This window comes from Metopolophium dirhodum, chromosome 3 (assembly GCF_019925205.1).
Source record: "Metopolophium dirhodum isolate CAU chromosome 3, ASM1992520v1, whole genome shotgun sequence".
NCBI classification, from domain to species: domain Eukaryota; kingdom Metazoa; phylum Arthropoda; class Insecta; order Hemiptera; family Aphididae; genus Metopolophium; species Metopolophium dirhodum.
Window position 1 is genome coordinate 31,929,232 of NC_083562.1, and position 118,355 is coordinate 32,047,586.

Here is a 118,355-nt window from a genome sequence, read left to right on the forward strand (position 1 = left end):
GACTACTTATTGAGTATATCATATTAAATTTACTAGGGGACCTACTGGCTACCACCCACTCCTCTATTTAAGAAAAAGGCCATGGTCTCTGAAATTACCGTTCGCCACGCCACTGGTCCTGTATTTGATCTAAAGTGTGCAGTTTTTGAATTCAACGACATTTTTTCTGTTATATATAATAATATAATTAGATATACCCTTTATAGTTTTTAGGTATTATAGTGGTATACATTAAAAATTAAAATGTTTAATAAATTGCATCTTTATACAATAAATAACTTTGAATTCTGATTTCTGAGTGAAAATACGTGATAGGTATACGTAGGCTTAAATTGTCTTGTGTAGACGTGTATATGTATATACATGCGTATCTATAATATGTACACCTATTATGATATCGTTTATTAATTATTATTATTGTGTGCATGTAGGTATACTATAGGTACCTGCAGATAGCGGATATACGATGGTCGCGTCTTCGTCGCGGCGTGATACAGACACACGGTATACAATTATGTACCTATAATAGGTAACAATAAACACAGAGTAATAATATTATGGGTTTTAGTCAGGTGCGCTCCCACAACGACAACCGGTCCAGTGTTGGCCACGGCGCCAGTCAGTGAACAGCGCTGCGAATCTCGTGATTTACGCGCGGCAAAAACGTGTAGGTACGTCTAATAATAATATACGCAGCATATTATAATGTTGCACGTGCGTGAGTGCAGTGCGAGTGCAGCGGATCGGGCGTTTGAATAGCTCAGAAATATTTTCGTCATGCTCACGGCTGTCATATAGGTTGTTGGGTGCCGGGCATTCCGATACCACAACATACTTAGGTACTTACCTACGCACGTAAGTGCGACAAACGAACACAATATACCTATCTACAGTAAAAACGTGAGTACGAACCTATAATACCATAAATTTATAATAATATACAAATAGGTATATATTATATAATATTTTACACTGAGGCGTATTTGAGGAAAGGTCGCATAGGTGCGCAGACATTATATTCTTGGCAGATATATGTCTTATTTATTTATATTTTATGAATTATACAAACAAATTTTACCAAATTTTACCAAATTTTACGTTTTTCTTCTACAACCCCTTGTTATTGAAGTAAAAACTAAGCTTGGGTAACCCTACCTATAACTTAATTTATCTTAAAAAACATACCATACACACAAATAACAATTATACCATATTATTTATCATTTTTATTAATAATATCATAATTTACGTAAAATAATAATAAATAAATTGATAATCAAAGACTATGTATTAATATACATACAAATATTCATTCAGTGAGATATCAATTATACGTTTAGTATATAAAAACCACAGAACATATATTATTCTGTAATAAATTATCGGGATAGATAACGCCATAACTGAAGGTATGTATACAAATATACATAATATATTATATTATATACAATACTTAACATCTATCTCAGGACATGTATTTTATTTCATGTTTTTTTTCCAATTGATATATTAAATTATATTATATTATCATCTGTGATATTAAAATAAGTATGATAAAAAAAAAAAAAAAAAATAGCAGAGTAGCAAACTGGTTATTCTATATACTACCCTGCGCGCACACCGATTGGAAAGGGTATAAGGGTGGAGCGACCCCTCCCCGATACAGGATTGGTATTTTTTATTATTGAACGATAAATATTAGCTCGTCATTTATTTTATTTTTGCTTATATATTATTTTACCACCAGAACTATTTATTTTTTGTATATTTGGTCATTCTTTTTAAAAAGTAATTAACTTCAACTAATATTTATATTTTGTTGGTGACCTTCTCCCTATTGTCTATTCAACATTTCTAAATATTATAATAATATGATAAAATAAAATAAATATATATATATATAATATGTATGTACCGGTGTAATGCAAGACCTTCATTATTTCAAAATCAAATATGTTTTTGAAAATATTTTTTTACAATTTCAAGTCGTTAAAAACATTTTCTGAAAAAAAATTTTATATTTTTTTATTGTTATCATTAAATGGATGATACGGGGTGTGCATATAATAAAACAATTATGACTACTACGAGTCACGCAAAATGACCGAGAGTAAGTATAACGGCCGCTGCCACTAGTTCTCGGATGGGTGACCACCCGGGTTCGTATAGTACGCAAAAACCTTGCCCACACATACACGTGTTTTAAACCGTTCCAACCGTTCCAATCTTACCGTACCAACCCTACCGACCTTACAGGCTAATGACCTCAGTCATCGAAGCCTTAATCCAGTAAAAAAATAAATAATAATAATAATACAATTATGAAAGTGTAATATTATGTAATACATGTATTCGGTTTCTGTTCGCAATGAACAAATATTATTATACATACGTGAATCTTTTACACATGCACTCCGCAAGAGCTTTTATAATAATTAAAATATTAACCAAATGTGGCCCCCCTCTCAAGCCAGAGAAACTCCCCACGGCCATCGTAGCGTCACCGTCTCAAAACATCGCGAATCTGATTGCATTGGTCTGCACTCCGCAGATAACGGATTAAACGTAAAAACCCCGGTTGTTGTCCGACAATAATAATGCATCACTTTCAAATACATATAATATTAATTTAATGATACTGTTAAACAATTTTATAGTAACTTGATATGATACATTAATTTGTAATATACTTATATCACATTATGTCGCGCCTTTCGAAAATCGTTAATACATCCTATGCTTAGCAAATCGCTGTAGGTAATTTGTTTTTAACCGAATGGAATGTATCTATATTATTTACACATAGCATATAATACTATAATATACTATATTATATATTTATATATAGTTATATGTTTTCACTTGTATTCAAATGTAGAAAACTCTTGATCTGTTGTGATTTCCGGTATAAAGCGTTATTCTTTCAAATTCTACATTTTAAAATTATTTTCGTCAAAGACAAAATCGATTTTATAGTGTTAATAATGCAATAATATAATATGAATTATACATAAAATATGCGAAAATCGGTGCATCCATCCATTGATTGCTTATTCCCAAACGACTCCCGTCAAAAAAGGTTTCACCCAAATTTACCCAATATTTTTCAATTTTTGAACGCTAACGTTAAAAAAAATCACTCTCACATTTTATAATATCAATTATATGATTTTTTATCTAATTTTTATAATTTACTTACTATGAAAACACTAACACATTTTATAATATCAAATATTTTTAATTTGTATTCACGGTATCAAATAGGTACCTATATAATTTTTTAATTTACATAGAATATAAATTTAAAAAACACCAACACATTTTTAACCAAACCTCTTTTAAGACAGTCCTGAGTCTGTATGAAGTGGGAAGGAATTTGTGTGTGAAATTCGAAGTCATTTGGAAATAGAAATTGTTGTAAATTGTAAATTGGGAGCCGAATGGTCTACGTCCGCGAAAATATGCAAAATAAAACATGGATTATATTTTGTATCAACATTCGTGTACATAACTAACCAAATTTGTAAAAGGGTGATGATATTGAAAAAAAAAATAACATATCGATGCATATAAATAAATTCTAGTAACAAATAATAAATAATTTGGATGAAATTCGATTTTTATACTTAAGAATTATCAGAAAAACATTTCATTTTGAAATATGAAATAAAAAACTGGGGAGGTACTCTGTTGTATCTTAGGTATTTTGTCACTGAGATTGTAACCGTAATGAATTTGTTTATTTTAAATCCAACAATAAATCATTGTATACGAGGAAAACAATTCTGAGCGGATACATAGTCTATATCAGCTTATATGCACACGATTATTCACGGTTTTGGTAAAATTGTGAATTTTTAAAACGCTTATGAAAAATCAATGTTGATTTTATGCTGAATTTAATTTTTAATTTTACTAAGAACATTTTTTGAGGAATTTTGTATTCAATTTTCAATTCTATAAAAGAATTAAAATTAAAAACCTTACGAATTTGTAACTACCTACATAATAACTTGAACTTCAAATGCTTGTAAGAAATTGTGACGATCTATTTTTGATATTTTTGAATTGTTATTAGACCAATGTATGAGGAACTTTATATTCAATTATCAAGGTTTTTGACTTAAGTTAAGTCAAAAAAAAATTGTTATAAACATAAATCGAAAACTAAATGAGTTAAGTAGAAACATTTAAATGGCTATGAATAAATACATGGTTCAAAAGTGACAAAATATTTTTAAAATTTTATCATAATATTGTCTAGAACATTTTTATATTGATATTTGGGATAATTTCAAGTATACGGTTATTATTTTAGTTTCTGAGCGAATCTATGAATCTATTGATTTTACAATGATGTGCGTTTTTTTTATTTTTTTTTGTGTCTGTCATAACCTTTTAGGACAGTAAAAGTGCTTGGATTTTCTTCAAAAGTAACTTTTCTGATAGGAAAGTGAATCTAGTTGGTACTATGGAAAAGGCAGATGAAAAAAATAAAAAATCCTTAGTCACAGTTTTTATTTATAAGCATTTAAAGTTCAAATCTTGACAAAATACGGAAAAATCACGAAAATTAGCAAATTATTTTGAGTTGAGAATTCATAAAAATTTTTCTTTTTAAATCTAAGATTTGAAAATGTAATACAAGATTATCCATAAGTTTGTCTACCTTTATCAAAAAAAAAAATGTCTACAAGAAAGTCATATTAAACTTTTATGAGCGTTTGAAATTCATATTTTTACAACATTTGATATTCATTCGATTTCTCATGTAACGATTTTCTTATTTTGTTGTAATTAAAAAACGTATAACTGTAGATACTTGAAAATGTCACTGAATATTTGTATTAGCATTTTCTATACACGTTTAAATTTTGAAAACAATTTGACTCTTTTTGAGCTGTTTACGGACATTGTCAGTTTTCAATTTTTTTAGTTTTTTTTTCTATAAATATCAATAACATTTTATTTGTTGGGTAAAAAAACGTGAAAATTTAATATAAGGCTCCTGATATATTGTTCTAATAGCAGTTGAAAAATATTAAAAATACATAGGCACAGCTTTTTTTTATAAGCATTTAAAGTTCAAATTTTCACAAAATTTATCAAATTTATAATTTAATAATTATTTTGTAGTAAAAATTTATAAAATGTTCAACTTTTATGGCTAAGGATTGAAAATTGAAATCAAGGCTCCACGTAAATAGGTTATATATAAATTACTTTATTCACAATAATATCATCAAATATACTTGGTAATATCATAGGCTGACTGACCGTTTTTGCTCAGAATCGTTTTTCTTATACAATGATATTATATTATCATTGAATTCAAATTTAACACCATCCATTACAGTGACCCACTTGTAACCTACTGTACAGCAGAGCGACATCCACTTACCCACCTTTTTAGATTTAAGTACCTAAAACAAAAAACCCGAAAATGGTTTTTTTTAATAATTTCTGGGAATTTTTTACTTTTAACATCAAACTAAATCCAATTTGCTACCAAAGACCAACCCCAATATTGAATTTTTTTTTTTGCAATTTATAATGTTTTTGGACGATGGACTCATTAAAAACATATAATTCTAAAACCAATACATTCATCGCTCTGCTCAAAATATAAAATACTTACCTATATATGGTGTAATTCAAAATAGTAAAAAATATGATTTTTTCCCTAAAAATGTTGTTTGAATCACTCCAAATGATGTAATATAAATATTTCTAAAAGCCTTAATACTTATTTCAAGATAACGAGTGTTTATACTGTTAAAATAATAACCCTGTATATATATATATATATATATATATTCATGCAGTAGAAATTTCATTAATTATCAATATAATAAACCTTAAATATAGTCAATAGTCATATTGAAGTCGTTTTTTTAAAAACTAAATCAAGAAAAATCAAAAAAGTATAAAATCCTTAAATTGATCCATTTAGCCAATTAAGTATAATTTTAGTAATCGAACCTTGTTGATATTTTGAGTTTGGATCGAATTGCAAACATGATACTTTTATATCTGCTATATACAATAGATACCTATTACCTACTTATATTTTTGACATTGGCATCGAACAATAAACTACTTCCCGAAAAATACTCACCCATCGGCCATAAATGTATTTTTTCAGTAGATATTATAACGTATCCTTATGTGTCGAGTGTTGACCCCATCATCATCATATTTCTAGGAACGTAATGTATATTATATATCTTTTACCCCCTTAGGGTACTATAATATATTAATATGATATAAAATTGTTCATGGGACTATCATAATTAATATACAATTTCGCATTTATTATTATATATACAATAAATTATATTCACCACGCTACCACCAGTCATCGATGTCTTTAATAAAATTAATAATATATTTATTATTACGTTATTAACAATGTCGGTTTTTCTGTCTGTTTCTTTGTTATTAATCAAATGAATAACCTTTGCATTTAAATTTTACAATTTATAGTACTTCATATATTAAATATTATAATATATGTATTTTAAACTTTTATATTTTTTTTAGGTTAAAGTTAAATGTATTAAAATACATGGGTTCACTCGTTTTATAATAGGTTTTAAAATACTTATAGGTAGATTCTCTAAATATTGAATGCACGTGCTATTTTGGTTAGCGTATATTGTGATTAAATTGCATTTAAAATTATTCGAGTATTTCTCAATTCTCGTACACAAATTGTACCTACTTCTAGAACAAGACTGTCACAATTCAAAATTAATTAATTTTGAGTTATTTATACATTCAAATATTTAAAAAAAATAGCTCTATATTAACAAGAACGCCACATTCAATATCATTTTTCATTTTATCTCCAAAAAGTTGTGTCAGTTTTGAATTAGATAATTTTTAAAGCAACACAGCCATATTTATTTTATATGGCAGTATAACAGTATATTATGTTATTTAATTTATTTAATTCATCACTGAAGTCAAAATTCAAGAGTGCCTTATTCTTGTACTATATAAAAACTCATTTTCGTATGATATTATCTTGAGTAGAAACAGAAATATAGTTTTGTGGCGGTATTGCATCTCAATATTTGTAATAGTCCAGCCATAATATTAAAAACGCCAGTCTTGTATTATCAATTAGACATTTTTTACTGCCACGTTTAAAAATGTCGCAGTTTTATATTCACATACAAGATTGTAAAATGCCATAAGTCTATTTTTTTGGGTTTAAGAGAGTATTTAATAATATTTTATGGAATCATAATCTAAAGTATGTTTATAAGTTTTTAAATTTTTTATTTCAAATACATCAGCAAAGAACTCTTCAAAATATTTTGGTTTTAAATTTTAAACCACTATTTCTCAAAATTATACACTAGAGGTGTGATTATTATTATAATGCTATACATTTTAAATAGATTTATTCTTATTTAAGACTCAACAACTAATAAATTCTGGGCGATTTTGATTATATATTAAAATACATTTAGTTATTAAAAATGTATACCTATACTTACATTGTAGGTTATTATAGATTCTATAGTTAACATTTTAACGATATAATAAAATAGGACAAAATATTTTACTTTTTATTTTTAAGGTTTATATGTTATAATATGTATTTAGGTATATACCTAATATTTTTTGTAGCTAGGTACGTATTGTTCGTCATAAAATATTTTAATATTTTGAGTTTACCTGAGATTCTGAGTGGACGTGGGGCAGCGAAAGTGAGTTCAATTTTGAAACAATGATGTCTTTGAGTATGTTATTTTTCGTTTTTCGGAAAACACTTTTTTTTAAGACAGTAGAATTAGTATAAAAGTTTTAAATGTTCCTATTATTTTTTTAAATTGCATAGTAGGTAATTCAAAACTCATTTGAAAACAATGACATTTGCAACACGTTTTATTTTTAACGGATTAGGTGTGTATATAATATATATATATATATATAGCCATATAGGTATATATACATGTTACATAATTATTAGAGGTTCCTAATTTAAAGTCGTGAAAAATATTAGAATGTTAGATTTAAATTTGGGGCTGCTTGTAAAACTTGACTAACAATTCGATTCAGATTTTTACCTGTACGATCATTAAAGCTGTCTATGTGAAATAAATACGATTAAATCACTTTGGTGATTGTAGAGTGTAATTATTGGATTCGGATTTCGGACTGAACGATTACTCGGATCAAGTATCGCCTGGGGATAGTGGTTTTTATTTTACAGAAACTACGTTTAACTGTTCAAGGCTTATAACAAAAATAACCATTTAATCATTTAAACTTTATTATAAACATTTTCAAAATCAACTTAGAAAAACTATTATGGAAATTACTGTAATAATATAATATAATATACGGGTGTGTTAAAAATTAATTTAAAATCTTGTATATTTAAGAAAGGGTTTAATTATAGGCAAGGGCTTACAAAACGATTCATTCAGTAAAATCGATTATATAATATTATTTATGATAATAAACATTAAACAATAATGTATAATACTGATGTATACAGAGTGATTCACCAAGCAAAAACTCCCCCCCCCCCCTTTTTCATTACCTACCTAATAATGAATTTATTCGAAATTCTGATTTTTGGAATTTTTAAATATACTTAGTGAAAAACCATATTTTTAAATATACTACTTAAGAAGTGTCCACTCCTGTGACGTTACAAACTTCTGTTTTTCTAATGAGAACTCACCTTTTTAACATAAAATTATTTAGTAGATGATATTATTAAACATTTTGATATAAGTACAAAATATGTACATAATATAATATTATTATATAATGAAAAATTTGAACGAGTATAGTTTTTCAGTTGTTAAAATGTTGAATCTAAGGACAATTGTATTTAAAAATGATTTTATAAAAATGTAAAACATATGTAGTGGTTTGGCGTGGTGCGTTGGCTGCTATCAGTCACGTAATGTAAGTGAGAGTAAGTAACGTCCGCTGCTACTAGTTCCCGGATGGGTAACCACCCTGGTTCGTAGTAGCAAAAACCCTGCCACATATTATACACGTATTGCTTACCTACTGTAACAACCGTAACAACCTTACTGTACAAATCCTACCAACCATAGTCCTTAGTCAATAATCCTTACAAATAGCTAATGGCCATCATAGTTGCTGGGCTCAGGTTCAAAAAAAAAGTATATAATATTATGTAATGTTGGAGTGTAATATTTATATTTTATCATACTTGGACCGATTTTACAAATAATAAACGTTGATGGATTTATATTAATGAATAAAATCTTCATATCACCATGTCTCCATGGACCTATATCCTTTGTATACAAAATTAAATAACTCAAAAACTATTCGTTCGAATAATTTTTGTTTAGATAAGTACGTAAAATCTGCTAAATATAATTATTATAAGTAAAAAAGGCGTTTCTCGTTTAAAAAACTGCAGAAGCTTGTATCTCCACCACAGGTCACTTTTTAAGTCAGAGGTTCCCACCTTTTTTTGTCACCTTAGTTATTTTCTAAAAATTCGGAGGCACCCTATATGGCTATAATGCTATATACTTCATACTCAATGGTAATATATCATAGTATAGTATTTATATTTATATTTTGTAACTTTGTTTATATTTAGCTAAAAGCCTAAGTATACACAAAATGAGTGGGTATATACACTTATTTATTATATTTTATAAAACAAATTATTACATTGAACATTAACTATATAATATTTTTATTTTTAATTATTATTATACAATATTATTTGATTATCAAGATTAATTAAAAATGAGGTAACTTATGAAACTAATGTGACACTTGGATTTTTTTTTACATAAATTTTTTATTCGGGTTCGAATAGTTGAAAGACATACTCTCATTTATTCTTCAATGAATGGAAAATCCTTGTTCACATAAATACAACGTCGAAAACGGCATTAATATACTTTTAGAGGTTTTTGCCAATTTTAGTGTGCATACTTTCAACATAAATCCAAAATTTATTTAATGGAACATTTTTCTATTTTGATAAAAGAGTTCGATTGTTTCGTATTTTACCGAGCTCTTCTTCTTCTTGGTTGAATTCACTTAAACTTATATTTTTATCAAATGGGTCATTTATCCAATCATATTTGGAAATATCTAAATCGGGAAAATACTTTATAAACTCTCTTCTAAGGTAGTTAAATGCTCCATCACAAAAGTCATAACTTCGGAACTTTCTGGTGTCACAGATAATAAAGGAAACATCTCTAATTGATTTTTGCACACATTTTTTTTCAGATTTTTAATTTATCTATAAGAGTAAATAACTTATTACACGATGTTAATATATTTTAATTTGGTCCTTGCATACTGATAATTTTGCCAACCATTTTTCGTTCGTCAATAACTCATAAAATTTGGGTACATTTTCAAGAGTAAAAACACGATAAATTCATCTTTTAATTCGTGTACTCTGGACAAAACTTTACTACGAGATAGCCATCGTATACTTCTGTATGTAAAATAAGTTTAGTAAATTGTGATTCCACTGCTTCACATAATAAAGAAAAAAACTCGTGATTTTAATGGTCTCGTTTTAATAAAATTTACAATTTTTACCACATCATCAAGAACATTTTTTAACTGAGGACCGATAGTTTTTGCTATTAATGTTTCTCTATGAAGAAAACAGTGTTCTGCAAGTATATTTTTATTACATTTTTTTACCGCTGAAATAAAACCTTTAATAGAACCAATCATACTATTAGCGCCATCAGTACAAATTCTAAAACAAGATTCCCAAGATAAATTTAATAATTTATGATAAGGATCAATAATATTAAACGCATCAAGATTTAAGATCAGTTGTCGTTTCCTTCATTTCTTTGCAGCAAAAATATTATTCCATAATAATATTATCATTATTAATAATACATTTTTCGTGAAATCGTTTTTTCTTAAGGAGAATATATCAAATAATTTCACGACACCCTAAATTTAAGTTCACGTCACCTCTGCCTTACGTAGTATAAAAAATCACTAACATTTAAAAATATGGTCTTTAAGTAAATATTCAAAATCCAAAAATCAAATCTTGAATAACTGCATTATTGAAGTAAGCAAGAGGGAGGGGGTTGATCAAGGTTGGTAATCACCCTGAATTATCATGTATACTATAAATTGAGTTTTTTTTTAGACCGATAACAAAATATTATTTCGAGAACGCACATAAATAGAACATTTTCTATATAGGCACGTGTTGAAAATATGTTAGTAAATTAAATAAACGTAATGAATGTATAATGAATACTAATCATTTTGATTGCTGCGGCAGACGTATTGCTAGGGTCCATATAATGTATTGTAAATGTAATAATGTATTTTGGCACATCTATATATTATGCGTACATTAACGTCAACATTATTAAGGCATGGGCATGATGTACACCGAGTATAAAGTATATTTAGTGTTTAAATAGTGTACAATTATTATTAACGACGGACCTGTGAATTATTAGAGTCAATTGGTGGCGACAAGAGGTCATGGTTCTGCTGCAGGTGGCGCAGACTGTTTCGACGCCTATAAAATAATAATAATAATATCATTATTATTATTTATTGCTACCCGTGTAATATTATATAAATACTTATAATAGACGAAGACCATTTAAATCATGCTTTACATGTATAATTATTCGCCAATTGGTTTTCATTTAACGAAAATTTCCCACTCGAGTTTCACGTCTGTATCTGACCTTCTTGTCATTATCATCATTACCTGCAGCCCACGTATTTACAACAAAACATTATAAATCGATAGCATATAGGAAATCTCAGACGCACGCCGCGTAGATCCATATTATAATTGACGTCCGGCGGCTGCTGTGTAACGCTGTACCTATACTTAAGACGCACAAACGTGCGTATAACATATTATAATAATATAATATTATTGCAGTATATAATGGTGTACGAGCACCAACGACGTACTTTGTGGACGATATTATTATTATTATTATAATTATTATTTATTGCCGTTGTGTGCGAAATTGTACGAATTCGTCGTGACTGAAACACAAACGGGAATTGCTAGGGCCGTTTAACGTTTTTGTTTTTTTCGTTTCAATTATTATTAAAAACGTATAAAGTAATACTACATAAGATGATCCGTCTCCAACATTGATTCGGTTCGACAATATTATATAATATAATTTCATATCATACACATAAAAGCGTTTACCGTCGAACGTCGTGTTTCATAGCCTGCAGCAGATGACGACAAATAATAAGTGAGTTTTTTTTGTGACTATTACGATCAATCGTCCCATAGAGGCGAGTGATGACGACTGCGGCAGACGAGCCCTGCGTATTATATATCGGTAGCACTCGTAGGGTTGCCATATTTTATTCAAAATTATTATCCAGGAAACTGCAATGACTTCTCCCCCCACCCTGTCGAAAAAAAAGTCACGAGGCTGATGGTAATAACTAGTTTAGTGATTCACACACTATAGCTGTACCCGAGTATCCGACCATCCTATCAGCCCACGTTTCAATGATATTGTATACAATTGATACATTTCCCTATTTTTCCAATATGTTTTGTTTTAAAAATGTTATAATTTTTAACGAAGCACACATTAGTACATTACACATCAGTTCTTATAGGTAATTACCTAAACACAGTAATACTCGTTTTTAGAAATCGGAACGAATGACAACCCTAATTATAGTGTATTTGAAGGAATTTGACAATTTATTTCACTCTGTTCGTATATATATAATATATTAATATAAATGTATAAATTGCCAAAATAGGTAAACACAATATTAATATTATGTACGCTAAATTTAAGGTAGCAAGATGTCCCGTTTTATACGGAAAACTCCCGTAGGTACTTTAAAAGTCTGTCCCGGTATCCCAAAGACAAATACTTTCAGAACGCTTAATTTTGCTGTTTTAAAAAATATGTAAAGACAATTACAACTGCAATATTAGACGCCAAAGATGTATCAACTTCTATCAGTTATAAGCATATTAATATCATTGAAAAAAGATATTAAAAATATGGTATGTAAGGTTTTTCACAAGTATATTTAAAAAGTAAAATTAAATCTTAAAATCAAATACTGATGAACACTATTACAATGATTACTTTTGACTTACTTTTTTAGTTCTGGATCGGTTCCCGTGGTAAATGTGCTCAAAATGTGTAATACCTAAATACACAGATAGTCCAGTTTTAAAAAGTTTGACTAATAATCAAACCTTATGATTAAGATAATAGAAGTATTTTTAAATTTTAAGCTATAGATATAAATTATATTATTGATTATACTCTATTGCAAATGTAAAAAAAAAAGAAAAATATTTTTAATAAAAACGCTTTAAAGCAGGTGGCAGGTTTTACACTTAACATTACATATCTGATTAATGCGTATATATTTAGTTCTTTCAGTCAACTATTTATAGTGAAAACCTAAGAATGGTGATAAATGATATAAATTGTATATTATAATTTATAAATAATATAGATGCCTATCAAATATCTTTTAAGATTTCAATTATTTTTATTATATTCTCCATATATATAAAAATAAAATAAAAAAATAATAATCTTGTCTTGGATAAAACCGATAAATTAAAAAATATAAAAAGTAAATAGGTATGGAAAAAAACTTAGCCAATAAAAAACCAATAAAATTTATACTGACTTTCGAGAGAACAAGATACACGACCACTTTACCCCATAACCCCGAGTATTTGAAAACCCAAACAATATATGTATACATCAACATCATGCAACATGCGATTTGAATGAATCGAATAAATGACGTAGTTGTGTCATAGAGGGAGGGGAGATACTATAATAATCATCGGATAATTTGCGTAGGTATAACAAAACGGGTTGATTTTGAGAGGTAAAACTCTGTATATATTGTTACATTATATATATATATAATATATATATATATACGCCTCCCTCCCATTTCCACCAGAAAGCTCCACTCATCGATTTCCGCGGCGAGTTCAACTCGTAAAACGACTCGCCCTGTGCAGCTTAAAAACCGTACATGATAAACTTTTACTTATAATACTTGCGCATTATGTTTTATGCCACTGCCGCTTTAAGTAATTCTAAAACGGTGAGCAGTAATATATTATGTGTGTGTCTATAATATTATAGTCATCTATATACAATTGTATTATAGGTAGCTTATAATGACATAATATCTATAGTAGCTGGTAGAATAAATGCTGTCGAATTATTAGAATAATATGCGAATGAAAACTATAAAATGGTTTCATGCCCTAAAAATTCTAAATATAATGCACTTACTTGTTTTTATATTAAACAATTTTTAAACAAAAAAATATTTTAAAATTATATATAAAAACGTTTTCAGTATAACTGCACAATATCACATCTTTGACGTGGACTTTAAATCTGAAAAAATACAGCGTCACGCATCGATTTCAGATTCTAGACAGACTATTGAAGAGCGGAGAATTATAGTGATTCTAAAATATATTATAACGTATACGTTACCACCGTCCCTTTTTATCTTAATTTTTACGTAATATAGATAAGTTCAAAAAAATACTATCGTTCAATAAATAAATAATAATATTCAACTATTTGTAATTTATCTTTTTTTTTTTTTTTTATTGAGCTTGAGCCCGGCAATTAGGGCCATTAGCTATTTTTGTTTATTGTTTGTAGGTTTTTTGTTGGTAGGGGGAGGAACACGTGTATGTTTGTTTTGGCAGAATTTTTGATTTGGGCATCCGTAGGTATCTGCCATGCCCGGGTGGGGGATGGCGGCACTTGTTCTCCGGACACCGTGACTTGCCCGAAGAAAAATGCCACTTATGGCCGAGGATCGAACCCGGGTCGGCTGCCGACGCCTTAGTCCGCTAACTATATAATACACGTGTATCCACCGTTTACGGTTAGAGGACAATATTACATAAACTGACATACGACTACAAATACATATAATATGGTTACTAGGGCTGGGATTTCGATGCACTTTTAATTTTTTTCCTGAGGTTGCTGTACGATGCTCGCCTAGTAACAAATTCGTAATATGGACTTTTCAATGAGAATAAGATGTACTTTGCATTTTTTGATTTTAATGCAATTTTCTTCATTTTTTAGGGCATTATTGGGTTTTTGGGGCATTATTGGAGTTTTTTGGTCCAAAATTCAAACTTTTATTTTATTTTAAATTGTACACGCTATCACGAGTTTTATATAAATTTATATATTTTTAATCTATCAAAATAGTTTAAAAAATATTTAGTTTAGCCTATAGAGAAATTATTTTAATCACTTTTTTATCACTCATATTTTACAATGTATTAAAAATAAAAACAATTTACCTGCATTTTTTTAGTGCATTATTTAGGATTTTTAGGGCATTAAAGCATTTTTTAGGGCTTTATATGGTATAACATTCCCAGCCCTAATGATCACATTTAAACCATTTATGATCAAATCCTGCACTATTCGTATAATTTGAATTACAATATTATACAATATTATTATACGCTGAATGTCTGTGTTTCATTATTATGGGTGATCTATTCAACGTACAACACACATTATTTTAAAAACTGTTGACATACTTTGAAAGTATATTATTATATTTTATTCAAAAAATTACATCTTCAAATACTATGTTTCGGTAAAAATTAATTCAACCTATTGTAATAGTAAAATAAATAATTACTTTAATAGCAATAATATCAAAAAATATACTTACTTAGTAATACGCATATACGCTATAGGCTGACGGCTGAGACACGATTGAGCATAAAACACCCTTTTTTGCGACACGATTGATTAAAATTGTCGGCGTATCAAAGGAAATCGGAATACAAAAGAAAACCTACACGATTGAGCATAAAAAACTCTGCAACATTGCCATTTTCCATTTTAAAGTATATTATACAAAAATATTTATTCAAATAATTATAATAATTATAACATATCAAAAAACTAACATGATTTCATAGCCAATAATATAGTCACATTTCATAAATCTGTTTGATAATAATAATAATAATAATAATAATAATAATAGTTATGAAAATAATAAAATCAAAATATGGTACGAATTAAAAAAAAATACTACATGGTTTATAAGTCAAGAATACTATAGAGTATAGGTGATCGAACACTGATATTATTTCTATAATAATTTTGGAACTGTATTAATTTTTAAATAAATAAAATTGTTTTTATTTTAATATTTTTTACTTTATTGATCCTGAACTAATTTATTAATCAATAACATTGTCGATAAAGCTGGGCTCAGCTCACGGCTCGCGTCTGGTATCATAATTGGTGTAATAATACGTGAAAATAATAAATTACAAAATTTCGGCCACGTGAATGTGGCAACATCGCATAAAATATTCTATGCTCAATCGTGTTGTTAAAAAGGTATATACACAATCGTGCTCTACCGAGGCTGACATATTCCAAAATCAGAATAATTTTTTTTTGAATTAAGGCTCGAAAACCGAGGTCATTAGCCTGTTAATGTGGTGGTAGGGTATGCGGTTGGTTTGAACACATCCGGGAACTAGTGACCAGTAACGACTTAAAATTATGTAAAAATTTATTTAAAAAAGCTCAAGTGTTTTCTAAAATAATGTCTGCCTTACGTTAAATGTACCACACCGTATATACGGTTTATTTAAATTGTATGTAAGTCAGGAATATATCCTGTAGGCGATATAATTTTTAGAATCTTGTTAAACTTTATACGGACGTTATTGTGTGATATACTGATATATATTGATTTATATTGATTAACTATCTATATATATATTTGTTTTTTAATAATCATTTACCTATAGTAGGTACCTACTAGCTATAATTGCTATATGCTATATTTACCCTTACGGTAAGCCGTAAGAGAAGAGTCACAATATTCTCTAATACAAATGCATAATAATAGTATAAAACAATTACCTCTATCGTATACCTACACGTCATATATACATTATTCATTATTGACTATTGTACGTTAAATCATTACTGACTACAGAGTATTTTATTGTATATATAGCCATAGGTAAAGTGTTTAACAACAACCGATAGTACCTACATCGTTAATATAGGTGATTAATTTATACTAATTGATTAATGTGTTATTTATACGTGAACAAACTGTAATTAGGTTTCCTGATTAAATCTGGAATTCAATTAAATATAATTAAACGGTGTGTATGTATAGGATATATTTTATAATTAATATTTTATTAATTTAACAATGAATAAATTATAAAACCCTCTTAAAACGTACGATTCTTTATTTGTAATTGAAATATGTTCTATGAATAATCAGTAGGTATTCAATTAAAGTTTTCGCGTAATTCGACAATTTTGAGCATAAGTATTTTTTTAACCATTTTTTCAGTACAATATGGATAATTTTTTTCTAAATATTTTAGTGTAGTATTTTTGGAAACATAAGCCTGATGAGAATCTTCCCTAGTATTGAAATAGTTACAAAATTTAAGTGAATTCGCACTATTATATTATTATTTATTTTGTAGAATTTGTTATCATGATGTACCTAAGCTCTAGTCATTACTCATTAGTCAAATAAATAAATAAATATCTAAAATTAAATGTTTAAATTTTTAATAAACGTTGACCGTTGATACTTTTATTATCTATTAAAGTCCATTGTTTGAACATGACAAAATTATTCAATATTAAGTAGGTACTTAATTCATTTGTCATGTGCGTATAAGTACCTACTTACTATAAGAAATCTCGTATAATTACGTAAATGAAAATGGTGGTTTCATTTCTTATAAGACATTTATATTAGCGTTGTTGTTATATTTATGTTTTTTAACGCAATGACAATAAAATATATGTTACATTTTACCTACTTATACATACCTGTGCTTTATGATCATAATATTATATAAGAATTATATTAATTAACTACCTATATACTGTAAAATATTTATTTTTCATAACAATATTTACAAATCAGCAAAAAATTCAGCCGTTCATTATTATTCATATATATATTTATATACCTACTATAATGTATGTATTATACATTTTTAATATAATAGTATATTCATATTACATAAATACATAATACACATTCCTTTTTCTATTATAAATGTACATGTATTACATTGTTTGTCGGCTTAAAATTTTCCAATTTTAACTTAAATGTGAATGGCAGCTTAATTTAATATTTTGTTCGGATTATTATTAGCTTTTAATTTAATTACATCCGTTTTTCTACACCATCCACACTTGTTTACCAATCTTATGTATGGATTAAATGTGTAACGTAATAATTGTCATTCATTGAGCGTATAAATTGTATACAATATTTTGTTACCGTTAATCAGTTACTGGTTAGTGGTTACTCAATGTAGTAAGGTATTTTAAAAATAAAATAATTTTACTCTTGGAACAATTTAAGAATAATATACATTTATGCTATAAAACCATTATTAGATACATTTTGTCAATGGATTGTAATTCAATCGTTGAATTGCACATTTGTACCTATAGTAATATTAGTAAAACATATTATAAAACTGCGCACACAATACAATTCAACTTTGAGTTTTAAATTTAAGAACAAAATAAGTACTTTATTTTTTAATGTAAATCATCTATTAATACTTTATTTGTGTCGAATTAATGTATCTATTTTTTAATACTTATTATTATAAATCTTTGCACATAATCGTAACAATACTTGTAAAAAAAATACTCATGATTCATGAAAACCGACTACAACTATAAGAGCCGCAGCGCACAATCGTGCATAAGTGCATTACTCCGTGTAGATATAAATATGTATACATACATTATTAGTCCTGCAGGGTTAAGGACATGTATATCAATTACATGTTTGTATTGGATGTTGTAAGACAGCAGAGCATAACGTATAAATACGTTTTAAAGTACAGATTGTTAAAAAACATTTTATTTAGCACATTTTGGTTTTGGTTTTTTTTTGCATACTTTGGGGATTTTGGTAGGTTGGTACGTCAAATTATATCTAGGTAACGATATTGTTCACATTTAACCGTGTTATTCATCGTCAAATTGGTTGGGGGACAAAAAAAAAATTCAAGTTATAGAAAAAATTGTGTGTATTTATTGAAATGCAGGGGCGAAGATATTCCTTCGAGTTATCGAGATTTCACTGTAAATGATATAGGTAATATACAATTTTTTATAAATATATTAAATACAAACAAATCTGTGGCCGGACAACGCCAGGTGGGACAACTAGTATAAAAAAAAATACTTAACACGAAGTTCTAGTGACATTAAGTACTTTTTACTTTTAAATAATAATATAATACATTTATATTTTATACATATTATTATTGTAAATTACAATTTATAATAACGAGAGCAATCAAATGTAATGGCAATGTCGTACAGAAATCTTACGATAATAGCAGAATCGTGTGTATAATTAATATGAAATTTGAGGAATCGTGCAGTACCTGTGTATATTAACAATTATTAAAATCTTCATTATTCCGCACATTTTCGGAATCGTTCTCAACCAGTTAGCTCGAGCTCAGAGGGTTTGTCGGCTTGAGGTTAGGTTAGGATATGGGAAAAAATTCACACGACAGGCATTACATGTACAAACTTCAAGCGTAGGTAATTTAGGTATTAACTTAGGACTTACTTATAAAATTAAATAGCGGTACAATAATTAATAATAACCTGCAGCATCGATGTATTGTTTCTATATGCGTCTGATATATTATAGTTTTGTGTTTTAACACAATATACGAATATAGTATATATTATTATACCTATACCTATACCTATGAAAGGTTCAACGTTCGCCGGGATCCGTCGGCAAATAACGTATTGAGAATAATTCTGTTTTCTTTATTTATAATATACATTTCTCTCTCTCTCTCCGATGTCCTCTTCACTCACTCGCACACAAGTTTACACGGGTGCACGCACTCTCTCTGTATATATATCATGAAATGTGTATGTCTGTGTGTGTTTATGTAGTCGAATTGTCGAAGGCCGTTTCGCCACCCATAAGTCGTTCAAGACTCCTTGCGCGAGCTCTCTACTTGGCGCGCATGCCAAAAACCGGATTCTTTCGCAAGTTCCATTACGCGATACATAATAATATTAATATGTTCTGTCGTACATATTATTATATTATGATATATTATATTATACAGTGTCCGATTCACAACGGCGGTGGAGGAGCGACCGACCACGGGTCGGAGTGTAATTATATGAATTCACGTGCGTTTTTGCATGCCTTATAGGTATATTATATTAATACACAGAATAGTATCATTATAATATTATTATAGCATACGACGTGTATATTATAATAATATATAGGCGTCTATACGGGAAATGTGAACATAGGCGCGCAGCTGACGTTTGAGTCTTGGAACCGAATTTTACAAACGCGCGGTTATTGCAACAAATATTATTAATATTATGAGATGTTCCTATTATATACCATTATATACGTAGCTAGACTACAGTATTAATGGGTGCTCTGTAATCATTTTTTTTTTTTTTTATTTAAATCGAAAAAGACACAAATACATACATTATTATTGAAAGTAACATTTTCGATTATCTATCTCTTTTAAGTATCATAAAATACTTCTGTAGGAGATTTATTTAAAAAAATTTTCTGGTTGTTTGGATAGATGAATACAGATTTCACAAATTTTAAAATGTATTTCTTCCGAGTCGATTAGATTAGTCAGATCGGTTTAAAGCATAGGAGTTTTGACCCGGAACTAAAGCTTTAAATTCATGTGACTGATTATTCGTATTTTATATTATGAAGTGAAACGGTTAATGAACTAACTACCTTAATATTATTTTCATGAACAAGGTACAATATAATACTAAATAAATAATAATTCTGATTTACAGCAGTATATTATTAGGTATATAGACAATCTATCTGTGGTAGATCGCGGACCCCGTGCTGTTTGTACGTAAGTGTATGATTTAACTCTAAAGTATCGAAGTTAAAAGAAGTTCATCGTTTTTATTTAATTCCACCTACGGTGGATTAATATAATCAATTAATAAAAAATCCTAACCTAACCTAACCGTACTAAAATCCCATGAATAAAAAAACCAAATTTAACCCTTTTTATATTAGCCTATTTTTTTCCGGGAGGTCTAATCTACACACAAACATTAATTTATATATATCTATATTGAGAAAACATAATAGTACAAATAAACAAACATGCCCGATTAAAAACCAATAGCAACCAATATATAATACACTATTATTATTTTAATCTGCAACAATAAACTACATTTTTTTCATTTAGTTAATTTTTTTCTGGACAGATAACGCCACTGTTTTACTTTTGACATCCAGATTTCCTACTTTTCCGGTGGATTTTCCTAAAATTTTCTTTCGTAAGAACCTTCATGAAAATTACAAATACAACAAAAAAGAATCAGCCAAATCGGCTCAGTTGTTCTCAATTGATGAATTACTATACATTTTTGACACTATTTTTATATATTATATAGATAATTGTTAATATGATTTGATATAATAATATTCACATATAGCTTTGATATTTGGTCACTATATATTTATCCGCGTTGGTTTATAAACAGTAGCTAGTTTTCCAGTAGTTTTGCGAACGCTTTAAATACAAGTTATATCAATAGATTTCCTGAGAATTTGAGGGTGTTTATTGCTTATTTTTTCAACCTCTACATATGGGTAAGTAAAGGTAGCCCACATATAAGTTTATTTTCCGAAATAAATTTATTTTCAGACATAATAATTTTATTTTCAAACTTATAATTTTCTGCACCTTGGTACTTAACCAATAACAATATCCACAAAGATCTTAAAGTCCAAAATCTTAACCAAATCTCCAAAGTCCAAATTATATTACACCAGATTTCACAATAAACTTCAACAACACACCAATCCACTAATCTCTAAATTATCAACAAACACACTCCCCGATAACCCATGCCGCAGACTTAAAAGACAATGGTGTAGAGATCTACTTCTTTAGTAGGCGAGCAGAATAAGTGGTGGATGTTGCTACCAGGTAACACGTTTCAAATTTTAAAAAGTGGGTGTCGCTCTGCTGTACAGTAGGTTACAAGTGGGTCACTGTAATGGATGTTGTTAAATTTGAATTCAATGATATAATATCATTGTATAAGAAACGATTCTGAGTGAAAATGGTCAGTCAGCTTATGATATACTAAGTATATTTGATGATACTATTGTGAATAAAGTAATATTTACCTATTTATGTGGACCTTTGTTTTAAATTTTCAATCCTAAACTATAAAAGTTGAACATTTTATAAATTTTTAACTAAAAAATAATTATTAAATTTTAAATTTGATAAATTTTGTAAAAATTTGAACTTTAAATGCTTATAAAAAAAGCTGTGCTTATGTATTTTTAATATTTTTCAACTGGTATTAGAACGATTTATCAGGAGCCTTATATACAATTTTCACGCTTTTTTACCCAACAAATAAAATTTTAATGATAATTATTGAAAAAAAAACTAAGAAAATTGAAAACTGACAATTTCCGTAAACAGCTCAAAATATTTTTAAAATTGTATGGTGTATAGAAAATGAAAATATAAACATTCAGTAAAATTTTCATGTATCTACAGTTATTTGTTTTTGAAAAATAGCAAAATCGTTACATGAGAAATCGAGTGAATATCATAAAAATTTAATTTGACTTTCTTGTTGACAATTTTTTTTTTGATAAAAGTAGACAAACTTATGGATAATTTTGTATTACACTTTCAAATTTTCGATTTAAAAAGAAAAATTTTTATGTATTCTCAACTCAAAATAATTTGCTAATTTTCGTGATTTTTCGGTATTTTGTCAATATTTGAACTTTAAATGCTTATAAATAAAAACTGTGACTAAGGATTTTTGATTTTTTTTCATCTGTCTTCGAAACAATAACCTAGTAGCCTTCTATTAATTTTTCAAGTTTTTTTAACCAGCAAATAAAATTTCATTGATATTTATAGAAAAAAAAAAATGGAAACTGAAAATGTCCGTAATCAGCTCAAAATAAGTGAAAATTTTATGGTGTATAGAAAATGCTAATATAAACATTCAGTTAAAATTTTATGTACCTACGGTCATTCGTTTTAGAGTTGCACCAAAAACCAAAATCGATTTTCTCAAAAACAGATTTTGCGTAAAAATTCTTGTTTTTCCTTAATTTTTCTTTTGCTTTTCACGTCGCTTTGAAAACTACTGGTAAATTTTTACCAATTTGACCCCCCAAAGTACCAATTAGATTCACTATCAGAAAAGTTACTGTTGAATAAAATCCAAGCACTTTTACTGTCCTAAAAGGTGATGACAGACACAAAAAAAAAAAATAAAAAAAAACGCACATCATTGTAAAATCAATAAATTCATAGCTTCGCTCAGAATCTAAAATACTAATAAAATTGGAAATTGAAAATGTTCTTAAACAGTTCAAAACAAATCAAAATATTTTTAAAATTTTATCGTGTACAGAAAATGCAAATACAAATAACTAGTGAATACAAACTTAATTATTATTAAAACGCACACAAATTTGCGATTCAAATCCCTATCGCCATTTGTGTGTGTTTTAATCAACAACAAAAAATGTAATTGTCCCGTCTACGCGCATTGTCTAGAAATTATGAAACTATGCATAGGGTGTAAATATCGAAATCTGTAGGTTTTTATCAAATCCATTTCAAGGATACGTTTCTTTCTTTCGGAACTCATTGTATATTTTTATATGATTATATACGGCATTCAATGCGCGGTCGGTTTCCGAATAATTCAGTCCAAGAACACGGCGCCGTTTACTCATCACATTCATAGGTACGCGATCAGAGGACACATTTATATAATATTCCGCAATGATTATTATAGTGTAATTATTAATAATAGTATAATCAAATATTAACTATAATATATTATTATTAGGTTTGTGTTACATTATTTACGTCACGGTGACAATTATATTGTTGTGATTGCGTTCGATGTCTTAAGCTATGATATTAATCAAAGCTTATTGTCATAAATTGTAGGTACGATAATATTATATCAACAAAATCGTATCAGATATATTATAATATTGTAATTCGACCATTTTTATTTCTATAATACCCCCCCCCCCCCCTAAATATATATTAATAAGGCATGAAACATTTCGTCTTCAATGAGGTGGTATACAATTGGCTAAGCACGAGTATGCTGCAAGTTGTTTCTCGAATTTGGATAGTGCTTGGATATTTTTTTGTTGCACCATTTGAGTGGAGGCTGTGACAATACCAACTTTTTTTTCTTTAAATAAGAAATCTCTTTTACTGTAAATTATTAAGCTGACTTTGTACTTATATATCTAAATAAATGAAAATACGGCCTTTAAGTAGGAACATTTAAATATTCCAACAATCAGGATATGAATAAATATTAAATATATTATAGATTATTGAAGGAAAAATAAGAGGTACATGTTTCATGAATACCTACTGGATAAATATTAATGTAAATTTATATTTATTTTAAGTCATTTGACAATATACCATCTTAGTAGAAGGGCGAAAGGGAAATATCCACAACGATTAATAAGGGCTACACCCTCTCTCACCCCCCCCCCCCCCACACATAAAAAAAACTGTTGCTCTAGTTGCATCTATATGGTTATTTCACGATAAGTTTCTCTAGTAAATGTATTATTTACTCATTTATCAGAGGAGTTAGTTTTACCGCAAATGTATTTGCGCAGTATTTGTATGTTTCGTTTAATTTTTTCTGAGCACGTCTATACACTAAGTTTGCAATAAAATGTTTCGTCGTGCCGTAGAAGAACTTTCACCCATTACAACCCCTTAAACTTTATCTATCCATTTCCTCTGTGTTTTGGCACAGTGCTTTGTAATGTTTCCGCAATACCTTCCTATCTGCTTTAATTTTTATATGCCAGAAAATCATCCATACGACCTATATTATACAATATACGCGTTGTATAACAAAACGTTTATAGTACTTAAACTTAATAAATAAAATATTATCCATCGAAAAACCTTTTATTTGTATTTTCACACATATTTTACACGTGTTAAAAAAACCATATAACTACAATCGGAAAATATTTTATTATTACATATTATTATCAGTTGTTAAACATAAGCAATAATCATCGTTGCTACATCAGCCTGCACGGGTAGAAAAATGAAAATATAATAATAAATAATGGATATATATATATATATATATATATGGATATATATATGGATTCCTGGCCGGTGAAAATGTTATTTTTAATATATTGTCAGGTCAATCGCTTATATTTTATAATAATAATTTTTTATGCTACATAGCCATATAGGTTTAAAAACACATCACAGATAGGCAGATGGCCAATATATTATATCTATATTAATTATGCTTTGAATGTTTATGGCTTCAGTTAGAACTCTAGAAGTATATTTTTTATTTCATTTTATGTTATTTTATTTAATTAATTTACTTACTATTAAAATAAAAGTGCTCTAAACACTAAAGTGTTCATGATTTCATATTATTTTTCATATGGTTTTGAGCGTTATAATTATTATTGTTGGAACAATGATAATCACATTCCGCTTGTCCTTGGTTGAAATATCATAACTATCAAAAACTAAAATGTTCATAGTAGGTAATAGGTATATACATCTATAGTCTATACTATATAATTGTGTTTTTTTCTTCATTGCATAACAATCTATTTTGTTTACAAAAAAAATAAATGATTAATTTTTGCTTGTGCAAATTATTTTAATTTATATTTTAAAAGAACAAAAACCCTTTTTTAAGAATCTACGTCAAGCTTTTTTTTTATATTGTGCCTATATATTATAATTGTATAGGTACTTTTATAACCTATGTCAAATGTATACCTACCTAAATATAATAAATAAACACACAGAGGTATGTCATCAATAAATTACAATCTGAAACTTAACTCTTAAGTGATGTTATTCATTTTCTCAATTATGTTATTTTTATTATATGAATAGTGGATAGGTATACAAAATATACGAGTGTTTAAATACGTAAATTGACCTTGACTTTGATAACTGATGGGATTATAATAACTGAAAGTTCGTATATTTCAAAGATGTTGTCATTATGACATCACGAATAAGTGTATAACTATAAAAATAAGTTTCAAAGAGATCACTTTATTATTATTTATTACCTAATTATAGTAAGAATATTATTAACTCCTAAATCTAGCTAGCTATATAACATATAAATATTGTTTTTGGAACCAATTGTTGTGTATTTTATTTCCACGTGCATTTGAATAACAATATTTACGTACCTATATGTGTCTTAAATGTCTTAATAGATTTAAAGTTTATAACAGATATCATTATTGATCTTTATTTTTGTTTTTAATTTATTTTCAAAATTAACAACCACGCAAACCATAAATATATATATATATAATATTATAAAGTAGAAAATTAATACTCAGACTAAAATTATTTCATGTATAGCATTTCGTTTGGGCGAATTGCTATTTCACACGCGTAAAAATATCAATGCGTTATTATTAACACCCTTAATTGATGAGGACTTGATTTGGAGGGACTTGACATAGTTTTTTTTTTTATAGAGGGGAAGGTCTATAAAGTCCTCTCAAGCCCTCATATTTGCACAAATGGAACTATTTTAAAAAGAAATCACCCAAATGCAAGAAGTCCTTAAGACTAAATGTATATATTAATTATTTTACACATTATTATTATACCTATTCATAAATTATGTACATAAATATACCTATTACACGAATGTGTCAAAAACAAACACAGAATATGATTTTCTGGAGTAATAATAAAAATAATAAATCCTTTGTATGAATGTAAACGAACCTACAATGACCTGCTTATATTATTAACGCTCGTAGTATGTAATTTTTATTCATACAATTGTACACGCCAATGTGACATTTATGTAATGATTCATAACGTATATCTAAAATATATCTACATAATAATAATATATAGTATGTATAAATTAATGTTTCTTTGTCCTTTATGGACTCAGAAACTTCTGCACCGTTTCCAATAAAAGTATATCAGGGGGACGGAGTGGCCGAGCGGACTAAGGCGTCGGCTGCGACGCAGCCGACCCGAGTTCGATACCTTGGCCGCGGGTGGCATTTTTCTTCGGGCAAGTCACGGTGTCCGGAGAAAAAGTGCCGCCATCCCCCCACCCGGGGCACGGCAGAAACCTATGGGTGCCCCATTAGAAATTCTGCCAAAACACAACACACACGTGTACCAACCTACCCAATTTAAAAACCTACAGTGCCCTCCCCACACCCAATGGCCTATGTTGCCGCGGGTTACCCAATAAAAAAAAAAAAAGTATATCAATAGATTACTTGAGACTCCGAGAGTATTTGTAGTTTTTTAAACCCCTATAGTTTGGTATAGGATAACTCACACATCAATTTAGTTTTGGCTCAGGAATATAGAATATTATTAATTAATATTTTGTTTATTTAGATGGTTGCCACTGGTTACAAGTTATATTATTATTATAATTAAAAGTATAAAAAAAATATATATATATTTAAAAAAATAAGACAGCAAATTGTGTTACAAAAAGTTATTTACGGGCGAAACAAGGTTTTGAACGAAACAGAATATATTACATTTTAGAAACTAACGATTAAATTTCTAATAATTATATGCAAATAAGTAATTACAAACTCAAAGCGTACGAAGTAATTAAAAAACCATGTTAATAATTAAAATAACACATAAATAAAATAGTTAAATTCAATATAGGTTGTACAATTTCTTTATATACAGGTGAAGCTGTGTAATTCAGCTAGTATTGTATGTATATTAATAAAAGCAAATGTGTTTGTGTGTGTGTAAGCGATCCACGGCTAAATCTATCACACTCATGGTTCTGATAATTGGTATTAGGTAATCCCTAAACCCGAGGATGTGCACCTCGAAGCCAATTATTTTTATTTGTATTTTAAATAGGGGCTCCTCACGCTGAGATGTGTTGGTTCACGTAAAATTAATATTTTTTCGGTTGTATAGAACGTTACCCTTGGTTTCAAAAAAAATAATTTGTTATTATTGTTATTAATAGTTATAATTGAATATAATTTTAGACCGGTATTTTATATTTGGTCAAAACCAACCAAATTGATGAGTTAAGAATATGTGTGGTTTACATTTACCTAACAAAGATTAAGAAGGTATATAAATTCTCAAGGCATCTAATTTGTCACGGACAACGCCATGCAGGATAGCCATAGTCCCTATATATAATATATAAATAATTATATGAATTTAAATGCCCTAAAAACTATAAAAAAATGCTCTAAAAAAACTAAAGGTTAAATTTAGGCACACAGTATACTAGAAATAAAATAATATAATTGCGATATATATCTAACTGACCAATTAGTTGGTCATTTTTTGAGTACCGACAAGACTACATCACATCTGGAAATTGCTAGAGATAGATAAAGACGTTATCGCTTTCATATACTATAGAACAATTTACATTTAGTATGAATGAATAATACTTAAAAACTGTTAAAGCAGTTATTATTATGAAAACAAAATGTCTTGGTATAATATTATGAACTACATATTTTACATTAAAAGCTCGTAATAATATGTGCACTGAAAATTAATAAATTGCTCTAGTAATGAAAGAACGTAAACAAATGCAAGAAAATGCAAAATAAAAGTTTCATCTTTGAAGTATCTGATGAAATTAATTAAATGAATGCATTCTTCTAGAAAGCACCTAGAAACTAATTTACTTTGCATTGAAATCCAGGCTCTAATAGGTATATATTTTCACGCCATAATAATTATTAGAGATCATATTATATCATATAAATAGGTATATGCTACATATTATATAGCTATATAGGTTGCAGGTGCATAATATAGAAAATATTAATTTTTTAATAATCAAACGATGACGACCTGAAGGTTAAAGTAGGAGGGAAACAATGCAATTATATTATTATATGAGGATATAATACAAGAAAGGATAGCCCGTGCGAGAGCGGCGGATACGTTTTTATATTGTACTGGGATGACTTGCACGCAGATTTTTTTTGTTGTTCTAACCGTATTGTTCTTGTAAAGTGTATAACTATGCACGTCTTCTGCGGCCACGTCAGAGCAGTATTGGGCATTGCGTAAAATAATGACACAAGGTTAGATTATATTTTAACACTAAACAGTAATTTTCTCGGTTAATTTATAAGTTTTTGAAAACGATTTTTTTCTCACATAATTTGAAGTCATTACAACAGTTTTTACTTTTTTAAATAACAATTACCATGACCAAACATTTTAAATGTCATGTATTCCGGAGTAGAGTATTTTTCTGAGGATTTAAATAAACAATAATCGAATTTCAAACCTGTACCTGTATTAACTATTATACCTACCTAAGTTATCAGTTATAAGAATTTTAAGTATATAGATGAGTGTAAACCTTTTGCGGGGATCCACTGTCATACTCAACTAAATTTGATTATAGATAATATTAAACACATGTTTAATATTCAATTATTCTGCATTGAAATTTCTAGAGAAGTTTTCTAAGAAGTTAAAAAGTTATTTAATTTAAGTAAATGCTATCATTTTTTTACAAAAATGTCGTATTGTAGTAATATGAGCTTGTTACCAAGTGACTCAAGCGCTGACAAGGGAATTATTTCTTTATTATGTAAAAATAACTATTGCAATCAATACTTTTATTAATTATTATAATAATTTTTGTATAAAATATGTATGTAATAATATGTATCCCGGAAAAAGAAAGGACTGTATAAAATAAGCGTTGTTACTTGTTCCACAATACACATATTTTAGGTAATATTATAATATTATTATATAAATATATAATTTAAAGATTCGGTCGGTGCAACTATGATATTATAACTAGGTATACAGCTATAGTTTATGAGCAGCTTTTATCACCGTGTCACGTATAAATTTACGCACACCAATAATACATAGGTACCATTAATAAATTATATAATATTACATTATATTATAATGTATTATTATTGTTTAATATTATGTACAAATATTAGTTAATATATTTAGATTTAATCACATTTACAATATAATATTAAGCACTTACCGTCAATAAATCAGTTAATTGAATAATGATCGTATAAAATATATATTATTTTTTAATCAACGAATAATTATTAAAACAGTATAGGCAATTATGGTTATAAGTACCAGCTACAGTACAAGCTCTACTCATCGTAAATGACGAAAATAATTATCGATGATATTAAATTATGGTGGCCAAGTTTAATAGTATAAGTAGTACCTAACAATATATAATAATGTATAATTATCATAATATACAGACATACATTACCTATGTAAATGATAATTATAATCACCACAATAATTCTGGTATGAAATTACATATTTTCTTAAGCGTTTCCAAACCGAGATAACTCGGATTCCCGATTGTAATTAACAATTAAAAAACTACGAAATGCTTGACGTAGTTGGTAATACACTAGTACGAGATAAGGATAACTTATACATAACTTAAATATATTTATAAATAACTCGCGTGTATATATATAGAGCTAAGAACTATTATCTGAGACCTAATTTGTATTTATATTTACTTTTGCTACGGTTTTTAATATTTTATATAGGTAAGGTTACAGAACAATAAAGAAAATAAATTATACTTCCTACTCTCATTTTCGATGACGTTACGTCATTATTATAACTGCACAATATAATTTTTAAAAAAACCCGTGCCTACTTATTATTATTTTTTTAAAAATGTAATTGAATTATAATTTATAGTGATTTTGGGCACAATTTAGTTTTGTGGTGGAGACCAGGGGTATAAGAGAACAATAATTATTATTATATTCAATTCCCGTTCAAAGATCGTTGTCAAATACACGACGGAAAGACGATGCCCTTAGTTAATAGAAAATGTCAGTACATCATGTCAGTTAACACAATTTTGAATTTTCATTCATTTTCGATTCCATCATATTTTCCATTCACTTTCATTATATTGAATTTTTTTTTCTCCAAGTGATATGATAGTTATTACTTATATTCAGTGGCGGATTTGAGATTGAAACGATAATCGACAAAACTATATATAAGAGTGGCCGCGTACAAAACTTAACCGGAAGTCGTGACAAATGTTACAAACTTATAAAACCATTTCGCTGTAATTTAAGTGGCCCCCAGAACAAAACAAGGGCCCTGTCGGAATTTGTCAACTAAACGACCGTTAAATCCACCACTGCCTATATTTTAATACCACCAATTTATGAAAAATTTTTTGTTTGTCTGAAAATTAACTCTGTTATTATTAATGATATTTATAAACTGGATTTGAAACTTAATTAATTTCATTAATCTACTAACTTAATTGGAAAAAAAAAATTAACTTAACTTAACTGTGAGTTAAAAAATATCATCGACTTTCTTTGCGTCGGCGTATTATATTTATATCAATCAAAATAATTACTGATTTTGTTCTAACATATAACACTATTTAATGCTACCCGTTATATTATTAAAACCTTATAATTCACATTTAATTTGTATATTTTAAACGAAACAAAATTTGGAAAATAATATTAATATCAGTATCGTTATGGTTCACTGTTGCAGTATTCACAATTCACACACACTAAATAATATATGGGGTGATCCATTACGTAAGACACTAGTTATTTCAGAAAATACAAACGTTTTTGAAAATATTTTTTTTCCATAATTTTAAGTTGTTATAAAACCACATTTTTACTTTTTTTATCGTAATAATTTTTACTTTTTTGAACGACAACATACATTTCAAATTGTATGTTCCGAAGCAGAAAATATCCTGATAATAATTCGGATTACATTTTGGACAAATAATATATTAGTTATGATTTATAAAGCATAAGCATTTAAAGTTATAACTCATAAACTATAACTCGTACAAAATTTGGTTTTTATCTTTATTCTGCTTTGGAATAATAAATTAATAATTATATAATGTGTTGTCATTAGAAAAGTTAAAATTTCAAAAATAATAAAAATGTTATTTATTAACTTTAAAATTATATTCAAAAATATTTTTCCAAAAACGTTCATATAGCTTCTGATATAATGAGCGTTTTGCGTTAAATGGATCACCCGGTATATTCATATATCTAATGAAGTTAAGAGCTGGTTTGGAATTTTTAACCAAGAACATTTCAATGGAAAAAATTACGTCATTATTCTATACATAGTTAGATAGTATAGTGAAGCGATTTTTTCATCGTTCATAAATTGAAATTTACACAGCGTCTGCGCAGTTAGATAGATGCATTATACATGCTATACGTGGGTTATTAAAGTGTAATAAATACTATACTTAATCAATACATTTTAGATTCTCTAAGCAGCGCGAAGAATGTATATTTGGTATTACAAGGATAAGCGTTCTTTTTGTTTGGTTTGTTATCAATTTTTCGAATAGGAGTGCCCGACCATTTAATTACGTCAGTATCTACCAGCTACCTACTTATTGAATTGGCTGGAAATCAATTACATAAAAACTATGGAGAGAAAACGTATGGAATTTCCTCAAAAAATTTCGACAATTTACTGAACAAAAAGCAAAGTTTATGGTTATAACAAAATAAAATAATATTTAGAAACATAATAAACATACATATTATTATAGGCTTTTTTTTCACTTTTTATAATCTGCTGTTAAAAATATGGACAATTCTAATTGGGTAGCTTACATTTTACAATCGTGTTTCACGTTGTAATATGCTAACACGTGCCTACCTACCTATAGGCGGCTATATTATGTGTTTAGGTTAATTAATTTGAAATTTCAAGAATTATGTACGAACAATAATTTCGAGTTTGAAACTCAGAATTACACCATTTTAATATTCGTATTTATAAATATATCAATGTATACCATTAAATATTCTTATGAATTATTAATTATAAATAATACCCCGAATATATTAATTGTTTAACGTTCATGAACTGGCAAGTTATTTTTATTCACGGTGAATTTATGATTTTACGACGATATTATAATATTGTAGTGAGATTTAATTTTATAACATGATATATTTATGGTTGGGTTATTTTTATTTTAATACTTGAGATTTGTAGTGTTTAGTATTTTCACTTGACATTTTAACACAAGGTGAGTGGTTACTGGTTACTATCATACCATATTAATTTTCAGTGTATTTTATTTTATAGGTATTATATTATGAATTTTTCTTTTTGTATGTACTCAATAATTCTCCCATTTCCCAAAGCCGAGCTTTACGACTTATAATAGTTACAACGAATTCATTTTTAATTTTTCAGCGTTATAATATTATCTGTTGTGATTTGCTTCAATGGAATTTGTAGTTTTGAGTATCGAGAATTGAAATTGTATTACATTCTATACAAGATACCAAGTAAAATTTGTTTACGTCGATGATTCGCCAAAGAGAGCGTTTCCACTCCGTATTTACTATACCTACTTCAGAACTTTCTAGCAATAATTTCCCCACGAATTTGGCAGACAGTATTCAAATATTATTTATGAACTTTTTTGACCGAATACAGATAACAAATCTGTATACTAGACACAATGACGTCATAATATATAACGTAAAAATAAATAAATATGACCATCCATTATGAAAGTGGAATTTTAATAAAATGATACTGGAAGGGATAATTTATTTACTGAATACTTATTCTAAATTTCTATTGTAATTTTTATATTATGTCAATGAGTAATAACAAGTCCAGGGACTTGTATTTGAGGGAGCATGTTATAAAATAACTGTTCAAAACGTACAGCTAAGTGATATAGAAATTCGTTTTATGATAGTAGGATTTAGGAGTTCATAGACATTTTCTTTTTGTTCCTTTTTTTACGTGTTAGTGCATGTTTTGTTATATTTGTATTTTAAGTGCACATATTTATTTAAAACAGGTTTTTAGGTTTCCTTTCAATGTCTCTTTCTCTCACAGTCTCACTCTCTCTCAATAAAATAAAAAACAACATAAAATATTGAAAAATAGATCTTAATTTATACGTTTGCAATATAATTTCCAAACATTTTATACAATCGAGATAACCACTGGTAGTTACTATACTCGTTTAAGTATAATACCTACAGTAATAAATTTTTTGTATCTAAATACACATTTAAATATCTATTATTAGAACTTTGTACTAGGTACCTACTTCATACTACTTTATACTAAAAAAATATTAATTAATCGAAGAAATAAATGTTTAGTGTTATATTCAAATTCTAAAATACGCTTTAATATCAATTAAACCATTAATGGTTGCTGATGAAACGTAAAATAAATAAATGTTAAATAATTTGATTTTAGTTATAAATAAAATAGCTAATTATGCAACGATTATCAAATAACAATCTAAAATGTGACTAGGTAATACTTCTTATGAATTTTGAAAAGTATTGGATTTTCAAATACAAATACGTCCAATATATAGTATTCAAAAATACCTAATTAAAAAAGTATTTTAATAATTACTATAAATATAAATAAATTCATTTAATCAAGTACTTTAGAAAACTGATGATCAGTGATCATACTGGTCACCGAATATCACGTACATAATATGTAGGTACCTACTCATGGGCGTTTATCGCCTTTCTCTGCGCGATGTCCGAATAAAAAAAACCGACGGACGAGTGAAATTTTTAGTCTCTAGCAGCTAGCACTTCAATAGATATCGGATGACCATATATATACAGTGTGTTTCACCAAGCATGCCACAACCGTTATTTGCTTCTGTAATAAATTTATTCAAATTCTGATTTTTGGAATTTTCCAGTACCTACGCCTGAGGACTATATTTTTAAATACTTTGGTTTTATACAAGTACCATTAAAGCAGTGTTCAGGTACAAACCATTATTTTTTTTCCTATAAATTGATAAAAAGACTTTTTAAAGATTTTTAATATTGTGTCTAAATCAAAATTTGAACAAGTAGTTTTTGAGTTGTTAAATTTGTGTATTAAGAGGATTTTAGTACATCATTTGTTTCCTCTATCCGACTTACAAGGAACATAGCAAATGTACGTTTAGAAGAACCAATCCTGTGTTGTTACTTTTAATATTAGAGTGAATTCACCTATTATCAAACTTTAGGTTAAGAACATTACTTGTGTCGTTGCGTTGACTTTTTTACAATATTTTAATTTCTATGCAATTTATACGCATTTTTAAATTGTAATAATTGACACTGTGTCACTTGTCATAACTTACATAAAAATTAAAATATCATAAAATAATCATCGTAGCGACACAGCTAGCTAGCCAGCTAGGCAATGTTCTTAATTTTAAGTTTGATAATAAGTGAATTCACTAAAATATTAAAAGTAACAACATTGGTACTACATAGGATTGGTTGTGTGGTACATAAATATGGTATGTTGCGTGTGGGTCACACACTTGTATGGAAAAACTGTTTGAATATTATGATAAACAAACGTAGTGTAGTAGATTTGATTTAAGTGAATGCTATAGTATTCTAATTTATAACTAATAAATTAATTTCATAGGCTTCAAAATTTGGTGTCCAAATTAAATCATAACAGTTTTTCATTAAATCTATATTATATAGTAATTTTTCATTAATAATAAAACAATTTTATCCGAGTGCGGCTTGCTGAATCATCCTGTATACCACGATGATGGTACCTATATAGCGATGGGATATTTGGCACGTACATTTTGTCGATTGACCCTGCTTACTATAATAATTTATTATACCTATGTGCATTGTGCGTGTATGTGTGGTGTGCGTGTGCGTTTCCGTGACATCATCTCTCCCTCGCCGTCTTGTACCTATTATATACGTGTATTTTATAGTTGTCCAAACCATATTATAGTGCAAAAAATAGGGTTAACTTTATGGTTCAGTACAATACAAATAACATAATATGAATTATATAAGTTACTATATTAGCTGTATAGCTTAGACTAAAATACTTCTGTACTTACATAAAGTCCCTAGCCTTGGTAATAACACCGATAACTGTGGATATAACTATATTATATAATATAAGTCGTTTTGTAGTTAAAAATATGTATATTACTTGTAGAATCTATATAAATACCTATACGAAGTGGGTATAGTCATAGGTATGTTTGAAATATAATTATTATTTATTTGTCTAATTTATTTATTTCTATATAGGTATATTATCATTGTGGTTAAAATATTAAATAAGTATAATATTGTAGTATAATAGAATATGTTTTTAGATTCTGAGCAGAGAGAGGAAGCTAGTGGTTTTACAATGGTGTTTATTTATTTATTTTTTTTTATCCTGTATACAAAAGTTCTACCAGAATGAGTTCTTAATTTTCAACATATAGTATCTTATATTTTAGCAAATTGAATCAAGATGGTATTTTAGAAAGGTCATTTTTCGATTTTCTCAATATTTATTTAATGGTACGGGAAAAACTACCGACAAATTACGAAAAACTGCTAAAAATGGGATTTTAGTTTCTAACGCTTTGTTTATCACCATAGCAACGAATAAAAAATAATAATATTATAATATTATTTCACTCTGGAAATAATGAACAAACATAAAAATATGTGGTTCATATTACTACCTACACTTTTTTAATATCTCTATTTGAGAACAATCTCCAAAACTTTTGTCAAAATCTGTTAAATAGTTTTTGAGTCTATATTAGCTTGACACTACAAATGTCGGACATTGCATTTTCAAATAATTAATAAAAAATTAAATTCTTTTATCAAAAAAAAAAAAATCCCATAGCGACGCGGGTTGCGTGTAACTAAGTCTTAAACCATTTTTTTTAAATTTGTATAAATGTGTTTTTTGTAACCAATGGCAACTCTATATATAAACAAAACGATTATTTAATTTTCATTAGCCAAAACGAAATTCATGTGTGAGCTAGTTGAAAAGGGATGCAAAGAACATTCCATAGTATCAAGAAATATGATGTGTGAACAATTTGGTGCCAATTGGTTTAGTAGTTTCCGAAAAACTATATAAGCCCCGTACAAACGTACATCCTTTTATATAAATATAATATATTATAAACTACCTAGGTGTGTAATCCGACATGGCCTGGCAAAAAAATTAACAAACAGACGGCGCCGCTATATCGTTGTATCTCGATTTTAGTGTATCTCAGATCACAGCAAATCGTTAATTTTTTTATAGATTATCTCAATCATAATTTTAAAATTAACTGAAAAAATATAAGTTAATACAATATTGATGATTCATATAGTAAATATATTGATATAGGGAAAACATTTAAATTTTTTTTCGTTTGGGCCAATCGTTCTAAATCAGGTAATAATAATATATACTAATATGATAACCGATAGGCAGTTATAAACCTAATTAATATAAAATAGTATTTCTCTTCTTATTTGTACAGACTTAAGACAGTCAATTACTGCGTTTTCATTTGACAGTAATTGGTATGATTAAAAATACGTCGTTTATATTATTACTTTAAATTAACAATAAATTCAGATGGGATACGTCAGGGAAACTTTAAATTAAATTACAATTTAATTATTTGCATATAATATGAGTTTATAGTTGATTTTAAACATTGTTAACAAATTTGTTATCACGACTCATTTTTGTGAAACTAGAACATTTAGTTGACGTACAACATTACCGGTCAATATTATTTGCGAGGTTTTTTTATGAAAACGAAATTCGAAACCGTCTATTACATACAAAACTTTTGCTTTTTCACTTAACATTTTCGTGATTTTGATTTCGGACATTTCAAATAAAATTGAATTATAGAATAACTTTACTGAATAATACAAAACAGCTGCACATTAAACTTTAAATATAAGTCGAATTTTATGTATCATTGTGTCGATAAGATATTACAGTTTCATCTATAATAACTAAACTGATTAGATTAGACTGTAACGAAAATTGAAAAAATGAACGATTATAATAATATAACAAGAATAGGTAAATTTACTAATACTTTATAGCTGAACTCAATTCGACTAGGTATACAATTAGAAACTCAACCGTATGGTACTTAACTGTAATGCTGCCAGTACTGTAATACATGTACTGATGTACCTAACTATAATATTTATTATGAAGAAAAAAATTGGTCTCTCGATGAAATTAAATTGGCCTACTTACATTTTGGTACCACTATTATAAAACCTAATGGCACCACTGGTTCAAACCTAGTCGTCCTCGGCCGCTCGCGGGCTAATAATCAAAAATTAAGATGACGACTTACACGAGGATCCATTAGTGGCCGCGTGACTTGCACTAGTGCGTGTTTTCGAATGCAGTCGCAGTGTATAGTTTGTTGTATTTCTAATATATGTGATAGTTTGGCCGATCCGGAAGTTGTTGATTTGCTTATACCTAAATTAAGTACTTAGTACGGGTTATTACTCAAGTTCGACGAATGCCGGTTAAGTACTCGACGTTTCGACTACTTCACGTATCAGTCACCAATGCGGTGAATCGATTAGCCAAGCAGAATTATTTGGTTTCCCTCCCTTATTATTGTGGGTCCGGAGAAGTATTTTAACAATAGTTATCGATATTTAAAATTTTAAAATCGATTTCAATCCCTGGTTATTAGTTATTGTATGAATTGTAAAAAAAAATGCAACGATTAAAACAGTCTTATACTATATAAAAACAAATTATTTAGACGCTGGGCAATATTATTGTTGAAGTACACAGGTATACAGAAGCTAAAGGTAAATAATAATAAGATTGGATATATAATATAATGTAATAATAACTAATAAGTATAATGATACGAAGTACAAACATGTTTAGGTACTCAGCGTCTACTGTACTACAGTGTGAATATATTACTTAATAAACTACATGATATAGAGTGTTTTGTGTATAGTTCCAACAATTATCAACACTGAACAACGATAACAACCACAATAGTGATATCAGAATAACGTACGCATAGTTTATAATACTCATTTAGTAGATACATAATATTATTATTTATTATAGTTTAGCAGTAACACGGCGCTCCATGTAGGCAATTTTGATGTAGATTTACATTTTTTTTAAATATGGTACAAGAAATAAAACAATATAACTGATTGTTTAAGTATAAATAATAATATTATACCTAATATTAATCTGGTAAATATTTTAATGTATAATTCAATTTATAATAGAAAATAGCAAATAGCGTATTATATGTACCAATATATAAATATATAATTACTATAAAATGTATGTTGTACGAGTAGGTATGTATAAAATACTCAAAGGTTAAAAAGTGTAATAATGACTTCGTAAAATTTAAATTTCAACACATTGATTATTATTGTTATTTGTTTGAATTGAGAAATCTTAGCAAATTTAGTTATTAGTCTTATTAGAAGAACTAATTATTTAAACAAGGAAATACAAACATACAATAAAGTATACACCAAATTTGGTGATATACATTTATTTTAGAATTCTAAAATGAAATTATTATCAAAGACAACAAACTTATGATATTATTTTTTTTTAAAACCTTTAATAGATATTTTTAATTACTATGTATGTTGAAATAATTTCTTATTTTATCATCAAACGATGAAGGCTAGAGTCCTTTAATGACCGGAAAAATATATAAATACATATAACATTTGTTCAGTTTAATGTAACTAGTAACTACCCAAAATTATTGTACGAATATTATTATAACAATGAGTATAATTTATCTTCTTTTTCGTGTGAATCTATCAAATGTTTATGTCATGAAAACACAATAATTATAAATAATATTAAACTTAAAATTTGAGTTTAAAAAGAAAATATGAATTTAAAAAAATATATATATAATTACCGTCTGTATGTATATTATTATCATTGTACATAACAAATAATAATCACATAACATTTTGGAAAATATAAATCATTCATATACTTTACAAAAAAACATAACTAACTCTTAATAATATGTTTTGTGTCCTGCTCATTTAGATTTAGAACCGCACCTTAGCGCAAGTCCTGAGTAATATTATCTAAACAAATATATTTATTTAAAAACTACATGGTTATTTTGTTTAAAATAAAAGTTGAGGTGTTTGTTGTCATAGCAATACAGCAGCCATATATTACTCACTTTGCTCGCAGCATTTTATAACACGTCTGATAATATTATCAGAGGAATTTAATTTTAAAATAAGTATAACTTATCATCATTTTTACGTATGTTCTAGTGTCGTTAAAATGAGATTTGTCATCTTGACATAGCCTGTGGTTTTGCAATACTGAGCTTAAAGACAGAACTTTTGAAGTCACCTCAGATGCGAAAAAAAATATTGATTTTCAGTCATGTTGTAAGACTCTCCGTAGACGACTTCGTGGTATTTTTGTCACGAAATTAGACGCAAATATATACGGTTAGTATGAAATATTTTAAGAGTTTTGAGCAGCAGAAAATAAAATACGATATTATAAAAATAAAATAATATTATTAATAGATTAACGTTACAGTGTATACAGAAAGTACACGTCAATCGCTCCTGGTAAAATAATGGATTCGATGGTGTTTTGATGTTGGTACCCAAATGTATTATATTTATGTGCGACGTAATTTTTGCGAGGCGTTTATAATGTTTGATATAAATTTAAATTTTTACCCAAGTTAAAATTTAAAATTTAAAGTTAATGGAATTTTATGTTTTAAATTATTATAATTTTCTTAGTAAATTCAATTTTATAATAAAATTAATATTTCGAACTGTGTGAAGTCCACTGTCATAATAACTATAGGTACCACACATAATTTAAATACATTGCAGACAATTACCATTTACCGGTATTATTGTATTATCAATGATCATAGAAAATCACTATTTGTTGATAATTATTACAATTACTGTCTTCTTGATAACTGTTTCTCCGACTGATGTTCCAAAAAACGCATCTAACCACACATTATAACCATTGATTGGCAAGTAAAATAATTATTTAATTTACCAATAACTACCTACTATATTATTGTTACTGTTGGTGTTTGTTAGTTAACAAGTTAAGGTTGTACGATCGATTACATAACAACAGTGGTGTGTTCATAGGCGAAATGGAGAATTATTGAATAAGAAATAGTAATAATATAATAATAGAAAAAATATTAATAGATAAATGTATAAAAATATTTTATCTTTATATATATATTTTTCCCGTATTCAACATCCTCCTAAACAGCTGCACCATAGGCTGCACCGATTTTGATGAAATGTTTGTGTATGCTTGAGTGGGTCCTTGAATAGTTTAGATTCACAATTGGTCCCAGTAGGCCCAAACTGGAGAGGTGCTCAAACAGAGATTTTGTGATTTTCGATGTAAATTGTTGTTTATAAATGGTTGCTATTGGTCATAGGAGAAATAATTAGTAGAAATTAGTATTGTTGGTTACCATTGGTTATGTAACTAATTTTTATTTTGCATTTGTTTTTTTAATTTTTAGTGTATTTTTTGTTTTTAGGTAAATTTTGTGACTTTTACGGTTATTTTTTAATGTTTTTTGAATAATTGAGAAAAATGACGAGTAAATTATTTGTTATTATAATATTTTTATATTTTCACAAATTAAAAAAAACTGTGATTGAAATAGTACCTAATAGTATTATAAATGTATTATTAATAAAGCAACACAACTCCTCAAAATTAACGGGAATGAATATTACCTTTAAACTTAATTTAATTTTGTCTACCTATTACAAAAATACTTAAAACGTAAAATTGTAACTGTTTTCTAGATTAAAACCAGTTTTGAAATTAAATTAAAATTACTTATGTTTATAAATTTTATTTTTTAAATTTTAAAATCAATAAATAGTTTTATTAACATTATCAGTTTTATGAGTGTTTTTTAAGTAGTTAGATACTTAAGTCATTTTTAACATGGAAAATTGTTATGGTATTTTACATTTTTTTCAACAACATACGTTTTTAATTTCATATCCTAAGGCAGAATATTTTTTGAATTTCTTTATAGGACGCATAAAAATCAAATATCTAACGAGTTATTAATTGGTTATACGTATATACTTATAGGCACTGAGTTATAACTTATATAAGTTTGGATATTTTGAGTAGGTGGTACAATAACGCACAGGGACAGGGTTATTCTCGCAAAATGTTAGTCCATTACTTCATTTATCTAAACTTAAAATAATTATAACTAATTAAATTGGTAAATCACTTGTTCAAAATTCAATTTTTATTTATCGAAATAGTCCAAAAGATATACTGTTCTGAAATACGAAATAAAAAATATAATATTTAGGGCCGTTCTTACAATGTCCGGTAAACTGTCAGTTAACGCTAACCGACTGATAACAGATTTTATTACCGGCAAAATTCGGTCAGTTAAGTATCGGTTAACTTTAACCGGACATTGTAAAAACGGCCCTTAGTCGATCAAAAAAAAAAATAAAACTTAAAAAAAATGATAACGATATAAAAAGTTGTTTTGCAAGAATCATGTATAAAATAAAATATTTTCAAATAAGTTAAGTCAAAGGATTTTGAAATAATGATTGTGGACGCTTAAATGAACTACCACCTATATTATATAAGCAATAGGCTGATTGCGTATGCGTGATCCGACGAGACAAACCGTTGATTCAGTGCCAAAAATGTGAGTCAGCAAATTCGACGCATTTAAATTTTAAACTTGACATAACACATTGTTCTAGTGTTTTGCTCGGCACACATTTACAGCTCCGTCGTGTGTTAATTTTTGACGTTTAATGTTGACATTATTTTTAAGTTTTTCGAAATCTATAAAATCCGCAGTGTTTACGCACGAATATAATATCTTATGAAATTATGTTATTATAAAGGCGATAAAAATATACACACATGCATGTATGTCACATATTATAATATATATACGGTGTGCGTGATTGTACCGCAGTCAATAATTTTCTTAACGAGTGTCTTTTATTCTTTTTGAAAAGTGATTCTTAAGTTTATTGACTTCAGAAGGCGCGAGTAGAGGATAATATTATAATATAAATACTGAGTGGTTCACCAAGTATTCTAACACCACCCCCTCCCTTTATACATGAATAATGCGTTTCTTAAAATTCTGATTTTTTTAATTTTTAAGTATAGAAACAACTTTTTGGATACTTAGATTTTCTATAGCCATTTATGTAAGGAGTGTTATGTGGTAATGTAAACTTATTATTTTTCGAATGAAAACAATAATTTTTTACTATAAAATTACTGCAAAAGTAATCGTAATAAATTAATATTTCCATTTTAGTTTTCAAATGGTAAAAGCCCCCTCTCCACGTCTGCTTAACCTGTTATCATATAATGTTATCTATAGTACTATCAGCTTAATTATTCTGAAACTGTTATAGTTCGAATAAGATTTTCATAGAATTATTCAAAAAATCGTATCCTTTACAATTTATAATAAAAAAGGATATAGTAGGTCCTCATTTATACAAACAAGTATGTCCTAGAGGCCAGGACACTCTTTAAATAGCACAAAATATAATCCATTGGCAAATATGATCCTTACGTATACTCGAAAAATCCCAAAAATAAGAATTCAAATGAATTTATTATTTAATGAAAAAAAATGTGGGGCGAGCATGCTTGGTGGGTCGTCACAATTCATACTGTATGTATTTGGAGAGTGGGTAAGTTTATATACAACCGACGCTGCAGAGAGAGTAACAGCGCTGTGTTATAAATTATTATATGGCGCACATAAATGTCTGTTTATAATTGCTTTAACTATATTTTATCTCGCGTACAAGTCGCTCGTTTAATAAAACACCTGCGTATGATTATTATTATTATAATACTTATTTTAATTCAGTGGTGACACGCATTAGTCGTAAATCGTTGTTTGAACGCCTGTCTGTGTTTGAACGCCCCCAATCGATATGTGTATATATATGTATATTATGTATTATACATATATGTATTATGAAACCTCGCGATAACCTGACTTTAAATCGTGCTTAATATTATTATATTATATTTATTATAATATTTTAAATTGAAAAAATATTTATAGTTATTTCAGTTTTAGTAACCTATCAATTTTCTGTTAAACATCTACATGTATGTATATATATATAAAAAATAAATATTCGCCCACCCATTGAAAAATTCTTGATTGCAACTACAGCTGTGTACAACAAGCTATTTATGAATTTTTATCAGAGCTAGGATTTAGATGAAATGTAATTTTTATTACTGGTTGTTTGTAACGTGCATATATAGCTCCATAAGCAAATAATATGTTTGGATTTTTTGAAAAATTCAAATTTTAAGTGCATTTGTATAGTTATTATACAATTTTTTTTTTTTAAGTGATTGTAAATTAGTTTACTACAATTTACTACAGCTGTAGTATAACATTTATTGTTGCAATAAATGCAGCATATTGGCTGGGGTAGGTACACGATAATTGTCGGGTCAGATATAGTATTGAACGTGTAGATACCTATGCTACACTCGTCAACCACAGTTTTCAAATATTAATAAAAATTAAATTAAAGAGGCGATAACAATACTTCTATTTCAATCAATTTAAAGTGCCATCAGAAAAGAATATCAGTAAGAAATATATTTTTAAACGCATAATGTCTTAAGATATTTAATGCATTTTCTTTTTAGATTTTTTTAATCGCAGCCTTATAAGTTATAATTATTCGGTACCTATACATTATTTTAAATTGTTATGTAAATATGTAATGTCCTCTCGTACCACATCATAATAATATATCAACCGGGCACGATGATGTGTACCTATCTATACGGCCGAGTTATTAATAATTTAGCGGGATTCAAAACATCCAACGCGCAAGCGTCCGTCGCACGCTCTCGTCGCTGACTCGAAAGCCCGGAAACATATTGTTATAATATTATAATATACAGTGTAACTCACCAAACATGCTTACTATACTCCCATTTTATATCCTTTAATAAAGTATTTACTTTAATTTACAGTAGGTAAATTATTAAAACGATAAGTACCTTAAAATCAAACTTGAAATTTGAAACCCACAGTTTTTAAGTACCTATTCCAATCTGGACATTTTATTTCTGTATAGCTACAAATTCCATGCTTTAATAACGGTCAATGTAGATGACTTTAGAGCCGTGGTTCGTCATTTTTCGTCCATTTGATAGTAGAGTGGAGAGATTTGAGGTGGAGGAACGACAGTACTTAAAGAAAAGTCCTTATACTTCGATAAAATTATATAAAATTATGTGTGTGGATTGTTGTAAAATTGGTCTTTCGAGTGTACTTCGAGCAACGGGTACAATAATACTTTTATTGTGAATATTTAATAGGTACTAATTGGTTTTCACTTACTCAAAAACTGTTTGACATGGGAACAGCCTGAATATTGTCGAAAAATGTACAGTGTGAGAAACAGTTTCTCGGCCCCCGAATCGCAAACTAGGTTCAAAAAGTTGATGATGAAGGTTGTGGATACGGACGTTAGAAAATGTACTTTCGGCAGTTCAAGTTTAGCTTCATCAGTTTTAACATTGGCGACAAGCGTGAATTTAACTATTATTTAAGAATAATATTTAAAAGATGAGAACATATTATCTTTGTTTTCATGTAAAATGTTTACAATATTTTAATTTCTAAGCAAGTTGTGAGCATTTTATAATTGCTATCTTACATAGTTACCTAACTCACTTAAGAATTGATGAATCATAAACTAACAAGACACAGCTTATTTTAACACAGATAATGCGTTCTTACCTATAAGCCTGACGATGAAATTCACTCTAATATTAAAGCTGACAACACAAAATTGGTTTCGCTGAACCCGAATTTGCCGTGTTACGCGCACTTATAAGACGAATACGACAAATACTGGTGTGGCGTCCTTTAATTAAGGATCATATATTTTCAAGTACTACAGAGTTTTGTGGTGCATTTTAAGAGTGTTTTGTAGTTCACAGACTTATTTTTTTAAACGAGAACCTCTATTGTTTAGCATGAATCGTTGAGCAGGTGATTTTTTTTGAAAATTTTGGTAACCTAGTTGCCGTGTTAGGTGTTATAAGCTTTATATAGGTACAAAGGATAATTTACGATAATTGATTTTCATATTATAGGAAATTATGATGATTTAAAAAATAAAGAAATTGATATTTATTATTTAAATTGTTTAAATTTATATTAAAGATCATCTGACTATATCTGAATAATAAGAATTTTACTAAATACTGTTTAATATTATACTTTATGTTGTATGTACAAACATAGAGACAATAATATAAATAAATACTTTATTCATACTTGTTAAATAGGTAATTGAATACTTATTTTTATATCCGAACAAAAACACTCCGCCAACTACATGTAAAAACCTCGCTAAGAAAAAAAAAAACTCAAGTCAAAAAAGTGGTGATATCAAAAAGGAGCTAAGTAATTTCTTAAATTCATTAGTAGGTATAGAAATTGTTTGTATTTGATGAAGTGAGATATTTTTATACAAATAATTTAAATTAGCCTGCGGCCATTGATTTTTACTAAATAAAGATACAAAGCCGACATGAATATTTACATCCCCATTTTACATTTTTATATATTAACATATTATTACATAACATTATTTAAGTACATACTATGAGTAGCCGTCAAGCTACTACGGAAGTCAAATTATTTGTATTCATTCAACACATAATTAAATACAAACAGTCATAAACAACTTCTATGCTAATTACTTAGCCCCTCTTTGCGATATCACAACTTTTTGAGTTTTTTACGGTAATGTAAAAATTTTTAGCACCACGAGGCCATAGTACATTTTTGTATCATTGCATCTGACACCTATAATCTATTACTTTGACGAATTACACTTTTGTAATGGACCGACGTCATTGAATTACTGTGGTAGCAAATCACCGAGTGAAATTTATAAATGTTTTCTTCAATATTTAGTGTCCAGGTTAGAAATGCAATTATTATAATTAGGTAATTGATTTTCGTCAATGCCGTGCTTACTCTCATTGGTGCCTCAGGGCAGTAATATTTGGCGCCCCTAATAAACATACATATTTAAATATTTGCCGCCCTTTAAAATGTTATAAGTTTGGCCGCCCTAGGGCACTTGCTCCATTTGCCACCCCCTTAACACGGTTCTGATTTTCGTAGTTGGGTCTGACCATAGTCGTATTTGTAAAAATATATATTTATTTGCATTTTAACTATGTGTAATGTTTGTGTATGAGGGCAATAACTCTGAAAAATGTTCACACCTAACGCCATCGATCATAACTTTACAGTGGCGACTGCGATCATGTCATATCATGTCTCATATGTACGCAACGAGTCAACGTTATGCCGTTATCCCCACTACCACACACTGTTAGCAATTGTATAGTTACACGATTAAGAAGCCACCGTTAGTGATACATAGCACAGGATTTAATTTATAACTTTGAAATTATTTCCTACTATATAGTAATTAAATATTATTATTGATACTTATATTATACCTGAAATATAATTCTTGTGGTTTGTGCAGAATGCTTATTTTGAGTAGGTTTTACTTATATCGTTGTAATATAAAAAAAAATAATTATAATTTAAATAAATTTATGTAAGCATGGCACGGGCGCCAATACAATAACAATATTGGGTACAATAACAATATTGGAACCTACACAAATTTCTCTCAACGAACAATATAAATAAAAAGGAAAAATTAGACCCAAGAATAAAGTATTTTACACGGCCAGAAAATCTAGAAAAAGAATTTAAGTACTTATTTAAAAATATTGAAAATACCTTTCGAATGTATTATTGTATTTAAACACCTATATTTGAAATATTTTCGACAAATATATATGCTTATATTATTTTATATAAATACTACGTGAACTGGGACTATTAATATTACCATAGCACACAAAGTTGAATAATTCTGTAGAATGCCAGAATCTATAATCATTTGTATTTCAATACATTATAACATTTTAACATTTTTCAAAAATTATCACGACTATAATACAACGATGACCACCATGCTTGTCTCGCATTTACAGCTTACAGCTGATGTACTGTCGCCAAGTATATTATATTCATATAAATATATCGCAAAGTTCGTAAGTATAATAACGGCGCCGCACGAGGCGATTGTCTCACGGCGCAAACGGCTATTATTATATTATTATATAATATAAATATATATGCATACTATATAATATATATACTCGTTCTAGTCGCAACCCAATTGCGAATATCGATCTCGGTCTGGTGACGTTTATTTTCCCTCTGTTGTGATTCTGTTTTTATCGTTCTCTCTCTCTCTCTCTAGCACGCGTCTTGCACCACAATAATAATATAACATCCGCGCGGAGACGTCGCGCAGTTTACTGCATGTCCGTCGACGTATTATTTTCATTCATGCAGTGAACCCTGCACGCATAGTATATAATAAAACAGACAGTCACGGGGGACCATCAAAAGTGTCCGACGCTGCAAGTTTTAGTACTTTTTAGCCAAACTCATATGTTATACGTGTCTATTTAATGAAAAAAAAAACAAATAGTAAATATTATAACCCATAATATATAGGTACACACTAGAAACATGATTTAACACACGTCATACACAGTGATAGCTATTATAAATAAACGCAATTAACATTTTCGTTATTGTTATCACTATCGCCGATATAGGAGTACTTAAATATATACAATATACAGTACATAGTATTATAGCATATAATATTATTTAGACATAATACCTATCAGAGTGAAATTTGAGCTAGTTTGATAACTGTACAGTAGGTTTTCAGCGTACCTTGTGATTTTCTCAACATTTGAATTTTAAACTCTTAAGAAAAAATTGAATCGTGCATAAGTATTTTTATGAACATTATGGGGAACCTTGAATTTAATTCTAAATTGTTTACGCAATGACGAAAATTGTATAGTACTTAATTTGAAAAAAACTAAAATATCTATAAACTGCACAAAAAATCCGAAAATGTTTGAAAATCATGTCATGTTTAGCAAAGTACGAATATTTGGTAAAAAATTCAAGTCTTTATTTGAATTACAACAAAACAAATAAAATCGATATGTTGTCCAAAACTGATGATAGGATATGACTTAAATTCCCGTTTTTGCCATTTTTTTAGTGCTATTAACTTTTTAAAGTACTGAAAATTTTCATTTTTGACCTCCTTACAGTGGCGTGCAGAACATTTTTCAGACCTGAGACAAACTATACAATTACACCACCCACTCTACCACCATCAGGTTTTTCACTATTTTTTTTGTAACAAATTGTATACATTTATATGATATTTAAAATGTACGATCAAACTAGTGCCCAGTTGCACATCTAGTAACCCACCAATCCGTATTTTCCCTGAGGCAATTGCCTCAAAAAATAGCTGTTCAGCATGCCACTGCCTCCTTATACCTACTACTAACTAAACAACTAGATCGAATTTGCTTTCAGAAACCACCATTGAAGTTGAAATTCAATGCGTTTTTTTTTACTTTACAATGCGTGTACATTGTACATAGGTACAGACACAAAAATGAAAATAAATATAAAAAAAAAACATTACATCATTGGAAAATCAATAGGTACCTACATTTATTGCTCTGATCCGAAAATATGTGGTGACGAATTGATACCTACTCTAGAATAGAGTTCCCATACGTCCCGGTTTGGACGAAACTCTACTGATTTTAAATAAAGTGTCACATTGTCCCCATAAGTGTACCAATTGTCCCGGAATTAAAGTTCAATATAATGTATGTTAACATTTTGTTTACTACTAAAAAATTTCTAGTAGAAAAACAATATTAATTGATAAATAATAATGAAGTTGATTGTTTGATTGGCTGACAAAGTATTGGCAAAGTATTGGCTTACAATTGGTTAGAAGACGACAATTTATTATTATTGATGAATATGTTCGTTGTTTTTCTACTCCCCACAACAATGTCTGTTATCACTTATCACTAATTGTTAATTTTGTCAGTTAATCATTCCGATTTGTAACTTTGAGTTAGTTGTTACCTTACAGATGTGTGTCGTAGAGTGCTGACCATTGTGAGTGGTAAACAAATAAATCGTGTGTTATAATTGGTGGTTGACGGTGGAGGAGTGGTACGATTTTCCCCATAAAAATGATTTTTCCGGTTCAAGTAAAATAAAATATATATATTATAATAATATCAAATTAATGTTCTTTGTTGGCAGATGATCGACTGCGCCGTTGACCGCGGATAACATTATATACGCACAATCGCCGGCGGTGGTAAGCTGTATACAGTGTATAAACGCGGAGGACACTTCCGGTAACGACGATCGTTCATCTTGGCTGCAGCAGCTACAGTTCCGGCCGGATATGTCCACTCCGGCAGTCACCACTCCGGTGAGAGTCGCCACCGCGGCGGACATCGAACCCGCCACCGTGACGGTCACCGCGGCGAACACCGTACCTGCTACCGCAATGGCTTTGGTCGATCCGACGAACAAACGTCGATCGCCACCAGAAAAGTTCGTCGGGAACACGAGGCACGCGAGCATGCCGCAAATAGATCCTCAGCCTCGTCGTCTACAGGAAACTGCGATGAATTCCACCACAAAGTCCGCCAAAGAGCAGACGGCACTCCAGCAGCGTCAGCAGCACGGCAGGTCGAACAGCGCGGTGGCGTCGACGGCGGCTGAGAGGGGCGTGCACCGCGTCTTTGGAGGAAGCGGTGGAGGTAGTGGAGGCGGTGTCGGAGCGGGGTTCAAGAGCAAGTTGCGCAACTCATTTCGGACGACCGCCAAGAGGATCCGGCAGCAGCAATCGGCCATCGACGCGCTGGCCAAGAATAGTCAAATGCTCGGGCTGCACAACCTCCAGGACAGTCCCAGGACGATGCAGGTGCAACGGGCCTTTGGCCGGGTAAGTGGCATAATATGCAATTACGGTGATATGACTGATATAGAGCGTTCCATGAATAACGTCCTGGTTTCAAAAAAAATCATTAAATATTAAAATGCAATTTTAAATTGTATGGATTAAAATGTAGTTGCATTAAAATACGTAATTACTACGCCTAAATAATGCGACACCGTTAGTTCTTAAATGAACCAAGCGAGTCATCTCTAGTTTTTCCACCTCTGCCAACAACTCTTGAAGTTAATGAGAGGACTATCAAGAGAGAAAGGGTCTAAAGGACCGTCGGGTTATAGTTTCACCAATACACCCGACATGTTAGCCAGGGTTTGGGATGAGTTTGTTTGTCGTTGCGACCTCATAACTTTTGGTGGGGTATTAGGTTAGGAGTGTAGGGGAGGACATAATAAACATTGGTGAAAAAATATTTAAAAAAAACTTGATTATTATTTTTACCGACGTCTTCGAGTTACCGCCGTGTACGAGATTTGGGAGGGGCAGGTGAGCTTTAGAAGCTACCTTTTAAAACATTTTATTACAATTACCTAATAATTCGAGAAGCTCTAAAACACTCAACATTTGACCACAGTTGGATGATAGGAATAATAAATATCGACGTAATAACTAATAATTTATTTACTATTTTATATTATTTTAATGTAGCGTTAACATTTTTAAAATTAATACTGAATATTTTATACAAATAAATTGATTTAAGGCGTCCAGTCATCCAGGTCGATGGTGAATTAATTGCATCAGGTACCTAGTTTCGATAGATCGACGGCCCTTACTAATGGAAAGTAACTTATTCTACATTTTGTAATTTCCACGGCCACTATTACATTATAACATCCATAATATTATTGCAATCGTATTTTTACCGGAGAATTTAAAAGTGTCCACTTTTTAGAGGTGTCCATTAATAAAGGTTTCACTGTATATCCATGCATAGTGTCATTGAACTTTTCATGAAATGGATTTCTATTTTATAAACTTCAATCATAACGTGTAGGACGTTTTTATTTTCATGTAAAGGTCACAAATTGTATCCAATTCGCGAATTGAAAACCTTAGTATTTTGCACTTTATGGAATATTTTTAAATTTACAACACCCATGTAACCATGAGAGTAACTTTTCATGAAACGGTCATTGGATATTGGTGTATCTACCTAATTATAATTTACAACAAAATATCTAATATACTAATAATATTAATAGGCATAAATAATGAGTGCTTACTTTTTATATTATTTGAATAGTATCAATAGAGACGTATATAATATCCATATAAGTTATAAATAAGACATTTTCAATTTCATATTCCTAAGCAGAATATTATTCAGAGTATTCAAAATCAAATTTTGACATGTAGTTTATTAATTATAACTTATAAGTCTTTAAAGTTTTGATGAGTGAAGTAGTGAACCAACAATTGGTGGGGTACCACTTCATTCCGATCATCTAAACTTTAAATACCTACTTATAAAATATCATGAACTATACTCCTCCAGAATTAAATTTGTATGACGTATGTACCGAAAAATACATGGAGTAAAGAATTAAAAATAGACGGTATCACTAAAAAATTAAAAAAAGTTAAAAAATGATAACGATAAAAATATATATATATTTTTTTAACAATGTGGTTTTTAACAACTTAAAATCATGTAAAAAATATATATATAAATATTTCCAAACATGGGTATTTTTGGAATAATGAGTGTATTGCGTTGTACCCCCCACTCCCACTGAATATACTATTATAAAAAATATACATATATTAAATAAATAATAAATAAATAATTATACAAGTTACAATAACTATTGCAACTGCAGTTCTATAACTACTACTTGCTGTTCAAGTGTATTTAAATAATACCTATGACGATCTTCTCGATCTATTCTTGTGCAGCTTTTTTAATTATCGGTTAACTGATTAGGGAATTGTAGATATGCGATGTTATGCATGAGCTTTGGGGTGATGAATAAACTATATTTAAAATTTTTAAATATACATCTTTCTATAGTTCAGTTAATTAATATGAAAATGGTTTAAGTAATTGAACACATATTATAGTCAGTGGTATATAATAATAGAAGCTACCAACAATATTTTATATACGTATACATTATGGTCTATTGGTCTACCAATTTTTTCAAAACAACGATCGGTTTTACAACTCTCCTACCCCACCACCAACCTACATACAAGCCAATTTTTTTTCATTCCTGGGGTCTATACGCGTAACTGACACGTATACACATGATTTCAGGTCGGTCTTTATAATATTATAATGCAGAGTATTGACAGACACGCATTCCTGATGAGCTACCTATTTGGCCGCCTAGCGAAAGTGAATTTGTTTTAGACCAACAAACTAACATTGGAAATTCGCTTAAACGGTTATCACGGTGTTGCCACCTTCTTCCTACCGTAAGAACGAATAGTAGTCGTGTTCATTAAGCTACGGGTGTGTGCATATATATATATAGCTCTCAGACCGTTATAACAGTTGGGATATCGCCACGTGACTTCCGAAATCGGCTGCCAAAGATAGAGAGAGAGAGAGCCAGAGAGGGGGTAGAGAAAATTACTTTACAGTTCAATCACTTAGTTAGTTTAAGCTTTCGAAAGCACAAGCGCTAGGGTTCCTCGTCTGACCATTATAAATAATCAGTGCTGTTTCATTCTCCTCTCTTCTCATGATATGGTCTAACTATCGTAATATAGTATATTATACATCTATTATAATAAGTCAGAAGCTATTTGTTAGGATTCTGATTTAGATGCAACAAAATGCTCGAATAAAAAAGTGTGCACCACGGTTTACTTTGGGTGGTTACTGGTTAGCTTACATACGTGGTTCTCATAAAAAAAAATAAGTATGTATCGGCGCAGCCGTGCAGTATGCACTTCTTAAACGGTAAACAATAATCTAAGCTTTAAAAAAAACTTGATCCATCGAAGTATTATACTTAATATAATATTACAGAAATCCAAATTAGAATAAATGCATATTATTAAGGGAAAAAGAAGTGTTGAGCATGCTCGCTGAATCAACCTGTATAACTACGTGTGCCCTGCTGCAGCTTTGCAGTTATTGTTTGTGTTAAACACCATTCAGTGATGTTCTACATAATATAATATAATAATATACCTTATTTAGGTTCTTAATTATTTGTAAATAATCAACCTTAAGTCGTTATCCTTTGAATAAATAATAAATGTAGGTACGCCAACTTTTAATGTAAACCGTGAAGTTGTTTATCAATATTTTACAATAATTAGGTGTACTGCAAAGTTCATTGTTTTACTAATATTTTTATTCGACGAACTTATCATCGTATATTGTGTATAAAATGTAAATCGGGGGACGAGGTGGCCGAGCGGTCTAACGCGACGGATTCGGCACAGCCGGTCCGAGTTCGATCCTCGACCACCGGGCGGCATTTTTCTCCGTGCAAGTCACGGTGTCCGGAGAACAAGTGCCGCCATCCCCCACCCGGGCATGGTAGATACCTACGGGTGCCCAATCAAAAATTCTGCCAAACCCAACACACACGTGTTCCTTCCCCTACCGACACTAACAACCCACAAACAAACCACTACAGCTAATGGCCATAGTTGCCGAAGCTTAAAAAAAAAAAAAAAATGTAAATGGTTAATCACTACCTGAACAGTAGTAAATACGTTGCAAATATTGTATTATTAATGCTGTTTATTATTTCGAGAGCGAACAATTAAAATAATAATTTGTTTATCGGTTTGAATTCGATTATTTTGTTTCGTTTTCATTATATTTATGACCATTAAAATCTTATTAACTTTTCACGGATATAAAATGTTTGCTGTTAATGGAAAAAGCTATTATCATTTACTACTTTATTTAGTGATTCCTAGTTTTATTGTTTTTAGGTGTCGCCATTTTCCAATTAAGTTTGTAATTATGTGTTCAAAGTGTTGACAAAAATACGACATAAGTATCTACGTTGTAAAACTCCACTTTTCTAATTGACAATAATGAATATTTTTATCGGCCATTATAATTCTCCGTCTCGACGAACACATGGTTTCCTCTAGCTTGAACACTCATTGTGGATTTCCCACGTTCCATCCGTAAACTACAACAGTGCTACTACCCATTGCTTTAAAATATAGAGACAATTAATAATAATAGTAAATGAACTTGTTTGTAAAGAACAAATTATAAAAAAAACTATGAATTATTTTTGACAAATATCCACACTAACAAACCATCACCGCTCAAAATCGTTTTCCGTATACAATGGTATTATATCATTGAATTAAAATTTTATACCATCCATTAAACAGTGACCCACTTGTAACCTACTGTACAGCGGATCGACATCCATTTACCCACCTATTTTAAATCAATATTATGTTTTTTGACTCTCGCAGAGAAATAAATGTCATTTATATTCAAACGATATTCACAATTCAATAAAATATGACGTAGTTATAACCTGTTACATTATTACATATTGACGCTGATCTAGTGTTGACACAGACTATATTTTCTCATTTAACGTTTTTTTTTTTTTAGTGATTTGATTTTGAACTAACCTTTTGCATGCTGTTTGTGGTAAACAACAATAATATTATTCTAAAAAAAGTACATCTCGTTTGCTATTGCAGCCTTGCGCTGTTTTATCGAATCGTAAGCCAGTAGGGAGTACTCAAGTACCTATAATATATTAATACATAGGTACTATATGGATAATAAGTTTTATATACTTTACTGTTTTAATGTCTACCTTCATCATTGATAACGTTACAATCGATATCGATGGACGATGATTATAATATAATGTATAGGTATACCGGAAATCGTATTGAAAATAATAATTGTATTTTGTTGCACCGTATAGTTCGTTGTGTAGTATACCTACCTAGTACCTACCTATAATATATTGGTAGACAGGTAACCTTTATTTTATTATGAAGTGTTATAAAAACACATTAAAACGTGTAGACTGTACGGGTGTCGTAACGTTTTTGTGGTGAGAAATAGCGTGGACGTCCAGTAAAAAGATGACTGCTCCATCGATGTTCGGTACATGTTTTGAGACGACGTCGTAAAATATCTTTGTCTTTGACCCCGGCACAGGTTAGGTCAATAAAAATTTAAAAATTGAATAAAATATCCAACATATTTGATTTCAGTTAGGCAGTTCAATAGCAAGGTCGTCCTTCTCTTATTCCTCCTCCTCCTCTTCCTTTGGTTACAGTATAATAATAATAATAAAATATAATAGTAGTATTATCATTATGATTGTGAGCATAATAAACATAATATAATATAATATGAATTATTGTTAATAACACCACCGTCGCGATGTTAAAACTTCGTTAATAATATTATACAGGTATAAAAACTTTTATTTTATAATAATTATTCTATGGACGGAATCCAATTTTCGTCGGCGACGAACGTTGAGCCGAGGAGAACTAGTCGGGATGATATTCGAATTTCCGTTCAAATCTCATTTCATCACACCGCTCACGGTCACATTAATAATACCCGTATTTAGTATTAATTATTATGAAAAATATCACATGTAGGTACACATGGGGACATCTTACGCTGATATTATATACGAAACGTTTCCGAGCGTTTTACGATTCAGGAAGTCATGGTAACGACATGGTCCTATATTATATTATACGATACGTATGTGACCAGAGAGGACAGTAGGTACCTATACCTACCCATCGTCAATACCCGAGAACCACGGTATATAGGAGCTGCTGCAGCTGCACGCGAGCCGGACCGCTAGAGGTTTATTTTCTTTGCGATCTTTGCGCAGGCAGCTAATATATAACACGTATTATACGCGTCTCTCGTCTTACCGCTGCTGAGCATTAGTCACTCGATTTCATATTATCACGACGATGTGACGGAAAGAGATATATAATAATCGTAATATATAAATATAAATTAACGAATAAGCCAAAAACATGCCCGGGTCGTTGTGTTTGGTAAATGTCACGTCGTCCATTATTATACACAATAATCGCTTGAATATTTTGAAACGCGTGCAATTTAACCGTGCTCATTTAATTTTAATTGTTTAGGAGATCCCTGGTCAGACGTCCAAAAATCGACCGCAAAATCAACCAGGCGTGGTGTTGTATTCGTCGTCGGGAAGTGACCACAGTCTCGGAAGAGAGAGGTCGCCGACCATTAGCAGCTACCCAAAAGGATCTCCTTCACTGTGGACAGGTGAGTGACGTTAAATGTGTTTTTAAAAATCCGTATCAGAATTTTATTTATACAGTATTAAGCTTATAATATTATAATGTCTATACGTCCTGATACACTCATTTAAAAGTGTAAAAGTTTATGTTTATAAACTATACATATGGTTATTACTTAGTATAATATGGCCATATAGAGTAGGTATACTGATAGTATGGGAATATATTTTAAGTGTTATTTACATTTTTCCATACAATGAAACTATATATACCTGTCTATATAATTCAGCTGGTATCTATATTGTTTTTATAGCTGCAGTATAACGTGTTTAATTTTCATCATTTATTAGCTATTTACAATTCATAATATTTCAAGTAATGTTCAAACTATTAATAATTAATATGATATCGAATTAAGTATAGGTAAATATATTTTAATTATTAAGTCATTAAAACTTAAATTATTATTTATTATATAGGTAGGTAGGTATTATTATTTTTTAATAAAACTGAAATATATGCGCGATAGTTGTATTGGATTATAAATTAATATTCAAGTTTAAATAGTAGGTAATGCTTAATCTAGAGCGGTGCAGCACGTTTGGGCATTTTTACCTGTTTAGTACCTATTCAAAATCCACACAACGTTGGGCACTCTATATCCCTAAAAAGATACCACGTTTGGGTACTAAAATGTAAAATGTATATACCTTTATGTATATCAAAATAATATAGGTAACAAGTTTTATAAAGTGTAAGTTACTATTTATTTTGTAAAATAATCAAAATAATAATGTAGCTACATAGTGTTATAAAATACGTAAGTCATTTATACTCGTGTTAAATAAAAATAGTAATATTATATTAATCAAAATAATGAAAGTAACAAGTTTTATATAAAAAAAAAAAAAAATAATATAATATTTATATTTTATTTCCTTGATAACGAATTCCCATAATTTTTAAGTATTCAGTTAGTGTTATGTCTCCTTTGTCATAAGCATTCCAATTATCAATCAAAAATTTCCTTTTAAGTTCAGCCTCTTTTCTAGTGTCATTGAATTGATTTTTTTTTATATAGAATATTTACTTTAGCACTACACACTCGACAAGCGACTACGGACTGATTGTCTGATATGGAATTATGGTGAAATAAATATGGATAGGTACATATTGCATTTTGTTACACTATTAATACAACTTTGGAAATTACAGATAAATAGATTTTCGATATTTTCGATACCGTCTGTGATTACGCATTTTATCGCTTTCTACTGTAATATTTATTATCGTAGGAAGTCCCGAATGTGGTTATTATTATTGTGCTCGTGTAATGTACTACGGTAGTGACTACCGCTCCGCTTTTTTTTTACTTAGCTTCGCGCCACTACCGTCGCGCTGGATTAAAGATACATACATATATACAGTATATACTTACCTATATATGTCACCTATATTATATTGATATATATGTATATTTGTATTTATATATTATGCATGTATGTACATATTTTATATACTTTTTAAACAAAGGTATATACATTTTACATTTTAGTTCCCAAACGTGGTATATTTTTAGGGATATAGAGTGCCCAAACGTCTCGCAATTTAGGATAAGATGCCCAAACGTGTTGTAGCCATCTAGAGTATGTCAGCGCAATAGTTTTTCTTTTTCAGGCTAACGGGCAACGAGCAATATAGATAAACCACATTCATATAAAATCGTTTTTACGATAAGTTATCTATTAGAAAAATTATGGGGTATAATATTTTTGATGGTTTGACATATTATAGTTTTAATATTTTATTATTATTTAACATTTGACTTCATATTTGAAAAAAAATATGTAAATTTAAATATGTATTAAACTGTTTTGAAACAATATTTAAACAAATTGATATGTCATATCTTCAAAAATATTATTTTCTATAATTTTTGCAATGTGTGGTTTTACTCTAAGATTACTCAAAACCATGAAAAAAAATATTATTTTGCATGAATGAGTTTTGCCAATGTTGAGCGTGGTTCAGGCTGATAAAACAAATAGTGCAGCATATCCTCTTAAGAGCACGTCGCACCCGCATTATGTGTTGTATCCGTCTTACAAATGTACAACACAGCAAAAACTGTTTAGCGCGGGAAAGAACCGAAAAAGCTAGTCATAACTAAGAAACGAAATTTTCGTCCCATAAAAAGAAAAACTTTGGCTGTGCAATTTCGTTTTTATTTTTTGATATCACTTATACGAACAAAGTTTTAACTGTTTCAAAATTCATTATTATTTGTGTTTTTCAAACTTTAATAACTCTTTTTGAAGTTACGATATCCGAAAAATAAAAATGATATTGCACAGCCAAAGTTCTTCTTTTTATGTGGTGAAAATTTCGTTTCTTAGTTATGACTGTAACCTTCTCGGTTCTTTCCCTTACTAAAACAGTTTTTGTTATGCCATACGTGTGTAATACGTACAACATAGCATATTTGTGTTCCATAGTTCCAATTTAGTATGGTAACCTTTACCAGTAGAGTGAACTGATCTATTATCAAACTCAAAGGTAAGAACATTGCTTATATGTTTACATGAATTACGATCGCGATATATTAACTTTTTAAATTGTAATATTTTAAGTACTCTTAACTTGCTTGATAATTAAAATACCAATAAAAACCTCATATGAAACATAGATAGTTATATGTTCTTATACCTTTAAGTTTAATAACAGGTCAATTCACTCTATTGTTAAAGGTTACCATACTAAATCGGAACTGTAGAACACAAAATTGCTATTTTGTACGTTTGTAAGACGGAGACATTACACTCGGGGGTGTTACCAGTGGAGTAATTTGGTCATGCTTGTGGAGGGAGGGTATCAAAACATTTCCCTCCTCCCCACAAAAAAAATTTTGGTTTATATCATAAAAATCTCTCAGTCCAACCATTGTCATCTGTAATGTGTAAAATTTAAGTAGGTATGTACATAATACATATTAAAATAAATAATTAAATACTATTTAATAAACCTTTGAAATTTACTTTTTTTTAGTAGATTCATGGAATAATAAACGTAGACGTTAATAATACTCAAAATTACAAACTTCAAAAGGTTACAACTTTGAAACCAAGTCCCATTGACATAGTGAGGATTTCTGATTGTATTAACTCGTTGAAACATACATAATATTACATATAGGTTTCCCAAAATCGCCTGTGAGCTATGCCGTTGTTATGCCGTACCTATTTCAATAATATTATATTTAGTGATTAGTGTTTATACTTTATCACAAAGTAATAGTATATCTTAGTTATGTACAGCTCCATAGGGAATCCGGGTTTTTATGTGTTGTTTGATGTTTCTATAAAAGATACTTTATTAGTAAGTATCTATAAATATTATTATTTATAGTAAAATAAGAACTTAAATATGGTTTGCCAGTTTCAAAAAAAGTCACGGGGATAAGACACTCAAATCCCCCCCCCCCCATATCCCGTAATTACGACACTGGGTGTGGCGTTCTCTCAAGTTATAACATATGATAACCTTATTATTATTATTATTATTATTATATATTACTGGGTATCCTATTAACATAATCTATAAATATATTGAAATTAAAAATAGCAGATTTAACCTAGTATATGATTATAATAATATATGCAAAAGTCCAGCAAAATATTATGTCAGTTATAAAAATTCAGTATACTTTATGAATTGAATTTCGATAGTCGACGGTATTATATTATACTGAATTTAAATATTGACAATACTATAGCAATTATTATTAAGTTGAATGTTATATTTACAAACACATGCAATTTTATTTCATGCTCATTTCTATGAAATTCATGTTATAAGTTAAAAATAAATCAATCAAAGACCAAAGTTTATTGTATCGTCGTTGGTTGTGAACACTATTATTATTGTCACTTGTTATACTACGGACTGCCACGTGTGGTTTAGATTGAGTGTAAACTAAAAACTTGCTCACTTTCATACCAACACAGACCGCGTTCTACGAATAGCTCAATAGAAAACAAATTACTTTTCTAGAACTAAATAAATAATGAACTTTTCAGTAAAAAAAAATAATCATATTATTAGTTCACGTTGACGATGTTATTATTTATTAATGTGAAATAATAACTCAGCAGTCGAGTGCGCTCGTCCATTTAAAATCGATTGATTGAATTTTTTTTATCTGACAGGCACTTGCAGCCCATTAGGTGGTTCGCAATTTTCGTTGGCCACTCAAAACACGTGCTGTTGTCAGCATGTGGTTAACAACTGCAAAATGATGATAGAAAACAACAATAATATGTGGCAACAAAATTCGTTCAAACACAATAGGGTAAGAATTTATATTATAAGGTATTCACATAAATACATTAACATAATATTATAGTGACGTGTTTTTAATTATTTGCAAAACATCTAAAAAGATTTGGAGAGAATTGTACAACAAACGGATGGGGAAGTAAAATAAGAGGTCAACACGTGCATTTTTATCTCTTTTTTATTTATTTATACAAGCTAACGCCATTCGGCTTTTCTATAATAATTCCAACATCGCTGCATGAGAAGGTGTGTTATTGGAAAAACGGTGTTCTCCCGGTTATCCACTAACATTGTATCTCTATGTCTAGGGGATCAAAATATAAGTTACCGTTAAAGCCTAGATTAACTAATTATTTCTAGAATTTACTATATTTTGAACTTAGTAAAAGCTAAAAATATAATTTTACTTGAGCTTTTACTAAAAACATTTTTTACATCCCAGGATATATAGGTACAATTAATGTTGTGTTACCTAGTAAAAGCAACTTATTAATACACGATAGAAAACTAATATAATTTTTGAAAAAGTTTGAATTGTTATTCCAAGTAAAAATAGTAAATTATATATAAAAACAATAATAATTTAACTAAGGAGTAGGTATACTTATGTTAAATTAATTACCTATAAATTTGAAAATTAAGGTAGGTACATAATACGATTGCGCACTAAAAAGTATTGAGGTTATCCTTTTTACATACCGTCAATACAAAACACCGATTGTGAACTTGAGAAAAGTAGGTTTATTTATTCAAATTATGATTTTTTTACTATAAATTATTTAGGGGATAATTTTATTGGAAATGTTGATGTACCCAATTCAAAATTTAAACGAGTATTTTCTCAGTTATTAAAATATTGTTTATATTAAGGATAATAGTCTTTAAAAATGGTTTTGCAAAAATATAAAGTATATGTACCTAATATTATTTATTAGATCTAGTATTTATTATAATCTGGTCATTTTTACAAATCATAATAGATTAATATTAATAACTCAAATGTTAAAATCACAATGGCGTCCATGGCCGCCACATGTATCAAACCCATTATCATGGAACTATTATACATAATATACATGTACACAAAGTTATTTAATTCAAAAATTACTCGTTTAAAGTTTGTTATCTGTTGATAGGTACGACGAAATTTTAAGAAAAATTATCTGATAAATAATTTACAGTAGAAAAGGGAGGTTCTCATTTGAAAAACAGAAGATTGTATCTCCACATGACACTTGTTATAAGTAGTACAAAAGAATCTCAAGAATTTTAAAATATGCGGTTCCTAAGTAGATTTAAAATCCCACAAATAAGATTTTGAATAACTGAATTATTGAAGATGAAAAAGGGGGTGATTATATGCTCAGTGAATCCCCTACATGTAAGCCGTAAGGATATTGTTTTATTTTTACAGCCTAAATCAAATAATTTTATTGATTTGTTTGGAGCGGTACGATTACGAAATAAATTCCACGCACTAATAATAACTGTGTAATAATATTAAAAAAAACTAATCATTATTGATATCCATATACTTACCCAATACTTGGGAACTCAGTGTTTATATTATTCTACTGCATTCTCATTTATTGATACATTTTTTCTTCAGTTTTAATAATAACAATTATACTACTTATATAACTTATCTAATCATTACTTAATGTATTTGTTACTTTTTCGCAGGGCAATAATGGGGGGCCAAAAAATTCAAACGGGGAACCATACGAAGACAGTGATGGTCTAACGTGGAGGAGGTTGCACATGAGCAGAGCAAAACTCAAAGCTACAGCTACCACATCTGAACTCTTATCCGGATTTGCTATGGTAATCATGGTTTATACTTTTGTAGAATTGTTTATCGGCATTGTTGACTTATTTACATTTTTAATACAACACTTGCTTAATACATTCGTTACCCATGAACATAAAATATTATTACTTCTGGTGGGGAGTTCATTTTTTATATCATAGAAAACTCTATAATATTCTGGCTAATAAAAAAGTATTGTATGAGCATTATATCGTATTTAGTGATGAGCGCTCGATAAATTTACCATTCATAAAATTGAGTGATCCCTAGCTCATGTTAATTGTTCCCGTGCTCATAATAATAACATTATAGGTATAATAGGAATAGGTATATAGATATAATATATGTACTGTACGGTATTCAAATATGTTAATATTCTTGACTCTAACGCTATAAAAGTCTTTAAATATACTACAATATTTTCTGTTTGACTGTTTAAAGTAGGTACCTACCACTATAACACAAAAAAAATTGTAGGTAAATAAAATTAACTAACATTTTTTTGACAATAAGATTCCCATTACTAATCATTAGGATTTGGATTTTATAGTACATTTTACCTATTGAAATATAACACTGTTATATGGTAGGTATTACCTAAAAAATTATTTGAACACTTTATATTCTGGGCGGAGTTATGAATATATTGATTTTAAAATATGTTTTTTTTTTATTTTTGTGTCTTAAGACAATTTTATAGTTGACAAAATGAAAATAATTGATTTTCTTCTTAGATTTGTAATTTCTGGTATCAAATTAGATCTAATTTGTTCTTTGGGGGAGTAGTTAAAACTTAAATGTAAACATTTTCAAAATAATTGGGAATCACAAAAAAATAAAAACGAAAATTGTTTAATATTATTATTAATATAATTATTTGGTAGCAATGGTAGGTAACCTTGGTTACCAATAAATGTTATACCGTCTTTACTCAGAATCGTTTTTCATAGCATTCATTGATTTATCATTTAGTTCAAATTCAATACATCCATTACACTGCAGGACTTACTCAATGACGATAGGCACACTTGACACAAATACTGTATGGTGGAGCAAATACCTACTTATGAGTTATGAGTACTTGACGGCATTTTTTTTATGTTTTATCTTGTATTAAAAATTAAAATTAATTTATATTTATTATATAATATTATAAAAAATAATAAAAACTTAAATGATCTTGAATCGATGGAATGCGAGTAAATTTTAGTAATTTTTATCTGTGCATGACGCATCGACACAATTTTTTTCTACAATTTTTCATTCGTATTACGATATTTATGAAAAACACAAATTAAGTAGATTTTAACGCATATTAGTAAAATAGCAATGCAACACCACCGGGAAAATGACACGAAAAATTTAAAACTATTTAATAAAATATTTTATACTTGAAATCTTTAATGCATCAAACAAAATATGTATAGCTTATACTCTGCTATTTGTATCTGTAATCTATACAAATTAGCAAATTATATAGTATCCGAGCCCATCTAACAATATTATACGTATATTGTATATAATATATACAGCTAGTACACACAGAGTAACGGAGTGATCCATTTAGCGTAAGACACTCAAAACAGTAAACACTAACGTTTTCCAAATATTTCTTTTGCATAACATTTTAAGTCGTTACAAAACAATATTTTTAGAAAAAAATTATATGTTTGTAGCAGATTTGAGATTATTATTCAGAGTATTTCGATAGCGGTTAGGTAACATAACGATTGTTACAATAGAAATTAAATTTTGAACGAGTGGTTTATTAGTTATAGCTTTAAAATAATACTCATTAACTATACTCGTCCAAAATTCGATTTTTATACATCGAAATACCTATTTCAAAATAAAATAATTTAAAATATGATAATGATAAAAAATTGCAAACAATATTGTTTTTAGAAGAATGTTGTTCTTTAACAATTTCGAATTAAGTAAAAAAATATTTTCAAAAACGTTAACATTTTTTCGATATTAAGAGTGTTGTACGTTAAATGGATCACCTGGTTATATAATTAATTTAACTGTCTAAACTTATTTTTGCATTTTTTTTTTTGTTTTGCTAATTTCTTACAATGTTTAAATTTCTAGTTGACACGTTATTTTTTACAAATAATTAGATTTTGTTGTTAATAATTAGGTGTGTAGAAAATACAAATACTCAAAAGTTAAAATTATATAAAAACATTATTTTGTTCAAAAGCAACTAAAACCGACGTCGGAAATGTGTACAATACCATTAAATGGATCAAACCCGTATGTCAGTAGTATATTTATAGGTAGTATATACCTAGTAGCGCTTTGCAAAACAAAATAATAACAACAACAAACTTAAAAACGGGAACATTCAACATATTTAGGTACTCGTTTATAATATTTTCTATTATAAATTAATTTTTTTTTACCAGAACTCCCTAAATTAGAAAATTACGTACCTACGTAACTACATAATATTGTAAATGTGTACTTATCTATCTGTAATGTATTCCTGCAAGTGGACGTATTGCCTGATACGTATGCCAATACCAACACGCACTGTTCGAGTTCATTTGCGTCTCATTTAATGATACTCGAGTAAATGTGGAACACACCCTTCATTCGTATATTATACCTATTGTTTTACAAAATGCTCATTTAGTCATGAATGCGAAGTTTCGTTTTGTTTTATTTTTCACTATACGAACAAACGCACAATATAATAATATGTTTCAACCCTCGAACACTGCTGCTGCCGCTATGATAATATTATATAAACTCGAATGGAACAAACAAAATAATTATCGGTTTAAAACAAATATACGAACAACTCATTTAGGTACGCAGTATACATGCGTAGGTGCGCCAAGTGTTGTCGGATAAATTTGGGTTGAATAATAATTTAAAAACAACACATTTTATATGACATATTTATATTTGTTATACTTATGGAGTGAAACAATCATCTTTCTCTGACAATCGGACGAGATTCATCATTGTTTTGACCGTAGTTCGGTTTTAATATTTTTAATATTATGTTTACCTTTGCGTGTCTGCTTGTGTGCTTTTCGAACACACGTGTTAAACCGATGATAAAGAAAAAATAGGTTTTGTATAATTTAAAATTTAAAATTTAAAAGGTTTTGGTTTGTTTGAATTTTAAATCATCGGGTCACTACTATATTTTGTGAGATATTTACAGCAAACTGTTAAGCAGATGCATTTTTTTTTAAAAATTATTTTAAACAAATAATTTCGATTGAATTATGCAAAAATTATAGACGAACTCTAATCTGATCAATCGCAACTTATAACCATTATCACTTATTTATCTTATAATCTCTTCAGTTACTTATAATGTTAAAAAAAAACAACCAGCGATTTACAGTAAAATAATAGAATAATGTTTTCCTTGAAAAACAAATGTTTATATTTACTTACATGACCACATATAAGTATTGAGTAGAGTATTAATTATATAGGTAATCCTTAAACAGTTAAATGCTATAATAATAATAAAAATATGTTATTTATACGTGTGTTTAAAAATTCCAAACATCAACATTTAAATAAATTAATTAGTTAAGCGTAAAACTGCGGGGCGAGAATAATGATGGTTGAAAAATGTATAGTTTATACCTACTATATTTAATCATTACCAATCCCAAATAGTTAGTTGTTATAAATTATAATAGCCTATAGCTTATAACAGTATAGCAGTAATAATAACGCAGTACCTATCTAATACGATTTAAATTATACATAAGGACATTTTTATTTGTTGTTTTAATTTTAGGAATGCAATTCTTTAAAACTTTCCTTTTATTTTTTACATTTTGATGGGAAAATATCAAATGCTATGATTTTTACGGGATTTATGTCCCCCGTGGTTGTAATTTGTACAAACGACAACATTGTGCCGTGAAAAAATTATATTTTTATTATAATTTTTTCTTTATAAAATAATATAATATAATAGGTATATTACTGCTATAAATATTATCTCTTGGTAGTAGGTTAATTATTATAAGACCACAGCAAAATTGTATTTAAAGTTTTAAAAATACTGACTCGATTTAAGATCAGTGACCACCCCCACGGGTCTGTATCAAATAATTCTGCACTTGGATCCTCTACTTAATTTTTTTCGATCGAGCACTGAATATTTTATAATGCACCTACCTATATCCTTTCGTTGCACGCTACAGGTGGCGATGGTGGAGCTGCAGATCAACGAACCGACCATGGTGCCTGAATGGCTGTTCATCATGTTCGCGGTGTGCACCACCGTGCTGGTGGCCGTGCACATATTCGCGTTGATGATCAGCACGTACCTGTTGCCCAACGTGGACGCCATCAGCAAGCTGCAGAGCACCAAGCTGATCCAGGAGTCACCGCACGAGCGCATGCGCGGCTTCGTCGAGCTGGCCTGGGCGTTCTCCACCGTGCTCGGACTGTTCCTGTTCCTGGTCGAGGTGGCCATACTGTGCTGGGTCAAGTTCTGGGACCACTCGTTCCGGGCCGCCATGGCCGCCACCATAATCGTCATACCGGTGCTGGTAATATTTGTGTTCTTCGTGTTCCACTTCTACCGGAACCTGGTCGTGTACAAATGTGAGTCCACCGTGTCCGACATCAAGGAACTGGAGGCCATGAAGAAGAAACTGGACGTGGCCGGTACCACCAAAGTCGTCTGACCCGCGCGGTGGCCGATCGGTAGTCTTACGTAATGTTACTATTGTTAATCCAGGGCTCGTATAAGTTCGTGTACAAACAACGAAAAGAACGCGCACAAATAATATAAGCTGCGTGCACTTTTGCACTAAAAAGTTCCAGAATATATGCATTTATATTCACTTAAAATAAAACACTATGATATGCACTTAAATATTAATAAGAGTGATAAAAAAAAAACCTAAAGCAAATTCTGACATAACAAGAAATGTACAATTCTTATTTGAATCGTTAACATTATTGTCTTTCCGTAAACTAATAATACTCATATACAGTAGTCATACAAGGATAAAAATAAACCTAATCGAATCTAAATTAAATTTATACGAAATAATATTATGTGCTAATAACTCCTGAAAAAAATTTACTTTATCAAAAATCACTCTAAGTATACATAAGTAATAAGTATACATGTTTTCCTATATTATGTAGCAAAAAAAAAAACACGTAAATACATGAACATAATATACGAGCCTTGATATAATAATAATCTAATAGTAATTTATTATATCGTCGTCAAATTATTATAATATTATAATCGTTATTATTATTACTATCACCATTATTATTATTATTATACACATCATTCCGCGCAATATATAATATAATATTATATTATTTATATTTATATATTACAAACGAAATATCGTAGCTATATTATTGTTATATGTTATAAATTATAATACACGCGCACGTCCAGTCGATAAAATGTACCTAGATTTTTATGTTATATAAATTATAATGATCGTCGACAATGAAGCAATACCTGGCAAGTCAAATAATGATTTATTTGGATGTATTCCGTTTAATAATTATATCGCACCTAAATAGCTCAAAATTAAAATTAAAACTCAAAATTAACTCTATTTTAGTATCGGTTTTCAATGTTTGACAGAAATATTAATAGTCTAGTGATAATTATGACTTGTAGTAAGTACTATCATAATAGTATTCTACTTATTTTTTTCCCTATTCACTTCAATGTATTTCCTGAAAAATTGGCGTTTTTACTCCCGAGGTATTGCTTCTTCGCCTTTCTCCTATGTGGGGATAAGTCCACGGCTTATATAGTGCCGGTCATATATTTTTGCTAATGCATTTACTTGAAAAAATCAATATAGTACGCTTATCACCTGTAGAGGCGGTTACGTCTTAAAAGAAAATCAAGAAAAGTTACTTTAAAAAATACACCCACCCCCGCAGTTGTGTTATGTTATAATACCCATTACCCATGTTATGTATTTATACGTACAACTGTACAAGATAATACACGTTACCACGTGTCGTGAAGGAGAGTTAATTATATCTAACTTTTTGCTCACGTTCGCTCGTCATATTCTTACATAATACACTTCTAAATACCGGACACTTTGAGTCGCTCAAATTGTGTCTACTATCCAGAGGGTTCAGCGTGGAGTTTTGTAGAAAGTTTGTATTTAATTCTTTTTCTTAGGTAAATCAGCCACTAAGACTATTCCACCTACAACTATACGTTGCTTCCTGCAGTTTTCCCGATATCCGATGTTTGTACCTTTCAAGTTTCAATCTAACGCTCCTAAATCTTTCCCCATTACATCCACACATAATCATGTGTGGTCTTCCAATCGATATTTTTCCAGTTGGAATTTTTTCAAGCATTATTTTATGATACGTATATGAGTCGATTTTCACTATACGCCAAGCGTGCCCAGCCCATTGGTAATCTTTTGTTCCTTATCGTTTCGAGTGTATTCGGTTCATGAAAGAGTTTTTTCTAATTCATCATTTTTCCTTATTCTCTACTCATCACTTAGCGTGTCCTCTACGTCCTTTACAGGTTCATAAATCTTCCGTAGTATTTTTCTTTCCAAAACTGAGAGTTTTCTTTCGTCATTTTTTCTTAACGACTGTGTATCTGCAGCTCCATAAGTAATTACAGGACGCATTGATGTAATGTATGAATGTTACAACATATGTATTTAACTGTAATTTGTAATACATTATTCTGACCTACCCACTTTCAAATTTAAAAACGTACAGACCGTTGGATAGCGGTATTTACTGCGAGTATCACATGGTAGCTCGAAAATTTGACTGGTTACCTAACAAAAGGTTGTACGACAATTTATTATTGTTTTTTGAAATAGTTTGATATCAAATAGTATTATATAATTATATAGTTAAATATTATTATTAATGATATTATATTCTAACTGTAAGAATGTATTTTTTTTTTATTTTTTTTTTCAGAAAATGTATCCAAATAATTTTTTATCACTATCGATTTTTGTGTCACTTTATAAACAATATAATATTTGGATTACAGCTAAATTTGAAAATTTTTCTCGTTCCATCAAAAACATACACTCTTTCTATACCAAGTATTATTATTTCTAATATAATATTGGTACCTACCTACTATATAACCTTATGTCCTTATCACGAGACGCAGACGGGATATTGGCAAAATATAAAAGCGACTATATCAACCTGATGAGTTTGGATAAACTATTCTGTTTAGAAAGTTCCTACGATTTTTATATAAGCTAATAAACATTAATGTTATGTCTAAATAAATAAATTAAATTAAACCTAACCATATTAAAACGCATGCTGCAATGACCGGAAAAAATCACTCAAAATAAAAAGAAAAAAAGTGGATTCTATAAACGGACGGATCTCTAATTATTTTTTAATGAATTATAGGTAACATTAAACATTAAAGTTGTTTGATTCTGAGTTCGAGTGCAACAAGCAGACAGCTCTTTTTATTTCAATAATTTAATACAATAAAACGTTTTCATACTTAAATATAATTAGTCTTAATTAAATTCAAATTTTGTTTTTATAGTTAACGTCTTATAAAACTTTAATAAAAATAATATATTGAAAATGGCGAAACAACTAGTCGATTTCAAGAAGTTATCAACTTTAAGAATTTAATTTCAGTAGTTGGGAAACAAAATTACGAGGTCTTGTCTTTATACATTAACATTAATTGTTATCACGTACAAAAATAAATGATATTAACAGATTCTGTATTGGGAATTTCTTACAAAATGTAAACAATTTTTATATTAATTCTCCTATGAAATTTATGAAAATGTAGTAGTCTCGTTTTCGCAACAGTTTTTTTTAATCAGAGGTTCTATATTAACACGTACGCTGGGAATACATTTTGCATACACATACCCCTGGTAAAAATTGCGTATTCTTACGTGTTATCGTAGGCATTAAAATAGAATAATTGTGAACACAAATTTCACATACATGTACAGTAATATTGTTATACGCGCTGACCAACGTTGACGAAAAATAATGATTGAAACTTAACGCTGGCCAAAATAAAACTAATAGAAAACAAATAATAGCGACCGTGTAGGTACAAAATCGTATACCCAAATCGACGACGACATATACTATACAGGTGATGTAGAGCAGTGATAAATTTTTTGCGGCGCATGTAATTTTTTTGCACTAGTTTTTGTAAAAGTAGAATATATTTATCACCTGTTATTTTATGACGATCGTAAAAACAGCTTTGGGTGGGCACACTCCCCCAGTGCGCTACCCCTGGCTATGGCACCGCATATGACCGTATAATACCTAATAATAAACTTCGGAGATGAATATGACAGCGATCGTCTCCGGAAAAGGCGTATTTTCGCCGTTAAAAATTAATCGAAAGACGCGAAACGCATAGACACTGCCGCCGTAAGTCACACTACGCCGTAACCCTAAGATTTGGGCAAAATCGATTTATTTGGCGTCTATCGACAAATATATTTTTAATTCTCTACCGATTTTCGTAATAAGATCACGGGTTTTCTCGTTAGAACCGTATGCAAATTGATTTGACAAGGAGGACTTTGTCGTCGTATCGATATGTACCACGGTTTTAGATAGAATCACGTCTAACCTAACGCTACTATCTTATATTCTGTAGTAATTAGTATTCCACACCCACATTCCCTGTACGTAACGTACAACAAAAAAGTTTCTTATCAAATTAGTACCTAGTTTATTTACATTTTCAATCATGAAGTATTGATTTCATATACTATTATAGTATTATTAATTGCCTATATACCTGTATAAATATTAAATACATATTTTGAATTAATCTTATATTAAAAAGTCTCTACATGTTATTACGACTTATTCAAATATCTAATAACTCTGGAACACATATTTATCACATTTGGGAACACTCGTCGATATACCGCAGTCGTATTAGAAAACTGTATTTGGCAGTAACTACAAATAATAAAAACCTTTATATTATGTACGAAAGACAATAATATGTAAAAAAAAAAAACAATAATATTATAATAATATAATAAAGAAGGGAAATTTTTATAAAATGACGCATCGAGAAACAGAAGGCGGTCGATTGAGCGAATTTATTTTTAACAGCAGTAATTAACGCATGATATGCGACATAATAAAGTCCACTACAGGTTTGGAAGTATAAAATATATAATATAATAATATTATTATCTCAATATTGCACGCGTTTGACGCATAAATGACATTTATGACAATAATAAACGACATTTCGCATTAGCCGGATTCCCACGACTGGTGCGTACTTGCCAAATACGTTGAAAATTGTACATTCGACCAGATCATTGGGTGTTCACTTGACTGGCGTACTTGACAACGTACTTGAGCACTTGTACAAGGCGTGCAGAATGTCGTATATACAGAGTGATTCGCCGACACGCTTGTCCTTATTTTCCGTTATCAATTAATTTATTTCAAGTCTTAATTTTTAGATTTTTTAAATATTTATATACTTATAAAGTCCATATTTAGATTATTATCCTGCTATTGATAATCAACAGAAATTACTCAATCGAATTTCATTTTAGACGTCAATCAAAAATAAAAACGTCATACAATGCCTAACAATTTACAAGAAAAACAGGAGATTCTCATTTGAAAGATAAAACTCGGTATATGGACACATCAATACTTCATAAATTGCATAAAATTAAAATATAAGGATTTTAAAAATTGTCATTAAGTATACCTATACTCTATAGGTATACTTTAAATTTCAAAAATTAAAATTTGATTATAGTGAAAATTCATTTTACTCACGTACAATATTGTAGAAAAATGGGGTGAACCACCATGATTGTTGAATCGTCCTGTATAATATATAGGTATATGGGCGTTTCATCGGGCTTGTTTGTTATCTCCATAATCACATATGTGTCAATCATTTTTAATCTACTCAATATTCTTGGAATATGATTTCGAAAAATTGCAATTTTATTTTATTAATTATCATTTATTACATTATTCATATTTCCAATATTTTTTCTGCCCAATAAAATTAAAAATAAAAAACACTATTTTGGAGTTTACAAGAATAACTTGGCCATTAGCGATAATCGATGTACCTATGATAGCAGTCGAAATGTCCACGTAAACATTTTAAAAGACGAATTATTTGTTTCCATTCAGTTTTTTTTACTATACAAAAATTGTTAAGTAAATTGTGAAGTTAAAGCAGTTAACCATGGTGGTAGGTATTGGCAGAATGCAGTTGTGTACGAGGACAAATACGGCGTGGGCCATCTTATTCTATACTTTTATATATATATATATATATATTATATTACTCTTTATGCATCATATTCGTTGTTCAGACACGAATTCGATAAGACTATACAGAGTGATTCACCAAGCATAATAATATGCTCTTTCCCTTTTTGTTCAATAATGATTCAGTTTTTAAAAATCTAATTTTTGAAATTTTTTTTAATTTACTTAATGTACCGTATTTTTAAATTCTTGATTTTTTTGTACAACTTTGAGTGCCCTGAGGAGGTACAAACTTCTGTTTTTTTTAAATAAGACCGTGCTTTTCTATACTGTAAATTATTTAGTGTATAATTTTTCTGAAAATGTTGACGTATCCAAATCAAAATTTGAACGATTAGTTTTTGAATAATTTATAAGTTAGTGCACTAAGGATAATCGGTGCATATAGTAATAGATTTGGGAGATCTGAAAACTTAAGTCATTTATATTACGCTCCACAAACATTTATAATTTCTAAAAATGGTCCTATAGTACCTTTAGTAAATACTATTTTCAATATTACATCTATTTAATATTTTTTATTTCACTCGTGTCCTTGTACGATGTACAAAAACACCACATTATAATGATGGGTGTTACTAGTATATCACATTTTTCTAATTGATAATTTCTGACATTCAATTAAATATTATAATATATTAATTCGAATAAAATCTTAAAACATTCGAAAATCTCAACAAAATGAACAAAATGTGTCAAAATATTATACTATTTAATAATTTAATTTCTGAGTTTAAGGGAACCCCTCCAATTCCCATATAGACCCTAGGTCTACCGACTTGCATGGTCCGCCACTGAATATAATATTGTTGCACACTGCACAGTGGCCTGCCGTGCAATCTTAAAAAAATATGATAAAACGCTGGTGGGAAAACACTGTGAGGCACTCTGTACATATTATACAGCATGACAGATTAGATAGGTATCGTCACAGTATATATTGATACGCATCCTCCGCTCTTTACTTCGACTTTATCGTAGTTCTCCACTTCCTATTGGCTACCAATCATATACATACATATTATATAACATAGAACAAAATCAACCAATGAGAGGCGGATAACTACGACATGGGCCGGAGGTGAAGGAGATGCACATATATTGCGCAAAACTAGTACAACTGTGATGATACCTATCTAATTTGTCATGTTATACAGTACGATAATGTGCGTACTACGCGTTGTGAAATATTATTGTTGACTTAAGCGTGTCGTATTATTTACACCCCAATTACACGAGACAATAATAATAATTGTAAAAGTTTTTAAATTACCGAAGGAAATGGCGCCATGTGTACTCCCGATGTCCTATATTTATATTATATTATATTACATATTATATAGGTATTCTATTATATTTTGTCTGTCGAAAAATTATACGGAGTGATATTCCCAAGCATGCTCATCCCGGTAGTCCGCTTTGATGATTAATAAAATAAAATTCTTAATATTTTTGTAATTCTAATATACCTACTTAAGGACTATATTTTCAAATACTTCGATGTGTACAGGTACTATGGATAATTGTCCTTAAAAATGTTTACAAATTATAAAATGTTAGCAGGTATATAATGTTAATATTATAGGTGGACAGAAATAATTTTTAAATCGTAAAAGTTGGATTAAACAGCGTTTAATCATTTAGAAACTGCTAAACTGGGGCGTACTTGAAAACACTCGAATCTATACCAAAATCAAATTTCGAATAAATACGTATTAGAGACGAAAATGGGGGTGAGCGATTCAGGAGAATCGCTCTGTATACAACATGAATACAGTATACGTGCAAAAATACTACACGCAAACACCGCCGCAGTATTATCGTAGGAAATCATCTTCTCCGACTTAAAATATATTATAATATACAATACGTGTGGCGCCATTAATTTGAACTTTTAATTATTTATACAGGGCATATACATGTATACCTATACCATTACAATATCCGAAATGTTGAATAAACACACTCGCTATACACATTCGCAGGTTATTTAATATTTTACATCACGTTTTGGCTCGGTGTTTTATTTTCTCAATAATAATCAACAAATTCACTTTTATAATATAAACCGCAACACGCGTACGAAATATACGGCACACCTATACGGAGTGAGTAAGACATTCGTAATAGTGTTCAGAAGACACTAAAGTTTTTTAAAAATATTTTTTTTATATAATTTTAAGTCGTTAAAAAACGACATTTCCGGAAAAAAATTAATATATTTTACAATATTTTCATTGTTATTATTTTTTAAGTGCTTTAATCTTTTAAACGACAACGTAGACACAATATTTTGTAATTTAATATTCCTAAGCAGAATATTATTCGGAGTACTGCTTCGATGTATAAAAATCAAATTTACGACGAGTGCGGCGTATTAGTAAGTTATAACTTTACAAGTAGGTATTTGATGTTTTGATAAACAGAGTAGTGGACTAACATTTTCCTGTACCATTCATCTGAACTCTAAATAATATTATCTCATAAACTACTATACTCGTCCGAGATTTGATTTTTAGGCACTGAAGTACTCCAGACAACATTATTCTCCTTTGGAATAAGGAATTAAAAATGAATGACAAATATGCATCACGATAAAGACCGTACAGGGTCTTTTGGAACCTTTTGATTTATCGGTACCGATTCCACCGGTTCCTGTTCCTGAGAAAAACGTTTACCGGTTCTGTTCTGGTTCCAGAAGTCCTTAAACAAAAAAATCAATGAATCCGCTTCAGGTTCGGTTAAACATGTTGAATTACATAACATTGTAGTATTTAAACAGATACCAATAGTAAATTTAACGTGATAAATAATGTCAACATTTTCTGGCGGAGACTGTATTATGAATATTAAAATTCATAATGTATATTATTATGTACCTATCGGCTATCGTATAATAAATCCAAGAATCCAAATGTGAATTTTGCCCCAACAATCCCAGTCTTTTTTTTTCGTATCAAATATTAATTATTGGTACTATTATAAACAAGAAAGTTCATTTTTATACATTACAATTTACAAAAATTACAAAAATCTATATTATTCAATATAAATTAATATTTTTCAAAAATATATTTAAAAACCTATATAAGAAGACAGATTTTTAGTTTTTTCTTCTTTTTTTATTTAAAATGTGACTATAATATCATCATTTGATTCGACACCGAAGTATAGTAATAACCATCATTTGGTTTTAAGGTTGTAACAGGGAAATCATATAAGTAAACACGCCGACCGACGTTAAATAATAATATTATACGCAGACGGTTCTTTCGGAATGAAATCGATCAATCTGCTCGTTTCTGGAGGGCCGCCTGTTGAGTAAAATATATAATAATGTAATTGTTGTAACTCGGGGGTAATTGACCACCTGATGCTATATAATATTATATTATTATGGGTATACGAAAAGGCTTTAAAATCTGCTTTGCGTTTATGGCGTTTGCAGTGTTAACTTAAATGCGGGGCATTATCCTTTTACTGCAGAGCTTATAATAATAATAATAATAATAATAATAATATCAAACGTTTTCAAGTGTATAAAGACCAACGCGAAACACTTATACAGACTCATTGCTAGGTAGGTATTATAATATGCGAATATGTTTTAGGTTGGTGCCTATATACTTACATTAGTGTGCAGCAGACTCGCAAGTCGCAATTAATTTTAAGCATGCTTTCCGTTTAGAGGTGTATAATATCACATTATATTATATAAAATAAAAGTCACCTATTTAAGTTATTATATAAATTAATAAAGCATTTCGTTATGGATATTTTATACAGCGTGTTTTTTGCGCGAAAGCAAAACTATGCGCATAAATATATTTTTTAAGATACCGCACGATAGAATAATATATTATTCTGTTTACGGGGTGTTTCGCCGTGCATGTTTATATCCTTTGATAAGGCGTTTATTCGCGTTCTACATTTTGCAATGCTGATATAATATGTTAGTTTACAGGCATATTTTAAATCAGCGAAGTGCTCAGCTTTTTTTTACGCATTTTTTACTATATTCTCAGACCACGTTGTAAAGCGGTAAATATAATTTCATTGCTTAATCATATATTTTATATGACAAAAATAAGCCGAAAGTGGGAGGGGGTATTACACCCTCGCGCCCTTGTTTTAAACACAGCGAAACCTCTAGATACCGGACACTCTCGATAGCTGAAATTTGTCCACTATTCAGATGGTTAGGTTAATTTGTAGTTATTGTTTCTCAAAAAAATTAATTTTGTACTGCCACTAGATACTCCTTAGATGGTATGAAAAATACAAGTATTTGAAAACGTGGCTTATCCGGAGAAAGTATACTTAGAAATTCCAATGGGGGTGAGTGTATACGTTTATTTTAATCACTCTTTATGTATGCTTATTAGTAATTATATGTATTGACAGTAAAATCTGTTTCACTTGTTTGTAAACTAAACAACAAACATATACCTAGGTAATATTGTAAGACAAACTTAAGTATTGTAAGACAATAGTTTAGCTACATGGCAACATACATCTTGTACATATTATTGCTATTGGTAAATAATGTAGATGTGCCTAATTATTATTGCTCTGAACGGAATAAATCATTATTATATTTAATATTATAACACTGTTAAACATATTATCGTCTATAATATTACATTATTACATTATCATTCTATTATTCTAACATTATTACGCAAACAAGTTGGGAAAGCTCGCTCTGCGAGCATGCTAAATTCCCGGTTTCTGAACGTATAATTAAATGCAACACAATAAATTATAATTCCAAAATATACAATTTGTACAGGAACTACAACGGGAATGATATAAGGTTAACTTAAAACTGTGTTATAATATGATTTTAATTGGTAAACAGGTATCCAGCTTTAATTCAGTGGCGGCGCGAGTGGCTATACGAGGCAGCCTCGTGCAACAGTAGGACTGGGTATATCAATGACTCATCCATAATATTCTTCAGGACCTATACGGCTAGACTAGTTTATAATTTATACTCGCGTACGACCTGCGTTTAAAATGTGTGAAAAGATAAGTGTAAAATGTAAACAAATCGATGTGTGGGTACTTATATGCGTAAGGTAGTTTCTTCGTAGGAAAAAAAAAAAGTTCACGCCACCACTGAGCTTTATACATGGGTGTGTTTTTCTTTTGGTAAAGATTTATAGATATTATATATACCTAATTGCATAATAATTCGAGTAAAACATATTAATATAAATTATATATAATTATTGCTATAGCAGACACCATGATCTAACGTATTAAGTAAATATAGTTATAGTGGGTAGTCTTTTTACATCAATTAATTTCAGTAGGTAGTAATTATAGGTTATTATAATATTATGGTTTATGACACGTTTTAATATTCTGAAAAAACTTTATTTTTTTTTATTTTTTTTTTCAAGTTTTGAACCGACGGCGCCGCGGGGACTGCTTTAGCATTGCGTCCGCGAATATTCTGAAAAAACTATAAAAAAAAAAATTAACTACAGGTAGGTAACTCGTTGTTTAATGCGTTCGTATCACATTGTCACATCACATTACCGCTATGTCGAATGCAATTTAAAAATATTAATCAATAATAACTACTTTTAACTATAATATTATAATAGTTATTTCATCTTATAATTATATTTCGCACAAATCGATTAAAATTATTTATGCACATATTTCCTGATAGTAAGACATTGTGATATCGCATTTTGTAGTATTGGTGTACAAGGTGATCCATTCAAGTGTCTACATTAATTATTTTTAAAAGTTCAAACTTTTTTATATATACGCTTGTTTCACATAATCGTGTGTCATAGAAAAACAACATTTTGTAAAAAAAAATATATTTTCAAAATTGTTTGTTATAATTTTTTTCATTTTAATGACTGTATACACTTTTATACAATATTATCGGTTATACATAATTTTTTTTATAATATTATATTACATTAAACACCACGGACATTAAAAATATGCAAATGGTGCAAGTTTTTATTTTTATTTGACATTTTTTTCATTGAAAAACCATGTTTAAGTGCGCGTTAGAAACTGCAGTGGCGACGAGTGAAGACGTGATTAAAGAATTGAGAAGAGCAAAGAACGTAGTTTGGTTTTAAACTTTATAGTGTATGTACATGGTATATGAAGTGTCGTTCAAACGAAAGTCGAGACTATAATAGGGAATAATGATATTCGCGTCCTGTATAATATAATAATAAGATAAAAGCGATCGGGTATAATGTATTATATATTCCAGAGATTTAGTCCAAGCCGAGCGAGGACGGGTAGAACAAGGTATATGAAATTCAAGAAATTCAAAATTTATATTATGTATTTATGTATATACTTTACATAAATACAGGTGCGGACTGAGGATATATTATTGTATAACTAATGTCAAAAACGAGCTTGTGTAGGTACATTATAGACGAAAATGACGATCACTCGAATTTTGTTATTTTCGAGCATTTCAATAACTTTTTTTCCGTTTCATTAAGTTTAGATATTATGATTTCTAACAATATTAATTGCTTCATGTAGCAAATATAACTTGTATAGGTACCTACTTAAAATATAGATATGGTTACAGTTTGCGTATAAACATTTAAAATTTAAAATATCACTGATATCAGTAGTTTCTGTTATGCGCTACAGTTATATGCGCGTTTTAAATACCTAGTGTAACCATAAAAAAGAGTGTAAAATTAGGATGAGTGGATGGACGAGATGGTCCCCATATTTGTGCATCGTGTATTCATGTCCCCTTGCCCGGACAAACTTCGAACGGGCCGCTTTTTGTATTTTTTTAGTATAGTCCCGTTGTTTTCATATTATTATACCTATGCATGTTTATGTGGGTAAAAAGAAACCCTACACACACACACACACATACACATAAAAACGATATACTAAATTTTTTACTGCAGCTCTATGTTTAGTTAATGAAACCTACAAAGTTAATAGTTTTGAAGAACAGTTTTTGTGTTGCGAGCTTCGAGTGACGACGAACACTTATCGTCAGCAATAATTAGACTGCGTGCCTAATAATTGTAATTGTCGCGTATTGCACAGCGTATAATGTTATGAGCGTCCGCGACAAAGGCGAGCATTTACCTCAAAAGAGCAGGCAAAAATTAACTCAAAAACATGAAAATCCGTACACGATTTATAGAGGATTTTTTTTAAAAGTTTAACCGACATTTTTTCATGTATAATTAATATGGTTACCTTTGACTTAAATCAAGTATACACGTCTCATAGAGTAGGCCAGAGGACACCACTCTAACTGGTCCGTAGACATGAAGTTTATAATTATTTTAAATTATTTTTCTTGTAGGCGGATAAAATTAATTTTTCAATAATTTTTATTATTTTTATTTTGCCACCCTTTTATAATTATCATAATAGTATTATAATATCATCTATATACCACATAACGGATTATGTTGTTTGATTAGGTAGGTAACTAACAAGTAACAACTTATTAGTCAATATCGACAAATTGTCGTACCGAAAATAAATTCGTGGTATCAGTGTATTATTAGTATTTTGAAAATATCATTGTGCAATGTGCATGGTAAATAATCAAATACTTGGTTAATGACAAATATTTTTCAACCCTCTATAAGATTGATATCTTTTTGAATTACAACAATATGATTTAATCGTTAGGCGAAATATTGTGATTTTTCATTTGAATATCCAATTTCATCGAAATTTGAACTTCAAATGTCATGTTGCTGTAATACATAAATATTAAGTATTTAAGTGGAGCTTTTATTAAATGTTCAAGTCTTCGATATTAATATGTTGCGCAATTATGACTACAAAATAAAGTGTAAATGTGTGTTCGATTCGACGAGTTTCGTCTCAAAGTTTGAACTTGTAACGCCAATAAAAATAAATAGTACCCGTGTTTCAATGTTTGTGTTTTCGATATTATTTTAAACTATTGCGTGAACAACTCGTGAGAAACGTAATAATTCTATTACACTTTCAAGCTTTTTGATCGAGAAACAAATTTGTTCTGTACATTTTAAAATCCTAAACATTGGCCACGCCGCCGTGAAAATATATACTATTATATTATACTAATATATTATACAATACGAAATGTATTGTAAGGCTATTATAATGGTCTCTATCGGGTCGAATATATATTATTATATATGATGCAGTCCTGCTGCAGGAAATAACTTGGTCAGGAGACATGCGCACCAACCATGTGGGTCGCCTGCAGTTCAGCGGCCCATTTTATATTCATCACCGACGCCCGCGCGCGTCGTCCCAGTGCAAAAAAAAAGTATATTATTATTATATTGCTGTCCGAGAGACGAAAAAAAAAAAATGATTAGTCAACACTTTAATGTTTTACGGTAGCATATTATAGTCCACACCGTTCGCTGTCTGCAGATATTTTAATAGAACGGTATGGAATATACCATCGACTTTAGATACATATAATAATAATATGGTCGTATTACGCATGTATAATGTTTATAATATAGTAAGTATAGTCACGTATGGACATTTCGTCTGAAACGAAATACTTACCTCAGATGCACGTAAATATATTAATATATATTATATAGTTTTATATTATTTTTCAGTTTTTGTCAAAACAATATTTTTAATTGGAAGAAAAGGTTTACTACAACATTTCACCATTTACCAAGTATCATCTGTATTCTGCAGTAAATAGTAAATACATATACGTAAGGCATTCCCCCCCCCCTCTGTATATTTTCATCAGTGAAATCGTCGGATGAAAAAAACTTAATTAATATTTTTTATTTTATTTTTATTTTTCAAGCCAATAGTTAACGTATTAAGGTGTGTTTACACGTCGATTAAAACCGAAACTGCATGCCTTCCTAAACCGTAAGAAATATAAAATGGGAAAAAACCTCAAACATTTAAGATTTTCAAAATTGTATATGATACTACAGTTTGTCTGTTGTTATGTTTGGTGTGTAACTTTTATTGTTAATAAATAATAATATAATACTATAGTATTAAGTCTGTACTATTATGCCTAGTAAAATTGCGCCGAACGTGCCTTCAAATTGCAGTTGTTTCGGTTGAAATTAACGTTGATTACGTTGGATAATATACATTGTTCTGATGCATCTACTATCTACTGTTTCGATGTATTATATAAGTGATAAAAAATATTTAATATTTTTTCTTTTGCAGGTAACCTACCTATATCATACTTTTACGCAGTGCAGTAAAATGATCTGTGATTGTATGTACCTGTGTTGTTTATTTTCAGTCATATATTTAATAATAGGTATATAATATACTGACCATAAGACGTGACCACTGACCATAGATAGTATGCAGTGGTGGAATTTTGAGGAGAGGGAAAGGTATTATTTCGACCCCCTATATTTGCCAACAACAGAAATCTTAAAAACTTCTAAAATAAAGAAAGAATACAATACATTTAATATAGGTACCTAAATAATATTATTTTATAAGATAAAAATATTTTTCTCGAATTATTGCACATAATATAAGTACCTACATATTTTATTTCACGTTTCTCGTTGTATAATATTATGTTGACGTATTATTATGTCAACATAATCGCATTATCTGGGTTACAAAAATAACCCAATGATATTATTTCATGAATTGTGATTGATTACACTGTTACTGAATAAAATTATCATCGTATAATGTTTTTCAAATAAATTATAGCACATTTTTTTATGAACTCTTAAGTACATAATATATTCAATATTATTTAATGATATGAGCGCAAGGCACGTATGATTTGTTTCTAAGCCATACAATTAGTTTTAAGACTTATGTATCAAAAAATTAGGTTATGGTTTAAATTGTTTAGCCCTCTCCCCTAGATTTTTACCCAGTTACGCCACCGATAGTAAAACATGAATTATTTTACAATTAAATAAAAAATTAACACCCCCATAAAAACCTGTCAAGCTTACAGTGTAAACTGTTGATTTAGAATATGATGTATATAGGTATTTTTAATACATAACATATTAACAACTTATACCTATTTCTCTTTGTGTATTTACGTAAAATTAAGTATGTAATACGTCTTTTAGACTGAATATACGTTTATATCGTCTTTTATCCTTATGCAATATGAATAATTCCATATGATATAACAATTTAATTTAATATTGTAAACCTTGGAGTTCAAATATTTAAAAGATTTAGGTTACACCTCGCCATGACATAATTAATATTTATTAGTTTTTTTTTACGTTTAATATTCCGTTTAGTTGTTTCTGAAACTGGTCAAGTTATTTTAACTTATAAAAACTTCCTTTTGATCTCAGGATCGGACTGGATACTGTGGGACTCACAGGCCAATGACTTATAAAGGTCCTTAGCAACAGGCCATAATTAATAATGGTAATTAATGTTTAGTTTTTGTAGATTAATTTTTATATTATATGCCAGTATCTATACCACAAATTGAAATGAGTCATAAACTAATAACAGGTGTAAACAAACATAGTAATATGAATAAGATAAAGAAAGTGATAAAACCAAACATAAAATTTAAAAAAATATTAACATGTCTGCAGAATCGTTTATTGTTATATTTTATAAATTACTATTAAATACTGTTTGATTTTTGAATATTTTCCCAAACATAAAACATTTTTATTTTATCATTTAAATATTTCATAAATTAAATTGATTTAATTGAGGTGGGTCATCCCAAAAATAGGCATAGTCTTGAACCGAACTTTTTAATCGTATGTCGAACCAGACATGAACTGAACAGTTCGGTTTGATGTCGAGTTTTTCAAACCGAAACCGTACTAACTTAACTTCATAACGATATAAGAAATAAATATAAATACATATAATAATATAAAAAAGTTTAACATGAACTTGGGTAATTTACCGTTTTCAGTACAATATTGACAGCCGAGCTCTCAATTAAAAAAATCTCTTTTGTTATAATTTTTTCTAAATTTCTAGAAAACTATTAAGAATTTAAAAAAATTACCTGCAGTATACGTTATGTGTCGATTGTACCTCGTCATTGAGTACCTACCAAAGTCACTATTACAGTATTTAGTATTTAGTTTATATTTAGTATTTACGCGTGTGCTAAATTTGAATTCAATGATAAATCATTGCACACCTACAAAAAAGTTAAAATAAAAATAATCTGGTAATGCAAAATGTCTGTTCGTATTTTATTAAGTTCATGAAAATTGTATTATGCCGAATAATATACATACATTATTAAATATTAACAGAAAGTTACAAACTTTTATCATAATTATATATTTATATGATATGATAAATACTAAAATACCTATTAATATATTATATTCGTCAATATTACTATAAACTTGGAAAATATTTATTCATGCATATTTTATTACGAGCACTTAACATTTTAAAATATTTTTATATAGTACATAGCTAACCCACAGACTCTGCGTTTAATTACTTTCTGAACGCAGTATTATTGTATATTATTTATCACCCCTTATTCAGTCGTAGACCTTATAGTTGTTTAAAAACTCTCGTGCTAGAACAATATTGTTCACACCTACAGTACGTTTACAGTTTGTAGGCGACGAATAAAATATATAGGATTTCATCCTCCAAACAATTATACCATCCTGTCGCATTTTAATTTAAATAAAATATATAATATTATATTATAATAATATAATTAAACATACTATTTTATATAATATATAAACTAAGTTTGTGTAGTAACTTCGACAGTTATAGTGTACACAAAACCATTACCTACTTACATTTTCGTTATATATTACATAGAGTTTATACGACGTTTGGACTATATACATACAACTATACAACTTTATAATATATATGAGCACAATAATCCGCAGGAACATTTAAACTAAGTCCTGCCATTGAATGCAACTACAACACTAATGGGTTGTTGGATATTTTTATCGTCGAGATGGTTCCTATATTATTCTTATTGGTTTTCTTTTACGACTGTCGCACTATACACTGAAGATTTTACTACCTACGCGTAAAACGTATACGACCGAACAACGGAAACAACCTATACAGTTTTTATGGGACTAGACACATATAATAGAGATTTTTTTTACGAAAAATGTACATCAAAGTTTTAAGTTTTCCCATAAAACAAATAATTGGTAAAACCTGCAGCAGTACAAGCACAGTAGTGGTAGGTACCTACCTACCACTGTACTTTGACCTAGTCTTCTATATACACTATACAAAGCTGTAAAAAAAATGTTCCCGAACACAATGAACAGAGTGTAAGTACCCAACCAGGTAAATCGTTTTCAATACTATCGTTACCTGTTGTTGTACAAGTTTATACGCGCTGCAATACTGTTCTTGACCAGTAAACGTGATAAATTTATTTCTGAACAAATAACTAATTTAAAAATTTTTTAAAAAAACACCTGATGAAATAAAAAGATTTTTTAATTCCACTTTTAAACGAAACGCTATAGGTACTGAAAAGTAGAACTATAAAAAATTTAAATATTATCAGTGATAATAAAAAGAAACAATAAAAAAAAATTATGAATAAGAAAAGTTAAATACTTTTGGGTATCTATTGTTGGCTGACTTATTAGTATAATATTATATTTGATAGTATGAGACTTAATGTATCGACGTATAGCGTACGCCTATATACGTTTATTTACATTTCTATCAAGTATCAACTGTCATAAACCTAAGTCATAATAATAGTTTTGCAGTCTAACTGAAAAAAAAAGCATTTGCTACAAAATCCAAGCCCTTGTCAAAAGGCCTGACCGAATTCAATGTACGACGGTGGCGGTATACAGGTTGGTTCGGATCAAGATACGCATGCTGAAACGGACCCGATGGTATCAGGTTACTGATTATGGTTACCATGAACGCGGTCAAACCCGTGGACGTCGATAATAATTATGGTATGGGACAAAGAAAAGCTTTAGGCGCATGCTTTGGAGGTTTTGTTGCGCATAGTTCCGAAGCTCCGAGTGATTGCTGTTGTGGACCTGGGTTGTATAGCTTATACTTTAAAGTATTTACCACATACAGTCTACAACAATAGTTTTAAATTTTTATAACGCTATGTAGACGAAAAATATTCAAAATAATTGAATAAATTGACACGGTGAGTTGAAACGTCAAGATTTAAGAGGATTATTCAGCGCACCATTTGTTTTCTCTCTCTGACGCACACGCACAGCATAGAAAATTTGTGTTCAGCAAAACCAACCTTCTGTTGTTAGCTGTAAGAGCTTTATAGTATTAGAGTGAATTGACTTGTTATAAATTAAAATAACTTTAATAAATAATTCAATAACTATATTTGTGATTGTATGTTGACTTTTTTGTAATATTCAAATTAGATATCGATGACATTTAATCAGTTTTGAATTGGTTCCTAATATTATATTATTATTTTACATGCTACTTCAACTCGAATATGAAAATTGAAATATCGTAAGAAAAATCAACGTAAAAACACTGCAGGAGTCTGAATGTGTACTTAGCTTTAAGTCAAGTAACTAAGTAACAGGTAAATTATAACTCCGATAGGTATACTAAAGATAGAGTTACGCTTGGATCAGAGAGAGAGAAAAAATAATGCTCTGACATCATCTTATAGATAAATAATTTGAATCGTATAAGTAGGTAGGTACGGCAATAGAAAGAACTGATATTATAATACAATTGGAGTGAAAGAAAATATCGATTCGGAGACAAGTTATTTAGGTATATACAGTTTTGCGAGTTGTATTTTAAATTTTTCTAGCAGTATTACACTATGTGTATAAGTACGTTTGAAAGAAATAATAAATCATCGCATTCGAAAAACAATTCTGAATAGAGCTCGTAGATATACTGCAATAATAAATAATAATATAGTGTTTACGGAAAGTTGTTCTCAAACTTGAAACACTCGTAAAAACGTTTGGAATAACGATTTTTGGGATTTTTTTTTAATAAAACTATAGTACAACTACATATTATTATTATAATATCTATTATTACAATACAAACTTTGTGTTAGATTTTTAAATATTTGAAAATATCCCGACAGGAAATAACCCGCACAGACTGAGGACGACAAAAGAATTTTATACTATACACTGTAGGTACACTGAACGAGGTCGGTGTTTGTACACTTCTTGTTCCTCCTCTTGCAATGACTTCACGTTTTCGCAATTCTCCTAAGAAATTCACGGAAAATTTAGAAAAAAAATTACATGTCATATATATTATATATTATAACGATCACATAAACGGGACGTATGTAATTTAACAGCCAAAAAAAAATTTATTAATTTGCTCCACATTTAAAAATTAATTTTAGTAATTCACGCCACTTTTTAAGGTTATATATTATAACCTCGCAAATGCGTAATATATAACTTGATAAAAGAGTATTATTTAATCTGCACAATTTTTTACCAACAAAAATTGTAATTTGCGCCGTTTTTACATTATAAAAATCGAAAGTTGTGCCACTTTAAAATAATTTATAATAATTTGTTTTTAAACTTACAAATATGGCAATATATGTATATTTTAAATCATTTATCAGTTATCTAAATCAAAATTCAAAGGAGTAGGTAGTTTGTCAGTTCTCAAAATATTTTTTACTAAGGATAAACAGTCCTTAAAAATGGTTTTACAAAAATATAAAATAGATTAAATATATTAGATCTAGTATTTATTATACCACTTGTTGATAGATTAATATTAACTACTATAATTTTCTAATCACCATAGCCCCCGTATCTTAAGTAGGTACGCAAAGTTAAATAATTAAAAAACTACTCGTTTCGATTTTGATTTTGATACGTCAACATTATGAAAAAAATTATTCACTAAATGATTTATATTCTAAAAATGTTCTCATTAGAAAAACTAAAATTTGTTTAGCATTATATCAACGAGACATCCCTTAAATAATACATTATATAGTATAGGTAGGTACTATAAATTTTCTAGAAATTGAAAATATGGTCTTTATATAAGTATATTTAAAATACCAAAAATCAGACTTTACTTTGGGAATCGCCCTGTATAATATATTATGATTTACTGTACGGTTACATTTATAAAATACGGCAAATACCTATTTGAAAGATATATTAGCAGGATGATGATTTCAAAGTGATTCAACGTACCAACGTCCCAATTTGTTTTATGAAATACCGTTTTTCTCCATAATTATATAATACCTAGAATCTATATAATATACTTTATTATATTTTTGAACAAAACCTCATGAATGTGTTTTATTTGAACGATGGATGTCATACTTGATACTTTCGACATAAAAAATATTATATTATAATACCATATAATAGACCTGTAAAGAAATAACAAGTCTATATTGTATGATACATATCTTAACACATTATTTTGATGTATCTTGATGGTAATATTGGGGTGGAAAATGACATAAAACAATGAACCAGAGATCTGACGAAAAAACGTTCTGACTAGTGAATAGGACAAAAAAACCTAATCAAATTATTACCATTTTTATTATTATCATAGTAATTGTACTAATGTATTACAATTTATAAATAGCTCTTATAGTGATAAATATTAAATGTAATTGTATAGGAGACCTAGGTAATAATTAATCCACACATTATACGCCTGTTACGGATCTAGGGGGGGGGGGGGGGGGGAGGAGGGGAAAAAAGCACCACTCTTAGAAAAGATAAGTATTCAATAATTGGCCTTCGGTGGTGTAGCCAAATGAATTTTTTTCACGATGGTTTTTATATGTTATTATTTACTATTAATGTTATTATTTAATGGTTATTAATGTATTATTATTACTTAGTACTTAGATAGAGTCGCGAAGAATAGGCAGACAGGCAGTATAATATTGCAGGTTACGGCCAGAGTTCTGCAATAGTTAAATATAGGTAGTTGAATAAATTTATTTATATACCTTATCTAGATAAAATCATCGTATCTTATCTAAATTAATTACAAGGTTGGTATCAAACTACCCTTGAAATAGATGTTGGAACATTTTTTTTCTACTATTGAGTGTCAGACAACATTTTTTTAAATTATTAAAATTTCAACAAAATATTAAAATTGTTCTTCTTTGTATAATAATAATACGCGTACCTATATATTTAGTTTTGTCAAAATTTAACCTTCAAATGGCCATACAGATAATTTGTGTTTAAATATTTATTAAATATTTATTACATATTTTGGTTTTGGTATAAACAACTTATACGCGGAAACTTTTTTTATTTACTTATTGAAAGAAACAAGTTTATTATTATATCTAATTCCTATAAGCAGAGCTTGTCTTGGAAGTAGAGAGTTATATATAACAAATTATTAATTATACATTTATTTTCATACATATTCATATACATACCTACAGTGTAAAGATAAAAGGACATTATAACATTTATAAATTACTTAAAATTTAAACACAAGTGGATAAATTAATAGTAAAATATATAAAGATATAATATTTCTTAACAGCTAAAATTATAGTTCCTGTAGAAGCCAATTAAAAACAGTTATTTGGCGATTATGGTTAAATCTTATGTAATTTTTATATTGAACGGTATTGAGTTAAAAATACTAAGTCCCAAATGGTAAATTAATTTTGGACCAAAACTTTTATTAGTGTAATCTACTGAAATATTTTAATATATGTTCTATTACGATTTGGATGTATATTACTACAAATCAAAAACTTTTTCGTTATAAACATATTTGCAAATTTTTCGTTGAGTAAATTAACCTTGAATTAAATTTTCAAGTTTTAGCTATAAAAATTTTAAAATTTTTTAACTACACGATTATTCGCAAATGTTCGTGATTTTGACGAATTTTGTTAAAATTTGAGCTTATACGTACCTACCTATATAGAAAAAAAACTAAAATAAATTGATTAAACTAAGCATAGCAAATTATAATAAAAACATTTGGTGAACATTTTAAGTAACTACGATTATAACTTATACTCGTTTATAAATTACAACAAAATAAGAAAATCATTCGATGAAAAATCGTTTATCGTATATCTAATGTCGTACAAATTTGAACTTCAAAAGCTCATAAAAATTTAATATTAGTTTTCGGTAAACTTTTTTTTTTTGTTAAAAGTAGAAAAACATATGGGGAATCTTGTATTACAATTTTGAACTTTTTGACCGAACGAAAAATTGTTTATCGACGATTATTGAAAAAAAACTTGGAAAATCGAACATTCCACACCTCTATAAATAAAAATATGCTCAAAAAGAGTCATTATATTTTTAAAATGAAACCATTTATAGGTAATGTATATCATATAACTCCACTCATAATCTAAAACAATGTAATAGGTAAGATAAATTAAAAATTAATTTTAAATTAGTTTTGAAATAATGATAGGTATAAGGGGATTCGATACCGTGATTTTCTGTTTTTGTCTAACACACACGTGTGACATAGTATTTTAGACGTGTTTTTTGCCAAACATTCCAATTGATCTATTGAAGCGATAAGAATTCTGAAAACATATTTGAATTTGTTGTCAAGTCTACTTGAAATCTACTTGCCTACGTGTTTGACACATTATTACCCCCTCACCCCAAATTCCTAAAAATGTTATATTAAAAAAGAGTATTTAAAAATTGTCGTATTTTAATTTTTGGAGAAGTTAAAATCAAAAAATCGAAAATGTAGGAAAGTCGATTTCAAGTAGACTTGACGACGAATTAAAATCTATTTTTAGAATTATTATCGCTTCATTAGATCAATTGGTATGTTTGGCAAAGAACCAGTCTAAAATCCTATGTCGCGCGTGTGTGTTAGACAAAAACAGAAAATCACGGTATCGAATCTCCTCAAATGTATTTTTAATTTATATTCATATTGTATAATATGTAAATACATCCTATGAAATAGTGTTATATAATTGTATGAGGTAAAATCTGCCATACATATTACGATATGATCACTATCAAACACAATGATTAGGTACTTAAACATAAGACTTAAGAGTTAAGATATTAAAATGTTTATGTTTTCATAAGTCCCTAAATGGTTTTTAAGAGTTTTACTTATCAATAAAGTTAATATATTTTTATTTAATTTGAAATGTACACGCGTACCTATACAAACGCGTTTGTTATAAATTATAATTATTTTATAAAAGTCAGTTTAAATTGTGATACAAAACTTTGTTGTTAACTAACAAATAAATATAATAATGCAATAATACATCATAGTACATTACGTTTGGTACTTGGTAGGTACAGGCTTCAAAAGTGCACATATTATATTGAACTGTTTTTACATTAAGTTTTAAAAAATATTAATATATTATTTTTAATTACCTAATATTAAAATTATATCTAGTCATTTTTAGAACAAAAGATAATCAAAATAAATCAAAACTGACCGATTTTTAATTAGGTTTTGATAATTTCCTTAAAATCATTACCTATATTGTTTGTAAAATGTCTAAAATCGTATAATTTTATATAGGTACCTAATAAAATAATGAAAGTACAAATATGATATAAACTGCATATTAATGTGGCTATATATTGTATTTTTAGGTTGAAACTCGTATTGCACACGTATTGCCCATCAAATATATAATAATATAAAATAATATAGTAACGTTTATGTTGCGAAGAACCAACATTTACATTATGTAAATTTGATATCTCCATAATTTTAAATAATAATATTTTATAAAACGAATGCAGTAGAAAAAAAAAATGAATACAATTTGGCCTGTTTTGCATCCAATATCATCATCGTGAATCGTGATTACCATTTTACCGTGCGCACCTCATTTACCTCCTATCATACGACACCGTAGTGACAATAATAACAAAGGAGCGAATGTCTGCGAGTCGATAGATATGTGGAACGGAATACATTTTAGTGGCCGAAGGTCGCCGATTTTGCGGAATCCATATCATAATATAATATGTAATATTACGGTTATGCAACCCTCGGATGAGCAGACGGACAACCGGTTCTCGGACATAAGAAGACCAAACGAAAAAAAACACATACCTATTATACTGCAGAGACAACATTTTTTTAATAAAATCATGAATAATACGATTTAAAACCAATTACCTATATATTTTAATAATATGTTGAAAAAAATCGTAATAAAAAAAAAAAAAACCTTGGAACGGTTTTCGAACATTTATCGGTGGAAGGTGTTTTTTCATGTCCATAAAAAATTCTCCCATCCCGGATTACTGGTTTTTGACAATATTTTTGACCGGAGACCATCCAGCGGACTGCAGTGCCCGCGAGTGTATATATAGCAAATGCCATCGTTCGGTAAAGTATCCAGTCAATTGGTAGCTGCAGAGCTGAACAGTACCAACAGCAGGCAGCAAGGCAGAAGCAGCACACGACAAGGCAGAAGCGACTGCAATCATTATGGCGTCCGGTGCTATGGTGAGAACAAACGATGCATTATATTTTTGTTGTATACTTATACCTATCGCATAATCATACCTACTTCTGTAGCCGAACGACTCGTGTTTCTAACTATATTGAAAATCTAACTAAAAATATAAAATAACATACGATTATCTACAGAAATCCGATTGCATTAAGTAATTTAAAAATTATAATATCACAATATAATACTATGTACTCAACATAACTTATGGTATCCGAGTATTTCTTATCTTACACTTATTTGTTAGTTAATAAATCTTTACATTTAAACATCGTCACGACTCACGGTATTTAAAATTACCTAAATTCTACTTCATGTAATAACAAATGCTGTACAGATATCTATTTATTTTTCAAAACTTTTTCACTATTCTTCCTTTATAATTATTGTTAAAATCTGTGAGTATGAACTTTTAAAATGCAATAGTTAGAAATAAAATATTAATAACATAGGTACTATAGGTACGCTAAAAATACAGTACACTAATATTATATTTTTGACTTATCATTTTATTTAGTTGTTAATTGTAATATTATGTTTGATATTATACTGATTTCATTCGTATTTATGACATGATTATAACTTAAGGATACATAAAAATTATAGGTAATAATTAATAATTATTAACAAATATAAACATTATTCAAAATATTATAAATTGCACTTGCATAGAAATAACTATAAGTAGGTATTAACTAGGTGGGTTCGGACAAAACAAGAATAAAAATTACTAAAAACAATATATTTTACACAAATATATTTGATAATATTATGAAATGCTTTAAATTATTTTGTTTATTAGTTAAAAAATGTTGAAACGTTTAAAATGTACAATGTATACTACATAGGTTTTATTGTAATTTATTATAATAAATTATACACTTAATCATTATATTGGGTTAGGTAATCAATAGAATAACTGCAGTTGTACACAAAATTATATTACATTTCAATAATCTTTTCCGAAATAATTTAAATTACCTATATTAAAAATTAATAAATTCTTTGTCATCTAAAACTACTGGACCGTTTTCAATAAAAGATTATATCAATAGATTCCCAGAGACTCGGAGAGAGTTGTAGCTTCGTTTTTAACCCATATACTTCGCTATAGGATAGATCACGCTTAACATATAAATTTTGTTTTGGCTCTCAAAAATCAAATATTTTTTGTTTATATGTAGCCATGTAGGAGTGCTATTGCTAATAGACATTACTAACCACTGTGTGACAGTAAAATATTATTTATTATGATTGGTTATCATTTTCTATATTTTATTATATTTTGTCATTTAGGCTAATAAAGCTATTCTATAAAATGAAAAATTGAGTAACAGCTTTTATATACAATAAGTGGCAAGGTGTGGTTGAGGCTTATAAAATCAAAAATACTCTACCGATTTTGACGATTCAAGGAAAGTTTAGATTATAAATCGAATCAATTATTTTAGGGTAGCTTATCCGCTTTTGATAATATTAAAATCATAATCACATATTCGAAAAAGTATTTTTTTCTCAGACTTTTTTCTACTCACCGTAGGTGGATTGTCCATCTCGGTTTTATATTTTGTTATACAGAAATAATTATATGTATGATTTTAATTATGATTTCTTTTTTTTCAGATCCAAGTAGCTTTTCTAGGACTCCTAGTTGTGTCCACCGCGTTTGCGGACGTCAAGCCGGTAAATAAGAACGAGAAGAAAAGAGACACATTATTCAACCCATCATTCTCATTCGGTGACAAAACTTTTGGCTCGTCAACTCCAGCTCCATTCGCGTTTGGCAGCTCGTTCTCGTCCACTGCTGCGCCATTAAAATCCGTTTCTTACAGCTCCACACCAGCTCCGTTTGCATTCGGTAACTCTTTTGCATCAAATGCATACTCCAGCGCTGCCGCAGCTCAATCTTTCGATGCTGCACCATTCAAATCCGTTTCTTACAGCTCCACACCAGCTCCGTTCGCATTCGGTAACTCTTTTGCATCAAATGCATACTCCAACGCTGCCGCAGCTCAATCTTTCGATGCAGCATCATTCATTGGATCTTCCACACCTGCTCCATTGTACGATGGATCTTTCGGTTCTTCCACCGCAGCCGCTCTAATTGGTTCATCTACACCAGCACCTTTCGTATCTGGTGCCGGACTATCCGACGCAAGCTTTGCATATTCTTCCACCCCGGCTTCAATTTTAGCAGGTGGAGCTTCGCCTGTTGTTTCGTCTAACCCAGAAGCGGTTCTTTTAAACAGGTCACCGGCTTTTGCTACATCATATGGTTCATACTATTCAGGTTTTGCCCCGTCTTACTCTCAAGGAACAATCGTCAAGTCTAACTCAATTGGCCACGATGCGGTTGAAGTTCCAGCCGTGGCTAACGCCCCAGCTCCCCGCCATGAAGTTACCATCCATAAGGAAGTTCCAGTTCCATACTACGTCCAAGTTGAAAAGAGAGTGCCATACCCCGTCTACGTTCGTGTACCACACCCATACACGGTCACTGTAGAAAAACACGTGCCATACGCAGTGCAAGTTAATGTAGACCGTCCAATTAACGTTCCTCAGCCATATCCAGTCGAAGTTGAGAAGAGAGTGCCGTACGCAGTTGAAAAGCCAGTACCTTATGAAGTGAAAGTCCCAGTCGACAGGCCGTACGCAGTTCCTGTTCCAGTCGAGAAACCCGTCCCATACTCAGTTGAAAAACCCGTGCCTTACCCAGTGAGAGTGAATGTTGACAGACCTTACCCCGTCGAAAAACCAGTGCCATACCCAGTTGCTGTCGAAAAGCCAGTGCCATACGCTGTAGAAAAGAAAGTGCCATACCCTGTAGAAAAATTAGTCCCATATGCCGTTGAAAAGAGGGTTCCCTATCCAGTAAGGTACGAAGTTCCAGTTAATGTTCCAGTTCCAGTAGAAGTTAAAGTTCCAGTGTCCGTGGACAGACCCGTCCCATATACAGTAGAAAAGAGAGTTCCATACCCAGTTCAAGTTCCAGTTGAAGTTAAGGTCCCAGTCCAGGTTGCAGCTCCAGCTCAACGTTTCGCCACTGTCCACTATTATCAACAATCGCCGGTCGCTTTAGGATATGAATCCAGTCAAGCTCTCATTGGCCAATCTGGTTACAAAGCTTTCTCATCTGGTTTGGCTCAAGGTTCCGGAAGTGCATTCTACAGCTCTATCCCATCATCTGGCAGTGCATTCTACAACTCTGTTCCATCATCTGGCAGTGCATTCTACAGCTCTACTCCAGCGTCTGGAAGTGCATTATTCAGCTCTACAGCTAGCCCAATCAGCTCATACAGCTCTACCGCTAGCCCAATAAGCACATACAGCTCAACTGCCAGCCCAGCTGGTTTCTTCGGCTCAAACGTCGTCCAAGATGGTTTCGCTGGTTCATCCGCGGCTCCATTCAGTTTCGGCCAACAATCTTTCTTCGGATCTTCGACACCAGCTCCATTCAACACTTTCTCCGCTGATTCAGCATCATCTGACGCATCATCTCTATTCAAGTCCGCTAGCATTGGATCTGAAAATCAAGAGGCAGTCGCCATTGGAGGTGCATCTTTGAAGTCACAGGAATTGAAAGCTGACAACTTTGACGTTATCAAGAAATAGATTGTCGAAAGCTTGAGTTTATCTGAAATGGAGTTTTCATTATTTTTTATGACCACTAAATAATGGAAAAATGTTCTATATATTTTTGTTTATAAATGCGTTCTTTTATTTAGCATATAAATAATTTTTAATTAATCATCTGTAATATTATAAAAATATAGTATTATTGATTCATTCATATATAGTTATGCTTGCTGTCTTTTATTCGCCTTTTATTAATTATGTGTATATACAATATACTTGAAATATAAATGGATGCATTTGTGGTTTATTATTTATAAATAAATAATATTACAATAAACTTAAATAATCTTAAAACAGATATAATTATAATTTACTAGTACAATAGTAACAGTTACTATAACAGCAGTATTGCTATAACAGTAACCACTAACCACCCTCAAAATGAAAGTTTGAACATTTTTTTCTTAATTAATAGATTGTTCAGTGTTCTTATAGATTTTCTAATAATTTATTTATTTCCTGTTTGTTTTTTTTTTTTACAGATTTTGAACCGGTATAAAGTCATCTGTTATATTTTGCTAAATTATAATAATTATAAATTTTATATATTATATACTTTTAGGTCCTAACAAATAAAAATCGAAACATAAAAATATTTATTTTTTCAATGGTTAAAATATCAAGTAGGTATGCATTAGCTGGTATGTCAGTATACTTGCCTATGAACTATAGCTTATATAGATATATATAATGATCTATATAATATGTATTAATATGTGCACTGTGGACTTTTCACCGAACGTTTTTATTATTTACTTGTTCTACGTAATAATATATACTGCGCTGACAACCATGGATGACATTTTGATCTATATATCAGTAATGCATTAATAGTTATAATATTTTAATGATATTTTGCACATCCGTCGAGTAAAATTCACAGAAATGCAATTTTACTAACGTCGATGTAATACTATTATTATTATTAATTCAATATTTAACCGACAGCTCTACTTGACCGATTAGTTGGAGTTGGAATATTTTGAACTCGAATTTAACAATCGTTGTTGCAGGTGCACTTTTGCGCACAGGGGCCAATACGCGATGACCATTTATGCTATAAAACAGTTGTATGGTGATGTATGGTAGTTTGGTATCACGAAGACTTGAATGTCTAAAATTATAAGTATACAAACATTAAAACGTAATTTTGAAGTTGTAGAAATCATAAAAATATATGTTTTTACTTAAGGGAAAAATAATTTTTTTTATTGTTGAAAAACGTAGTGATTGAGAAACTAATGTATTACTACCGTAGAACAATGGTACTACTCTACCTCCCACTACCCCCACGAAATATCTTCCTCCATGAAAATATATTTCTATACATATTATCTTCCTCTCCTCTCCGTGTTGTGTTGAAATGAATTCTCTAATGTGTAAACATTCAGCTTCGAGTATCTTGGAACTTTGTACACCCGTTGGTAATTTTTTGGCCAATTGATGACAAGTTTGTTTCATATAACATCATGAGCGGTCTTTGTTTAATGTTCGAATAAACCATACGTTTCTACAAGAAATGATAATAATGCGTCCACACTGGGTTCTAAGTCTATAACCTATCAATTATTACAAAAATATACCCATAATGGCATATTATAATATACAATCTTTACATAGGTTATTATGTTTTTTTCTAAATCGTATTAAACCTTATGAGTAGCCCACATAAGTAGGTACTGATGTTTTTAATTTGTTTTGCACTTTTGTCTCCTCCCCTAGTATTGAGCACGGATCCACCACTGTCATGAACTCATAAGGCACGCTTATTTAAAAAAATAAAAATAATAAATCAGACCAATTAATTGTATCATTAAATTATATACTATAAAGTAGGTACTTGACAATTTGTACATTTTTGGGTTTTGATACCTATTAAAACAAAAAGCTAAATAGTTTTGTCACATTATCTATGGGTAATGCGATTTTAATATTGGTAGTTTGAGCGAAGTAAAAATTTTTTTATTGCATTTTAAGGAGTTAGCCCTCCAGTAATAGTATTCGATTTCCGCCTATAGGTGTAATACTTGACAACATTAATTGTTCGTTAATCGCTTAGCCATCAATAATCAAATGATGTACAATATAGACCCATAGTTTGTGTGTTTTTTCATTTTTAAACGGATGTTTCAAATTTGTGTTTTAAACATGTTTAAAACAAGCTGTTCTAAACATAACAACCCTGCATAAGCCTAAGAATCAAAGATAAAAATAATAATAATCATTAATCGTTAATTGCTGAACATAGTGATTATTGGCAACTATACCTATATTCCTATATGTACCTATTACAAAACGTTTATTTAGATGCTTATCATTTATATCAGTATTCAACCGACTTTAGAAATAATTAGAATATTGACGTGTATTAGGTAGATTCAAAACGAGTATTTTCGTAAACTTTACCGATTTATATAGGTATAGGTATATTCTTTCATATAGCACATCACACGCTGAACTATTAGAGACATAACAATGTTTAAAAACAATGATTTTCTTAACAGTTTATACGAAAAAGATACTTTTCATAAAAAATAAACAGATATTTTTGTATACATAAGCGTCACCAAGGTTGTCGAGGGATACTTTAACTAAATGGAAGATTTTTTGTGGATAATTATATTATGTTGCCACCACGGAATTTTGACTCAGTGACACCCATGTTTGTACATCACAACTGGACATTCCTTTGGGTTTAGGTAGTAGGTACCTCCTAACCTAACCTTAATTGGCATCAAATATATAAGTATTTGAAAATATAGTAAACTATATAGAGTATAACCTTAAGTATACTTCGAATCTCGCATTAGATTTTTAAGCATAAGGTGAATGAATAAATAATTTTAAAAATTTTATACTTCGAAATAATTTGCAAATTTGCATTACTGATGATTTTCATAAAAATTAAAAATTAGAAAGATAAACAAAACCAATGTTGTCAAAAACTGATTTTGTGTAAAAATGTGCTTATTTTTTTGATTTTATTTATTTTTTTTATTTTAACCCCCATTAAAAAGTACCAAATAATAATTCCATTTTCTACCAGAATTTTGAATATCTAATTTTTACTGTTCCTAAAGGTTACGTAAGATGCACTAACACGAAACAAAAACAACATTGTAAATCCAATACAAAGTCAATAATATGCGAGTGTAATCATTATATTATATAGCCATTAAACGATGATATCTGTTTCAAGTGTGTAAATATAGATATTCTATACATCATAATTACATGTATGTATATTAAAATAAGTGACGCAAGCTTGTACGATACATACATTGCCGTATACATGCAACCATAAAGGTATATAATATTATGAACGTTCTATTCGCAAGAAATGTTACACTCTAAACAGTCTAAACAATATAATGGCGATAATATATTATTAAAGTGAAACTTAATAATACAAATTGTCGGGCTGTGTCGCGGTTCCTACTCTTTAAGGGCGTAATTCTGTTTCGGTCGTAACGATATTATTATTATGGTCACATATTATTATAATAATGTCTCTACTGCAGTCCTGCCTTGAAGAGACCGACCGGCGCACTCCCGTCGTGTATTATAACATACGACCGATCGGCGGCCGCCCAAGGTCTCTCGGCGACGACGGAAAATTAAATACAGGATGTTTCATCAAGCATACTCAACCCCCTTTTTTTTGATTTTTTTTCTCCGATAATGCGGTTATTAAATCTGATTTTGGCATTCTTAAATGTACTCGAAAACTTTATTTTCAAATTCTTGATAGTTTTTTGTACTATACCCAAGGAGTGTCCTGTGGTCCATCAAGAGACAATAACTTCTGTTTTTCCCAATGAGAACGCGCCTTTTGTACTGTAAATTATTTTGTCGACAATTATTCTGAAAATGTTGAAGTATCAGAACCAAAATTCGAACGAGTAGTTTTTGAGGTATTTAACTTTAGATACCTACCTTATATTTACTATAAGGATATTAATATAGATTCATGATAATTGCAGGGTATTGACTACTGACGATATGGGGCTATGGCTATTTGAAAATTTTAGTTATTGATATAAATCTTTCAGTAGGTATTTATAGTCTGAAAAAATGGTTCAAGTGTTATACTAGATACAATATCATGCCTATTTACTTTACATTTTTGTAAAACCATTAAGGACTATTATCCTTATTAGTATAAACATTTTAATAACTGAAAAATTAATCGTTCAAATTTTTAATTATAAGTAGGTAGGTAGGTACATACAAAAAATGATCCACTAAATAATTTTGCAGTTAAAAAAAGGTGGTTCGCGTTTGAAAAACAGTAATCTGTATTGCGACAGGACATTCCTTAAGTATAGTATAAAATATCTCAAATACGGTCTTTAAATATATTTGAAAATTCTGAAAATTAGAATTTTAATAAATGCATTATTAAAGAAAAAATCATGGTAAGTATATGCTTGATGAACCACCCTGTATATAATATATATTTTATATTATTATAGGTAATTGATGTAATTTTTGAAAAAAAATTTTAATTTACGGGAATTACTTACAAGAAAATCAAAACATGTCGTTTCATACTATAATATGATATTATACTGTTCGAGTATATGAAATAGCCAATAGCTAATAGCCATATCCAGGGTGTCTCTGAGGTTTTATTGATATTTTAATAACTAAAAAAGTAATGAGTATTTTTTTTCTAAATTTAAAAATGATCATAACTTGCTTAAAATTAAAATAACAATAAAAGCCTTCGGTCGCCCTAGATCAGGTGTTTTAAACCTGTGCGTCACCGATTATTATCAAGCGAGCCGCGTCTGTAATAGAAAAATTAAAATTTGCTTATTTTATTATTATCATTATTTTTAAGGAAACCGTTTGAATTGTTTTCAAAATCAGAAGACCCTTGGATCCAAAAAGGTTGAAAACAATTGACCTAGATAATAATCTTACCTTTACATTTTGTAATGGGTAAATTCACTTTAATTTTAAAAGCAACAGAGTAAAATTGGATAATTGTGAACGTCACTGAAGTCTAGTAGACACAGTTCAGTGGTGAACGTAACACATTGCTATGTTGTACGTTTGTAAGACGGAAACAACACATGCGGGTGTGGCGTCCTCTTACAGACTGATAACAGCAGTTACGTACGTTGAATATTAAGTTCTTAAAAGTTAAAAGTGACTAGGTATTTAAAATGTTTATAATTCATTATAAGAAACTATATATGTAGTCATGTATATAACTTCACATAACTTAACTCTTAACAACTTTACGAATTACGGGTACATAATAATATATTATGTCGAAAGATCGAAAAATCGAAATAAAAAGCACAAAATAAAAGACGATTCGTGTATTTTCTGTATTATATAAATATTATCGGTTAGCTATCGTTTCCATTGCGCCACGACAATTTGTTTACCATAAAAGCTAAGACAACTATAGTACCTTATAAAAATAATAAATTTCAAATTGCTATAACTCCGAAACTAAGTTTGACTACAAAATTCACATTTCACTGTCGTTTTAAGTAATTACTAAGCTACATATGGGTGTTATGCAAAATAAAGGTGCCTGGTAAAGTAACACTATACCTGCAATCTGTATCTATACCAAATTATGTATTATAATTTGTACAATTATACATTTATACATATTATATAACTAATGTTAGTTATACTACGTAATAGTAAATAACTAAATAAGTACCTACCTACCTACCTATAATACCTAATACTCTATAGGTGGGCACTTCAGATAATTAGCATACCTAGGTATATTAAAATTACCAAAAATTGAATATCGAAAAACATAAAATTTGTTTTTTGAGAAAATCAGGTGCACATATTTTTTTTATAATAATTCAGAAAATTTTTTTTTTTTTATTTATTAAAATATAATTACAATCTATACAACAGTTTAGTACAATAAGTAATTTTGATAAAGTATTTACATTTTACATATCGAGAATGACAGATTGGGGAGGGCACTCAGTAGTGCCACCCGACAGGTGCACAATGCACATATTATTGACATATTATATGTTTTTAGATGTTTTCCCACGCAGAAATGTTGCAATAGCCCATACCTGCAACTTAATTATTTAATAGAGACATTTTTAACGGTTAACAATATTTGAAATTTTTAAATTGTGCGATAAAATAATTAATACATGATTTGTATGATTGTAAACAATATTTTTCAATTTGACTAGAAAAAGCTAAGTTATTATTAGTTATTACAATAGGTACATTTATAAATTTAATTACCGTTAAGTTACTTATAAAATAAAATGTTAACTAATTACTATTTGTCAAGTTATAATGCTAAAATTAAAATAACTGTTTAACTTCTTATCCAGCTAATGGCCCCCTTTATGTATTAAGCGTAACTGTTTCTCTTATGGACTGTAGTTAGGCGATATGTTTAACAGTTATGTAGATACATCTATTTTTCATAATATATTGTAACCCATTATGGTAAACGTTTTTTTAGGGTGTGTGAAGAAAACCTACAAATATTTTTATGCCTGCAGTTATTTAAAAACTTTTAGGCGCCACTTTGACATACTTATTATACAGAGCTATATGACCTATCCATATGACTATATCGATTGGAAATTGAATACCAGTAATACTGCAGATTGTACTTTGGAAGGGTATAAACATTTTAAAAATTCCCGCTTTTGAGTAAATCACGAAAATCAAAAAAAGAAAAGAAAATTGCAGTTTAATTTCCATCAGGATTTAACAATGCTTAACAGCTAGTGTACGTAATACCGTTTATCATAAATACTATTTATAATCAATAGTAATTCGTACTACGTACCTACCTTACCAACCATTGAACCATATTTTAATAAGTCCACGGATTCTCTAATATAATAATAATAATAATTTGTTTCAGCAGTTATTACTATTTGTTATTTATAATCATCTATTGCTTATTAATTATTTTAATTAATTTTGCAATGAATTTCAGATATGGCGGTATCAGCATGAGTGATTAGTCAATGAAGTTATTAGGTATTTAGTATCTGCAGTACCAATATATAGTTCAAATTTCAGGAATCACATACATCGGGTTGGTGCTTATTTAGTACAATAAAAAAAAATTGCATTTACATTTTAAATCAATAATCATGTATGATGTACCTATAGGTGCAATTAGAGAGGTCTGGGGGGGGGGGGGGTAAGCCCCTAGTTTTATCCGTAACCCCTTCCAAAGTTTTTTTCATTATATTTCCGTTTGAAATATAAAATTTATCCATGTACGATTAAAAAATATGAATACTGATTACAGGGTCATGTAATTATTATTATGACAAAACATTTTCAGAACTCTGTATTATAGGTATAATAGTATATAGTTTATATACATATAAAATAATGTTAAAATATTGATAGAGGTAGCTATTATTAGTTATTACACAACCAATGTATAAAACACAATCTTTTAAACATGGTAAATATATCTATGTAAAAATAGATTGCGATGGTTCGGATTTTTGGGGTGGTAATTTTGAGTCTGGGGTCGCAAAAGTCCACCTAGTTGTGCGTAACTATTCTCGACACTCCAGAAAATAAATTATTATACATAAACGTTAACTATTTTTCTAATACTTGCTATTACGAAACTCAGTTGACTGATCAATTATTGTTATTAAATTAATATTTTTCGATTTCCATTGGTCTTTACTAAGTACCCTCTAGATACTTATATTATAGGTATTATTATTTCACATTTTCATCATCGTTAAGTATTAACTCGTTAAAATACGTAAAAAAAATCAAATTTGCGCACGGTAGTAAAGTACAAGATTGTGCTATGTGCGCATGTGTATAAACGTAAATTGCAAACTTTGGAAGGATATAACTTCCACAATAATTATTTCCGCAATTTTTTTTTTGCACCATCGTACTTAACTCGTTGAAATACGAATGTTTCAAAAAAAAAATCCATCAAAAAATGTTGGGTACCTAGCTAAAGAGAATTTGTTCCCAAACTTTGAAAAGTAGAAACAAAAATAATAATACACGATTTTTATAAGAAAAAAACCATGTTACAAACAAAAATAAAAGAATTTTTTTAAATGTAGCAATGTACTATAATTAAGTGTACCTATACTTTACTTTTTAATAATAGGTTATATTGAATATAAATTATAATAGGTTAGGTACACGGGTACTGGGTACATCGTGCATAATATAGTTAGAATGACTATCGTAGTATTGCGATTCAAGTACAATATAAATTTAAAATTATACAACGCATACTGTTTTATAATAATTGCTGGTGTTATTGTTATGACTTATCACCCATCGGCTAATATGGCCCATTTTTCCTGGTCCCTTGGACGTCGTTATAAACGAACAAACGATTCCTACTGACCTACTGTATATTATAATACCTACTGTACATTATTATTATTATCATTGACATCGTGTTAAATTGTGCAGCGCACCGGCAGATGTCGCGGCACGCCCGCCGATACCGTGCAAGCCGCCGGACTGCCGGAGAGAAACAGGTCTGACAATCGATTCGCGAAGGCCTCTCGCGCCGACCGACGAAATTTTTTTATTTTCCACGTCCTCCTGGAAATCCACTTATCAGCGGCGGCGGCAGTTTGGCAACGTATTGCACTATTTTTTACATTTTACAGTCGGTTCTCGGGTGTTGCTCCTCACTTGCTGCAGTAATTAATATTAGCCTATAGTCGGCGGCGATAATATTGTTTCGTCCAGCAGGCCGCCCCCGCATCGGCCTGTCGAGAGTCTCGAGAATATTACTATAGAAATCTTTATTGGCGTATTTATTATTGTTTACGTTTTGCCAAGACTTGACGCAAAAGACCCGAAACGCAGCTCGTGGTAGGTACACGCATACACCGGCCCCGGAAATCGGGCAAAATCCTTTAGTAATATATTATTATTATTATTATTATTGTATCGTGATGATTTTTAGGTTTTCACAGTCTCGCGAAAACTCAAATCTGACGCCGTGGCGGCCGACGGTCGACACTGAAAACGTTTCTCCGACGACGGACCAGAGGGACGACGGCACGACGCACGCGCGCACCGCTCCGCACCGCACCGCAACGCTCCGTACCACACCACACCACAACGCACGCACGCACGCACGGCGGCACAGTAGCGCACGGAGTACGGACACACACGAGTACAACACGACACACCACACCACACACAGCCCGAGTGCCCGACAGCCGTCCGTCCGCCGCAGTCGGTGAATTCGCTCGCAAACGTCTGATCGTGCCGACCGTTACGCCGGACGAAAGATGCTCATCAAAGAGTTGTGAGTATTGAAAACTTTTCATCGCTGCGTTGATCTTAAACGGCCCGAAAAAGGTAGTGCACACGCGAGCGATTTTGGGTCGACGGTCGATCGTTTTTCCAAAATCGTCTGGATCTGCCCCGTTCCCCGGTCGCCGTCGTCATTTCGGCGTGATTGTCGCGTCGCAAACGCACACGCGCACGATTTCTTCCGGTTCACGGTTAACCGGTCGCGAACCCGTGTCGTAGACGTCCGACGGCGACGAACCCTCGTATTGTAATCGTTTCTATGATGGAATTACCCCGTTTGCTTGATGGGTTTTCGTGATTTTTATCTCGTCTGACGACGACCCTCTTAACGAACGGGGCGTTTGGTCGCTTGTCCCAGACACCACCGCCTTTCACACCGCCACTTCTTAGTTCTTAGTCACGCCACTATTGCTCTGTTTGTGCTAGGTTAGAGATTGGTAGAGATTGGAAGAAATTTTCATCGACCGTTATCATGATTTATCGTATTTTTTAATTGCAAATTGAGCGATAAGCACCACCCATTCGTCGTTTAATTGCCTAGATAAGTTCTTGATTATAAGATAAATATTTGATTTCACAGTTTCAAATACTATGGGTTCACTTTAACATGCCATAATCAATTTTTTTTTAAATTAATATTATGTACCATCCTACCCTTAAGTGTCTGCAATGGGTGGCTTCTTATCTCCTGTTCACTCAAGCCATGTATAATCGCATACGCCATCACATACGCTTATTGTAAAATAATAATTACAGATCGTGTATTTAAATAATAAATGTTAAAACATATATATATATATTATGTACTTACACTCTACAGCGCCAATATGTAGACTTTTAGTTTGGTTAAATTATTTTCTGTTCCCAAAAATCATGACAAATAACATTATTTTTTTTAAAGTAATTTTGATATTTTAAGACATCACCTACGTGCAAAAAGATAATACATGTCATCTCATATTTTTTAATTGTCTTGTTAATAAAGTACAGTGTCAACTGTCAACCCATATTTAATACATTTTGATTAATCAAAACGACCGCACTATGAATTATTTTTTTTTAATCAATATATTTAGGTATGTAGGTATTTTACCACACAAACGAATCTATAAATGAGTAATAGGTAGCTCAATATTTTGTATTTTACCTATCTGCAAATTATCACAAACAAATAGGTATGTTTTGTTTCAATCATTTCAGTTAATCGTTGATTTATTATTAACCATTGTGGCATTGTATGATCCATGATAAATTGATTATTCATAAAATCTTTTTATGAAAATCGTGACTAGACAATATTACATGGTTTTTTTTATTGTTATTTGAATCATTTAATTTATCTTTTGTAATTTTATTCAAATTAATTAATGTAAATTATTTTCCAATTTCAATACTACCTAGGTACAACTATTTCCAATTTAAAAATGGTAAAAAAAAAGATTTTTTATGTCTTCTGTATAAAACCCATATTGAATCAACTTAAGTTCATTTTTATACTACCTAATAACACCTAAACAAAATTGTATTCTAAGCACTTATTTAATGTCTACTAGTTTAATGACACAATAAGTATTAAGTAGGTATATTGACTTATTCTACTTATACATATTACTAATGAAAATAAACGTTATTTGTTGCAGCCGTGTAGTGCTACCCCTAACAGTTGAAGAGGTTTGTACCCATATTTCTTTTCCGAAAATTAATTTTACTAAAGCAAATTATTAATTATCATACCATACACGTATTACAGTTACACTTATTATTCTCCCTTTATACAGTCTTATTTAATGTTATGTTTTTGTCTTTAGTATCAAATTGCCCAGCTGTACTCTGTAGCGGAAGCCAGTAAAAACGAAACTGGCGGTGGAGAAGGTATTGAAGTATTGAAAAATGAACCATTTACTAATTATCCCCTTTTGGGTGGAAAATATTCAGAAGGGCAGTATACTTATAAAATTTATCACTTGGCCAGGTAATTATTACATTAACTTATATTAATTATTATAATTTATATGCAAGGTGAACTGATGAATGATGATATTTTTTTGATATCAACGTACTTATAGATACTAATGTTGGTAAAATTAGATGGTCCGCCCTGTATATAATATAATTTATTTAAGACATATTTATTTTATATATTCGCATACCTATAATATTTACAAAAAAAACCTGTATAAATATTTCAGGATTTTACAGATTACCTTGTCTATAAATATATATATATGCCTAAGCTAGTTTTTGAATTCTTTCAAAAATGAAACAAGTAGGTATATTGTACAGATGGTTTATTAGCTCAACGTATTATCAAGTTTTTGTTTAACATTGGATGTAATATGACATTGGATGACATGTTTTTGAAGGCCACTAAACTAGTATCGAGTAAAAATTTATTAAAATATTTCACGTTATTCCAGCCTTGGTGTATACAATGTTTCAACTTCATGTTAAAACTGTTTGAATTAATAAATAAAACTAATAAAATATATTTCAATAAATAACAAGTTAATATTATCTACCATATTTATTTAGTCTGTATTACATAATTGATTTACATAATTGATTTACCTAATATGAAATGTAATAATAGTTGTTATAAAGCAAAACAAGTACTACAACACTACCAGTCTTTAAATAGGTATAATTTTTTAACCATAGTGAAATTCAATTTTTTAAAAGCCGGACAGGATTTTGAACACTCATACTGTTTATATCAAGTGTAAAGGCAACAATGGATCTTATCACTCAAAAAACATTTCTTAATGTTATTAAAACCTAGTTTACTAATAATTCATCAAAGATCTACTAAAAAAGTATTGTACCTTGACCTATATTATCCAACAATCTTATTTTATATAAAAAGCCTACAATTTATTTAAGAAACTTTTTTTGTGACTTAATTTGTTTCTATCATAAGTATATTTATGATAGCTAATTTTTAATTTAAACTAGTATTATAAATGTACATTAAATCAATTTCACTAAGTATACTTTTTTAGATTAAATTCTTTACTTTTATAATATAAATAATGTTAAGAATTGAATCTGAAAAAGTGATTTGTGCTATAAAAAAAATAAATGTTATATTATTTACATTGATCAGCATAAATATTAAATCCCTTTTCAGCTGCTGCATGAGGGCGAACTGTGTATGCATTATTTCTCCTCATCAGTGGCGTTAGGTTAGTTGAGGAAGGGCCATGGATAGATGCCCCCTTTGCATTTTTTATTGGTGATGTTTTAATCGCGGTTATAGCTTATATACTTAATAAAATAATATAGTATTTAAATATCCCCCCTTGATGACGCTACTGCTCCTCATAAATAATGCCTTGTAGGTTTAAACAAACTACAGATAAGTAAATAAAGATAATTGGCCTGTTATCACAAGATAATAATATTGAACATCAACAATCTTTTTTCAAGTACAAAATATTCACAACTTATCTCCGTCAGCAAATGAGAACAAATTGGATATCATATATTATGTTAAATCAACGGGTTGATAACTGACAACTTCAAAGTCTATCTCCCTTCGTTACAATTTTTTTTTTATATATTAATTAGATTAAAAATATAGTTATATAGTTAGTTAAATAGGAAAAATATATTCGTAAATCTGTATCAAAAAAGTTTGGCCAACCCTGTTATTTATCAACTGTCTGTGTGATGAGTGTAACATTATGGTAAAAGTATTAAACTAATACTATAATTATTTATGAACACTTACCACAATAAATTGTGTATATTTACATTTTTATAGATTATTTTTTATGTTATTTAAATGCATACTTCAAAACATTTCTGGTTCACTATAACTTATTCATGTTCTTGAAATACAATTAATTAACAATAACATTTCATAATAATTAAATATTTAATTATTGATAATTATAAAGAGTTTGTAATTTGGTGCATTACTATCATGTCATGAAATTATATTAATTTAACTTGGTTGTGCAATTTTGGGCAGTTACTACTTGCTATCAATTAATAACATACCCAACAGGTTTTGAAGAAGGTCATTTTCCACAAATATATTATTGATGACTATTATAGAAAACTTTCTTCCTGGTTCCTAAATACCATTTTGAGTTTTAATATCTAACAATCAATAAGAATATTATATAATAATATGACGTATTCTGCAACTAAATAATCATAACATTTAAGTTTTTTCACCTAACTAATAACATATAATTAAACATTTAATAAATGTTATTACACATAATACCAATATCCATCTAAATAAATTGTGTGTTGGGTATATTTATAACTTCTAAGTTCAATAACTTAAAATTTATTTTTATGAGATAGTCAATTTTTAGCCAGATTAACTAAAATTCATTAAACTGTTCTTAACTATGAATTTTCAAATATTAAACAAAAATTATAGAAGCTATAGTTAGTTAATCATATTGTAAATGCATAAATCTATGAATATCTTTAGGTTAAATTATAGATATAAAAAAATATCCTGAACCTAAACAGATTTTTCAATTTAACTAAAATTAATAATACATTTTTCTGTGTTTATTAAATTACAAATTTAATTTTATGGGTACCTACTGATTTTTAAAATTATAAAAATTAAATTAAATTTAGATTTACAATATATAATAAGTCTATATGTATAAAATATTTTGCTTAATAATTTTGAAGTAGTAGTATTAGTTGTAAATGGATTTAAAATTTGTAAAAATTAGTATATATCTAGACTATTTATGGATTACAAATTATATTTTAAATTTAAACTAAGTAAAATTAAGATCAAGATATTTCCAATTTTACTCAATATTTTATTATGTTTCAGCAAAGTACCTGGAATGATAAAACTTTTGGCACCTAAAGGAGCTTTAGAAGTTCACGAAGAAGCATGGAATGCTTACCCTTACTGCCGAACCGTGATTACAGTAAGTAATTTTTATAACTGTAACTTACATACATAATATCTTAATTATTTTATCTGTAAATGTATGTAATTATATAATTTATATTGGATAGTTAAAATCTTTTTATAAATAAATACTAATGTCTTTTTTTTCCAAAAAACAAAGTCAAAAAAAAATTATGAAATTCTGTCATTATTTGGGCTGAAGCATATATTCAGTAGGTACTATTAATAAAATGTTTTATACACGTATTATTAACAAGAAATAATTTGTAATGCTACTTCTTTGTAACATAACATGACATGTTTATTCAAGAGTTCTCAAGAGTTAGACAGTTAAAAAATAATATTTTATATCAATTAAGTTGATTTATTTAGTGTAGGTCTATATATTATTATAAAAGATATTTCGATTTCTATACTACAAATTATTATATTAATATTTATTATAGTGAACTGTAAAATATTATTCATTATGTCTAAATTAGTTTTTATCTGTTCTCCATTTTGAAAATGGTCATATAGAATTGTTGCATTTTTTTATTAGAATTTTAAAATTATTGTTTTTCTATTGCTTACACAATAACTTATAATAAAAAAAGTTCATTGTACATTTTTTTCTATGTATACATGGGATCTTTTTGATATTTCCATTCAATTATCTATTTCTGTAGCAATGTGTAATTTAAAAGTCAAATATTATTTTTGTAGAACCCAAACTATATGAAAGAAAAATTTATGATAACTATAGAATCATTTCACTATGCTGATCGAGGAACCCAAAATAATGTAAGTGAAAGAAACGAGGTTTTTGAGATTATAGCTATTATGCTCGCTATAATATATTATGCAAGGGATTTTTGTTTTACGTATCAACTACTGGGTGCTGATGTCATTTCTTCTGCTTGAAAACATTACAATTGACCAAAATAATCTATTACCTACATAATTTTCCAATGTTTGATAATAATCTAATTAATATATATATAATACATACAATTAATAACATGTGCCTTAATATATATTTTTAAATAAAGTGTATTATAATTGCTTTTGTTTGGTGGTTTTGCTTGTACGTACAGAATCCAAATTATATGAAAGAAAATTTCAGTATAGTCATTGAGTCGTATCATATTGCTGATAGAGGTACACAAGAAAACGTAAGTGATGTGGTCCTTAAAATGTATTGACACATAATACAAAGTATTGTTATATTTATGACCTCAGAAATCTACACTGTTGTAAAATGCTTAAACACGGTTTTATTATTTTAATTTGAAATTGGATCTTGTATTGTTATTCAGCAATTATTATTTATCTTCTTGCTAATGATTATCATTTATTTATAGTCCTGTATAACATAATTTATTGTTATTTTATGTAGATGATTCATGTCTTAAATTGTATTTTATGCTTAATTTAACAAAATGTGGCTAGAGTCTCAATTTTAAAACACTAATACTGTATGTAATGTACACAAACAATATACTATTACTAATTTATTGTTTTACTACAGCATTTTACTTTTACATTTTTAATAAACCATGAAACTATTTTACCTTATCACTAGTCAAAATATATTATATGAAAAATTTTCAAATTATAAATTTCTTGAGTATTAAGCTATTCGATGTTATCTAATCATAAAAACGTATTAGATTATATTAATACATTAACAATCTTACTTCTGTTTTTTTATAATAATTAATTTTTGAGACTTATTATTAATTACTAATTTGCATGATGTGATATTCTTAATCTAACATTATATTAGTGTATACGCTATGGGTATATTATTCAGCTTATTAAATAATTTGTTGCATTTCTCATTTCTCATTTTAATTATTATTTCTAACACTTATTTATTATTAAAATAGGTTCATGAATTATCTCCTGAAAAACTAAAACAGAGAGAGGTACAAATCATTGATATTGGTAATGATTGTATTTCATCTTCAGATTACAAAGAAGATGAAGATCCTAAAAAATTTAAAAGCCAAAAATGTGGACGAGGTCCTCTCCATGGAAATTGGATTGAAACAGTATGATTATTTATCATTATTGTAACACATTATGAGCATTTTTGTTATAACCAAACTTGAATACAATGTACTCTACTCAACTACTGTTGTCTACTGTTTTAGGCAAGCCCAGTTATGACTTGCTATAAATTGGTATCTGCAGACTTCAAATGGTTTGGACTGCAGAACCGAGTAGAAAACTTAATTCAAAAATCAGAACGTCGTCTGTTCACTAACTTCCATAGGTATGTTGTCTATCATCAGTTAATTAATAATTTACAATTAATATTCTAATGTTTACTATTAATGTAATTTTAATTAATGGTTTGAATAAACTTTAAACAATTTTACAGACAAGTATTTTGTTGGATGGATCGTTGGCATGGGCTAACGCTGCAAGATATTCGTGAAATTGAAGAAAAAACTCGAGAAGTATTAGACAGGGTACGTTGGCTTACAAGTAAATAGTTGACAACATTAATAATTTATCAATTTATTTGCAGCAACGGAATGAAGGAACTGTTAGGGGAATGAAAGCAGATGCCGATTAAAACATTTTTGAAACTTTAATAAACCAATCCAAATGCCTGAAATCGTCTTGAAAATGAAAATTAAGCCATATTTATTCTAACACCAACCAAATTGAATAAAAACAAAATAATACCAGATCTAGTAATTTTTATCACTTAGTCTAATTTTAATTAAAATTTTACAAATTATATTATACATTTTATTCTAAAACAACAATCTTACTATAAATATATTCAAAAATTGTCACAATATTTCTTAGTGAAATTAGCTCGTTTTAAAAATACTGCAGTTTATAGGTACTTACCAATATTTGTTTTTAAAATTGTTTATTAATTTTAGATAATTTATTGATTTATAGAAAGCCAAGTCATTCCACTTTCTATTTATTTTGTTATCCGTTCTTCCTCTTATGTTTTTACTTAATAATTGGTATATGGATTCACATTTGTTGTGGGTATTCATGGTGATTGTATACAAGTAATCATAGTCAAAATCGGTTTTCTAGTTATCAAAATGATTATTAATTATCTTAACAAATTTACATTTGTTAAACAAAAAAAAAAAAAAATGTTGCAAAATTCGGAGATTTAAACTTTAATTAGGTTTTAATTTTATGGTTACCATGTTTAAAAATATATTTAAGCAATACACGTATTCGTGTACAAACAATATTGTAATACCCATTTCGATTTTAAAAATTTTCAATATTAATAGTTAATTCACTAAAATGTTTAGAAAACTTGACAATAATAGCATTACATAAATGCGTTAATTATTTCAAAATGTATTAAATAATAATTGTTGAAAATTAGACTAGTGAATTTCCATGTCATTGAAGTACAAATTGCAGTGATGTAGAGTGTATACTGATTTTGTCAATAGTGCAAACTAGATTTGTACGTATTTTACTATTCATTGGCAATAGTATAATGTTATAACAAATAGTCTTTTCCCCAATTGGAAATTAACTTTAATAAACTAGTGTAAAATAAAAATCGTTAAAATTTTTTATCTGAGAATACTCGTAATACATTATTTTGACACGTTATTTATTTCACCAAATATTACCAAAATGTATTACAAGTAAATTTCAGTTGTATATTGTATAATTATTCATAATAGTTTCTCTATATTGTAATATTACCATTTAAGTTGCATTTATATGTCTTTGTATTCACAATTTTGATAGACGTGAAGTTTGCATATAATATATTTGTTTTTCTTGCAAAGTAATCGTATTTCATAAATTATAAATGTAAATAGCCATTAATGAAATGTGAGTTGCTTATGAGTTATGACACATTTTATTGATAATAAATTTGGAAACAAAAAATTATTCTATGACTATTTTCTATAGGACTGTAGTTCATTCAATATATTATTATTAAACACTGTTGTTGATCGTTTTAAAGTCTAAATTTGTTCAAATTTCTATTTGAGATCTGTGAAAATGTAAAATGTAAAATATATATATCTTGAATAATTATATGAATATTAAACATACAAATATTATATTAAATCAAAAGTTTTCAATCTAAATACATATACACACAGAAACACACATTAGTAATTTATACATTGATAATCTTATTATTACATTATAATAATATGTTATTAAAGTGTTCTACATTTCTTTATAATATATAGATAATACGTTATGTATACATTGTACTCATTGTAGTAGCTTATATTTGAAAACATAAAATTAAAAGTTTAAGTGTCAGACAAACTATTATATAATAATAATAATAATAATAATATATCGTCGTTGATACAAAAAAACCTCTGATGTGCTAAAATCCAATTGAGGACACATAAGAAAACATTAAAAAAGAATGTCTGACCTACAGAAACAAATTTTAAAATTAGGTATATAAATTTTATGTTAAAAACAATTGGAGTTAAAATTCAATATTTGTGGAAATATTGTATAAATTGTTAATGTTTTGTCACTTTTGGATATTTTATTAATTGTTTTTTTTCAAGCTTACGTAGGAGGTTTTTTGAACAATAATATGTCATTATAAATGTTTAATCATATAGGAGGTATTTCATAAGGTGTGTTTTATAGTAGGCTCAGACATGTATAATATATGTAATGTATTATTTTACATTAATTATACAATGAAGATATGCGAATAGAAGGTATTATCTAATTTTTTTTCTGAATTTTGGAGATACCAAACTTCAAAATTATAAATTTGGCACATGGAAGGTTTTTTTGTGTGAAAATTGATATTGTATATTTCATTGATTTAGTTCTTTGATTAGTAATGAACAGCGTAATATGTAAGTGATCATTTTTAAAACAAGTTAAATTGTTCACAACTAATAACACTTATAAGTTTTTATTAATTACATATAATATAATGTTATTATTATTTATCTAATAATTTGATCGAAAAAGAATGAACTATAATTATTATATTATTATATGTTAGGATAATATACTTTACGTTTTATTATAAGTGTGTTCTGCGGTTATATTAGTTAGACATTATTAAATAACTCATTACAATGTTTTTAGGCAATAAAAATTGGTTATTTAAATATTTAAACTCTGCTGTGTTAGTTTAAAGACAAAATTATAATATAATATATATACTTGAATACCTGTGGCACTGTAGCAGCATAATTCAAAAATGTATGTTTCATGAATCATGATAGTTACAACAGATTCTCAAAGGAAAAAAAAATTAAAATAGCAATTTACTTAGCTGTGCATACGCAGTATACAAATACGTAATACCTCAACCTTAATAAAATGCAGATAATAAATCTTTGAACTTTGAATGGCCATCATACCTTAATTCATAGGTATATTTCAAAATAATAAACGATTGAACTTGAAAAATCATATTAACTTTAATACCAATGTTGTTAATCATAATTCATGTTGATCTATTTATAGGATTATGAAATTTTCGATTATTATTAGTTTTAATTTTATTAAGGTCGATAAAACAATTTTTGCTGGGTCAAAAAAACTTGAAAAAGTAATAAAAGGTTCCTCGTCTGTTTTTGTTTGTGGAAATTAAAAAAAAAAGTTGATTCACTCACGAAAATTAGCAAATTATTTTGAATTAAATATTCATAAAAAAAATTGTTTTTATATCTATATTTTGAAAATGTATAAAAGATTCCTCATAAGTTTGTTTACCTTAATCAAACAAAAATGTCGAACGGAAAATCAAATTAAATTTTTTTGAGCGTTTGAAGTTCATATTTTTACAACATTGGATATAGGTTTTCACTCGATTTAGCAATTTTCTTATTTTGCTGTAATTCAAAAACGAATAACCTTAGATACTTGAAACTTACACTATTTGTTTATTTTATAATTTTCTTTACATCATAACATTTTCAAAATTGTTTGAGCTGCTTATACATTAGTTTTTTTCTATAAATTGCGTATAAAATTGTATTTGTTTGTTCGAAAAGATTGAAAATTTAATACAAGATCCCTCACACATTATTACAATATCACTTAAAAAAATATTCAAAATACATAGGCAAGGTTATAAGGGCATAAGCATTTAAAGTTCAAATTTGGACGAAATCACATATTTAACCATGAATTACGATTTTAGTTATTTTGTTGTAATTTAAAAATATTATTCGTGAGTAGGTACTTGAAACTTTTGTATTAGATTATTTTATTTTATACACAATGTAATTTTTTCGACAAAAATGAATTTAACCTACTAGTTGATATAATAATGCCTAATAGTATAATAAATTCTTTAATCACAATAGTATAAAATATACTTATACTTATAGTAATATTATAGGCTGACAATCGCTAGGAATTGTTTTTCGTACCTATACTATGATTACAATGATTTTATCTCATATTGCCATAGAATTCAAATTTAACACATCTATTACAGTATATAACTCTAGGCAGTCTAGACTTCAATGGCTAATGTACAGCACTACAGCAGAGCGTTACCCACTTTCCTGTTTTTTTCGAAATTCATAATGTTGAAAATAAAATTTGTGTGGCCAAAAGGTGGTGTGGGGTGCAGAGCCACACACGAGTCGGTGGTTATAAAATATTCTTATCCCCTACCATTTCCCTACCCTTACCAAATTCCCAATATCGCGTCTTCCTAGTATACCAGTCCTATACCTATAGATAATTTAGGAATAGGCTCATAATTAGGTATACCGATAAAGGCAGACGGCAGTGTTAGGTATAGTTCTATCGATGATTAATGTAAAAATGGCCAATGTATCTATGTGGCTATGGATTAAGTTATTTATTATGCATCAGAGACATATTGGAAGTTCCGGCGTTCTGGTAACAAAATTCGGCCGTAAAAACATGCCTTAGTACTTCGCATTTTTTTCAACTCTCGTTAGTCTGCGTGTCATATTTTCTAATTGAAATTTTTAGAATAGACATTAAAAAAAGATATCAGAAATCTGACTCTAAGTAATTTGCAAATTTTCGTGATTTTGACGAATTTTGTCAAAATTATACTTTAGATACTCATAAAAAGATGTGGGTTTACACTAATTTTTTTTTAATTTTCATTAATAACAACTAATGAGAAACCTTGTATTAATTTTTCGAGGTTTTTGGCAGATCGAAAACTTTTTTATCGACAATAATGTTAAAAACAAACTAATAAAAGTCGAAATTTCCTTGTAGCTCAAAAACAGCCAAATTATTTTGATGGTGTACCTATAGAAAATTCCAATATAAACATTCAGTGAAAACTTTATATATCTACGGTAATTTTTTTTAAAGTTACATCAAAATTGTAAATCAATTTTGTCCTAAACTGGCATTGCGTTCCAGCAGAATATATTAATATTGTTAAAATATTA

At 29.1% G+C, this 118,355-nt stretch overlaps 3 protein-coding genes across 7 annotated transcripts; all 3 read left to right on the forward strand.

Moving 5' to 3' along the window:
• The first annotated feature begins 568 nt into the window (after positions 1-568).
• On the forward strand, positions 569-70,430 carry LOC132941555 (uncharacterized). Of its 4 annotated transcripts, none has more exons than XM_061009655.1 (7): positions 569-900; positions 40,327-40,509; positions 50,340-51,033; positions 57,127-57,274; positions 61,455-61,597; positions 63,268-63,408; positions 67,582-70,430. In XM_061009655.1, the coding sequence occupies exons 3-7, from the start codon at positions 50,488-50,490 to the stop codon at positions 68,068-68,070; spliced, it is 1,467 nt and encodes a 488-aa protein (XP_060865638.1). In that variant the 5' UTR covers positions 569-900; positions 40,327-40,509; positions 50,340-50,487; the 3' UTR covers positions 68,071-70,430. The 4 variants fall into 4 exon arrangements, with proteins under 4 accessions (XP_060865638.1, XP_060865640.1, XP_060865639.1 ...); XM_061009656.1 differs by lacking the exon at positions 569-900 and adding an exon at positions 11,818-12,248; XM_061009657.1 differs by lacking the exon at positions 40,327-40,509.
• A 22,544-nt stretch (positions 70,431-92,974) lies between these two features.
• Positions 92,975-96,932, forward strand: LOC132941014 (uncharacterized). The gene is made up of 2 exons (XM_061008862.1): positions 92,975-93,133; positions 94,764-96,932. Exons 1-2 carry the CDS (start codon positions 93,116-93,118, stop codon positions 96,750-96,752), a joined length of 2,007 nt encoding a protein of 668 aa, XP_060864845.1. The 5' UTR covers positions 92,975-93,115; the 3' UTR covers positions 96,753-96,932.
• An 8,368-nt stretch (positions 96,933-105,300) lies between these two features.
• Positions 105,301-114,855, forward strand: LOC132940792 (phosphatidylinositol transfer protein alpha isoform). Of its 2 annotated transcripts, none has more exons than XM_061008535.1 (10): positions 105,301-105,626; positions 105,721-106,068; positions 107,717-107,747; positions 107,885-108,048; positions 110,890-110,989; positions 112,050-112,127; positions 112,845-113,009; positions 113,112-113,233; positions 113,342-113,432; positions 113,492-114,855. In XM_061008535.1, the coding sequence occupies exons 2-10, from the start codon at positions 106,052-106,054 to the stop codon at positions 113,537-113,539; spliced, it is 816 nt and encodes a 271-aa protein (XP_060864518.1). In that variant the 5' UTR covers positions 105,301-105,626; positions 105,721-106,051; the 3' UTR covers positions 113,540-114,855. The 2 variants fall into 2 exon arrangements, with proteins under 2 accessions (XP_060864518.1, XP_060864517.1); XM_061008534.1 differs by lacking the exon at positions 112,050-112,127 and adding an exon at positions 111,679-111,756 and having other exon boundaries at positions 105,305-105,626.
• The last annotated feature ends 3,500 nt before the right edge of the window (positions 114,856-118,355 follow it).

What these genes read in the sequence shown, in the direction of transcription:
- LOC132940792 (XM_061008535.1), top strand. An exon ending in TACCCCTAACAGTTGAAGAG is followed by an intron (nt 107,748 to 107,884) that starts GTTTGTACCCAT and finishes TTTTGTCTTTAG; the next exon opens with TATCAAATTGCCCAGCTGTA. An exon ending in ATGGAAATTGGATTGAAACA is followed by an intron (nt 113,010 to 113,111) that starts GTATGATTATTT and finishes CTACTGTTTTAG; the next exon opens with GCAAGCCCAGTTATGACTTG.
- LOC132941555 (XM_061009655.1), top strand. Translation starts at nt 50,488, where the DNA reads ATGTCCACTCCGGCAGTCACCACTCCGGTGAGAGTCGCCACCGCGGCG. An exon ending in ATCTCCTTCACTGTGGACAG is followed by an intron (nt 57,275 to 61,454) that starts GTGAGTGACGTT and finishes TTTATCTGACAG; the next exon opens with GCACTTGCAGCCCATTAGGT. An exon ending in TCTTATCCGGATTTGCTATG is followed by an intron (nt 63,409 to 67,581) that starts GTAATCATGGTT and finishes TGCACGCTACAG; the next exon opens with GTGGCGATGGTGGAGCTGCA.